This window comes from Engystomops pustulosus, chromosome 4 (assembly GCF_040894005.1).
Source record: "Engystomops pustulosus chromosome 4, aEngPut4.maternal, whole genome shotgun sequence".
NCBI classification, from domain to species: Eukaryota; Metazoa; Chordata; class Amphibia; order Anura; family Leptodactylidae; genus Engystomops; species Engystomops pustulosus.
In genome coordinates, this window is record NC_092414.1 from 86,250,199 (window position 1) to 86,394,377 (window position 144,179).

At 41.3% G+C, this 144,179-nt stretch overlaps 1 protein-coding gene and 1 long non-coding RNA gene across 6 annotated transcripts; one reads left to right on the top strand and one right to left on the bottom strand.

The window, feature by feature from the left end:
• Positions 1–9,183: 9,183 nt before the first annotated feature.
• On the bottom strand, positions 9,184–25,016 carry SOCS2 (suppressor of cytokine signaling 2). 3 transcript variants are annotated; one of them, XM_072146575.1, is made up of 3 exons: positions 24,876–25,016; positions 19,834–20,045; positions 9,184–9,890 (listed from the first exon to the last, which is right to left on the bottom strand). In XM_072146575.1, exons 2-3 carry the CDS (start codon positions 19,979–19,981, stop codon positions 9,433–9,435), a joined length of 606 nt encoding a protein of 201 aa, XP_072002676.1. In that variant the 5' UTR covers positions 19,982–20,045; positions 24,876–25,016; the 3' UTR covers positions 9,184–9,432. The 3 variants fall into 3 exon arrangements, with proteins under 3 accessions (XP_072002676.1, XP_072002674.1, XP_072002675.1); XM_072146573.1 differs by having other exon boundaries at positions 19,834–20,095; XM_072146574.1 differs by lacking the exon at positions 24,876–25,016 and adding an exon at positions 24,376–24,671 and having other exon boundaries at positions 19,834–20,095.
• LOC140126755 (uncharacterized) lies at positions 25,016–80,395 on the top strand. Of its 3 annotated transcripts, none has more exons than XR_011854893.1 (4): positions 25,016–25,258; positions 44,816–44,939; positions 75,333–75,404; positions 76,091–80,395. It is a non-coding gene; the product is annotated as an uncharacterized lncRNA (long non-coding RNA). The 3 variants fall into 3 exon arrangements; XR_011854892.1 differs by lacking the exon at positions 44,816–44,939 and adding an exon at positions 64,826–65,036; XR_011854891.1 differs by lacking the exon at positions 44,816–44,939.
• The last annotated feature ends 63,784 nt before the right edge of the window (positions 80,396–144,179 follow it).

Below are 144,179 nucleotides of genomic sequence, written 5' to 3' on the forward strand. Positions count from 1 at the left end.
ATATTGTAACGTCCGTGCCTATGTCGCTCTATCCGCAGTTTGCAGAATACATGGCGTATTTGTGTGTGAACTGTGGCTTAATTCTTGTGTTTGTATGAACTGAGCCACACTCTGCTCCTTGCATTTCTGTCCTGCCCAGCAAGGGTTACTAGCCTGATGGACAGTTTCCCCAGTGTGCTACTGGGGCGTGTCCGGGATCGGCTTTATATACCTGCCCATTCCCATCTTACCTGGATGGTTATTTTGAGTCTGACCTGTATCTGATCTGTGATTATCTGCCTGTAGACCTGTATATATCTATTGTTTTGTCCCCGTCTCAGCCCTGTGTTAGTATTCTGTGCACCAGTGTGAACACTGGTCTATTCCGGCATTCTAGTTACCTGTTCAGTCCTGTGTTGGTTTCTGTGTGCGCCAGTGTGAACACTGGTCTATACCTGTATTTCCGTTACCTGTCCGCTCCACCATCCAGAAGCTGCCAGATGAAGTAAGTGTCCCCTGTCCTGTTGTCAGTTACAGGTCAGTTAGGTTCCTGATAGTGGGTTCGCCCTTATCATCGCAGTTTATCTGCTTTAGGCAGGGCCTTAGCCCGCAGGGACCTCGCAGGGTGAGTTCGCCACCACTTACCTAGTCTGACAGCTAGCGCCAAGTCTGGTTGTGGTTGCGCGTTTGCTGGACGGGTGCTGACATATATATAAAATTTTTAGAGACCAATGTTGCCAACTTCCATGAAATACCTGCAGGGTTGAAATGCTCACAATGCACCTTTTTTCGGTTAAAAATGTGGTTCTCTGGGAATTTCCTGTGTTCCATTATCTTGGGGGCCCTACAAAAGTGACACAGTACCGGAAAACTATTACAGCAAAATCTACCTTTCAAAAGTTCAATGGTTTTCCTTCTCTTCTGTGCCCATACAACAAGTAACATTCACAGGTTGTCAATAGGTTTCCCTATTCAGGAGAAATTACGCAATGAATGCCTTTTCTCCTTTTATGAATGTGTAAATTTTAGGGCTACCGGAAATTTTTGACAAATCAGACCAGTCTTAATTTCATAGACAATCCATTATTGTTTTCTATAAATTGGCTCCAAAACTTGCCTCACATTTAAAAAAAAGGAAGCAGTAGTGTCTCTGCATGTTTTTTTATTTCAAATTTCCATTTCATTGTTACATTAGATAGTACACAAATTAAATAATCTGGTTTACATATAAAAAGATGTCCTACACTGTAGACAGTAAGAGCAACTGCTGCTGTTCCCAGCAGATGTCAACATGAAAATTTTAAGATAAACACATTCCTCAGATCCACAAAAATGAATGAGACAACAGATCAATTAACGCTTCAGAGTCTATACAATGTGATGGGTACTATTGTTATTAAAGTTCATATTTGTAAGATGGACCATCTCAGAATGAAGTGGGATGCAAACAACACTGACAGGTTTTCAGTGTCTTGAATGGGATCCATGAGTTCAAACACTTTAATAGTCTCTAAAAACTCACATTCCTATCCTCTCTGACATTATAAATGGCTAAACTTAAGTTCAGGTAACAACAGACACTAAATTTGCTGAAAAGTGTCAGTAAACTGCTTTAAAAAAAAAAAATGGATAAAAAAAGTCAGTGTGGCATTTGTATCAGTTTTCCGTCTGCCACTTTTTCACGTTTCCCGAAGTTGGCCTACTTAATCGTTGCAATGTAAGTTTTTCCCTTTGTGATAAATTTGAAGAGTTGCCCGTGTAATCTCACTTTTGTGACTTGTTGTGGTGTGAAACTTTTTAGTCCCAAACGTAGCTCCTAAAAGTAAGTCTGGGTCTAGCATGCTCTGTTTTGGAACTTATTAGGTGCAAGAATGAGAATTTCAGAGCCCAAAAGTCTCACAGGTTGAACAAACATCTGGGCTACTAAGATTAATACGGCTCACTGCACTAAATCCTTGAGGCAGATAACTTTGGTGCGCTGCTCGATTCTGCACCTAAAAAGTCTCAAACTGCGATAGTCTCCCAAAAGGTTGCACAAAAAAAAAAGGAAAAAGAAAGCAATAGAAGTGATACATGTCACCCATAGACTACCTGTTGAAGTAAAACTCAACAATATTCTTTACTATTTTGTGTAAAGCGCATCAGCCAGTATAGCATCTACAGCTCTACGCAGGGCCATAGGATTGCTTGGTGACCCTACAAACCTAAGAAGGTGTCCCATAAAAATAGAAAAGAGCAGCACATCCTGGCAGAGGGGGCACACATCAGCATGTAAGTGTGCTTGGTTTACAATCCTTATCTTGTGGTAGATGTCCTTTAACATTTCTCTACTTGTCCCTAAGCCAGGCTAGTATGATAAACAAGCACCCGACAGGAACCAGACCCCCCCCCCCCCCCATCATAAAATCTGATGATACTGTGGGGGTTCCTAAATAAACTCATTACAGAGGACAGAAAAAGGCTACAGTTCTCTACAACTGTGGTTAACCACCTTTTGCTCATCAAAGAAACATGTGGCATAATTCAAATTTCTTCCCACAAATTATCTGCTGCTACTGTACCAAAGACAACTTAATGGCACCTCAGCAACAGGGAGCAATTAAATAATTCCCAAATTATTGCTACCGTATAAGTGTAAAAAAGTATACCCGGCTCCTTGCCAGCAAATGCCATTTAGTCTTGGAGGGCGTCTGAGTCCTTGCGTCATCATTATCTCCTTTCTGCTCGGGTAGCTCTTCCTCCCACCAAACGTGAAGGGATGTTGGAATCCTTAGGTGGAAACATGGAAACGTTGCTATAGCAAATTGTCATTCTTTGGGGATGCTTTTTGCTAAACCAAAGAACCTCACATAATGTACTAACTTATGTTTTTATTTTACCCAACTTATTTTTGCATTGTACATTTATGTCCGTGTATTTTAGGTGACCTTTTTTGATAACCCCTTTGTTTGGACACTGTCCTTTTTAATATTAAAACTTTATTTTATCAAGAGCCTTCTTGTGTTCTAACGATTCCCTAGACTGTTTCATATTGTGAGTGTTATAGTGTATTTGAGCATTGTGAGACTAACTTTATAGGATAGTTTTATTAATATGTTTTTCTTTATAGAATAAATAGGAAAAAGGACAAAAGTATTTTTGTCATTTGTAAGCTAAGGTAGTAACACTGAATAAACATTTACCAAATAACAATCCATTGCTATTTTCCAGGTTCAGAGAGAAGGTGCAGGCACTTTTGTAAATAGCTTTCTGCAACTCCTTCTGCATTCTGCTGAAAGGGTGGAGGAAGCAAATCTCAAACGGTTTTATCTTTTGGACCATAGCACTTCGAAACACAGTTCAATCTCCCCTTCAATATCACAGCAGGATTGTATTTCTAGGAGACCAAGAACCAGAGATATCCACTGTTAACTTACAGTCTTGAGAAGGAGCTGTATATATATTTAAAAAAAAAAAAATCATTTCTGGATACAGTAAATATCTCCAGTTCTGAGTCACCTAGAACCACAATCATGGTGCAATATTAAACGGGAGATTCTCTTCTTTAATAAGACAAGAACTGTATTCGATTATTTGCAGTGTGCCATGGTCATGATGTCTATACAATTGCTATTTGCAGGAGGTTTTGTAATTAGGAGTGTATATAGCCAAATGACAGTTGTAAAGAGGTTAATGAAGAATTTAAACTGCTACTCACATGAGATGTATACTTCACCGGATATTCCGATATAAATTCAGGCATAGCAGTAGGATATGCCACCGCTTTGTATTCAGTAGGACGCTAACCTGTAGAACCTCCCCACTGCTGAGAATTTTAAGGGAGTCACAGGAAGCTGACCCCTACTGATCAGAAAGCAACAGCTTATCATATCAATAACATATCTTTATACAATAATAATTACTCATGACATACAGGCTGCAATAAAAATATTTTGTACAGCAGCAGGCAAAAGCCTCTCTGCACTGAAACTCTTAGGGAGTGCCATTTGCCACTTTAAAACAGATGAGCCTGAGAAGAACCTTACATATTGAGCACCGCTACGTGGACAAGAGCTGCCCGACTTTGTGTACAGTCTTTGCGGTTCTCACATACATCAGCCATTTCACTTGCCTGTGTCCAATGACAAAAGGCATGATATAGCACCTAAAACAGCCAACCACTCACTAATGCTCCCAATTTTTTTTTTTGCATAAGCCCTTACATTAGACTGACTATTTTGTTGCAGAGCACCAATTAATACATAAAATATTCCATACTTTACATCCCGAAACTCAATACTCTTTACAAGACTTCAAAGGCAGCTAGTAAGACAAGGAATAGAGACATTATTACATACGGTTATAAATCCCAGATTATACTAGTTACAATGACTGGATAGGTCAGTGCAACCTATATGGCAAATAAGGAGTGTTTAAGCCTATACAGGGTGTATCAAAAAGGTCGGGAGGTTGGAATATCTAAACACGAATAACGAAATACCCATCAAATCGAAACCTATAAGATAAAACACATCAAGTATTTTTCAAAAATCTATTAAATGATTGGTTAGCATTACATCCTTGCAGCACCGGGGACCTGGGTTCAAGTCCCAGGGTCAACATCTGCAAAGAGTTTGTATGTTCTCTCTGTGTTTGCGTGGGTTTCCTCCCACACTCCAAAACACACTGGTAGGTTGATTAGATTGTGAGCCTCATGGGGACAGGGACCGATTTGGCAAAATCTGTGCACCCTATATAAATAAATTATTATTATTATACCAAACTCCGCCTCCTACCCATAAGTCCTGGGGGTGTGGCGGGCAGCAACTTTAAAATCTTAAATGGGAAACCCAATTTTTTGTACATTGACAATTGACACTGTAATCACTAATAAAATGTTCATAAAATGGGGGATCTCGAGCAATATACATTACAACAAAAAAACCTGACAAATTTCTTAAAAATCTATCCAATGATACAAATGTTGACCATGTATTTTCATATTATGCTCTACGTTAAGTGCTCAAATATGTTAACATTGGATAGCTTTTAGAAAAATATTGCATGTCTATTTCCAGATTTTGGATCGGAGGTTCCTTTTTTCAAGGTTTTTTCCACACATTTTGGCTTTTGGGAATTACAGTGCTGTCTGTCACCAAATTTTTTTTTTTAAAAATCCTAGGAATTAATTTTTATTTTTATGGGTAATCCAAATCTGTAGTTTAAAAGAGTTTGAAACTTTAAAGTTGACCATCAATTTGATCCTATGCGTATTGCAAGATATTCCAGAGTCCCAAGCTTTTTGTTACACCCCATACATATTATCTGAAGTAACAACTTGCTTGACGTTAGAGAATATAAATTACCAGCAAAACATAGAACCTAGGAGCCATAAACACCAAAAACAAGAAGTACCTGGTTTTGATTATACCAGGCAGCTTGTAGATCACCAAAGTTGCTCCACATAGTGCAAAAGTGAGATCCAACACTGTCAAATTTGCCTTCCATAACACACAATTAGGAAGGTTGCCTTAAAGGGGTTTTCCAGATTTAATGGAAAATCTTTTTTAAAATCATTAAAATACAGTAGGATTTAAAGGTCTGAATTGCAAAACCAAAAAAAAAATAAAAGCGCTTCTGTGTTTTATATAAATTAGTTCCTTTCATAATAGATTACACAAATACAGGAAAATGCATTGGCTTTGTTATTAATATCATACAGCAGATTCTAGCAGTTTTAGTTGCAGGCATTTCATATTGTACTTAGTGAATGATAAGGACGCCCACACGTTGCAATATTTAATTTTCATAGGGTACAACAATGAACTATACAACTGCAATACAATGTCCTTTGTATCTAACTCCACCTCCAGTGTAATGCACCATTCGGGTCGCTATTCATTTTCAAGTGCATCTGTTCAGATTGACTAAGATGAGCCCCAACAGAGGGAGGTTTCATTTGGAAAGATGACCATCTGTGCCATACAGAGGTTTTCAACAACCTATAACCACTTTCAATAGATGAAACATTTGTGTACGGTTTCTTTATGTTCAATATGTTAATTGGTAAATGTCCCAGTTTCCTTTAAGTCCCCCTTAGGTAATTTAACCCCTGCATATTTTTGGTTTTTGTGTTCAACAAAGCATAGAAGTCACTAGAAACACTGCATCACACAGTCTTGATCCCTTTAATTATAATTTGATCCCATGAACTTTAAGACATAACTTTGCAATCTTTGGCACACTGTATAACACTGTCAGGCTGTGTGTACATACTGTAATTTACCAGACACTGGAACTTATTGGTATACAATACAGGAGTATTTAACTACTTCAATTGCCACTATCCGTATAATTGCTACAGGAGAGTGAGTAATGGAAATATAGGAAACTTACTAATAGATACTGGACATCGACCATCAGGATGAAAGATTGTACGCAAATGAGCCTGAGGGGCTCCGGGCTCTATTAACACCTATTGAGGCTGGAGCCCCCCAGGCTCATTTGCATACAGTCTTTCATCCTTGTGGTAGACTGCAAACAAGTCGTCTGCCAGCGGCCACCGATTTATGTGCCTACAATGCAACTATGTTGTCCATCACTGCCTTCTATACCAAAGCATAGTGCAGGCCATTTATCTTTAGTCTGGTAATTGTACTTTATTTTTTTGGGTGTGTCCTTGTTTTATTTATCTTAGATCATTAAATCTGACATAAAATTGTTGGTTTTTGCAACCTTTTAAAACAAAGTCATTCAACTTTTTGAGCAACCCATTCTAAGCCACCTGGGGAGTGGAATGGTTTCTTTTTTTCCCCCCGCAGAAATGTGCAACTTTTTACACAAAAAAAAAAAAATTGTGATTATTTTCGTAAACATGAAAATCTGGATTGCAGAAATAAATAAGGGGCAACACTGGAAAACTTGGCTGGGCGGTTGCAAATCCACCAATGTGTCCAAAAAAGTCAAAATGAAAAACATGTAAAAAGAGTAAAAGTAGATGTCAGTAGATGTTTGCAGAACAGGATAAGAAGGGAAATTTGGCAAATAGATTTGGATAACAGGGTAGTGTATATTCTAAAGTAAATTTACCAATGTTAACTACTTTCCTGTACGGATTAGAATATAAATACATATTTTGATAATGGACAACCTTATTTATATTAAGGTAACAGCTGATTGGTTATTATAGATCTCTACTCATGGGTAAAACTGGATATTTGCAATGTTTAACTGTAGTGCAAGAATATTTACAATAGAGGTCGTCCCTCTACACCTTTCTCATATCAAAAAGAAAAAAAAAGGGAAAAAAAAAAAAAGTACCTGTACAATCATTGGCCTCAAGGGTGTAAAACAATGAAACTACAACATCTTAAGAAATGCAGTGGATTATTTTATTTCCCTGTACAAATAGGCATGGGAATGCAGGCAGTGTTCCAGCATTCTTTCTGGTTAAGTGGAATCTTGCATGATTTGTCTAATCTCATAATCTTCTAGTGTGAAAATGAGCCAGGAAGTCCCTCTCCCTCTGTAGCACAGACATAGTACATGGCCTTCACTTCATACCCTATGACAGTGATGGCGAACCTTTTAGACACGGAGTGCCCAGCCTACAACCAAAACCCACTTATTTATCCCAAAGTGTCAACATTTTAAGTACAATTTAAGCAGTAACTTCTTGCTCCCTTCTCTGTTATAGCTTTCAATCATATCAGAATCCTAAGAACACCAATACATTAGAAAGAAAGGGTGACAAATTAGTGTTCCCCTGAATAGGAACAATTTTCGGGCCTGGAGCTGCAGCTACAATGATAATCCAGATCTGCCCACACCTTCCCATTCTTCCTGTAGTCTCAGGCAGCAGTGTTGCTTTAAAGGGGTTGTCCGAGTATAAAAAAAAAATAAAATATATGTGGCCGGGAGCAGGCTGCCTAAAATAATAAAGATGTACTTACCTCCGGTGCCCTCCGGTATCCAGCGCTGCTGTCGCTCCGGTCCGTAAACAAACATGGCCGCCGGAGCAGCGCTGGACTCAGCTTCCGGCCGGCCGTGGCCGGGTACGCCTATCCGTCCCTATACACAGCATTGTGTATGGGGGCCGGAAGGTTGTCGGGTCCGGCCGGAACTGAGTCCAGCGCTGCTCCGGCGGCCATGTTTGTTTACATGGCGCCCGGACCAGAGCGACAGCAGCGCTGGATACGGGAGGGCACCGGGAGGTAAGTACAGCTTTATTGTTTTAGTCAGCCCGCTCCCGGCCACATATAGTTTTTTTTTTTTTGAAAACTCGGACAACCCCTTTAAGATAGCACTAAGCGCAGCAAATCCTGGGCTGTCTGGGAATCCATGAAGATCCTTTGTGCCCTCTTTGGTGATTGCCTGGGTGCCCACAGACAGGGCTCTGAGTGCCACCTCTGGCACCTGTGCCATAGGTTCGCCACCACTGCCTTATGAGCAGGTAGTTCTTTAAGACTAGGAACACCCATCCCAGTATTAATAGTCTAGAGCAGTGATGGCAAACCTTTTAGACACAGAGTGTCCAAACCCACATATTTTTTGGAACGTGCCAATGCGACAATTTAAGCAGTAACTTATGACTCCCTTCTCTTTTACAGGTTTAAATTGTAATGGCACCTGAGGACACCAATATAGTAGAAAGAAGGAGAGGAATTTTGGATTAACATTGTAGCTTCCTTCTAGGGTCCTGGGCTGCCGGGGACTGCCTTGAGTCCTGTCTGCCGATTTCTGCACTACTACTACTCCAATACTACTTACTATAGGAGAAACATCACTGGTCAGCAGGCAGAGACTTTTGTTTATGCCCATTTTAGACAGAAGTTACAATAAGATTTTTGTTGCTTTAGCAGTTTGTGGTCTATGGAAGAACATGTTCCTTAGCAGAATTATTTGTGACAATACAAATATTTGCTTACTGGATGTTCTAGATGTTTTCCATATATCAGTTTAAGGTGGCTTTATAATTAATTAATTTTCTTATGTATAGTATATGGTAAAATATTTGTTTCATAAGGTGTATGTGGGCCTCTAATTACCATAAGAGCAATGGCCCAGAAGTGCCGGTGTCCCCGGTATAAAGTCTCCTCTTGTCTTCTGTCACCTACTAGAGGCATCCCATATGACAGTCTTTCTAGATAAACACCTCTTATGAACCAGATTGTTGGGGGGAAAAAAACTAAAAAAAAAAAAATTAAAAAAAATTGACAAAACACATTCTGCATTATAAAGACTTGCACTTTTTTGTTCCACAAAATATCTTTTAGAAGAAAGTACATACTGTATCAAAAACGATCTACTGTTAAAGACCTGAATGGTGTCCAACGTCAATCACTTTGAAATGAAACGACACAATATAAACTTCTTGGAACTGACCACCAATTTTAACTTATTTGGCTGGATTTGGAAGTTTTTTTTTTGTTTTTTTTTTACAGTTTATGTCCATGCTGTTTAAACAAAAAATATCTACACATGATAACGGTATTCTGTTATATATTCCTTCAATCTCATGGGTAATGGGAGTTCATGGATCTTGTCAGTGCATTTGTTGACAGCCATCCTACAAAGGTGCTGCAAGGATGGAGTAGATGTATAAAGTGGCTTAACTAGCCAAAGGTGCACTGTCCTGTTAGGAAGAGTCTCCGTCTCTATCTTCTTGTTCTTGGACAGTAAAACATAATACTCGATAAGGTGGACAACGCTATCAAATTGCTTCAGTCTGGATCGTACACACACAACAGAGTCCAACCTGAACTTCCCCTCCCTATATTCAATGCGCAGGTTTGTTGGTCCTGCTGAGGTCTTCACAGAGATAGTCAAGAGGTAATCCGTATGTGAACTGTCTCTAACAAGAAAAGTGCCTTCAGGAGCATCCTGGAGTTTTTCCTTGGCCTCGTTGACAGTCATGTGGCCCCAGTACCAGCCTATTGAAAATAAACAATGAAAAAAAGAAAGACATGCATGTTTCAGTTCTTTAAAACAAGTACAGCACAAAATTAACAAATAAATCATAAATAAAGCTGCAGACTGTTAGGTAGCATCCCTGGAGATCTGTGTGTGATCCTGTATCGGGTAAGTAGCAACAGGAATGTAATAAATGCAATTATATTCCAGGATTGTAGCTGGATTCCGAGCATTGGGATGCGAGAGCCCTTCAATGTACTGTTGCATTGCCTCCCCTCCCTGCTATAGTAGGATTCTGTTTAAATACAACAGTTATGCAGAAGGGAAGGGCTTTTCTGTGTTCAGTGAAGGCATCTCACACACCAGTGCACAACAGTGCTCCAAATCCAGCTACAATCCTGAAATATAAATGGGTTTTTACAGTGCTGCTCCTGCCAACACCACCACCACATACAAATGTATGGTTAGACATATCTCCAGGGTGACAAATTCTGTGTACACTAAAAACGTTGCCATTATGCAGATAATTTCTTCCATTACAAACAAATTTGTATTTCAGAGCCCCATGAGTGTCAGAAGATCTAGTGCTTTCCACAGGTTTATCAACAGTACATGGCTCCACTAGGGTTTTACTCTTTACTAGGTTTGATTGTAGTTGGTTGCAGTGCATCCAGTATGGCCAGTGTTGTGATGAGACCCATCTCAGAGAGGCAATGTGCAGTGATGATAGTTACACACATCATTACTATGTTAACAGAGCAGGACCACCGGTTACATCATTACGGGGAGCAGAGCATAAGAGAAAGGAACTGTTACTGAGAACAGAAGGATCATGGGAGTTGTAGATGGCAGCCATCTTGGTGATAACTCCGCCAACTTTTTAGGAAGCACAGAAACTTTAGTGAATCATAAATCAAACTATTTAAGCAACATTTTGTGGTTCATGACATTGAGTTTTGGTGTATTCATTTATTTATAGCATTATGGGTTTTTGGATGAGACGTTCATATTCCCGAAATAACCCTTTAAAGAGGACCTGTCACCAACAATTCGACACTAGGAGCTGCTTACTAAGTTAAGCAACTCCGAGTGCTAAAACAAACGCAAAATATTAGAATGATAGCGTTATCGGAAACCTCCGATAACGGTATCCAACACTGCGGCAAAGTACAACGTAAACGCTGGACTGCACTCAAAGCTGTCCGGTGTATTCACAAGGGGGTGGTTCGAGGTGCTGCCTCTTCCCCGGACCACCTCGCTCGCTACATAGGCCGACTGTTACTGCCGCGCGTCATTTGGCAGTCACCGCCCCTAAAACCGGCCACAATACCGCCCCCTCAGGAATACACCGGACAGCTTTGAGAGCAGTCCGGCGTTTACATTGTACTCCGCCGCAGTGTTCGAATGATTATCGGAAAGCTCAGATAACGCTATCTAAGGCTGCATTCACACAACTGGTGCCCGCCGTACCGTAGCACGGCGGGCACACGGCAGCGTGCGGGGAGAGGAGGAGGGGGAGAGCGCTGCTCACCCCCGCCCCTCTCCATAGGGATATATGGCGCACGGCGCCGTATGCCCTGAAAAAATAGGACATGTCCTATTTTTTCACGGGGCACGGAGCAGTACGGTGCCGCACGTGTGTATATACACTGCGCCGTTTGTTTTAGCACTAGGAGCTGCTTACCTTAGTAAGCAGCTCCTTGTGTCCAAATTTCTGGGTGACAGGTCAACTTTAAAGAGGACCTGTCACCCTTAAAAACGGCACTAGCAGCTGCTTACTAAAGTAAAAGCATTTTTCCCATGTTAAATCTTTTTCTCTACCTGAACAATTTAATGTCAATTTCCTGCTTTCCCATTCCATTAGTGCCATCTAGGTATGCAACACAGCCAAGAGGGCAGAGCAGATATAAGAGTGACCATAAACACAAGATTATTCTCTCTAATAGAGTAACACAAAACAGACGTGTGAGCAAACATCTGCATGTCCCATGACAGTGAATCCTGCCAGCATGACCTGTTCAAAATATGCAGTTTAAACAATTCCTAGAAAAAAGCAACCAAAGTTTTTAAATTGAACCCTTTGAAATAAGCTTAGATCATGAATGATTAAAACATACATATATAAATACACATATTATACACACACACACACATATTTCATGCTTGCACAGAGTAAAGTAACTGAAGTGTGCACCATAATATTATTCAACATTATGCACGGCAGAACACTACAACTCTAGCATTGCCTAAAAAAAGAATAGTTGAACATAACAAGAATCCCTAAAAGATATATGTTACACTTCCAGGAAATCAGACTAAGGCTCTTTAAGAAAAAAAAAAAAAAAAAACATTACTTGGAAAATGAAAAAAAAAAAAGAAAATCACCTTAAGTAAAATGTTCTCTCAGTACCAAGTATCTTGAGCCAATTCCACGCATTTCAATTTCCTAGGGGCAAACATGACCTTGGTCTCTCATATAGTACGTTAATCTGACAGCAATACTATGCACCACTCCCATGATGAATACTGTAACAACACACACGACAATTGTTTCTGGATTATGAAACACTCGGAGGTCTGTTGCTTCCATTTTAGATAAATCAATTTAAGATAATGAACTACATGAAATAAAGAGGTTTATATACACAAAAGAGACCCCACTTCAAACTGATATTAAGGTCATAAATATTAAATTAGTATCTCAATGTCAATGATAATATGCATTTCCTTAAAGGACTGTGAATAAAAGATATATTTACTACAGTGACTGTGTTTTCTCATGCGGTCACCTTCTGTGGGAAGAAGTGACTGCTTACTTTCGTTTTCTAGCGCTAGAGAGACCTCTCGTGTTACTACAATCAGATATGTGCTGCAGAATATTAAACCTGACATATTGCCTACAACTCCCTCAACAACATTCCTGTTATTTCTCTTATTCTCCTATTTTGTCAAAACACAAAAATCTTGAAAGCAACATGTTTTTAAAGGGGATGTCTAGGAATAAAGCATTTTGTTTTCCAGGAACAGTGACACATTTGTCTAGGCATTCAGTCTATGGAGAGATGCGGCACAGTTTCTCCCAAAAAAAAAACAAAAAAAAAAAACGACCTTTATTACAACCATGGACTTTTTTTCTAGGATCATTCACACCAACTTGTAACTACGGTAAACTATTTAAGCTCAGTAAGACAAGGTAATCTGAAGCAATTACATTTTTACTTGGCTTGAAAAAGAAAAAACAAAACCACACACACACACACACACACACACACACACACACGTACGTGGGTTTGGCTCCATGTGCTATATGTAAAATATAATATATATTATATATAGTGTCATTGTTTTGAAGTATGACATCTTATAAAATGAATCTAAAAGCATTACAAAGTATAAATTAATTTTAATATTTAAAAATCAATACTGCTGGAGAAAAAAAAAAAAACTTTACAGAAGATCTTACTTTCTAGTCAGGATTACTGTATGTTTATATCAATTCTTTATAGGTTGACTGTTGAATCTGTATACCGTAACTGCCCTTTTCTAGAGACAATTGTGAACTGTGACTTGCCCTCATAATGGCAAATGACTTTTCTCCATGTTAAACTATTTTCTAACTTTTATCTTGTTCCATAAATTATAATATTTAAAAGAATGTATAAAGAAAAACCAGGATCTGTTTTGTCATGGGTAATTTGTAACTCTAAGAGACCATAAAATGTTTATTACTTTAACTGAAAGAGTGTCCCTGGATATTCATTTTGAAGGGTTTACAATCAGATGTTGTCAGGCGCCCCATGTACAAGTCCTATGATCAGCAGGCTGCTAGAGGATCATTGTTTTACAAGACCACAGTATATTGTGTGCTGCGATAAGAAATCTGGATTCCTATTGGGTAGTAGCCTGGGATAACGCAAGACATAATTCACATTTGTAAATATAGATTTTCCAACTTAAAGAAGCATTTTCCAATTTCTTAATTTGTTGTTTAACTCCATTGAAATACCTTTTAACTGCAGTAATGTGCAACGGAGAAACCAAGTACTTGGGGCCCTATTCTAATAGGCATACATTTATTTTGTGGATAGGAGATGAAGCTAAATATCACACCCACTGTTTTGTAGAGAGAGACTCCCATTTTTCCCTTTAATATATAAAGAGCGTTTATATCTCAGTAAAATTACACTCTTGTTTTAGTGCTATAATAGCGCAAGAATCCTATTAACAATTTTTAAAAAGGAGCCAAATTCATTTTTATATTTTTTTTCTCTATTGTGCATTCATTTTTAAAGTCACTATATTCTACCAGCATGCTGGACAATGCGTGTTTTCCTTTCACTTCCCATGGCTTAATCTACACATTTCTATCAATATACCTTAAAAAATTTTTTTTTTAAATATTTGTATACATTTTTTACATTTGTATAAATATATGAATGGTCCATACAAAAATATGGTGGTATGTGGTTTCAGATTAAATCAAAAGATAAGAGGGCACTGTCTCCTTTGGAGAAATCAAGGTTTAAATCACCAGAGGTGACAGGGCTTTTTTACTATGAGAACTGTCAATCTTTGGAATAGCCTGCCTCAGGCGCTGGTCACAGCAGGGACAGCGGAGAGCTTCAAGAAGGATCTAGATGCCTTTTTACACCTAAATAACATTGCTGGTTATGTTATATAGAATTGTTTCCCCAAAATCCCTTCCTCATTGAATCCCTTCCCTTCCTTGGTTGAACTTTATGGACATGTGTCTTTTTTCAACCGTATAAACTATGATACTATGAAAAGGTCTCATTGGTCTTTAATTCACCTTAAAATGTACCTCAATGGGAATGTCTCACAAATTAAATAGAGTAGAGCGTGTTATATGGGTGCAGAGGCAATGAAGGCATTTACTGTACAGGTGTTATCTTCTGTTGCAATACTGGCTCTGACATAAATGAGGTAACTGCTGCAAAGACTTTTCTAGTAGTCACTGTTTGTTTAGTCAATGGTTTAATACCTCTTTTCGAAGGGTTTTAAAAAAATTAAAAAAAAAGTAAATTTTCTAAAGACGGTGCTGCTACATACAGTACATACATGCTGAAACAGCCCTGCTATATATTCAAAGTACAATGCACTGTATACTTCATGCTGCCATAACTCTTCCCCTGCAGAGGACAGATCACATGCTTATGGCATTACCATAGGACCTTCAGACTACAGCTTCTTTGCATGCATTGGTGGAAATGCATGTTGAGGGGAGGCTTGGTTCCCCATCATGACGGCAGCTTCCTCTCCTGCACACATTACAGGTCAGTGTCAGGATGGCAAAGGGATCTGCACTGCGGTGTCAGCAGTTCCTTAAGCTACTTAACATTAGCAAACTGTACCCAGTGTACATAACTGACCACATAAAACTATCACAGCAGCCTGCATGAACCTCTACGCCTCTCCATGCAGGCTGCTGTGATTTCATGTAATACAATATGCTGAGATATATGCTTGATGTACAGTTTTCTTTTTGCTAAAGGACCTGTGGATGAGGTCACCCTGGTCACATGACATTAATGCTGCATACAGAGATAGGATGGAAAGTTGCTGCTGGGTTTAGTCTGAGGAGTCAACGCCCACCTCCACTCGCTGTAGTCATGCATAGATAGCAGGTAAAACTATAAAGTTGAATATATGGGAATCTCAGAGGAACAATTTTTAGCTAAAATAAAAGATGTCAGTTCGTTACTAGGGCTCTATAGGAACCTGTCACTACCTGTATTTGTGAAAAATGTGGTGACGGATTCCTTTTAAGTTAAATATACATATAGGAGATAGAAAACCTTTTTTTTTATATAAAAAATAGAAACCTGGTTAAAAAAAAAAAAAAATTTAAAACTACAGGCAGTCCCCGGGTTACATACAAGATAGGGTCTGGAGGTTTGTTCTTAAGTTGAATTTGTATGTAAGTCGAAACTGTATATTTTATAATGGAAGTTCTAGACAATTTTTTTTCTTTTGCCCCAGTGACAATTGGAGTTTAAAAATTTTTGGTGTAATTGGACCAAGAATTATCAATAAAGCTTCATTACAGACATCTTACAGCTGATCATTGCAGTCTGGGACTATAGTAAAGCATCCAGAGAGCTTCACCAGAGGTCACAGTGGGCAGAGGGGTCCGTCTGTAACTATGGGTTGTCTGTAAGTCGGGTGTCCTTAAGTAGGGGACCGCCTGTATATGGATACATTTTAATAACTAATATTGGTATTTTAACTTTTGTTCCAGAAATAGCAAAATAAATATAAGTCTCCTAATTTTTTTTTTTTATTCTATAAATGCAAGCAATTCTTTTTATCGATTTTTTAAATATTGTTTAGAATTTGCATTACACACCTTTACAGATATTACCCAACTCCCGCTGCTTCTTACTTTAAATGAATTTGAGTTTGTAGTATCTGATCACAAGCTACAAATATGCCTACAATATTATATATAGTAACTAGAGTAATGTACAAAACTTGTGCCAGGTGTACCTAAAAATAGGAACAAAGTTCCACAACTTTTCAGAGCTTGCCAGGATACTCCCAGTTACATTTTGACTGATTATTACCAAGCCAAAAATGTAGATGCTAAAGTCACATTTATAAACAAATGAACCTTTCTCCATATAGAAGCAAGGACTTTACATTTTGAAACAAAAGTCTAAATTCTTTAGTATTATGGTATGAAAGTAAAAGATGGTCCCAACAATCGGTATTGTAGTATGAAGGTAGGGACTTTCTCCTGCTAACAAGCTTTGTATTATATAATGAAAGTATGCTACCATATATACTCGAGTATAAGCCGGGTTTTTCAGCACTCAAAATGTGATTAAAAAACCCTAATTTGGCTTATACTCAAATCTATGAAATAATTAAAAAAAAAACCCTCTGTACTCACCTTTCTGATGCCCCCCACAGGTCCTCTTCTGTATTTTCATGCTTTGGTTTCGGGTTCCTTCTACATCACACACACCTGACTCACCCGCTTGCCAACATCATAGGGTGTAAGCCGCCATCGGCATACACTATTAGACAAACCTTTTTTTTTTTTTTTTTTTTTTTTTTTTAAAAGGCTGGGCATAGGGGGAGCTGGCTATAAATCAAGGGGCCAGGCAGCTGGCTATATACTAGAGGGCAGATGCAGGCTGGCTATATGCTGGGTGTAGGCTGTAACTAATGCATTTCCCACCCTAGGCTTATACTTGCGTCAATAGGTTTTTGTGTTAAAATTAGGTACCTTGGCTTATACTCTGGGCAGCTTATATGGTAACTCCTTCTGCTTACAAGCCCTTTATTACAGGATATAGATACAGACCTATTCCTACTGCTTACATCTGTAGTGTGGGATGAATATATGGACCTGATCCTTCAAAACAAGCTCAGTTTTATTAAATGCGGCAAAGATCATGTTCTTGCAATAGGATGAAGGACAAGACCTGTCCATGCAGCCAAGAAGCCTTTGGACCTTTTTTTTTATTTATATAGTTGAAGAATGGCAGACATCAGAATACAAAGACACAATAAAGCTGTTTTTATAGGAGCATTGCTGAAATAGCCAGAATTTTTAATTGTTTTTTTTTTTCTGCAATTAATAACAGATGCGTAACGAACAGAAACAGAATATAAATTGAAGTCTATGGGGAAAGGGAATGTGAATGGATAACTTGCCCGGTCCCCTTCCATTTACTCTCCTTAAACGGTTCAGACAATTGAGGGGCTTATTCATATGCAGCAGCATTATTACATTATTAATAAAACGTTTTCTCCGTATTTTACAGTATTTTTCGGACGATAAGGCGCACCGGATTATAAGGCGCACCATCAGTAATTGCCTGCTAAAACGTCAGATTCATATATAAGGCGCACTGGATTATAAAGCGCACCCGATTATAAGGATGAATGACCAGCAGGTGGCAGACCTGTGCACAGTTCAAGGCAGCTGTTGTCTGTAAGTATGGTTCATATATAAGGCGCACTGGACTATAAGACGCAACTTTGATTTCTGAGAAAATTAAAGGATTGTTTGTGCGCCTTATAGTCAGAAAAATGGAAACAAAAAAATCCACATTGAAAATGCTTATATCCAATCATTTTCCTAAGTTATAGATTTTTGGGACAAGATGTTCCATGTTCACATACCAATAAAAAACCCATGTCAAAAGTAGAGTCTGCTAGAAATATGGCGTTTGACTGTCAAAATCCCTGTCTGAATCCAATGAAACTGTGGAGATTTCTCCCAGGGTTACTGTCGTGTGGGGCATGCTAATTTTGGGTCCAGTTAGTGGCTGCCACCAGCCATGGCTTCACAGTTATTGTTTCTGGTGCTGAAACAGCAACAAGATAGAACATAGGGGGAGATTTTTTTAGCGCTTCTATGGCAGTTTTTGGTGTAGGAGCTCTGACATAAATTGCAAGAAATATTGCAATTGCAGTTATTTTTGTGACTACACCATGTTGACATGGCCACCAGTGGAGTGGGTGGGCACAGGCACGCACTTTCAAAATACCTTCCAGCAAACAATGCCAGGTCCGACCTGGCCACACACCGGATACATCAGGAGGCCAAATAATGATGTCTGACTCCAGGTGGAAAAATACATAGGGCATAAACCAGTGCCACGAGGGGAAGAGATTATGGTTCATATAGAGATATTTGCATACCATGAAATATCAAAACCTATCTTTCAACCCTCAAAGAAGGGGTGAAAAAAACCAACATAAACAGCAAAAGACGTAATAAAATGGTAAAAAAATTGTTATATTTGGATTTAATAAAAATTTACATACTGGTTAAAAATAAACCCCACTCCAAAAGGGGGACACAAGCAAGAGTTGCATCACAAGCAACAGATCAACACATCTAAATGTAAACATGTATGGGCATCAGTGGCCCTCAGCCGTAACGCGCGTCGGTTGCTGCTATCTCGGGCAACGATCTCAACATGGGTAAGCTTGACACAGTAGTCTGTGTGCACTGATTGTAGGTTACATGACTCATTATCTCTCATGCTTCCCAACAGTATTATTGTATATGGCCACTGATGCCCATACATGTTTACATTTAGATGTGTTGATCTGTTGCTTGTGATGCAACTCTTGCTTGTGTCCCCCTTTTGGAGTGGGGTTCATTTTTAACCAGTATGTTATATTTGGATTTAATAAAAATTTACAATTTTTTTACCATTTATTACGTCTTTTGCCGTTTATGTTGGTTTTTTCACCCCTTCTTTGAGGGTTAAAAAATAGGTTTTGATTTATGCTCTCCAACAAGCTTCATGGAGTACAATTATTATAGGGAAGCATGATTATTATATTGTGATAGACATATTGCACCATTACAATTCTTTTTCCCCTATTTGTGTATGTTCAATTTCGGTTTATACCATGAAATATGTAGTATAAACACAGAAAAATGTCCAGTCAAATAAGACTGACAGATATATAATGCTATCTGCAAAACTATTAGAGAAATATGGACCGGGCAGATAACAGTAAAAATTATGTACAACATACAACATGTTATAGAACAGGTCACGTCTGAAGTAGAGCTTATAGTCTCAAGTATTTTAGTAAATAAGCCATTGTTCACACAAGTGCCAGTCTCTGCACAGCGCCTAAATGCCAGTATTGTTACAACAGGTAAACTTTGTCATTCATTGTTCAGCCTCTGTCAACACAACAGCAGCAATAATACAGTACTAGAGGCGAGCAGTGCGCCCTGCTCTCCTCACATGGCGGCAGATAATAAGTTTGAAGGGTCACACGTTGCACTTTCCTGTGCGTCACACATAACACAATAAGCTACCAGGAGAAACCAATACATTGCACTCGACAATTTACTGAGGAGATGCCAGACAGCCTACTACATCCCAAATTATGCAAAGAGTAGCCCCCTGCACAGACATGTGCATAAAATAATTACCAGCTACAGACGAGGTAACAACTTACCTGACCTGCGGAGCTCTCCCAGGGACATGTTGATGTGCTCGTCCTTGTCTGTGCTTCCCCGAGTGTCCCCAGGGGGGTTCCCCCGATGCTCGGCTCCGTTATCTATTGTCCCGGTGCCGTCGGCGGTGTCTGGCGACCTCAGGGTCATCAGGTCTTCCCGCTTGTATCCAGGCTTCGGTGCTGATGCCCCTTACTGTAAGTCACTCTTCATCCTTGATGTAATTGGAAAATTGGGTTGAAGATTGCGGCAGATTATTCCGTCCTGAAAATCAGGGATGAGAATGAGAAGGGGCCTCCATATACATTATATATGTGCTGTATATTCCTGTGGCCATGTATTCCTGGACCGTCACAACCTGCTGTAAAATTGTACATACATCTGGTGACAGTACCTATCCTTAGGCCTAGTGTCTGACACATCTGACCCACAATGTCTGTTTTGTATGGTCACCAGGGACTAGAACATCTATTATATACACACACACATTGTATACCTACAATAATATATAAAATAAAGTAACCATTTTCTACATGATTCATAGGGTTACGTTTGTAGATCATTTCTACAACAAACACACAAATTTTCATGACATTGAAGTACTTATAGCTTAACAAACCGCTATAACAAAATGCCCCAACTACAACACACACATACATATATACCAAATATAAATAACCAAAATGAGCTCATCCATGTTGTCTCAAGCTCATATAAACAACCATAGAGTATTCAGAAACTGGTCATCCGTGGACCCTATCCCCAGAGCCATTTCAGGCTTGAAAAAACGGAATGCCCCGCCCCCCCCCCCCCCCCCCCCCACAGCACAGCTGCCTTTTCTATTTCCCACTGCAAATTAAAATGACAAACCTACAGAGGACAAACATACACCATCCTGACAGAAGAGAGCAGGCTCAAAACCCTCTAATTCAAGGTGACGGACGGAAAACTCCCACACAGCCCTGTTCACTCTTCTGCTTTGTCAGACACCGATAGTCAAAATAAAATGAAAATCAGGGCAAACATAAATTTGGGATCCACCAGATTCCCTGCTTCCTAACTGTAGTATTGAGGAAGGAGAAAAACCCAAATGATACACTTCTGTTGCTGCTTCCATTTTAAATTAGTGGTTGTGGGGGGTAAACGCAACTGACCTAAACCCACGAGCCTTATGGAAGGCTGAGGAAAATTGAAATTTGGCAAGTTCAGAACTTTCAAACATTCTGGTACAAAACCGGAAATAAATTCGCACCAAAATTTAGAAGTTGTAACCATGCGCCTCTACCCAGCGGTAGATCTCATAATACAGATACAGATTATCCTGCTCCAAAAACACATAATTGACTCCCACACAGGAGTTTTACTCCTTAACAACAATTTTTAGAAACAAGTCTACGAGGCAGCCTGTTGGCGCAATAAAGCAGTGCTCTGTGCGCTGCAGGACGGTGTCCTGCTTTTCTGCCCTGTATGGCTTTCGGCAATAGTCCGGAAAAACAGGAGATCGGAAGCCCTGGCTGGACCCAAGGACGGAGGCAAGTATTACTGTTTATTTTCTACTGACCACACTTAGTCCATGGAGGGGCGAGGGGGACCCAGGTTACATATAGTTAATCCATGGAAGGAGAGGGGGGTGCACAAAACGCTCTATTTAATGAATCTATAGGAGGGAGGTGGGCTATATAAAAAATAAGCACGAGGGGGCAGTTTGCTATGATAAACTAGGGAATATTTTAGGTAAAAGGAGATTGTTTTAGTTTCAAAATTTTTAATTTTTAATGCCGCCACGTTAGTTCACTGCAAAAGGGGCCCACTGAGGCTCTGATGCCCAGGGGCCTACTGAAACCTGGAGCCGACCCTGGATGGCTGTAGCATGAACAAAGTGCAAAAAAAAAAAAATCTGGTTCACGCCGCACACTCTACTTTAATAATAATTCTTTATTTATATAGCAAACACAAATTACGCAGCGCTGAACAAAGCTTGCCAAATCGGTCCCTGTCCCCATGGGGCTCACAATCTAATCAACCCACCAGTATGTTTTGGAGTGTGGGAGGAAACCCACACAAACAAGGAAAGAACATACAAACTCTTTGCAGATGTTGACCTGGGTGGGACTTGAACCCAGTGCTGCAAGGCTATAGTGCAGTGATGGCGAACCTTTTAGAGCCTCAGTGCCAACTCCAATCAAAAGCCACTTGTTTATTGCAAAGTGCGAGTGCAGCAATTTAAGCAGTAATGTATTTCTCCTTGTTCTTAAAAACTTTCAATCCTTCAGCCTCCCAAGGACACCAATGCAGTTGGAAGGAGGAGGGCAAATTCATCTATCATTGTAGGAAGATTCTGCAGGCAGATTATTTGAGTTCTGTCTGGTGAACTTCATTCTGGGGTGATGGCCTGGGTGCCCACAGAAATGACTCAGAGTGCTGCCTCTGGCACCCGTGCCATAGGTTCACCACCAATGCTATAATGTGCTACGCACTAAGCCACCGTGCTGCTACTCAGTTTTTTTCTAACAAAAAAACCCAAAAAACTCATGGATAAGAATAAAATATTTACAAAAGATAGACAAAATCAGGACGAGGAATTTCAAGAGTATGTATTTTCAGACGCAGACAGATTTATCAAAAGTGAGATAAACTGCACTAATTACAGGGTGTGCCAGATTATTGATTTGTATCTGACACAATTCAGTAGTCTGGAGCAACCTGTACGTGCTGCTCATATGCCACAAACACACACAAAGTTTTCTGGAAGTACGCTCTGAATGCCTTGGAGCCTGCAGCATCCGTAAAAAGTCTGAAAGCTGAGGCATTAATTAACTCATCTTGCCAAATGTTGCATCCTTTAAAACCTGACAAGCTCAACCACAGCGACAAATCTTCCTTAGGAGATACTAAGTCTCACAAGAGCTAGGTGACTTCAGACCCCTAGTAGCAGTGTACATCAGCCTAATAAAAATTCTTCCCATCGGGATAAAGCAAGGCAAACATCAAAGTAATAATGATCTTTGGAAGTCACCTTATGCCTAGCTAGCATGAGCACCAAATAATTCTTATATCAATCTTCTCTATTGGCAAAGCAAAACAAGACATAATACAAGAATCAATAACTATTCCCAAAGAACCTATAGAAGTACATAAAAAATCTGCTTCTTCTGGTGCCATAAAAATCCAAACTTATGTACAATAGAAATGAAAGACTGTAGAAATGAAAAACAAATATAAAAATCTGCAGGGCTAACAAACAGGAAGTCCTCAAGATAATGCACTTCACCTGCCAATGGGCACTCACTCACTAAACCCACTGTTAAAAAGAAGAAACTACTATCAAAATAAAACCAAGAGAGAGAGAGAAACCCATAGGCAGACACATATTAAAAGAATAACATTCATAGGGGTATATGTATATTTATTTTGATCCATTTTTTTCTCTTGTTTTTTTTTTCTTTTTTGGGACTTTTTAGGTGCATTTTTGCGACTAGGCCAGAGTCTTAAGAAGTTAGCCGATGGTTGTGTCTGTTGCAGTGTTCCTAAATGTATCTTTCCAAGACAGATGTTCTCTTTGTTTTGCACCTTTTTAGGTGCAAAATGAAGTACAACTGACCCAATGTTTGGTTACATATACGCATCTAAAAAGTTGCAAAAAATTTAAAAAAATCCAAAAAAATAAAAGAACTGTATCACAAGGGCAAATTTAGAAAGATACATTGCACACAGCCATCTTTAAACAGTCTCAAAAGGAAAACAAATGATACATTTGCCCCATAGAACTAAAAAACCCAAAGAGCGAATGCCCTCTGGGTTTATAGGTAACCGGCAGAAGGCCACCTTAATGTCAACTTTTGCCATTGAAGCATCTTTACCAAATTTTTAAAGTTTCCTCAAATGACAAATAATTAACCGTCAACAGAATCACTCAATTTTGGGTAATTATAAGAGTTCAGTTCCCTTTTGGGAACAACCCCCAAGAGGTGACAACCTGAAATAATAAAATGGTGCTTGAGAAAAGGGGCTATAAATTCTCCTCTCATATCCGACACCATAACTCCTTAATAACCGACTAGCCAAGAACAAACTAGCACATTACATGGCGGTACATAAAATCCATCTCTGAACCCGGCTCATTGAAGTCTGTCTGAATAGCTTTTTAGAATGAATTATGTTACAGGAGGCTGCTGTAGATTGGATTGGGCTTCTTTCATAAAACAGCGGGACACACGATGGGCTTGTTTTTCTCATGCCACAGGCAGTAGTGGGAGTCGAATTTACGCCGTCGCAGCATCACATTATGCAACAATCCTATAATTTTAATGCCTCATCTCATAGCAGAACATCTAATCATACAAGAACCAAGCATACCGGACAACATCAACATAGCATGAACGCAGTAAGATTGCAGCCAGTTGAACGGATTTTGGCACAGAGCTCCCGCGTTCCTCCACTTATCGGATTTTAAACATTCCTTGTAAGATAGTAACAAAGATAATAAGTCAATGCATCCCCCCCTCTGCATTAGGAAGATGGTTTCCCAGTGCTTAGGCACCTACCTCAGAAACACTTACTCCTCTGGAAACATCAACTGGTGTCAGAATGAATTCCCAGCATTGTGCAAGGGTTAATACTGTCAGCAGACTTGGTCTAACATAGATTGTGCTGCAGGCACATGAGGGGTTAACCGCAGACCCAACAGGGGAGGGCACAATCCTTACAAACGCCGTAGAAAGGTTCCTAAACTATGGAGCCTCCGTGTACAATCCACTGTGGGGCTGCAGGTAACGAGCGGACACAAGTTTGGGACTGTCTCCCCTCCATTCCCCGCGGACTGTCTGGCTGCTACCGCATGGTGTAGCCAGGGATGAGCAGCATCCCCCCGCTGTCTAGGAATAGACGCACACCCCGGCAGCTTTCCACCCCTGTACACACACAGCGCCGAGACCTCACACAACCCCGCCGTCTGCAGCCGCGGCTCCCTCCTCCCCCCTCCTCGCACAGGTTGGCCGTGCAGGTGTGGAGACGTCGGAGGTCAGGGGAGGGGGCGCATACGTACATCCAGCAGCCACCTGCTCCGTCACTGCCCGGGATCCTGCACTGCACAAGCCTCCATCCGCTCCTCGCAGCAGTAACGTGGCTTTGTTTGTGTGCGGCTTGTGATTTCACCTCCCCATTCCCTGGATGTGCCTGAGCCGCCCTCCCCGCCTGTGATCTGCGCTCTCTCTCCCTCCCCATATCTGGTAAATGCAAAGGCCACTTTCCAGGAACTTTCCAGGAATCAGCCCACGTGACCGGCGTCTCTCTGCTGCCACCTGTGAGCGCTGCGCAGAACTGCAGCCATCCGTCCATCTGTAATGTGTGATGGAGTCCGCATAATAATAAGAACCTGCAATCATCCATCCTTCCCCGGACTCCAGTGTTGTAGATCCAAAGCGAACAGTAAGTTTTCACTATTAATTATCATCTTCCATACTATGAACACATGATACATAAACACATGCTAAGTATCTGTGCGGTAATATAATATGCGACATACTATTAGTTTCTGCTATTTTCACCAGAACTAGCTCTTTAACCCCTTCGAGTGAGGGGGGCATAGTATAAAAAAAAATAGTCGGTGTTCCCCTTAAGTATTTAATTTTATCATTTGTTATGTTTCCATGAGTTTCCCTCTTGTCTGTTTTCTGTAGAACACAAATCTTTTCTACTCTTTGTATGTGACATATTGTTTTACTACTTCACTGGCTGTAAAGCTGTCCTCTACTTCAAGCTTTGTTATTGCTAATAAAATTAGTATCTGTCTTTCCTGATGTCATTCAGTTTCTGTCCCTTCATAATCTCAGCATAGGTCATGCTGTTTCCAGTGATATTGATATCAAATATTCCATAGAGAAGCCTTAAAAGAAGGTGAAAGCCACACACATGGGAAAGTATTCGAGGTCCTGATATGCTGTAACCAATGCAATGCTTACATGAAAGACATTAAGCTTGACATAGCATACTATGGCTTAATTTTAATACAGGCAGTCCCTGGGTTACGTACAAGTTGGCTTTGTAGGTTTGTTCTTAAGTTTAATTTGTATGTAAGTCGAAACTGTATATTTTATCATTGTAACCCAAGCCAAATTTTTATGGTCTTTGTGACAACTGGATTTTAAAAATGTTGGATTGTCCTAAAAACCAGGATTAACAATAAAGCTTAATTGCAGACACCTTTAATATATTATAGCTCTTTATTGTAGTATGTAAGTACAATAAATTACCAACATCCAGAGGTCCGTTTGTAACTAAGGGTTGTCTGTAAGTCGAGCATAGGAAGAAAATTACTGCTAAGCCTTTGCAGAAGTCTCATAAAAATCAGATTTGTATCAGAGTTCTGGGAAGTCTTACAGGGCCACATGACCCCAGAAGTCCTAAAGCTCCCTGTACGTGGATAATTTTTGCTAATGTGCGAATCCTCAATTCAACAGATAGCACGCAGACCAATTCATTTCTATGGGCTCATACACACTGCTTCTACAACCCTTGGACATTTCCACATCAGCTGACCAGATTCCCTGCCACAATCACTACTCAACTGCAACTGTGACTTCAGGATCATGTATGCCATTTTGTGCTATTTTTGGCACCCAGAATAGTTATTTGCGGTCTTCACCTTCATCTTTGGTATACAACACAGACAGTCAAGCCATCTTTTTTTTTTCAAAAAGTTTTTATTGATCATAGCATTAAACAAGCACAGTAAAAAAAAGTTACAAAAGTGCATCTTATTCATTTAAATATGCTTACATATAAATACTCTACTCATCTACTCTTTATTTGACCTTTTTTCCCCTATTCCACTCCTTCCCTACCCTCCCCACCTCCCCTAAGCTGGGGATGCTGCAGAAAAAAAAAAAACACAGAGAAAGGACGTGATAATTTAGTTCTAGTTCTCCCCATTATTCCATTCCTTCCATATTTTTGCTTGCGGACCGTTTATGCTGGACTCATATCTTTTGACTTTTTCAACTAGGTTCCGGCAGTTCCCGATATCGTTTTTTTTTGCCCCTTTCCAATCCTTAATCAGAATCAGTCGACCCAAAAATAGTAATTTGGCCACTAATCTTTTTCTACTATTTGACATTGCTATCTCAGTAGTGTACCCTAAGATACCCAATAAGGGTTCACAGTTCAAAACCAGGCCCATAATTTTCCTAATTTATCAAAAATTTCCTGCCAAAAATCTATAATCCGTGGACAAAACCACATGACATGTGAAATATCAGCTTGCATCGATGACATTTAGAATCTGATTTCAAACCGGCTTTAAATAGCTTATGGGGTGAATAGTAAACTCAATACAAAATATTTAGCTGAATAAACTTATTTTTTCCCAGTGTTTGTTACTTAATCCACTTATACACTTTCCCCAATTCCCTTGTATATCTCGATAGATTTTTTTTCCCATAGTTCATAACATATACACTCACCGGCCACTTTATTAGGTACACCTGTCCAACTGCTCGTTAACACTTAATTTCTAATCAGCCAATCACATGGCGGCAACTCAGTGCATTTAGGCATGTAGACATGGTCAAGACAATCTCCTGCAGTTCAAACCGAGCATCAGTATGGGAAAGAAAGGTGATTTGAGTGCCTTTGAACGTGGCATGGTTGTTGGTGCCAGAAGGGCTGGTCTGAGTATTTCAGAAACTGCTGATCTACTGGGATTTTCACGCACAACCATCTCTAGGGTTTACAGAGAATGGTCCGAAAAAGAAAAAACATCCAGTGAGCGGCAGTTCTGTGGGCGGAAATGCCTTGTTGAGGTCAGAGGAGAATGGACAGACTGGTTCGAGCTGATAGAAAGGCAACAGTGACTCAAATCGACACCCGTTACAACCAAGGTAGGCAGAAGAGCACAGTACGTCGAACTTTGAGGCAGATGGGCTACAGCAGCAGAAGACCCCACCGGGTGCCACTCCTTTCAGCTAAGAACAGGAAACTGAGGCTACAATTTGCACAAGCTCATCGAAATTGGACAGTAGAAGATTGGAAAAACGTTGCCTGGTCTGATGAGTCTCGATTTCTGCTGCGACGTTTGGATGGTAGGGTCAGAATTTGGCGTCGACAACATGAAAGCATGGATCCATCCTGCCTTGTATCAACGGTTCAGGCTGGTGGTGGTGGTGTCATGGTGTGGGGAATATTTTCTTGGCACTCTTTGGGCCCCTTGGTACCAATTGAGCATCGTTGCAACGCCACAGCCTACCTGAGTATTGTTGCTGACCATGTCCATCCCTTTATGACCACAATGTACCCAACATCTGATGGCTACTTTCAGCAGGATAATGCGCCATGTCATAAAGCTGGAATCATCTCAGACTGGTTTCTTGAACATGACAATGAGTTCACTGTACTCAAATGGCCTCCACAGTCACCAGATCTCAATCCAATAGAGCATCTTTGGGATGTGGTGGAACGGGAGATTCGCATCATGGATATGCAGCCGACAAATCTGCGGCAACTGTATGATGCCATCATGTCAATATGGACCAAAATCTCTGAGGAATGCTTCCAGCACCTTGTTGAATCTATGCCACGAAGAATTGAGGCAGTTCTGAAGGCAAAAGGGGGTCCAACCCGTTACTAGCATGGTGTACCTAATAAAGTGGCCGGTGAGTGTATAGTCACATCAAATTGTCAATATTACTGCATTTGCATGTATTAGATACAATGCACTCAGTGATACCCTGCAATTGGAGAGCAGACTTTAATATGTATATTGCGTGGTTGTGCATGAAAATCCCAGTAGATCAGCAGTTTCTGAAATACTCAGACCAGCCCTTCTGGCACCAACAACCATGCCACGTTCAAAGGCACTCAAATCACCTTTCTTCCCCATACTGATGCTCGGTTTGAACTGCCGGAGATTGTCTTGACCATGTCTACATGCCTAAATGCACTGAGTTGCCGCCATGTGATTGGCTGATTAGAAATTAAGTGTTAACGAGCAGTTGGACTAGTGTACCTAATAAAGTGGCCGGTGAGTGTAGATTTATAATGATCTTTTATCCCCAATGGAATTTATGAAATCATGTCATGTTCGCATACCTTGCAAGTGACAATGCAGCCACATTTCCCTTTATTAGGGGTGTTATATAGAGTGAAACCTTGTGTTCTTTGGCAGTGAGACATGTGTTGCAGCCACAGTTGCCTTGCAGCCCTTTCCTGAGTAAATACAACAAAAGAACGGCACAATACATAATTCTAAGACGTTTACTAGAACAGACATTTTAACAGAGCACAAGACTTTCAGGATTGTGTATATTACTTGCATGTTTTCTTTATAAAGCATTATGGGGAAGATTTATCATACGTCTCTTAGAGCAGAACTATTCTAGTTTCCCATGGCAACCAATCAAAGCTCAGCTTTCATTTCACCACAGCTGTTTATGAAGTTAAAGCTAAGCTCTGATTGGTTTCCATGAGCAACTAGAACAGCTTTACCTCAGAAACTTGATGATAAATCTCCCCATATCTCTCTATAAAGAAAATTCATGTACAATTCAAGTTACTACATTCAAGTGCAGACTAAATAGCTAACCAAAATATTTACCATGTATTTTTATCTATACTTTGTGTCACTAAATAGCAATGGAAGAGTACAGTCTAGTAGGAGGTTTTGTTCCAGGAAAGAACGTGTTCTGTTAAGTCATGGAAGAGCTAGATTGTTCCCTGTTGGAATGTTCAGAGACTTTTCTCACATAACAATGATGTCTCATAACCCTATTTGAATCCCACTTTGAACACCACAGTACAAACATGAAATGAAAAAAAATGTGTGGGTAAAAATATAAATCTGTGAAATGGATTAACTGGATGTGGATATTTGGAAGGGTCATCTGGAATGTATATATAAATACACACACGTCAAAAAACATCCAAGGGAACCAGTAATGGAGTTGTTGCACACCACATACTTGATCAATCCTATTATATAGAAAGCAATAATTGGCAGTACACCACTCTGTATTAGGGCTCTTACACTTTGGTGCTCAGCTTCAGTTGTGCATCCATTGCGTTATGTCTCCGTTTTTTTTTCTTCCATTTTGTCTCTGTGATGCATCAGTTTTGTCTCTGGGTCAGCCAAAAAACTGAAGGTTTTAAAATTGCCTTCTTAACATCACACCTGGTTTTTCAGCCTCATCAGTGAAAAAAAAACGGATGTTAAATCTGTTTTTTATGCAGTCCCATAGACTTCTATTGCCTTCCATGATCCGCATCAGTGAAAAAATTTTACATTTTTCATAAGTTTTTCCACAGACAACGTATTAGTGAAAATACAAGCCAATATGAATGCACCCATTGAAAACAATGGCTTTTTGAGGCATCCGTGGAAATTACTGAACCATGGACGTGAGAAGCCAATTTGAAAGAGCCCCAGGTAAAAAAAAACTGGGTACTTTATTCTAGAGTGCTACATTTCCGCTACTTTTAGAAGTCTTTGTTTCATTCAGCTTTATAAAAATACAGTAATTTCACTTTTCCTTGGTATAAGAAGACCTGAAGTTTAATTCTTGCTTCACATTTGCTTTAAATTTTTATTTGGTAAAATGATATCTTGTTCACAGTGACGAAAACTTGTTAAAACAGTTTTTTCCTAATACGGTATGTTTGCTCCACTAAAAAAAGCTTGCATCAATATACTGTTGTTATTATTGTAAATAAATTGATTAATTACATTTCATCACTAATAAAATACATTATACATATTGCCTTTATATTGAAGAAAATTAAAAAGGATTAAAAAAGAGCTTGGAAATTAAAGCATAAAGGATCTAATCTCCTCAAGGACAAAGGCTCTAGTTGTTCTCAAGGCTTTGTGTATTTGGCTGTAACATATGGCTATGTACAAGTGAACGAAAAATATAATTCTTGAATTCTTAATGCACTGAATCTTCCTTCAAGGGATGATTAGAATGACTGTCAAGAGATTAAAATGCTAGACTGCATAATATACTGGTCTGCACACAATTTTGTTTTTTATTACATTCTATTTTGACAATATTTATGCCAGTGTTCGTGAGTTGGCATTCACATTTTTGTGACATGTTCAGTGTGTACAGATCATTTTGTATACATCACATCCTTCAGGAAACAGAAGTAGTCTATGTGGTAGACTGCTCCTTTTCATCCTACTCTCTTCTGCCAGCCGAGGCTTTAAAAGCCTACGGGAGACGGATGCCACTGTGTGCGCTCCAGTCCCAGCCTCAGCTGAGCATAAATTGTAGGTATAACTGTCCAGATATGGAGACACCCTGCACATCGCAGTAGCATATCAGTGGAGGAGTTTCACTGGAGTATGCTTCTCAGTAGGATACAATGTAGTATATACTTACAAAAGAGGGTATAATGAAACATAAGAACAGTCTTAAAGGAAACCTACCACTTCGGATAGGGCTTCTAAGCAGCAAATGCCGTGCACCAGCTCAGGGTGAGCTGGTGCCGGCGCTTATCTTCGTTATGTTTTTAAACGGTTTTAAGGCATTTGAATACTTTATTAATCTTTATATCCGAAGTAGCTTCCCTGCACCATGGTCCACGCTCGGCGCACCATGTGCGCGACCACTTCCTGTTCAGGCACATACACGGTCGCGCACATGGTTCATTTTTCTCTCCCCACCTACAAAAACCCATAATGTAAACAGCTTTGTAAGGGCTTGTTTTCTGCATAACAAATTACACCTCATAGTGACGGCATTTAATATTCCATGATGTATACTGGGAAATGGGAAAAAATTCCAAATGCAGTGAAATTGTTGAAAAAATGCATTTGCACTGTTTTCTTGTGGGCTTGGTTTTTACAGTTTTCAATGAGTGCCTCAAATGACATATGTACTTTATTTTTTGTGTCGGTGCGGTCACTGGGATACCACATTTATATTGGTTTTATAATGTTTTCATACATTTACAAAAATTAAAACCTCCTGTACAAAAAAAAAAAATCATTTTGCCATCTTCTGGCATTAATAACTTTTCATACTTCAGTGTATGAAGCTGTATGTGGTGTAATTTTGGGGAATTTAGATGTCATTTTTAATGTTACTGTTTTGAGGACTGTATGGCCTTTTGATCACTGTTTATTGAATTTTTTTGTTACATTTTTCAAAATGACAAAAAAGTAGCATTTTTGACTTTGGACACTATTTTCTCTGATGGGGTTAAATGCCTGGACACAGCGATACCAAAGATATTTATAGTACAGTATTTATATTGTGCTGTTTATTTATATTTCTAACAGTTGTAGGGAAAGAGGGTGATTTGAATTTTTTTTTTTTTTTTTTACTTACTTACTATTTTTTCGGACCCTCTAGGGTACTTTAACACTAGGTTGTCTGTTCCAACCATACACTGCCATACTACAGCATGTATGGGGATTTTACACTTCATTTATTACAATGTGCAAATCACACATTGTAATGAATGTGTTAAAACGAGACAGCCTCGTCTTCGTATGACCCTAGGATGTGATAGCAACAGATCGCCACTCCCTGGTGACATCACGGGGAGCGACGAACCAAGCGACAACTTTTTATAGCTTATAAAATGTACCAGTACCTATTCTGATGTACCTGATCCGCTGCAGGATCCAAGATCACCCTGGTGACATCAACAATAAAATAGGTACCCCAATTTCCAAGCATATGTGAGATTGAGGTTTTAGAAACATTAGCTTCCTAGGTATAGAGCTAGTAACCCCCTACCCCCACGTGGCAACTGTGACCAAATAATTCTAAGCAAAGAGGCCCAGTGGACAAATAATTTGGATATGGTAAAGCCTTATGGCCCTAATGGTTTTATTTCCTTTTTCAGTGTCATCTAAAAAACTGACCAGGATTCTGGGACTAAAGTAAGATCACCACCTATCTCCCAACCCTTCAGTAATTAATCTGGGCAATTTGTTTTGTGGGATAGAAAAATACACATGTGTGAATGTTTGCTGTTCTGACATGGGAGGAACATTACTGATTTGGTGCCTATTCCACAGTAATTCGTGATGAAGTAGGTTGTGAAAACGAATGGGTTTGTATGTAGTCGGGGTCAGTAAACAGGTCATCAGTATCATTGAGCTAAGAGAGGGACAAGTATTGTGCTAGGGTCACATGATTTATCACCAGATACATTATACCCATTGAATCTTAGCCACTATATGTAGTCAGCCCAAATATGAGACTGAGGTTCACATATATCAAATCGAGCTAGATGATGAGTAGTACAGATTATGTACAAATCTAAAAAACCCATAGACAAAGAAAGGGGGAGGAATATAGTTAATAATTCTTTTATATACAAAAAGAAAGCAGCAGAGCATCACAAAAGTTATTACTATTACTTCCCGGATGCATGTCACAAACAAAGGACCATCATGACAGCACCCTGATGCACATTTTGCCATCTGCTTCCTTAGAGGGTACTGGGGTGGTGCAATCCTAGCAGCCTTATACATTCAGAAGGACCAAGAAAAAACATGGGAATGGAACAATATACATTCATATACCTATGGTGCTAGCCCACACCTGACTGGAAGGCGCACATCTTGTATTCTTTCTGTGCAGCTATGTTATCCAGCGCTGCCTCTGCCTTGCCAAACCTTTTGCATTTGTGTGCAGCCTTTGGCCATATTGTGCTTTATAGATTATGTGATGTTTCTGTAGCAGGGCACGAAGGAAGCTTTGAAAGACATCTTACTACTTCTTAACTTTAATAGCAAAAACATTTGATTAACTCATGTAGTGAGCCAAATACTTATAGAGTAGAAATGAGTGGACCCGAACTGCAATATTGTAGTCCATGCCAAACATTGTAGGTTTGGGTCCTTGGACACGAACACAAACTTCAGAAAAGCCACCATTTTCTAAGGATCTTGTTGCACCCTGTGATGTCACAAGGAGGCAGAGGGATAGGGGAATGCTGAGGGAGCAGGGGCAAAGGGAGATGTTGACCTGCACAGTGTAACACCTTGTAAAGCTGTAGCACGGAGGGGCTCTGGTAACCCTCCTTCCCCCATTCTTGCTCAATAGCATAATTTTAAACATTGATTTTAGAAAGATAGGCCATAGATACCAAATATAAGAAGATTACCAAAGTCACAGTGCCTGAATCTATGAGTCAGTGTACCTGCTTGATTTTTTTTTTTGTTAGATTTCCTTTAATACTGCGTACTTAAAGGCTCTAAAACCTTTTTTGGTATTGGACTACAAAGGCCCCATCAATACAGTCTCTTTACATGCTTTGGTAACCATTGGTGAACTGTATATGGGCTTTGACTCTAAAATATGTCACATTTATTTTAACATCATCATCTTATTCTTTACAGTTTCAGAGACCAAAAGAAACATTCTTAAGAGACATGAAAGCACGTATCATCTATAACATGATATAAATGGTATATCATGCTGATATAAATGTGGTCGCAAGCGGGCCCAAAAGACTTAGTGGGTACATAAGGTGTCCCTTTCCTATATGAGAAGACTAATACTATAAACCATACTTTGTACTGAGGCCCATCAGCTTCACGTTTCTCCACTTTTTTCTACTTATCATGTGACTGTCTTATTTTATATTTCTACAATGGCCATTGACACACTTTGAAGTGTGAATAATACACAATATGCAGCTTGTTATGAATTTGGCTCTGTTGATTTCCAGGAGGCTCCTCTCCCCACTTCCTGTGAATAATCTATCATTTTTTTCAAGGACTAAAGGTTTCTCTATGGCTTTATATATAGAATCACAAGATCCTTTTCCGGTAGTTTACATAGGTTCATTATTTTTTACTTTCCATAAGGCTGTACACAAAATCTACAGTAATAACCATTGTCCTGGTGGGTTTCCAATTGTAAGTTGATATCATACATGAGTGCATACATAAAAACATTGCCACCAATTGTCATAGGGCAGTGGTGGCGAACCTATGGCACGGGTGGCAGAGGTGGCACTCAGAACCTTTTCTGCTGGCACTCGGGCCATCGCCCCAGGACAGAGTTTACCAAACACCAAATCTTCCTGCAGTCCCAGGAAACTTAAGAGAAGCGGCTCTCAGCACTATTTTAAAGCGACAAATCATCAACTGTTTGGAACTGTGGGAAAAGTGAGAAGGTTTTGACAGAACTGCATTATCTTTGGAGGGCCTCCTGCTGGACCCACCATTCTTCCTGTACAGAGAGACCCTGGAGAGAAGCTACAATGGGAGTCTGTATTTGCCCTCCTTCTTTCAACTGTATTGGTGGCCTCAGGGGGGCGATACGATTGAAAGATGTGGAAGAACAGGTAGCAGTAAGTTACTGCTTTAAATTCCATGCTGGTACTGCACAGTAAATAAGTGGATTTTTGTTGTAGGTTGGGAACTCTAAAAGGTTCACCATCACTGTCATAGGGAAATGGACATTTCTGTATGAAGCACAAACGTTATTAAAAACCAACAGTGGAAATGTATATGTTGCTTCCACATTTTGCAGGCATTGCAGCCATGGAAAAAACAGCTTTCATTATCCACTGTCCAGAAACACATTCATTCTTGCCAAACCAATAGCATTATCACTTTATTTAGTGTTTTGTTGTGTTTTTTTCTTATATTCTAGGATTAATTGTATTATTGCAACGCTCCCAGGTAAAAAATAAGTCACATTTGTGCAAAACTTGTTTTAAAAAAAGCATAGAAATATGGAATAGGTAGACACAAGTCTTCCCACAGCAGGAATAGCAGTGCTTACTGTCCTTTAAGAAGGCGGTAAGAGCCTACTTTTGGATAGTGTACATCTTGGTAAAAGATAGTCAAATGTTAGACAAAACTCTGACACCCCTGTAGAGGGGTTGCATTATTGGACTGAGAAAAGTAAGCCTTTCTAACCTGATCTGGTAATGGAGAACCGACTTAAAGACACAAATAATTTATATTATTTCTGTAAGGAAAAGTTATATAATTTTCCAATATACTTTCTGTATCAGTTCCTCACCGTTTTCTAGATCTCTGCTTGCTTTACTTCTATAGAAAGGTTCTAAATTTACTTCTAGTTGGATATAATCTGTCCATGGTGATGTGATAGACACACATGCGCATGAGCCGTTATTATCACACAACTCCTATTACTCTGTGATAATAACGGCTCATACACCTCCATGTCCATCACATCACCATGGACAGATTCTATGTACTGGAAGTAAATAGAGAAGCTTTCTATAGAGGTACAGCAAGCAGAGTTGTAGAAAACCATGATACAGAAAGTATAATGGAAAGTTGTATAACTTTTCATTACACAAATACATACTTTTTACTGAAAGTGGCCATCCCCTTTAATGTGAGGAAATGTATACCTGAAAATTGAACAGTCAAGACAGACCGCCAGTAGATCAGAAAGATTATTTGATCTACCAAAGAGCATGAGCAACTCCCACTGTTTCATTATACGCCATTTCAAAGCTGGTGGCTACTTTAGCAGGAGTACATTGGGTGTGCGTCAAACCATACACCATACTGCCTTTGTTTGGAGTGTTGTCATGAATAAGAAACTAAGAAAAAAGTACTAAAGAATAAAACATATTGCCTTTTGCAACAAATACAGGTTCTGTTTGGGGTTCACATGTGGCAGTGCGTTTTAAAACACAATACAACTTTTGAGGAGAGGAGATTTGCCTAATTACATCACTGTAATTAGGCAAATTAACATTTATGTTTACAAAATGCCGTTAACACAATGTTACTAAAAGGTTCGCCATCACTGAGCTAGGGTTACTGTACCCTGGTCTAAGAAACAGTGAAAAAAAAAGAAGAAAAAAAGTTTAAAAAGTGTAAAAAAATTTATAAAATATTAAAAGTTCAAATCACCCCCCTTTCCCTAGAACTGATATAAAATATAATAAACAGTTAAAACACATTAGGTATCACCGCGTCCCAAAATGCCTGATCTATCAAAAAATAAAATCGGCTATAACCGGCGGTGACCTCCAAAACAGGAAATAGCATGTGAAGAACAATATATATGTGTGAAGAAGACATTGCAGATGTATGGAAACATCTGCAATGTGTTCTTTACACACATATATATTGTTCTTCACATGCTATTTTGTTCGCACCGCTCCGCGCGTATCTCCCGACAAGTAAGCAGATGTGCCGAACATCTGTAATCTATTCTGCACTGTGTTCTGCACTGTGTTTTTATCTTAAATGATCCTGTGGTCGCTGTGTTCACTGTGTTCACTGTTTTTATTCTATTCTTCACTGTTCTTCACATCTGCTAACTTGTCGGGAGATAATATACGCGCGCGGAACAGTGAAGAATAGATCGCAGATGTTTGCAACTTATCAGAAGACATTATTTTTCAATTAAATAAAACATTTTATTCCCGAACCTTGGTCCCTTTGAAAAAGTCCCATTGACTTAAAAAAACGCGCGTGAAAAACGCACCGAAAACGCAAAAAAACGCGAACAAAAATGAAACAAAAACGCAGCAAAAACGTCAGTTTTTCACGCATTGCACCCTGACGTGAAACGCAACGCTAGTGTGCAAGAGGCCTAACAGTGATGTGTGCAGGATATCCGAGCCTCCCCCCCAGCCCCATGGGCTAAGCAGCTGAACTCCCCCCTCATACAGTAAATACTCAAGCATAAACCAAGGCTCCTAAAAAAAACTGGGAAAAGCTATTGAAAAAAGCCGCACTTCATTAATGAAATGTCCGTCTCATAGTGTGCGTGGCCCGAGCCAGAACGAGAAGATGGAGCCGCGGAGCTTGGGAGAGGAAGACGAAGGTGAGAATACATTTTTTTTTTTAAAGACTGATGGCGGATCTTTATATAGAGCCAGGATATCCTGATAGCACGAGACTTCGTAGAAAGTACGCGCAGTCACCCTGCGAGACGGCCGCAAAACTTCAGCGGTCTCCTCACAGAAGTCTCGCGATAAACTGCCTCACGATAGTACGCACAGCTGCCATGTGAGCCGGCGATGCGCATGCCCTAATGCTCCTGAGGGCTTTGTAATGTCACCGGCTCTCAAGAGCGAAGAAGGGAGGGTGGGGGGAGGCAGGGACAGCACTCTTCATGCCTGCTCTACTATGCTAATGCCCAAGCGCTGTGTGAATACAGAGAAGTGCCGAGTGGGTTATTAGCAAAGATAACAATCTATATTTATAATGAAATGGATGGATTATATGTTTAACCAAGATATGTGCCTGCATCAGCTCAGCTCCATGTGCAGGTTAGTGTGGGTCATAATGACAATTTCCAAGTGGTAGGTTTCCTTTAAATGCCACTGGTAGAACCTCCAGCGGAATCAATGTGGCACTAACGCCACAGGCAGCGACAATCTTTTCCAAAATGGCGGCACCCACACATCGCTGGAGTTTAAATGCCAGTGGCTACTTTGTTAGAGCCATTTTCTCTTCATTGGGTTTGCTCATCACTAATTATGACCAAGTGCCACAAAGATTCTTCATTAAGATGAATATCCAGAAAGAGGTGATGCAAAGGAGTATGGGGGTACTGTATTTGTTTATTCGCAGGGTACAGATAGGAGGTACGAAACCTAGCATGCTGTTAATTTAGAGTTTTTTGCGGATTAGTCTTAAAATACAATTGCAAAAAACTATCTATTTTCCATTAAAATTTGTAGATGTAAAGTATTGTAAGTAAAGTGAATCTTTAAAATAAAACGGCTTTGGGCAAAAGTATTATAATTATCATTGGAACGATAATCAGAAGACCAAATAAAATATTCATTTCAAGTTAATAGAAAAAAAAGGCTCTTGACAACTTGGTCAAATTCAGAGAAAAGCTTTTAGAATTTCTGTGAAAACCCTATGTAAAGATTCCAGGGAACTTTGTGTAGTTCACCGTATGTCTTTACTTATTGTTAAGACTTAATGGATTAAGAAAACATATTTCTGGCATGATAAGAACAGCTCAAATTTTAAGCAAGCATTGCTTTCATTATATGTACTATAGCATATGTCTTGCTAGGATTTTTATAGAAATATGAAGGCGTTAATTTCCTGGAAACACTTCTACTCCTATATTGAGGCTGGATAATTGTCAGCTCCATGTAATCATTAAAGGCCTTTCTATTTGGCAGTTGCATAGCTTGTATATTAAGTCTTATTGCATTTACACATGTCCTCTTGGCGTTATATATTACATGAGGCAGTATTTAAGGGACTCTGTCACCAGATTTATCCCATTAAACTACTTGCACCCTAAAGCATATCACAGAACCTCAAGCCTGAGATAATATAAAAGAATAGATTCTTATCTTTGATATGACACCAAAAAGCATGTTTTCAGGATCTGTAGAACCAAAAATAGGGGCATCTGAAGTGACACTCCATCTGCATTGTCTAAACTTGCCTTACCTAAGGCAAATATGACTTTTCTCAGCTTAGGAGGAGAATTTCTTTATAGGTAAGACATTTCATACCCTATCTGAGGGGGCTTGCAGTTTAATGGGGTAATCTGGAGCCCGGTTCCCTTTAAGCATATTCTGGTAAATTCCACAGGGATGACGCTTGGCTGGAAGAGGAGACGCTGTCACCTGCAGTCAATGGAAGTAATATTTTGGAGTCTGAAGCTGTATATAAGTATAGTTGTTATTGGCGCTATCACATGTGAGGGGGGGCTATGTACTGTATGTACGGGAGTGGACACTACTGAGAATGTGGTGCATATGGGCCTGTGCCCAGGATCTTTTACAACCCTAACTACTCCCCTGGATACTGGTAATTCATATGTATTATAACGTAACAATGTGCCTTATTTTCGGCTGTGGAAAAAGACCATGACAACTATCAAAGACTGACGTCTTTTCTGACCTGTGCAGTATGTTCCAAAATGAAGGAGCAATGGTTTTCTCTGCCGTCTATGTACAGTAAGCAATTAATTTATTAACAGAATGGCTCTGAAGAATTATATGTTTTAAAGGAGTATGCTCTTGGCTTCTCTGGTTCGCACAATTTTTTTTTTTGTCATTTCAGGATGCTTGACTTTTCTGCTACTGCCCTTTTGTACTGCTACCAGTACCTTGTAAAGAGAAAGATTTGTACATACAGAATTGGTTTCCTCCTTTATCCTTCATTATACTATATATAATCTACTCTGTTGATGTTTATAAGATCTCCATATAAATCAGAGCTGCACTGCCTCAATGACAACTTCATATAAAAGTGCATTAAAATTCCACAATTTCCCATGAATACTTAGGCCTTTTATACTTCTAGGAAAAGATAGGCTCAGGCGTATTCTTTTACTGAAGGATTTGGCCTCATTAAGCCGCTATCATTAGCAACCCCAGAACAGTAGACTCTGTGAAATCCATGCTGCATTAATCAGTTCTGGGAAGAAATTTAGAAGGGATAAATCTCAGTAGGAGGTATCAGAGTCAGACGTCTATTATCAAGAAGCCAAAATGAAAACAAGGAAGCAAGGTCCATGCTGAAAGACTGTGTTTTTCCCATAACAGAAAAACAAAAATCTCTAAGATAATTACCAACAATTTTTTTTTAATCAATTGTTAAAGTATTGAGAACAGTAAACACCCATTTCCCACTGAGGAAAAAATTATAACGTCCCATATACACTCACCGGCCACTTTATTAGGTACACCATGCTAGTAACGGGTTGGACCCCCTTTTGCCTTCAGAACTGCCTCAATTCTTCGTGGCATAGATTCAACAAGGTGCTGGAAGCATTCCTCAGAGATTTTGGTCCATATTGACATGATGGCTTCACACAGTTGCCGCAGATTTGTGGGCTGCACATCCATGATGCGAATCTCCCGTTCCACCACATCCCAAAGATGCTCTATTGGATTGAGATCTGGTGACTGTGGAGGCCATTTGAGTACAGTGAACTCATTGTCATGTTCAAGAAACCAGTCTGAGATGATTCCAGCTTTATGACATGGCGCATTATCCTGCTGAAAGTAGCCATCAGATGTTGGGTACATTGTGGTCATAAAGGGATGGACATGGTCAGCAACAATACTCAGGTAGGCTGTGGCGTTGCAACAATGCTCAGTTGGTACCAAGGGGCCCAAAGAGTGCCAAGAAAATATTCCTCTCACCATGACACCACCACCACCAGCCTGAACCGTTGATACAAGGCAGGATGGATCCATGCTTTCATGTTGTTGACGCCAAATTCTGACCCTACCATCCGAATGTCACAGCAGAAATCGAGACTCATCAGACCAGGCAACGTTTTTCCAATCTTCTACTGTCCAATTTCGATGAGCTTGTGCAAATTGTAGCCTCAGTTTCCTGTTCTTAGCTGAAAGGAGTGGCACCCGGTGTGGTCTTCTGCTGCTGTAGCCCATCTGCCTCAAAGTTCGACATACTGCGCGTTCAGAGATGCTCTTCTGCCTACCTTGGTTGTAACGGGTGGCGATTTGAGTCACTGTTGCCTTTCTATCAGCTCGAACCAGTCTGCCCATTCTCCTCTGGCATCAACAAGGCATTTCCGCCCACAGAACTGCCGCTCACTGGATGTTTTTTCTTTTTCGGACCATTCTCTGTAAACCCTAGAGATGGTTGTGCATGAAAATCCCAGTAGATCAGCAGTTTCTGAAATACTCAGACCAGCCCTTCTGGCACCAACAACCATGCCACGTTCAAAGGCACTCAAATCCCCTTTCTTCCCCATACTGATGCTCGGTTTGAACTGCAGGAGATTGTCTTGACCATGTCTACATGCCTAAATGCACTGAGTTGCCGCCATGTGATTGGCTGATTAGAAATTAAGTGTTAACGAGCAGTTGGACAGGTGTACCTAATAAAGTGGCCGGTGAGTGTATATGTATAATGATGCAGAAATATACCATATTTGTTTCCATTCAAACAAACAAAAATAAAACTCTGAAAAAAGACATTATTTTCTTACATACCATAAAAAGGACTTTTGAAATGCAGCTGCTTAGGTAATAGGCATAACGCAAAGGGGCATAGTCATCGGCTGCAACAGATTTATCAAAGCGTCAGGTGAAGGATAATAAATATGTTGTAGTATACAATTGCCTCACCTTACTTAACACCTCCAATTAGTTGGCTTAGATTATGGCAGAAAACTACCCAAAAATTCTTGTATGCTAATTCGTGCATTAGCATACTTTTTGGCAGATATCCCTTTTTTAGCAAAACAATGGTCCTTTTTACAGAGATTATGGGGCATATGTATCAGGGCCTTTGTGCCACGTCAGTGGCGTAGAAGCCCTGAAATAATTGCAAATGCTAGGTTATTGCTAGCATTTGTGATTATTTATCCCAATCCGGCACCTTCACGCCATTGGGGCGTGAAGGAGGGGGCACGGCTGGCCAAGCGGAGGGCTCGGTTACTGTTCCCAGGCCTGTGCACTTGCTGCAGCTCGGCTGTAGCGTCTATTTCAGCACATTGCAGTGCAGTGATGCAGCTTCTTGATGTATCGGGCTGCGAAAGGGCAGTGGCGGGGATATCATACAGCGGCGCACGACAATTATTCCCCTATGAGCAGATTCTAATGCTAAAAGTGTCTAAAACTATCTTCAATCTTTGACAAATGTGATTCTCAGCATTTAAGATGAAGATTTTTGGCACAGATTACACCTGAATTCTGTAATTAGTAAATCTGCTAACCTTTTTTCTGGTATGTTTCTTTTAATGTGTTGTGCATAGATGATAGCGTATATCAATATTGATTATTAACTAAGTATAATCCTTATGTAAGATAAGAAAAATATACAGTTCCTACAGGCACCCACTAGGGCCATCAGAAATTACAGGAATGTGGGTCCCCATAAAAATATGACAGAAATTGCACTTTTGTTATTCCCCATATTATAAAATACTTTACTACAGCAAATTTGAGTATTATAGATAAGAGAGGCTCACTGTGTTGGGTGTCCAATGCTCTAATTACAAATATAATAACACCAAATCAGTAACTACTTTATCTTTACTTTCGGCATTAGTTTAGGACAATAAACTGTGTCGTATGTACCGTATATACTCGAGTATAAGCTGACCAGAGTATAAGTCGAGACCCCTAATTTCAATACAAAAAACTGGGAAAACTTATTGACTCGAGTATAAGCCGAGGGTGGGAAATCCATTGGTCACAGCCCCTGTAGCATACAGCCTGCCCAGCCCCTGTAGCATACAGCCTGCCCAGCCCCTGTAGCATACAGCCTGCCCAGCCCCTGTAGCATACAGCCTGCCCAGCCCCTGTAGCATACAGCCTGCCCAGCCCCTGTAGCATACAGCCTGTACTCACCTTTCCGACATCCCCCGTAGGTTCTCTTCTGTCTCCGATACTCTGGTGCCGTCTCTTTGGATTCTTCTGCTCATCTTTGGCTCCTCGTCGCGGGGGGACCCGAAGAGGAGCGGAACTTCCTGAAGAGGAGCGGAAGAACCCGAAGAGGATCCGAAGGACCCGAGGTGGCACCGGAGCATCGGAGACAGAAGAGGACCTACGGTGACGTCAGAAAGGTGAGTTTTGACTTTATTTTTTTAGTTGACTCAAGTATGAGTCGAATTAGGGTTTTTGAGCACAAATTTTGTGCTGAAAAACTAGGCTTATTGGATTTACAACATTTTTTACTGTAATAGGAACAAGGATATATTCTGTTCACAAGTTTATCCATTGTCCTTTCCCTTCTTTTGTATCATCAGATTTTATCTTATAAACAGTTAACAGACGTGTGTTTGGCAATATACTTATCCTAATGCGAAACAGAATTAGCTAGGTCAATATTGTGTAAATCTTTAAAGGAAAACATAAATAGAACTTTTTGTACTGGATTCTAATACTTGGAACTTAGCAGGAGTATTGATTTTTGCTTCCGTTCTTTGTAATTATCGCTAATAAAAAGAAAAGGAGCTTTAAACCCTTTGACGTTCCCTATTTGCTATGTTTTAATGTATTATTATTATTATAGTCTTAGTGGAAATTCTGAATCCACTCTCTATTCATTCTAATGACCATTAGATAAGCTTTAGATTTTAATCATAATGTGAGGCTTGCAAACTGATGACATATCATTGATTTTTAGGTCCATTGGCAATGAACAGCAGAAGTGTAACTGTTTTCTCATGAGCGATCATTTTATTTAAAATCCCAAAATGAACATGAATCTTTCGACAAGGCTTGAGGCCTCTATTTGCAGACCTATATACATTGATTATGTAGTGGAGACATATGCAATTGTATGACATAGAGTATCATGCATCTCTGTGCATATACAAGACATGTTATGCATGAGACCTTTTGTCTGAGCCATATGGCCGCAAAAAGGGGCCGTATGTCCTCTGTATCCAATCCGGTTTTGCAGATCTGTTAATAGAATAAGAGGCTGGTAAATCATGTCACCAACTTGTCCCAACCACTTGTAGTATCAAATTCTGTGGGATCTAGCAACTAATATGCAAATACAGACGGCACATAGATGACACACTGTGTGTCATCCATGTTTTTCAAATGCCCATAGACTTTTATGGGAGGGCAGAGCCGCAAACATGGGCAAGAAAAGGTCCTGCTATGAGATTTTTCAGATGCGGTACTTAGGAATCCTCATCTTTATACATGAGCCCATAGCAATACATGGAAAAGCCTCAAATAAAAACCGCGTATTGCTGGAGGTAAAAAAGTTTGTGTGTATGAGGACTTAACTCAATCCTGACCTCCCACTGTCTTTTGACTATTTCAGATCCTGGGTTTGTTCCGATTGTGTGGGAAAAAATAAATAAACTGTAAAAATGTCCCTCAGGGGTCTTTAATGAAGTGATGGGGACATATAAAGTAAAAAACACACGTGTAAAATATTAATAAATATACAGGCAGTGCCTGGGTTACATACAAGATATGCTCCGTAGGTTTGCTCTTTAGTTGAATTTGTATGTAAGTCGGAATTACATATTTTATAATTGGGACCAAAAAAGAATTTGTCTAGAGGTACAGAGACAATTGGATTTTCAACATTTTTTGCTGTCATAGGAACAAGGATTATCATTAAAACGTAATTGCAGACACCTTACAGCTGACCATTGCATTGCCTGGGACTGAAGAAAGGAACACAGACATCTTCACCAGAGGTCACAGTGGCCAGAGAAGCCTGTCTGTAAGTAGTGGACCGCCTATATAGAAATGTACATGAATATTTCCCAATAAAATAAAAAAATTCCCCACTACACTATAAAAAAAAACATCACAAATTAGGGAATTATTTTATGATAGTCATTTTGAGTTAGGTTGAACATTTAAAAAATACATGCAATACATTTCAAAATAAAGTATTTTTTCCCCCAATTTTTTGAACTTTATCCCCCCCCCCCCCAAAAAAAGTGGCCCTTAAACCAAAACATTAAAACATTTAATAAAAATGCCCTGGTCATTAGAGCCTTTTCAGGCCTAGTCTTCAAGGCGATAATCTGAGTTTTCAATCAGACTATAATATTCTTTCAAAAGTGTTCTAAAATGTTTTGAAGTAAGTTCACTACAGATGCCATTATCAAAGCCCCAGAGAGTTATCACTTTTAACAAAATAGCTCAGAGAAAAGGAGGCATGAATGTGTCCATGACCACTGATTGTCCCCTGTTCAGCTTAATTTTTTTTGTACTCAAGTCAGCATTAAAATAACTACACAGTGCTTTCCCTATTGTGGCGATGTACAATATGTGGCATCTCCTCAAATCTTAACAAAAGAGCATAACAAAATATGTCATCCAGCGGGAAGTTACATTATGATGACCTTCTAGTTGTAATATCACATACATGCCAAGACTGAAACTGCAATTTAATATTTTATGTCCTCATTCCTATGATAATACAAGAGACTTATCAACTTATTTAAGTTAATTGTTATAAATATGTGATACTAAAAACATCTAATACACCTTCAGAAATACAAAACCTTGATTATCTGTCATGAGACAACTCCATATATAATAAATCAATGTCTTGGGTAAACCCAAGTCACAATAAAAAAAAAATTAAACTAAATGCTGTACTTTGAACTGGCTTCAATTAAAACGAAAAAGAAAACATTTTAAAGGACACTTACCATCAGACTGACTGAGGGTGGATTCCTATTACAGGCAGTCCACGGGTTATGTACAAGATAGGTTCCATAGGTTTGTTCTTATGAATTAGTCTGTACATCAAAAATGTATATTTTATAATTGTAGATCCAGACAAAACTTTTTTTGCCCCAGTGACAGTTGTAGTTTCAAAATTTTTTGCTGTATTTAGACAAAGATTATCAATAATACTTCATTACAGACACCTTACAGTCTGGGACTAAAGTAAAACATCCAGAGAACTTCACCAGAGGTCACAGTGGGCAGAGGGGTCGGTCGGGTCGTCTGTAAGTCGGGTGTTCTTAAGTAGGGGACCGCCTGTACTGACCTGCTCGTGTTGACAATCTGTGCTGGGGGGAGCTCATCTTCTTATATCCAGGATTGGCTGCATATCGTAAAAATAGAAGTTTTTACAAATATGTAAATAAGCTATGGGCTATTAATTTATACACCCCCACACTCTGTTCATCTTAGTCTAAACAGAGTTGAGACTTGAATAAATTGATAGCCGGCAGAGCCAACCGGTGCTCCGGTGATGTAGCCAGGAATACCTCTGGCTCATTTACATGTTTTAAAAACTTCTTATATCCAGGAATGGCCACATATTGTAGAAATAGAAGATGATCTCCCAGCACAGATTGTCAACACAAGCAGGTGAGTAATAGGAATTTATGATTAGTCAGTCTGATGGTAGATGTCCTTTAAGACTAGGCTACCTATCTAAAGTTACCTTGGTTTCCTCATTAGAGGTTACTCCTTTCAGAATGTGGTCATGCTCTTGGCACTTGTGGCAAATATCTGATATTGGCAGGGGAAGCCACTGCAGAAGGGCTATACAGGCAGTCCCCGAGATACATTATTAACAATAAAGCCTCATTGTAGACACCTGTGATAACTGTTATATCTGTTTATTGTAGTCTAGGACTAAAGTACAGTAAATTAGCAACATCCAGAGGTCCGTTTGTAACTAGGGGTCGTATGTAAGTCAGGTGTTCTTAAGTAGGGGACCGCCTGTAGATTTCAATTTTTGCACATAGAGAGGGAATATGTACATGGGCTTTATGATAAACAGTAGGCAACTTGTTAGTTTGACTGTTAAAACATTTCTTTATTGTGATAATCAAAATATTTCTAAAGGACTGCATATTGTTAGTGGTCAGCTTATAGTCTTCATCAAACACATTAATAATATAATTTTTTTCATCTTAATATTGAAGCATATTATATTCAGGGGAAGCACTTGATTGGAGACAGATGGCTCATAGACACCACTGATAAATCTCCCCTAGTAAGTGTGTTCAATGCTTTTTCATTGTGACAATTCTCATTGACATCTGATGACAACTTCATGTCAGTAGCACCTTTAGAAATATATTTAACTAGAAAATTAGTGATTTGTTTAATACTTTTTTTTTACCTGCTGCATGAAGAAGAAAGGGTAATATACTAAACTGATGGGAAGTAGGATTGTTTTCTTTGTTCAGTGAATCTTAAGTACATGACTAAAAGCTTGCAGTGATGAGAGAAAATAATGTAATATGAGGCATTGCTAAGTACTGACACACACTGTATGGCCACACTCTTACAATTACACCAATAGGTTGTTTCCAAGAAAATGGGAGTGCTAGTTGAAGTGTTAGTGGAAATTCCAAGAACATGTTTGAACTTTTAGGCAAACACAAAAGTACTCCTAGAAATTGTGGTACTGTAATTGTAGGGAAAATTCTGTGTATTTGGGATTGTGAGGGGAAAACTTTCTCCATATGTCTAATGTTTTAACTTGCAAATCATTGCTTAAAAAGAAAAATCTTCCCCAAATGTGGAATCAGCTTGTTGTAGCATAATATTGAATAATATTATCTAATTAACAATCCCTGAAAATACAATCACTAATCCTTAATATTAGCTAGAATTCTTTTTTTGTTTTTGGTCAGGTACCTTAACAATGTCCTTTTAAAATAAATAAATAAATAAAAAAATGACCATTCATTAAAGGGGTGAAAATCTACTACCAGGATTAAGGATTGTAAACTAAGCATACTGAGATATTGGTGTATTCCTCCTCTGGCATCATCTGCTCATCTTTAAGCTCTCTATGCCTTTGTTTTTAAGAAACATAGGCTTTAAAAATTATACAAATGAGCTGGAGGGGCTACAACTTCATTCACATCTATGGAGCCTGGAGCCCCTCAGGCTCATTTGGATAATTTTAAAAGCCTTTTCTTTTGTATAACCAGGGCATAAAATGCTAAAAGAAGAGCAGGCTACACACCGCATGTAAGTGTACTTGGTTTACCATCCTAGATCCTGGTGGTAAATATCCTTTAACTACTGCAAATTGAGATACAGGGCAAAATGACTGATACGTTTCTTTAGTGCAGTGGTCCTCAGCAGTTCCGGAGTCTCAGTTCTGTGGGTCACAAGAGAAGTCTGAAGCACTTAACATATCCACTGGCACTTGACAATATTCCATTCATATTCTACATGCCAAACCATGCCATTTTGAATGTTATCATTTCTTACATTTCTTATTAAATATTTATTTGGTGTTGCTAGAAAATGTGATACACTTAATAAATATCTCATTATGATGTGTGGCTCTTGAGTCACAAAAAGGTTTGTAAACTGTGGTTAATGTAATGTTTACATGGAGGCATCCTCTGACACACTGACCACATGAAATGATTTATTCACACATTCATCACATAGATGAGGGCATTCACCGACACATTCATCACATGCAAGAAGTCACTCATACACACATTAAAGGAAATCTACCATTAAAATCCATCATGATAAACCAGGGACACTCACTCATAGATCCAGGCATCATGACTGTGATCTTCTTATATTTGTTAACCATGGGCTCCTTCCTTCTAAAATCAACGTCTTCCTTCTAAAATTAAAGTCTTCCTTCTAAAATCAAAATCTTCTTTCAAATGAATCTTGAATTTTGTTTCTAGGTGCCATGGATCCAGAGATATTCAGGTTTAAAGTGAGAATATCAGGTGATATTTGTATGTATCTCCCAAAGGCAGTTTAACAGTTAATATCTCCTGACACATAGAAACACAGATTTAGATTTATATAAAAGAGGAGAATCTCTTCTTTCATAGGAAAAAAAGAAGTGAGGTTCTATGTGTCACAGATCCAGAGATACAGCCCCCTGTAGTGTACTCCCCCCCTCCAGATTCTTAGCCAGCAGCTACAGGGAGAATTTGCTGCACACAGGAGCTGCTGCACCTCACAGATAATGGAAATATTCACTTTATATGTTACATTCTGAGAAGGGATGATATCAGCTAATATTGTTTTTAACCCTTCTCTATGCAGAACTACTTAAGAACACAATTACTCTCTTATTGCCTTTTATTTTCTGATAGTTTTGGGGTTTTTTTGCAAAAATTGACTGATGAACATTCGATCCTCTTCGCCTAATGTCACTACATATTAACACTGTGACCCAGAACATGTCCATAAAGTTATATCTAACACCAAAAACACACACATGTTCTGGAATATAGTTTTTATTTCACACCATCCTCCATTATTTACACCAATGTTATAACGTTCTCACTTAAATTCTTATGAACCGCGGAGGGTTCTGTTATTGTGTGGCTAATACAATGGTGCACATCTAAATTTTATTATCTCATTAGCTATTGATATATAGTTATTTATTTGGGTTACCATTATGTAAGGGAACATACAATAATAGCTCTGTGTGACGCTCACACAGTTTGACTTAACGTTCCCTGTATGATCTCCTCACATCTTACTGTTTTAGGAAAGTATATTTTCTTTATATAAGTATCTGGATTTGTACATATTTTAGAGGAAATTTTGAATGTTAATTGCCAAATGCATCGCCTGGTTGTCTGCTTTCAAAATTCTATAGGTTTTATGGCGCCTTTACTTTTTGTTCTGTTTTATTGATATATTTTGCAGGTTGTGACTGTCTTAAATTTTGTAGCTGAAAAGCAGATATTTAGTTATTAAAGTTTTAGTGATATTAAGTGGATTTATTTTTGTGAACATGTCAATATGGGACATTTGTGAACTTTACATCTGTTACACTTAGGAGATGTAAAGGGAAATAATTTCTGTTTGGAGCACATTTTTTGCCATCAAAGTTCAAATTTTAAGTATTTTTTATAAAATGTTTCACTTTGGAGCCTTCATGCAATTTTGATTCAATGTCTATAAACTCTTTAATGCAATTTTGAAAATGGGGCAAGTGTCTCCTTTCAGAAATTATGTGGTTTGTTGGCTTTACTTTAATTCTTTTTGCTGTAATTACAGCATTATTTTATTTTTAAACCTCAAAATTGTAAAAATTGCCCTGGTCAATAACTCGACAAAATATCCAGAAATGGCGGGGCGGTGGAAGGGTTAATACCCCTTTGTTGAATTCCCGATGCTTATCATCTATCTCCTGTCTATATATCTATCTGTCTAGTTATCTATCTCCTATAATCTGACCATTTATATATCACGCTTTTTCTCTATCTATTTTTCAATCTATTTCTCTTCTACTGTGTTTATCTCTCATCTATCTACTGTCTAGAAATAGAAATCTCTATCATCTTTCATATTTATCTTATGTCATAATTATAATTAATAATTCCTTTATTTATATAGCGCACACAGATACTGCAGCGCTGCACAGAGCTTGCCTTATCAGTCCCTAACCCCATGGGGCTCACAATCTATTCAACCTACCAGTGATTTTTTTGCAGTGTGGGAGGAAACCGGAGCAAACACAGAGAGAACATACAAACTCTTTGCAGATGTTGACCAGCGTTGCAAGGCTGTAGTGCTAACCACTGAGCCACCGTGCTGCCCATCAATCTCCCAATCATCTATCTATCTCCTATAAAATTCTCCCATATTACAGATTGTTTTACCATACTAAAGGGAGCCTCTTACTGACTGTGACTGGTCATAAAATAGTTTTATTTTGGGGCCCCACTTTTAGTTTTGCCCAGGGCCCCACTTTGTCTAGAACCGGCCCTGAATGTCTCACCATTCTCCCCTGCTTCCTTAGCACAGACAATACAGCAGTGCTGAGGGAGCAGCGGGAGGATGAGATAGTGTAACAGCCTGTGAAGCTACAGCCTTCTGGCTCATAAACACATTTTTAAAAGATGCCTTTAGAAGGAAGGGGGCCATTCATAACAAATATAGGAGGATTACCATAGTCATAGTGCCTGGATCTATGAGTAAGTGCCCTTGGTTTTTCATGTTTGATTTTGATGGTAAATATACTTTAACCACACTCTTTAACACATTGATCACGTAGTTGACGGCACATATTCATTACATACACACGGACATTAATACATACATTTCACACATAGCAGAGTTGGTCACATGCTGTCAGTTAATGTATGTATGTAATAACTGCTGAAGTATAATATGTAATTTTGCTGCTCTAATGTTATGCAGCTTTTACCTTTAACAACATATGAGAAGTTACAGAAATGTTAGTTCAACAATTCCCTAATTTATTCAAACAAGTCTCTCATCAGAACAGCTAAACTGCTACCCGAAATTAGATCAAAAGACATTGGAGAAAATTTAATATGACTTAACGACCCGATTCTGACGTGCACAGCTACAATCTGAAACTTCTGCCTCATTTATTATCACTGGTGCATGTATAGTACTGCCAGGCACCAAATATATTCTGTCTGTGCACCGTATTTAAAGGGAACCTGTCACCAAGAGACCCATTTTTAGCACTCCCCCAGTCCCCACAGAGCATAGTACATACACTGCCAAAGTGTTTTTGTATAAAAAATTGGTTTTACAGAAAAAAAGATATGTTATATTGTACCTTTCATTAGCATCTGCTGTGTGACTAGGCAGTTGCCAAAAGGGAGGGAAAGGAGCAGCCCCCCCCCACCCTTGGGGAACAGCTACTCCATGTGACCTTTTCAAATATATGAAAACACCCATCACTTGGGTGGTCCCGCGATCCATATCGCGTATCGCGGGGTCACCCGTGCCTCTCGCTCCCCGCCTGCACGCCGCAAGCGCAACTTACGAGTCCCGGCTCCAGTCCTGGCCTCTTCAGTTCCGGCTGCCGCTGCTCCTCCATCCTTGGCCGTGCGCGCGCATCCCCGGCTCCTAGGGCGCGCGCGCACCAACTTCTGCAGATTTAAAGGGCTAGCGCACCGCTAATTGGCGCTGGCCATTTCAGGTAAACTATTTATTCCTGCCTCTTCCTGTGATCCCTGCCGGATCTTTGTGCCCTTTGCCTTGGAGAAAGCTTTGTTTATGCCGTGTGCTGTTTATGTGATTTCCCGTTGTAACCCTGGTTCTGCTTTTGACTTTGCTCCTGGTGGTACCACGCCGCAGCAAGACCAACCGGCTTTGCGGCGGGCTCTGGTGAAAACCGGGTATCACTTAGACTCCGGTCCCAGGTTGTGGCTTGTGTCATCGTCCGCAGTGGTCCAGAGGATCCACAACCTCGATCCTTGACAATCAGCTGTAAAGTGTCTGTAATGAAGCTTTATTAATAATCCTTGGTCCCAATACAACAAAATAATTTTGAAACTCCAATTGTCACTGGAGCGAAAATAATTTTGGTCTGGATCTACAAAAGTATACAGTTTCGACTTACATACAAATTCAACTTATACTGCCTGTATAGCCAAATTGTGAACATTGTCAGATGCAGTCAAATCAAACCAGAGTCAGAATACCAGAGAAATAACATCCCTGGTGGGTGGAGTGGCTGATACGTTGACAGATTTCTAGCAGGGTAAAACCTTCATCAACAGATCAAGTTGTGAATATGAATTTCTCTTTAAAATAGGCAAATCCCATGTACTTGATGTAGTAAATTTGCAACAATACTTAACTTTTTGCTTCTGTTTTCATGTTTCATATAATTTCATTATATTATAATAATGTATCCATACAAAACAGAATATATCGAACATACATTCTGGTTTTGAGTTTTTATTAAGTGAACATTAAGGGGGGATTTACCAAAGTTTACCAGAAAACTGGCATGCAAGCCTTGATATAGTCATTTGGGTGCAGAGCCCCCTTACACTAATTCCATGCAAAGGGGGTTGTCATGTGTCATTGATATATCCTATGTGGCAGGAAAGGCAGGGATTACATCAAGTGTGTTAAATCCCCCGCAGGTCAACAATAGTACCAAAGGCATGATGTGATGGTGGTGATGTACTGTAGAGACTGATTTGCTATTAAATATACACCAAATATTACATTTAGTCACAATCTGTTTTATTTAATAAGTACAGACTTTGTATTGATAATTAAAAACATGAATTCCACTAAACTATTGTATAAACCCTATGCAACACAGGGTCATGGAACAGACAAGTGACACAGACAAAGACAGTGGGCCCTGAGGCTAAATCCATTTCCCAGCTGTCCCTACCTGAATGTCTCATGTAGCCCTCAATTGTAAGTGACAACTGGTTGAGATTCCATTCCTGCCCCATAGTGCAAAACACAGAGACGAAGACAAGACAAATTAAACACAGAAGAGTAGTCTCCAGAGCCAGGTCACAACAAAGAGACACTTACACCATACAGAATTGCAAGGCAGAACAACAGTCTGAAAACAGGCAAAAGGTCATAATACAGGGATCAGAGGAAACAGCACCTAGAAACAAGGAGCACACTACAAATCTAAGTTTATAACAAGCACTAAACTGAATGTGTGTGTAATTTATGTGAAGCCAGTGTCTGGGTCCCAGGAAAGATTGGAGCAGAGTTCTGTCACTCTTAGCGTTTTACCTGTTTATAAACCAAAGCAGATCTGCAGAGTAATGGGTGAGGTGCTAATCAGTGCAGCTAGCAAACATAAACTACTGTTCACACTAAAAATCTCAGTGTAAAACAGAAAGAAAAAATACAATGCAATATTATAGAGAATTGGCACAGTACTACATTTTATAGTTTTATTACAAAATAGTTTATAGACATAGGGAATTTTTAATAGCAGATAAATGCCTTGTAATGAATTGTTATTATCACCTAATGGATCTTCATAAACACCTCCTTCAGGCTATAGCAGTGTAGCCAAGCATTAGCTGCATAGCAGGTATAGAATTCACGAGACTCTGTTCACTCTTGTGACCTTAAATGATCCCTGTGAAGTGAATGGTGCAGCTTGGGAGGGTGATGTGTATCCAGCTGTCACAGACCAGGTGGGTTCAGCCAAATGATTGTGTTAACACGGTTTTAATTTAACAGGCATGCCTTTCAGATATTCAGGCATAAACACTGAACATATACAATTCCAGGAAAGTTGTTGATCTGCCCTCTGCTGTGAGGTCTTAAATTCAGGCAGTGTAAATTCATGTTATGAAATAGATGTTGACCCTAATGTAAATGGAACTGTGCAATTGCTATTCAGATGGAATGCTGGATAAAAGCTGTGCTCCTATCACTTTACATACTAAGGTAACAGAAGTTGATTCTCCAACTTTGTTACCCACAAGTATCAAATATTAGTTTTATAGCCCTGTGTTACACTGAATATGACCCTATGAACCCAGCTGAATGAGTGTTATGCATTCATGTGATTTTATAGGTAGTTACATAGTATTTATACAGTAAAAAATATGTGTTTGAAACAAAATAGTTCAGCAGGATTTTTTTTGTATTTTCTGGTCCCTTAGCATAATGTTCCATGTATGACTTGATCACCTTTTAACCAGCATTATGGAATATAAAAAAAGCATTAGAACAAGGTTATTTTGCATTTGGTGCCCACAGATCGAAAAGAGGATGTACCAAATCCGATAGAGGTACAACTTTTGGCACTCCTAAGATCACAAGCAAAGTTCACAAGAATGGGGGTCCTGTTCTCATTTATTGACTGAAGAGGCAGGTCAAGTATATATCTGGAATTTACCAAGCACAATTACACATCCTTTATATAGTCCCCTGAGTAAATTATAGTACATATAGCACAAGGAAAGGAGATTGTCAAGTAAACGTAGCAGAGGTCAGATACACAGAATAGGAAAAATAATGGACAAGTTTTATAAGACTGAAATTTACCAGCATTATCTGGTCGAACATGTAAGAGTGAGGGTGCGTTCACATCTTGCAGTTAAAACTGCATCGCAATTAGTTTTGGGTTGGTATTTAGGTGGTATAAAAAGTGAAAGACATCAAATCAACAGGTGAATGACATTTGTGGAACAGTTTTCTCCTTCAAAATCAAATTCACCCATTCAGTTTATGTCTTTCACCTGTGAAATTGACAAAACTGCACCTAAAACCACCTCAAAACTAATTGCGATGCAGTTTTAACTGCAACGTGTGAACGCACCCTGAAATAGATGCTGCCTACCCAGATTTTCCCAAAGAACTGATTCTGAAAGGCAGCTGTAGATCAAAAGCTGCCGAGAGTGATTTTCAAGCACAAAAGCCTGAAAGATCTAATTCAGGCTATCCTGACCGTATTCCTCCCTTGAAGGAGGGGTCAGTGGACCCTCAACTAAAGATGTTTTATCTGCTTTTATTAAAGAGGACCTGTTGCCCCCAAAAACGGCAAAAAAAGTAAGCAGCTCCTGGTGTTAAAACAGATGCAGCAATGTTAGACTGCTAGCGTTATCGGAAACGTCTAATAATGCTAGCAAAGACTGCTGCGCTGTACACTGCATACGCCGAACCGCTCTCAAAGCAGTCCGGCGTACTCATGAGGGGGGCGGGTTTAGGGCATGATGCGCGGCAGTCACCGCTGACCTATGGAGCAAGTGGGGCGGTCCGGGGAAGAGGCAGTGTCTTGGACAGCCCACTCATGAATACACCAGACCGCTTTGAGAGCAAGCAGTGTAACACTGCTGCGTCTGTTTTAGCTCTAGAAGCTGCTCATTTTAGTAAGCAGCTCCTAGTGCCATTTTTGAGGGTGACAGGTCCTCTTTAAATGAGAGGGTAATGGAAAATAAAAACTGAAGAAGACTGGAATGTCTTCTGTTCTCCTTCTGTTCCCCATTACCCTCAACGTATGGGAGATTACCTTTGGTACACTTCTGTTATTAATTGCAAAAAAAATGGGGTCGCTGCACAATTTTTTCTGCTATTTGATAACAGAAGGTGAAACATAACCTGCCAAATGCAAGTGTACAGATACAGTCACTGTATCTCTACTGTATCCATATAAAATTCAGTGGGCTGGCAAATGATGGCTGGCTGATGGATGGCTGAGTGCTCACAGAATGCACCTGTCAGAACTCGCAAATTGTACTGATGGGATCAGGTTTCAGGCTTCTTGCTGTAAAACACCCAGAGCTGCCTATGATTGACAGTTCCATTTCTGATAGGGGGAAAGGTGGGTGTGTCTTTGCACGGTTTGAGTGATGGACGGCTGAGCTAGTCAGTGCTGGAGGTAGTGTCCTTTTCTGCCTTTTATTATGCCCAGCCCTTCATTAGGTGCTGGTTATTGCAGCACAGATATTGTCTATCTGTGTATCTAGTGCTCTTGCCATTGTGTTTCTTGTTATTCTGTGTATTGACTTCTGCTTTGCATACTAACCATTCTATTTGCTATGCGAATCTGTACCTTTGCCGTCTTGGTTTTGACCCGCTTTGTTTGACTCCGCTTGTCTGTCTGTATCTGTTGTTTGTCCCTCAGTATCGTTTATCTCCTAATGTGACCCCACCTTCCTGTCTGTATTGTGTCGGTTTCTGTTACCAGTGTGAACACTGACCTATATCTGTATTCCGGTTACCTGTCCGCTCCACCATCCAGAAGCTGCCAGACGAAGTAGGTTTTCCTGTCTTCTTGTAGGGTCACTCAGGGACCATCAGTTAGGTTCCTGATAGTGGGTTCGCCCTTGTCAGGGCGGGTTATCTGCTTTAGGCGGGGCCTTAGCCCACAGGGACATCACAGGGTGAGTTCGCCACCACCTACCTAGTCTGACAACTAGCGCCAAGCCTGGTTGTGGTTGCGCGGTTTGCTGGGAAGGTGCTGACAGCACCCCCCTGGTCTCTGGGTACTGCAAGTATATACAGCAGCATATGGTGCATGTATGCAGTACATATGAAACACACAGTTTATACGTTCACATAGACTTCAGTATGGTTTAGGAACAGAAATACTGGAGAAAATAAGACATGCATCGGAATGAATGTGGCTCTATGCTACCCATATGAAAACTATACAGTACTGGTAGCATACGGCCGTTTTCATATGTTTGTATGAAAGAGGTCTTATTATGAACCAGATAAATCATACTGGATAATTTATCTGAAATAGTTTAGAGCTGTGGAGTTAGACTTTAGACCAGCTATTAGTTGGTCTAGTTTACGTCTGAATTTTCTAGTGGTCAGACTGAACTTTCTGATGCACAGACGGCATTTTCTGGCGCCTGGGGTAAGGCCACACACCATTTTAGACAAATAGGAAAAGTGCCCAAAAATGCTCGAACACATGTAGCCCACTGCATTTCAGTCATAAATTGCTTCAAAATTCTGGAGTAAACATATTGTTAAATGTCCCCCATTTTCTTTATTCCTGACATGTTCTTAATTTAATTGTTGGGGCTCATTTGTTCAGGCATAGTTTTTGAAATTAGGGAACTGAAGGAATATAAAAATCACCTGTATTTAATGTTTTTTACAAAAATATATGTATATATAATCTGTGTTATCCATAAGCCAACTCGGTATAGGCATTAGATGGTATAAGCCCCTGACTGGACCGAGCAAATAGCCTGACACTTCTAATGCACTGCAGTACATGGTTATTACAGTGTATTAGTATGAACTAGTGATCACCTGATATGATAGTATTTTAAAAATAGTATTGTAATATAGGTGATACCTATCTATTAAATTATAAAAATGGTTATTCCCAGTGGTGAACTCCGTAACAGAAAAATGCGCTCAAATTACCGAATCGCCCCTTTTTTTTGCAGTTTAGTAACACATATAAAATGTAATGTATAAAACTGATCTAAAGGTTGTACAGTACCGAAAATGGTAGAAATAAAAACATCAGCTCATTCCGGAAAAAATGACACCTTTGCCAACTCGGTACTCCGAAGTATGAAAAAGTTATTGGAGTCAGATTATGGTAAAAGTAGTATTTTCTGGGGTACAAAAGGTTTACATTTTTTATAAAATCTATTAACACCTCATAAATCCTATATAAATTTTGTATTACTGTTATTGTACTAAACCAAAGAATATACTGTATTATAGATGCCATTTGGAATGTACAGTGAAAAAACGTAAAAACAGAGCCCACAAGAAAATGGCGCGAATGTGGTTTCTTGTCAATATTGAATGATATTTCCACTTCCAAGTACACGGCATGGAATATAAAATACTGTCACTAGGCGTACAATTTGTTATGCTGAAAACAAGCCCTCATACAGCTCTGTACACGGAAAAATAAAAAAGTTATTGATTTTTGAAAGCGGAGAGCGATAAACAGAAAGTAAAATGGAAAAAGCCAATGAGTGGCAAGGGGTTAATTGCCCCCTATACCAGAATAAAAAGTTTACAAATTCTCTGGGCTAAAGGTTTATGGTACATTTTGGCTGCATTTGGAGACACAATCCAAAGACTCCACTCGTGATCACATATTTTGGTAACATTGTGTTTCCAACATATAAACTAAACTCGAAGTAAGTGCAATCTTACCTCAACATGTGATCACAGGTGGTGCCTTTAGATTTTGTTTCATAACGCAAGCAAAATGCCATTTGTGAACGTGGCCCCAGGGGCTCTACAAACACGTCATGGCACCTGAAAACTATTCTCCCCTACAAAAGCTCAATGGTGCTCCTTCCCTTCTGCATCCCACCATGTGCCCTGACAGCCGGTTACATCCACATGTGGGCGCGTCCTCTTACTCAGAATAAACTGTAGAATATATTCCTAGATGCATTTCCTAATTTTATTCAGTTAATGTGGGTAAATTTTGCAGCTAAATGAACGTATTAATGATAAATATTAGTGAATTCCAAATCCAAACTTCATTTTGTTTGTATTTCTGTAAAATACATAAAGGGTTAACAAGCTTCCTACCTGCTGTTTTGAATAGTTTGAGGGATGAAGTTAATAGAACGGGCTGATATGCGAGGGGTTTCTATTAACAGAACTTTCAAAACCCCTATAGAAATAAAATGGTCCCTAAAATACTGCTGTTTGATGTGTGACCTTTCTAGCGTCGTAATAAAACAAAAGGACACTTCTAAGATGATGCCAACACAAAGCTGAGATATGGTAAATGTTAATTAGTCTTACTACCCAAATTAGTTACTATCAGTTTGAAAAACAGAACATTTTGAAGTTTAAAAATAGCAATTTTTAAAAAAATGTTTACCAAATTCACCTTCTTTTCATAAATAAATGGTAAATATATCAACCAAAATTTCCCACTAACTTGAAGTACAAAATGTCTCGGGGTCAAAACACACATATTTGATTTATCACTAAAGAATGGTTCGGTGACTGTACATATGAAACTGGTGGGTTCGGTACCTCAAACAAGGTTAAGAACCACTGTCCTAGTATCATACATCACTATGATGCACAGAGAACCATCTTGGACACTGTGGTCATTCCATGAAACAGGACACTGCACAGACTGTGACTCATAAACCAACCATGGTAGTGTGAATTTGTCTTTTAAGGGGTTTTGCCATGAAAAAAAATTCTCAAATCTTAACCCCCCTAGTGATGTTTACATAAAAAGATCATTTTAACCCCTTACTTTACAATTTTACTTGTGTTATTGCTGTTATAGTTCCTATCACTCCCTAAGCTGCTCATTGCAAAATCCCAGGGTGTAGGTGGGGACTCTCTAAGCAGACACATTACAATCCATCTAGTTCTGTGAGCTGACAATGTGGTTACATTATCAGGGTAGAGGTATGTATACACTTTCATCTGGCTTCTGACATTGTACTAACACACTGACACATAAAAGAGATGAGACAGATGCACAAAGACTGACAGACAGGTTCTCACAGATATGTGTCTGCCATCCCCTACCCCAGATCACTTATCTCCTAGTAGTTTGCAGCTTTTCTCTACTCACATGTGGTACTGGCAGGAAGTGATCAGTGAGTGTCTGTGAGGTCCGTGCTAGGACTGCAGGGGGGCATGGCTACAGCCACAGAGCAGAGCAGAGAGACAGAAATCTCAGCTCCACGCTGTCACATAGGAATCCAAGATGTCAGAAGTTACAGTGTCGTGTCTAGGGGAAACTGATATTGTGAACACCAGGGCTGATATAGAGACAGGTTGGACTTATATCTGTGAAATGCTGTATTTTTGTTAATAGTGAATTAGAGAATGTGTTATTTTATTATCCTAAGTACATATAAGAAACTTGTCTTCATGGGAATACCCTTTTAAGCTGGAGACATACAGTTTCTTTGTAGCCACAGTAATAATTGACATGATTTGTGTTAAAACTCTTCAGTGCAAGTCACAATTTTTTTATGGCTGTATCGGATACAGATGAAATATATATTATTACATGGTACCAATTGGAAAGAATATATGATCATGCAAACACTACGTCACACCACAGGAGACAACATTCCGGTAGGATGTGACGTTAGTGGGCAGGATTACTAGGTTACTTTGTATTTAGTTCTGTCAGTTTGCATTCGTATATTGAAGTTGAGAAAGCCTTGGGATACAAGCCGAAACGCGTTCTAATGTTGCTGTGATTATGCTATCTGATGTACAATAAACCTACATGCTGAAGCAAAAAACGAGTGTCAAGACCTCTATTTTCGTATGTTGGCTTGGTCCGAACCCGGAGTACCGTGAAAAGCGGAGTGCCTTTTACCTATACCTTTTTAGTAATACATAGTCTGGCCGTGTCTCTTTCTAGAGGCTCTCTGCTCTGACAGAAAACCCTCCTCCCTTCCCAGGAGCAGGCAAATTATTGTGCAGAAAAGGCCCCTCATTCTTTTGGGGTAGGGGGCCCGCATTCGATGAGTGTTTTCTTCACCTTTGTTTTACAATAAGCACAAACCTAATACTATTTATATAAAACAACAGTATAAAAGACTCTGGTAGTTCTTTATAGTCATTGTAAATATAATTAATAATGTATCACCCAGTGGGTGATATAAACACCAAACTACTATTTTACTCATATACATTTCACCTCTACTAAAATCTGCTTCAATTGACAATAGCAAATATGGCAAAGCAACAGAACGCAATTGCAATCATTGGCATTATTTAGTGGCGAGTGCTGAAGATGCAGAATGTCTCTCTGTTCTCACATTAAATCACTGTGCTTTAACTCTCTCAGAGATGAAAAAAAAAACATACATTTCATTGAAATATGACATTATTTCCATGGTTTATCCGTCCTGTAAAATAATCTGTTGTAGTGAATCATGCCAGTTTTTCCTGGAAATCAGGAAATGGTAAAGTGTAAACCAGTGAAATGTCTGCTGTTCCATTTAAAGGTCCCGTGTGTTAGTTTAATGTTTCTAGGGAACTGAGGCCTTTCTTTTTTCTAGGAATCCATTCTCTAGGAAATGGCAAGTGCTGCTAGGGCAACATTGAACTGTAGCGGCGGAATTCCCAGTAACAGCTGATGAGTCAGCCCTGTATTATTTTACATATGACAGTGGTAACACTATGCAGGTTTACATTCTTACATGTCTTGCATACAAAGTGCCCTTTTAATTGTTTGCAAGGAGCTTCTTAACTATACTAAAATGAGCAACACAAGCTGTTATGAAATATCATTTATCATAATCACATATTAGAATGGTTATCAGATTAAGATGTCACAGCAGCTTTACTAATACCAAGTAATAAAAGTAAAACTCTTCATCTTCTCTAATTCTATCTATTTAATAGAATTTATAATGTTCAAGACTTAAAATTGGATCGTACATGTGAATAAGGTGAATGCAGATGTGTCCGTCTGTTGCGCGTCTACCAAAAATGCATCCTTTTACAGTCCATGTGTTGTATCTAAATCCATATTTTTCACATCTTTATGGCATTTGTCCACAAAATAAAAAACTGACGGTTTGCAAAACACCTAGGTTCCCCAGCATCACCTGTAATAAAAAAACGCACCACACATAAAAGCAATCTATTTGTTTTGAAGTCTGTGGTCAACAAAGGAGAAAAAAATAGCGCATGCTGCAATACCCCTCCCCCCCCCCCCCCCACCGACTGAGGGTTTATGAAAGCAAATGAACATGAAAATACTCACATTGAAAATAAAGGTCCATTATGCTTTCCGTGGAAATTACAGATAGCATATGGATACAAAAAAAATGCCCATGTCAATATACTCTAAGGGTGATTTGCAGCATGTGCTCATAATTTTACACGCTCTTACAGATAACTGGGACACTTCTTTTACTACTAGTTTTACAATCCTCCTTTGTTGCCTCTTAAAGCGATTGAGATAAATTAGTTGGTTCGGTCTCAATTTGTCTAAAAATAATGCTTCCATGTTTGTTACTGAAGGAAAATAAATGCAATGTAAAAATATATATATGACTAGAAAGTAACATGATGACTTTGAGGGGAGATTTATTTCTCTGAAATTCTGATTAATGTATTAAAAGGTTTGTCTGAGATTTAAAAAAAAATGGTATGAAGTATACATGATGACTTTGAGGGGAGAAATATACAGTCATTATTTCTCAGATATACTGATTCATTTACTGAATGGTTATCCAGGATTATTAAAGCAATAGAGTTTGTATGTAAGTCGGAATCGTATACTTTATTATTGTAACCCCAGTCAAAATTTTTTTGGTCTCTGTGACAATTGGATTTTAAAAATGTTGGATTGTCATCAGAACCAGGAGTAACAATAAATCTTAGTTACAGGCACCATTGATAACTGTCAAAGCTGTTTATTGTATCCTAGGACTAAAGTACAGTAAATTACCAAAATCCAGAGGTCCGTTTGTAACTAGGGGTCATATGTAAGTCAGGTGTTCTTAAGTAGGGGACCACCTGTACTCACCTCTCTCCACGCTCCTATTGAGCCGTGGTGCCATCTGTTGCTGCCAGGTGCCTGCTACAGCGGGCCCTCCCAAGCCATATATAGCATTTTTTTAAAATCCCGGACAACCTCTTTACATGTGGACACCACGTTTACAGTCTTGACAAAAATAAAGTGCACCCTCTTTAAATCCTATGTTTAGACCTTCAAAGGACTAGATTATTTTATTATATTATTTCCTGATGCTATATTTTCATCATGACTAGAACCCATCATAATCAATGAACATTTTACCGACACGCTACTCATAAGAACAGGACTGTGTTGAATTTTCACAGATAAGCATGAGAATACAGAAAATACTATCATACTTCTAGTATATATACATTGGCATGAACATCCATTATCCTGATCATTTTTAGTGACTAGTTCAGGGTCACAAAGGTTCATAAAGCTCCACATGTACAGCATTCCACAAGGTAAAGATCAATGTAAATGTGTACATTATTGACATGTGATTTCTATCTTGCTTACAATCCATATTATAAATCAGTAGTTTATAGTCAGCTGATGGACACTTAGGGTGAACAAGGGGAATATGCAATTGTTGATGCTTTTCTTATTCTCTTTATGGATAACTGACTCTGGAAGGCAAAGGCTGTTTATACAATTCTCTAAGAGAGGCCGATCTAGATAAAAATAAGGTCTGAGTCCTACGTTTGCCGTTAGCTGATTTTTTTTTCAGGGCAAAGGCTTTATTTTTTTTTTCTTTTTATATGTGTTCTAATTAATGTCATTGAGTATCTTTACAGGGATGAAAGGTTTTACAGGATTCCAATACTTACTAGTATAAAGAGAACCACTTCAAATGAAAAAATAATATTCACCACTAGTGATTAATTTCTGCACACACAGTAACACAGTTTAACCACATAAGACAGTTATGTACAGGATAAGTTCTTTTAGGTTTGTTCTTAATATGTATGTAAGTCGGAACAGGTATATTTTATAATTATAGCTCCTGTGACAATTGCTTTTTCAAAATGTTGTGCTGTCATGGGAACAAGGATCATCAATAAAGCTTTATTACAGACCCCTTAGCTGGGACTAAAATAAAGCAGAGAGCTTCATCCAGAGAGGTCATTGTTGTCAAAGAGGTTTTTCTGTAACTAGGGGTCGTCTGTAAATCAGTTGTCCTTAACCCCCTTAACGACCTGGCCCTTTTTTTTCATTTCCATTTTTCCCTCCCCACCTTACATGTAAAGATCTCTGTGATAGCTTGTTTTCTGTGTAACAAATTGCACTTCATAGGGATGGTATTTATTATTCCATGCCGTGTACTGGGAAGCGGGGTAAAAAATTCCAAATAAAGTTCAAATGGTGAAAAAACGCATTTACAGCGTTTTCTTGTGGGCTTGGATTTTACGGCTTTGACTGTGCAACCCAAAGGAAATATCTACTTTATTCTTTGGGTCGGTGCAATCACAGGGGTAACAGATTTGTATAGGTTTTATAATGTTTTCATACATTTACAAAAATTAAAACCTCCTGTACAATTTTTTTTATTTTGCCATCTTCTGGCACTAATAACTTTTTCATACTTAAGTGTACGGAGCTGTGGGTGGTGTCATTTTTTGCGACTTTTGATAACGTTTTCAATGCCAGCATTTTTAGTACTGTACGACCTTTTAATCACTTTTTATTACATTTTTTATATATTAAAAAAATGGCAAAAAAGTGCCATTTTTAACTTTGGACGCTATTTTCCATTGGGGTTAAACACAAAATTTTTTTTTTATAATATTTTAATAGATCGGGCATTTTCGGACACTGAAATACCTAATGTGTTTATGATTTTTACAGTTTAATTATATTTATATCAGTGCTGGGAAAGGGGGGTGATTTGATTTTTTTTTAGTTTTTTTTATTATAATTTTTTTAAAACTTTTTTTATTTTTACTATTTTTCAGAACCCCCAGGGTACTTTAACCCTAGGTTGTTTGATCGACCCTACCAGTATGGCAGTAAATGGGGATGTTATATCTCATGGGAAGACCCGAGGGTGTCATGTCGAACCGATCGCTGCTCCCTGATGACGTCACGGGGAGCGACGATCGTCACCATGCGCCACCATCTGTTTGAAGCCGCCGGCAAAGCTAGCACCGATCACGGGTGTTACTGGTAAGCCATTGCTGTAATATTCTGCAAAGACTTAAGGGCTATGGAGAGGGCTCAGCCTGTAAGCCCTCTCCATGCACCCGCACCTGACGCGCACCTTTTTATTACAGCTCGCGTCGGGAGGGGGCCTCATTTTCACTAAATAAAGGCTGCATGGCATCTGCATTGCAAAACTGTCTTTCTGCCTTTTCTAAGCATTTGCATTATAATATAATTGTTTGTTTTAACTTGCCTTGCACATTGACAGAATCCTCTAAGTCCTCCACATTTGTGCTCCTATACAGCCCCCCACTGATGTCAGCTCACCAGGACGTGAGCTATGTTACTGTCAAGGAGCACAAAGGTGGGGGCTGAGAGCTAAAGAGTTTGCAGCACAGACAAGACACGTGTTGTTTTTTTAAACCAAAGCCAACCCCTGGGACTTAACAGAGGATTCTGTCAGGGTGCAAGATAAGTTAAAATACACAATTATATTGTGATGCAAATGCTAAGAGAAGGCAGAAAGGCATATTGCAATGTTGGTGTGATGGGCTTCTACAACCTGTCATTGGTGAAAATTAGGTCCCTGGTGACAGGTTCCTTTAAGTCTGAGGCCACCTGGAACAGCACACTTTAGAAGGTTGTACCTCCTATCATGCAGTGGAGCAGTACTATGGGCCTTCCTACAAACCTGGACCTTGCTGCAATTGTTTATTTCCTAGTTCACTCAGTCATTGACAGGTTTCTATATGTGAATACACTGATCATCTATGTGCTATGTTTACACTGATCATCTAATTTCCTCCAGTGGACTTTTGCATACATTTTTTTCTTTTCAAAATCTTTTGATGACTTATCTTTCTGTTTCCTTCTCTGGCACCCTCGTCAATATGTGTAGAAAGCACAACTCTTTTATGTAGTGTAAATCAGCTGATTTGCAGGGTGTATGCCCCCCAAAATCCTTTAAGATTTGTTTTAAAAAAACTAGTATTAATAGAAAAAGTCCTACGAAATCTATTACACTGTCTGAAAGGTAAACTGTCTAAGTAGCCCCAAGCAACATATTACATTTTGTATTTTAAGAGCTTCCTTGTGATTGGTTGCTATTGGCAATGAATACAGTTTTCCGTTACTTTCTACTGTTATATCCAACGACCATTATATTTAGTCTTGCATCATTTACTGTATTTCTAATACAATGACTGTCCCTTAGATAATGTGTACTATGATTTGCAACATTTATAAAGATTAACCAGTGATTGCATATTCTGACTTTTAACAGTCAGAATATTTTTTGTTGCAATATATAAGAACATGTGAGTTATTTTATGTTTACTTGAGCGAGCCACAATTATTATTAGATGGTATTAGAAATAAACCTATTCTGATTCGGCAAGCTTTGTGCAGCTCTGTGGAATCAGTTTGCAGGAATTATTATTATTATTATTATTATTATTATTATTATTACAATAAAAAAAACTTATAGATGTACAAAAAAGTGGTGTAGCAAAAAAATCTAAATGGTAAATGGTTGAATAATATGATGTCTAATGCATAATGTCTGCGATTTATAGTCCTTTGTTATGTATCTTAGCAAGCATTATTTTATTAAAAGGATTTAAGTGTAATAATTATTGAACAATTGCAGTTAATTAAAGCATTTCTTTAGTGACTTTTACCCCAAGCAGTTGTTCACACTACAATAATGGGATTTTTGACTTACACTTAATTGCAGAAGCAAATCATTCAAAATGTTTTCTATCATTCAATACAGTTGGAATCTATGTGACACAAGCCACTATTTTTCAAATGGAATAAAACTATTTTCAGCGCTGCTTGTAATATTTCTGGATACTTTGTCCAAGGACTTCTATAATTTAAACATATGTAAAAAAAAAGGTAATGGCAGTGCTTAAGCACCATTAAGTTTGTCTAATACAGGCAGTCCCTGGGTTACGTACAAGATAGGTTCTGTAGGTTTGTTCTTAAGTTGAATTTGTATGTAAGTCGGAACGGTATATTTTATAATTGTAGCTCCAGCCAAATGTTTTTTGGTCTCTGTGACAATTGGATTTTAAAAATGTTGGATTGTCATAAGAACCAGAATGAACAATAAAGATTCATTACAGACACCTGTGATAACTGTTATAGCTGTTTATTGTAGCCTGAGGCTAAAGTACAGTAAATTAGAAATATTCGGTCATCTGTAAGTCGGGTATTCTTAAGTAGGGGACCGTCTGTATAGATAATAATAAAGCTTTATTTATATAGCGCCATCATATTCCACGGCACAAGACAGATCATGAAAAAAAATCCTAAATAAAAAGACCACCCTGCATCTGTTTTACATTTTGCCAGAAATCTAAGATTAACAAACTCCATAATGTGAACCTCCTGCTCTCATCTCCAACATATTTCCCCTACATAATTTGCTCCCTATAGCACATCATATTTGTACATACACCATTATTAGTGGGGTAACTGCCACATACTGTCTCATATACATTATCCCCCCTTTGTAAAATTCAAGCACTTCCATTTAATCTCAGTTTCTGCGTAGAGATTATTTTCTGGTTTGTGCACTAAATGAATCAGTCAGAATATGACTGCAACAAATCGGTCACTTTTTATAAATGTCTATGTACAGGATAATCTTAACCAACTTCAAACATGTGTCATCATTATCTTTAGAGGTTACAACCAGTAATAATAGAATCATTTTCTGGGTGTGTACAGTTTCTTGCATTATAAAATCTGTGTTTTTTTTTTTTCTATAATAACATTCCAGTTGCATCCATCTATAGCCACCCAAAGTTAAGGTCGTGGGGATGACTGATGAAAATAACCAGCACATCTGTATCTATTTTTTCTCGTAAAGCCAAAAAGTTATTATAAATAGTAAGGGCCCTGATCTAATGTTTTTGTCATGAAGAACATACTGTAATAGTTAGAGAAAGCGATCCTCTAATTTCAGTATTATTCCTAGGGCAGGAGGAACATTAACATTCAAAGGCGACAATCCTCATCATTTTAATATGTCTGAAATGGATTCTGCTTTCTGTTCTTCAGTCTAGACTTGTGTGAACTCAAGCAGGCTTTGTATATAGTGTACAGCTGCTGCCGATGATGTGTATATATGGGCTTTGATTTGTTTTCAGATGTTCTTTCAGCTTTCCAGGAACTCTGGGACTCAGAAATGAGGCATCCAGAATATTAAAGCCTGGAGCTTTTAACTCTGTGTTACTCTAGAAGGACGTACAGTAGAAATACATTACACCATAGCCACATGAAAATTAAATTGGCTCCTTAATTTCCAACAGTCGTATCAATTTACTTAAATTAAGCAACAAAATTACCAATATATTTGTCAAAATGAATTCACTCATTTTTGTTATTTAATTTATATTGTGATAATGTACCGTATTCATATATCACAGCATGTAGTACAATCCTCAGCAATATATGTTAAAATCTATGTGTAAGGACTTAATATATCAGGTGTATTTGTCCATAGCATACAATTACAATATATGTGACTTTACTTTTCGCCTCTCCTAGGCCAAATGCTCATCATTATTATTACATTGCATTGTTCTCTTTCTGTTAAGGAGAAGAACATTGTAAAGTGGATATTTCTGCTTAATGGAAGCCTTTATGTTATTATTTTGCATTGTTTGCTAGTTAATTGATACATCACAACTGAAACATAACAGTTACGTAAATTCAACAGTCATTTTTTTTTCTTATAAAATAATTAGTTGTGGTGATGGACTTTTGTGTTAAAGTCATTAAGGTTGAGATTTGCGTCAAGGTTTTTTTGCTGTCCTACTTTTATGTATGTGTTTAATAACATCTTTTCATGCAATAAACAACAATATTGCAATAAATTGGTTTATGTGTCACCAGGGGTAGAGGGTTACAATCGGAGTAATTACAGAGCAATTTCCCAGCAAAAATATGGGGGTAAGAAAGGTACTTTAGGAAAATTTACCATCAAAGTCAAGCATTGTAAACAATGGACAATTAGTCATAGATCCAGGTACTGTGACTGTGGTAATCTCCTTATATGTGTTTGAATGGCCTTCTTCCTTCTAAAATCAACTTTCACAATTGTGCTAATGAGCCTGATGGGCCCTGGGGGGTGTTTCCAGAGTCCCTCAGAGATGCCTTTTCACTGGTTGTTACAATGAACAGAGCAGATCTTCCCTCCCCTTACACTTCCCGCTGCTGCTAGATTACACAGTCAGAGGGAGGATGGAGAGAGCAAGGGGAGGGTGAGACATGTTCTGCTTGTAACAACTAGTGAAAAGACATCACTCCCCAGAACTCCTCAGGATCATTAGCATAATTTTAAAAGTTTATTTTAGAAGGAAGGAGACTATGGATAACAAATATAAGACCATTACAGAGTGATCTATGAGTATTTGTCTCTGATTTATCATGATGGATTTTGATTTTCTTTAAAATAATAAAATAAACATTGTGGCCATGGTAAGCCTTCCTTCCGAGGTGATGCTGGTCCCCCTACTGTGTTGGTGTCTTCCTGCTCCTCATGCTGCCACTAAGCCCCCAATGTCAGATGGTAAATCCACCACTAGTGCCTCCACCAGAGTATTCTCTGATTTTTCAATCATGATCCAGTTATCCTTATAGCAAGAATGCAGCAGGGTGGTCACCCAGTTATCGGGACTGGTGACTATGGGTATAAACATGCCATTACTCTTATTGTGCCATAATACGCTATGGGTATCCAGATGATGTTATTCTCAGTTCTTTAGAAGATGCAATGGGAAGGAATATGCCCTTTCTCTTACTGCGCTAGAAGACGCCCGTTATTCTCATTACACTAAAGATGCTATTGGTATCTAGGCGAAGTTATTCTGAAGTGTAGTAGAAGATAAAAAAGAAAAAAAAGAAAAAAAAATGCCTTTCTTTTCACTGCCCTAAAAGACGTGATAGCTATCCAGGTGCAGTTATTCTCAGTGTGGTAGGGGATGCTGTAGGAAAAAATATGCCCTTTCTCTCAACTATGCAAAGATCTGTGTCCATTTAATCAACTTATTTCAACTTATTTCTGTTTTAGGTAGAAACTATTTCAAAAGTTTAATTTCAAATAAGTAAAAACATAATTACAGTCTTATAGCGCAATGACATTCATGCATAACTGTAAAGTTATAATTATTTTACCAAATTATTATATGTGATTCACCCTTTGAAAATAAACAGAGCAATGCCTACTTTGTGCTGCTCGTCATTTTTTTCCCAAAGTTATGGTATTTTCTATTCGGAAAGTGTTTTACAAAAATCTTTCTCACCAGAGGTGAAGTGGGCGGAGACTGATGTCTCTCTGCATGTGCCCTCAAGCTGAGGCCAGCTAGCTTGCCCACAGATTCCATGATGCCATGTTTTCTCTGTCAACGTAATTTAGCATTCAATCCATTTAGTTTCCCACAAGTAAATCCACTGAACCCTGCACAGTATACATAAAGGATGTGTATGGTGACTGGCCTGGCAGCTTCCATCACATGGAAGAGCATGGAACATGTAAGAAGTAAAAGAAATCATAAGTAAGCCACTTACATGCAGTATATAGCCTGTGAGCACTAAGGGAACAGGGGAGATTGTGTACCTCACTGTTCTGTTCAGGAGACTTCTGTATCCACAGTTATGAACACATCCAGCTACATACACAAAGAGAGCTCTGTCACATGATCTCCTCTCTGTAAGTAGGTAGCAGCAGACCCTCCCATTAAAACCATCCAATTTGCTGAGTTTGTTTATACTACGGTCTCCGGAGTATTGCAGCTATTGCAGCACTGAGGTAATCTGAAGGGGATAGCAAAGAAACTACTGCATATAAGTAACAAAGATAATAGGCAAAGGCTATTGATTTGTGAAAAAAAAATACAGTTGTGTATTGCCATATAACTGTGCCACGAGCGCCTGAAGCGAGGGAAAAGTTTGAACAATTTGCAGTGTTGCAGTGGATGAGGAATTTGAAATAATTGTCAGGGCTATGACAATAATTGTGTGTATATATCCATACTGTCTTTTAGTGCAGTTAGAGGAAGGGCATTTTTTTACAATGGTGTCTTCTACCACACCAAGAATAAATGTGTATTTATCCATAGTGTCTTTTAGCGCAGTGAAAGGAAGGGCTTATTTTTTCCCATTGCATCTTCTGCCGCACTGAAAACAACTGCACCTGGATACCCATAGGGGGCATTCATTATTGGCTTTCAGATGGAAAAGTGGCGTTTTTTCCCTTGTCGCGGCTGTTGCACCATATTTATTGTGTCGGTGCAACAATATTGGTGGTTATCCGATCCTCAAAAAAAAATTTTTTGGATGCACAATTTGGGCACCGCTTGGGAGTCCAACATTTTTCCTGCGCATCTAATTTTCTGTCACATTTTTGGGGCACACTTCAAATAGCTGGTCTGCGGAGTTTTTTCACCTTTATGATTGTGAAGACAATTCTAAACCTGTTCAGTCCTACGTCAAAACATGAACCCCTTGCTCCACAACCTTACATTCTATTGAAAACCAATCCATGGGGCTATGCCTGCTAGTATGGGTGCTGGAGGGCAACTGGGTCTTGGTCCCTGCGGGTGCTGTGTTGCAGTGGCTGTGGATGCCATGTGATGCCGCACAAAATAGCGTAAGGACCAACTACAACAAAGTCACTTTGAAGTGGCTAGTGGGCTTATGCAATTTGATCAAAGTGTATCTAAGAACCTTGAGTTTGTCTTATAAATATAACCTAGTGGCAATAGATCATTGTGTGATGTGTGGTCTAATTCTTTTCTCTCCCAATCTTGGTTCCATTGAAAACTATAGCATGATTTGTGTGCCAAAATTACTGAGTCTTCGCCCAAATTGATAAGTGGCTGCCAGGGTGTTTTTTAGTGCAGTTAGAGGAACGGCATATATTTTCACATTGCATATTCTACTGCACTAAGAATAATTGCACCTTGATACTTATTGCATCTTTTAGCATAGTAAAGGTACATTCAGATGGCTGTGTGCTCGTCCGGACCGGATCCCAGGCAGTAGAAGGCCAGGAAGAGGAGGGAGCACTCTTCACCCATCCTCCCTCCCTAGTCTGACGAGTGACCACGACCCAGGAGCCATACACTTCTATTGTGACTGCAATCTTGCCGCAATTGGTGTGAACAGATCACAGCCCCATTTCCACTGGGTGGCCACCCTGTTGGATCCCAACATTGAGGATAACATAACATTCTTGATTCCAGTACTGCAGGATGATAGATAAATCACTAGTGTCAGAGTCCCCATCTGGCATTGAGGGCTCAGTGGATGCACAAGTCTGAGGAGGAAGTCAGTCAATGAACCAGCTCAGAAGGGATGTTTACCATGGCCACATGTTTTTTATTAATATTTCTTCACCCCATATTTTTGCATGTCAATTGACCTGGTGTTATCCCCATTTTGCAACCTTATACCCCTTTCTTCCCTTATTTGACATTTTGGGGTCAAAAAGTTTGGGTCCCCATTGATTTCATGGGTATGGGTTTGGGCCAAGTTCAAGTATCCAGACCAAACTTTGATGGGTTTGCTCAGTACAACTTATAAACTTTGGCTAGCCTAAAAGGAGTTATTAACAGTTGTAAATAGTTACTGTAAACAGTTGTAAATTTATTTTGACATTTCCAGAAGAAAAATATTTTCCAGAATTGTTAATTTATGCAGACTGCAAATATTTACTATTGAAAATACAGCACTTCACATATATAATTCCAACGGGTCTCTATCAGTCCTTTTGTTTACAATTTTGGTTGCCCCTGGATACGACCGTAATGAATAACTTCTCCTGTCTGCACACGCAGTGCTCTCTGCCTCCTGCCCCCCCTTCTATTAAAAGTTCAGCTCAGTTCAGACCAGCTCGGATCATCTACCCCTGACATCCCCGAGTAACACCTGCGGTCGGAGTGTGGAGTGGGCTCCTTTGGCACAGTGTGAGCCTATGCATGTGCATCAGTATTACAGGATATTATTATGAACAAGCAATCAGATGATTGCTTTTTCATGTTCAATGGTGGAACTTTGAAAAAAAAAAAGTTATTCAATAAAAAATAAATCAATAAATCAATAAAAATGCCATTAAGCCCCAAAACATATAAAGAGACATATAATGCACAAAAAAGTCTAAATCATAACACACGCCCCACATATATAGTATCACGAGTCTGTAACAACCCGTAGAATAAATGTAAATAATTATTGAACTCGTACGATGAACGCCATAAAAAAAGTTAAAAACATTTTTAAAAAAATTATGATTTTTACCTATTTAATGCCACAAAAAATGCAATAAAAAAAATGAGCAAAAAACATATGTACTCCAGAATGATACTGTTGCAAAGTTCAACATGCCCCGCAAAAAAAAGCCATCACCAGCTCTGAAGCCAAAAAAGTAAAAATGATATGCCACTTAGAAGACGGCAATGCAAACTGATAGATTTTTTCCCCACATTAGTGTTTTATTTGGCAAATTTAGTAAAACGCAAGAAAAAATATTCAAGTATGATATCCCCGTAATTGTATCGACCCATAGAATGAAGATGAACATGATTATTAGGCTAAACAGTGAACACCAAAAAAAAAAAAGTAAAAGATTCAGTACAGAATTTATGCATTTGTACTCATGACCTTAAAAAAAAGTTCTTAAAATTTCAACAATAGGGGATACCAAACCCAAAATGGTAACAATGGAAAAAGCATCTCCTTCCGCAAAAGGGGCCAATGAGGAAACTAAAATCCTGGCAACTGCAGAGCGCTCCTTCCCTCCTGCGCCTCGCTGTGCACCCATAAAAAAGTAACGGCCACTTGTCTCTGTAGTTGGGAGAAATTGCATAACAAATTTTAAGATGGGTTTTCTCTTTTTATCTTTTGGAAATGTGTAAATTTTAGCGCTAAATGAACGTATAACTGACAAAATTCGATCTTTCTAAATTTCACCTCCATTTTGATTGAATTACTATGAAGATCTCAATGGGTTAACAATCTTCCTAAAAGCTGTTTCTGATAGTTTGAGGGGTGCAGATTTGGAAATGGGTTGATTATATAGGGGGGGGGGGGGGTTAATGCTAAATATTTAAAATTTTCATTCAAAACAGTATTTATCCCCAAAATAGTAAATTCTGAAAATACGGAAAATTGGTATTTGATTTGTAAGCTGCGTGACATCAAAATAAATTATCCAGATATTTAAAAAATGATGAAAATGTAAAGTAGACATATGGGAAATGTTATTCAGCAACTTATTTAGGTGGTAAGTCTATCTGCCTTAAAAACGCAATGATTTTGAATTTTGAAAATGGAAAATTTTCATAATTGTTTCTTTTTTTGTAAATAAATGCAAAACTTATCAGCCAACATTTACCACTAAAATGAAATACAACATGTGAGGAAAAAACAATAAGTAACAGTGTTCAAAAGTTAGAACCAAATAAAGTGACGCAAGTCAGAATACAAAATATGGGGCTGAGCCTTAAAGAGAACCCATCAAGCAAATTAACCCCCTAAACTAAATATATTGGCATAATGGCATAAACTGCCATTAGAAAACATTGCGTCTATCCCTTCATTGTCCCTCTATATGCCTGTAAACCTAAGCAATGAGGTCCTAAAGCTGTATGCAAATGACCTATGAAATGTCCAATGAGTCATTCTTATATTCAAGCTGTCCGGCTTATTCTTGAGTGGGAGGCACAGCCACACCCCCAGTGCTTGACTGACAGCCTATATAATGGTGTAAGGTATAATGGTGTAATGGCTCCTCCATGTGCTTCCTAGTGCTGGCGCCCCCTGCAGCGTGTGTGTATAGGAGAGATACAACAGCTCCAGGCAGCCATGTTATAGCAGAACAAGTCAGATTCATGTGTAGCTGATGTCTGTGTCTCACACATGTGTATTAGGAGGATGCAGCATGTCAGCAGATAAAGCACAGACACTAGCAATGCTTTACTATACATTACACACAGTCATGAGCAGGGGGAGGAGAGGGGAGGAGTTACAGGGGTGACATCACTGCCTCTGACCATGTGACCAGCCTCATTTACATGGTAAAGAAAATATGATTTTATAATGATTAGTGTATGAATTGACTAGATAAATGCTGGAATGTGAGCTGCTCCAACAGGTAGTGGTGACAGGACTAGTGACAGAGACCTGATAACAGGTGTCCTTTAAGCTATAAAATGGCTGCGTCCTTTAGGGGTTAAAGAGCACCTATTTTGTATTTGTGTCTTTGTATTTGTGTGCATTGGGCATTTATCCTTTTTCTTTTGTTTCCAGATTTCATTTATGTCAACGCACTTTAATAGTAATCCAAGACATACAATTATTTCATCACAATAAATACTGTAGGTAAGTCCATATGTGCTAATGTAGATTATATATAGATGATTCCGTGTCTTAAAAAACATGATAGTAGATGATTAGTACCCACCTCCCCATCCTGCCCCCTGTTTATTTCTTGAAATGGCCTCATTTTGAAGTAAACAACATTTAAAAAAAATTTGAATCTGCATGATGTGCTCTGCAGACCTCACCGGCTCGCTGATAGTTGTGTAGGCAGTGCCGGAGGGCCAACAGTGCCCAAAACATTCTTTTCTTTAAAATACAGCCATTCCAAGAAATACCAGAAATACCTGCATCTGGGTACAGGGAGGTGAGAACTACTCATCTGAATCTGGTGGTAGACGCCCTTTCCACTATCCACTAATCCACTATCAGGCTTTCCTGTGTGGATTTTTAATTCCAAGCTACATCTGACCACATTCGACAGTTTTTTGGACAGAGCTAGTTTAAGGCTTTTTTTGTGTCATGAGTTTTTTTTTTTACACAATTAGTTTTTTTTTTTTTTTAGGGCACTCACTAAACGGGTTAAATAATAGGTGATATTTATATCCGTAATGTGGGGGGATTTTAGTAATTATCTTATTTTTTATTACAATAAAATGGAGTATATGGTATAAAGAGGGATTAGTTGTTCTATTCATTTTTTATTTTATTTTTGAATTTTTTTTTTTTACTTTTGTATTTTGTCCTAGGAGGGGAATAGAAGTTGCAATGCAAGCCACAGCCATGGAGGAGTTATTAAAGTAGCTTGGTCTGTCCAATCTGTAGCAACAGAAAATGCATGAGAAGGCAACTGCTACACAGCAACAGGCCATGATGGCTCTGCACCAGACCAACTTACAGCATCAGGAAACAAACCCTCTGGTGCTCCAGCAGAGGAGGTTCTACCATCAACATAGACAAAGGTTCTTTACTGTAAGAGCAGTGAGATTATGGAACTCTCTGCCACAGGAGGTTGTTATGGCGGACTCTATGTACATGTTCAAGAGAGGCCTGGATGCCTTTCTGGAGAGAAAAAATATCAGGGGTTATGGGGATAAAACATTTATTTAATTCTTAAAGGTTGGACTTGATGGACTTGCGGCTTTTTCCAGCCTTATAGACTATGATACTATGACAGCCATGGCAGCAGCTCAGCAAAGGACTGTTCCAGTGATGTACAAACAGGATGCCAGGAAAGAAGTCTGTAATGGCATGACTAAAATGACAGCAGAGGGTGGTGCGGAGGCTTACTTGATGGGGTTTGAGAGGGTTGCCCTTCACGAGAGGTTACATTAGTAAAACTGGGCAGAGGTGTTAGCACCCTTCCTCGTCGCTGAATCCCAGCAGGTATACCACAATTTGAGCGAGCAGGGCGCCTGGGACTAATCCATCGAAAAGGCAGAGATCTTGGCTCGACTAGGAGTGAACATGCATGTACAAGCTCAAAAGGTGCACAGCTGGAGTTACCAGTGCTACCACAGAGGGAACAGATTTACCGACTGGTTACATCTTGTCCACAAGTGGTTCCAGTAGGAGACATTGACCCTAGCCCAATTGGGGAGAAAGTCATTCTGGATCGCATCCTGAGGGCCTTGCTGAGGAAGATCTAGCAATGAGTAGGTCACACGGACCCATTCAATGCCAACGGTGGGGTTGGTGGAGAGATACTGTGCTACCCAGCCCCTAAGGCAAAGAGGGCCATGACACCTATGACTTCTCATGCCACCGCAACTCCCCGTATCAGGTAGGTACGGTCCAGTGGAGGAAGAGGGGGAAATTCCCATATGTTGGGCCTGCCAGAAACCATGTCATATTGTACCCCATGGACTACAATTCACCCTGAGGGTGTCCCTCTATGTTGCTCCAGCCTACATGGCTACTAGCCCCGACTTTGCTGACAAGCTCTACCTATGCTTGTTGACTGTAGCAGGGTGTCCGGTGATGGCCCTGCTGGACTCTGGCTGGCTAAACTCTAATGGGTCCCTCACAGACGACATTGTGACTGTCATAGGGAGCACAATTGGAGTCCTCTTCATCTATGGGGACATAAAGGACCACCCCACCTCAATTGTTAATCTACAGACCACTTGCGGAGAGACTCTACATGAGGTAGGGGTTGTCATGAACTTGCCCTTGACCTTATCTTGAGATGAGATTTCCCCATATTTTGGATTTTATTGCACAGAAAGCAAGGGTTTCGGATCCATTCTCCACAAGTAATCCCTGTGATGTCTGCTCAGGTCCCGGAACCTAAGCCCAATGACCCAGGCATCTGGGGTTCCTGCTGTTGGGGATACTACCGTAGAAGAGGATGGTAGTTTGACATTTCCCCAGTTATAATGGCAGTAGAAGCTAAGGAGGCAGTGACAGGGCCGCAGTTCCCGGATTTGGAAGTATCCTGTGACTTCGGCACCACACAACTCCAGGATCCCACCCTGGTCCAGGCCAGAGAAAATGTGTTAGAAATTAATGCGGCACCTCAGCACCAAGGTGCTGATAAGTTGTTTTCTCGTATGGTTGTTATTCAGGAATTATTGTAATGACTGGATAGAGTACAAGGTGAGAGTCAGGAGTCTTATCGCCAAAAGGTATTGAACTTAGTGGACACCTAGATACCATAAAAACACTGGAACACATCCTGCAGCATTTTAATTGGCCAGTGGGTGTAACACAGGGTAAAAATATTGTCAAACCCGCCCTGAATGTCAATTACATACTCTGATGTTACACTTTTGGAGTCCATTGGTACCCCGTACCATTATCAAGGTACCCTTTGAAAGAATGGCTATGGATTTGGTAGGTCCTCTGTTTAAATCTGTTCAGGAGCATCAGCATATTCTGGTTGTCATCTACTACACTTCTCGATATCCTGTGGCCATCCCATTGTGGCTCACATATGCAAAATGAATTGCTAAAAAAATGTTCGCCATGTTTTGCAGAGATGGGAGCCATCATGCCCATAGTCAAGGAACATATGCAGGAGAAACAAAGAACTGAAAGCCAGGTTTACAATAGGTCATCAAAAGTAACCTCTAAACCGAGTACTTGTGCTAGTCCCCACAGTACAGAGTAAATTTCTCGCCAAATGGCAGGGATCATACAAGGTTCTAGAGAAAATAGTGGACGTATTTACAGGATAAGTTGGCCCCACAGGAGAAAACCCGAGCAGACATATCATGCAAATTTGTTAAAAGCATGGAAAGACAGAGGGAGTCTACTTACAGAGACAGCTCTGGCTAATCCACCTCTTGCTATAACCTCACAGGCTGTAGTTAAGCCTATGGCTTCTGCAGAGGTGTGAATAGCCGATAGCCTTATTCAGCAACAAGAGCCATGAGAGTTTGCAGCAAGAAATATGGATGTGTTCTCAGAGTTGCCTGGGTACACCTCTGTAATCAAACATGACGTTGTCACTGAGCCAGAAGTAAATATGAGATCAAGGCTATAGACTGTAAGCTTATTGTTCCATGTGAATTTTTGTACTCTGTAATATAGTATTTTTTTTATATATGTACCCTATGATTTGTATGATGGTGCCATATAAAGATTATTTAATAGGGCTGTACCGAGTCCCTGAGGTTTGTTGACAAGCCATTTCAGAAGAGGTATAGATGATGCTGAAACTGCAGATTATTCAGGATCCCAAAAGTTAGTGGGCCAGTCCAATTGTTTTGATTCCCAAAATGTCATGGGATGTTGCGATTTTGCAACAATTTTAGAAAAATGAACAAGGAGTCTTAATTTGATGCCTATCCCATGCCACAGGTTGATGAGCTTATTGAGAGAGTAGGAGCTTGCTACATCACCACACTCAATCTTACCAAAGGATATTGGCAGGTACCCATCACAGAGAGTACTAAAGAGAGTGCTGGTTTTTACACTAAACTAGTTTCGCCGTGCCACCACCAGACTTGGGCCTCTTTATGTATTTGACGTGACGAGGGCCGCTATCATATACCGGCAGAGGGGCGCTGGCCTGACCGCAAATCCCAAGAAATGCGCTCTTGGAATGGAAGAGAGACACTATTTGGGGTATTTCATTGGTTGAGGCATGATTAGACCCCAGGTCAACAAGATCAACGCTATCAAGGGTTGGCTGCAGCCTGTGACAAGTCTGGTGTAATGAGGACTGAAGAGCCACACGGCACAAACTTTAAGAAGGAGTTTTTTGTGCTGCCGTGTGTGTCAGATGTAGGGCTGGGAACTGTCTTAGGACGTGAATGGAGAGGAATACCCCGTTATCTACCTGAGCAGGAATTCACACCAGCAGAGGACTACAGTAGTAGAAAAGGAGTGTCAGGAGATAAAATTGGTATTGGAGACCCATTGGTACTACTTGCTGGGACAGCAGTTCGGTCTGTTAACTGACCACTCACCCTTCACTTGAATGATAAGAACTAAGGAGAAGAATGTTAGTGCCACTAGGTGGTTCTTGTCTCTATAAAATTTTATTTTTTCTGTGGAACACAGAGGTGGGAGACTTTAACGCAATGCAGATGCGTTGTCTTGGACCCATTGTTTGATGTCAGGAGTTTGCCCGGTTGGGTCTGAACTGAGGTGGGGGGTATGTGACAAAGTGAGAGGTCGTTGTTTGGGAGGACAAGGGGCAGGGTTTGTTTTGCTTATGCCTAAACTAAGGTTGAATTTATGTTTTGTCATTGAATTGTGAAAATAAAACACTTGTTGTGGACATTACCCCTGCATGTGTCGCTGCTTCCTGCACTACTACCTAATGTCTGCCATATCGTTTCCCCTCAGGCCTATATTACCCATATGTTAACTCCTGATTTTACACAGATAGTACTTCAGGATGGGGATTTTGGCTCATTTGAATGTTTTGGTATGACTACGTAATTTTTCGCTTCCAAAACATGGAAGAATAATGGTTGAATGTCTATCAGATGACAAGGAATGACATTAAAAATTGCATTGAGTTCAATGAGATTTATAACTGATCCGTTCAATATCAGTTTCTTATTTTTTTAAAGTGGAAGTTAGAAACAGAACTATAAATGGTAGTGTGAACTAAACCTTATTTGTGTAATAAAAAGTTATACAATTTTTCAATATCCTTCATGAATTTGCTGCTCACGGCTTTCTAAATTTCTTAGTGCTTTCACTTTTGGAAATGTTTTCATTGTTTATTTCCAGTGGATTAAATTTGGTCCTGGTTATGTTCATTCATTGTCTTTTAACCAACTATGAATACAATTGTGGGTTCTTTATTTTCTCTCTCATAGGCCATAAAATAGTGACATTTGGGGACAATGGGGGTCATTTACTAAGGGCCCGATTTGCGGTTTCCCGACGTGTTACCCGAATATTTCCGATTTGCGCCGATTTTCCCTGTATTGCCCCGGGTTTTTGGCGCACGCAATCGGATTGTGGCGCATCGGCGCCGGCATGCACACAACGGAAATCGGGGGGCGTGGCCGAACGATAACCCGACGGATTCGGAGAAGCCGCATTAAAAAAAAAAAGTGTTGCGGGACACGCGCTTACCTTCACCAAGTATAGGATGGTGTACTCCGGTGGACCTCGGGGAACTTCAGCGCAGCAGCTACATCTGGTGGACATCGGAGGAACTGCCTTAGTGAAGACCCGAATCCACCGCACAGAAAGCGCCGCTGGATCGCGAATGGACCAGATAAGTAAATCTGCCCCACCATGTAGTCGCTTAGTATTAATATTCCTGATAAATGAGTTTGAACATGCCATGCTAAAGGTGTTTGACTAGTTGAAAAGGTTTGGGTAGCATCTAGAAACTGAGTAATTTGATGAGTGTGAGACTTCTTCCTAACAAAGAGTTTTATGGCAGTTAATGCTATCTTGGCATGTTGCTGTTTCTGAAGCACAGATTGGGTCATTGAACACAAGCCAATCTTATCTGCTAATCCATAAGGGGTATGTGCCAGGTAACACCACAGCCAGAAAATACTATATTCAGGTACATTTAATCTCTTGAAATGAAACATTGTAAGGCTTGCACAAAACCCACCTTTCAGTAAATATGAACACACCCAAACTGGCATATATAACCTGTTTGCCAACTCCCTTCAGCAAGTTGGCTATATTTTTAAAATCATACTGGGCACAATACATACTTCTGTTATTAGACACATTGAAAGACATGGCTTGTTTGTTATTCAATTTGTAAGGTCACTACTTGTCGATACCTGCTCTGGTGCATTCACTTTCCTGGGTGCATAATTTACTATCAGTTTTTTTAGGGAGGAATAATGTTTATAAATTCTAACAACCTACAAACTAATCGTCCACACCCACGGACCAGGTAAATGTCGAATTATGCTTATCTCCCACGGTGAGAAGTCTATGTTGGCTTCACCCACCTCCATGTGGCTCCACCCATCGCGGGTGCATGAAATGGTGAGAAGATCTGCAGTTTCCCACATAGTGCTCTCTGCTAAATATACCATGCAATAAAAGGGACAGAATTCTGGTAAGGACTGACTGTCGGCTCAGGCTGAGATCTGAACAGATACAGAGCTGTCAATCAAAAGAAGAAGGCGTGGTTCACTGGCAGCCTGGAGAAACATGACTCCTCCTCAATATTTGACTTTTCTATAGTCATTTGCATATCAGAAAATGTCTGTAATTGGCTATTATTTTAGGTGTTATGGGTAGGACTTTATACACTTCACCAGCAGGTATTATTGGTGTGACTTCTGGTGAATTCTGGAGAAATGACCTATACCAGAATGGAATAAGACTCAGAATTAGGCTACATTCACATTGCCGTTGCCTACCATAGCACAGCGGACACACAGCGGCGCCGGGGAGAGAAGGAGCCGTATGCCGACAAAAGATGGGACATGACCTATCTTTTCACGGGGTACGGAGCGGTATGGTGCCGCACGTGTGCTGCACCGTACTGCTCCCCTAGGGCGCCGTGTGCTCCTTGCCATCTATGGGGGTCATATATAAGCTGTATATACATTGGCCGTATATATGTCCCCCATATGTCAGTGTGAATTCAGCCATACAGTACATTTGTAGATTTTTGAATAATTTATCTTCACTATCCCTGAGATGAAGCACATATAATGTTGACGGGACTGGGTGCGGAGAGCCACTGCCCTGAGCGCTGGGATGAAAAGGGGCATATATGGCTGCCTGTGGCTGTGCAGCTCTGAGTGTGGATGGCAGCTGGAGTGCAAAGTGTGATTATGCTCTTAGTGTGTGTGTCTATAATATATACATATATACTCGAGTATAAGCCTAGTTTTTCAGCAAAAAAAAATGTGCTGAAAACCCAAACTCAGGTTATACTGTACTTGAGTAAAAAAAAATATAGGTTTTACCAGGTTTTTGTGATAAAATGGGGGGCTTTGGCTTATACTTGGGTCGGCTTATACTATATATACGGTATATACGTGTGTGTGTGTCTCTCTCTCTGTGTATATATGTATGTATACAATGTGAAAGTCCCAGCAACACAATGTTGAATGATAAAAACACAGCACTTCAACATCTCTTCTTTTAGAGTTCAGTTTTTTTCTCTATTGTTATATGTACTTGCAACATCCCCCAATGGGGTCTTGTTTGGACTTGGGGGTGGCTGGATTCCCTTTGGTACCTGCGTAGCCTGCTGAGTGCAAACTAGCGCTCGCCTGGATCACGGTCACTGGTTAACAGGGTAGGTATCCAGCAGGTAGATTTACAAAAAAAGAGGGGGATGCTGTGAATGGATGATAGTTCTCCCTGAGGCACTCTTGATAGAGGTGTAGGGATCCCTGGGTGGATGATAATGTTTCAACTGGTTTAAGGTTGCTGGTTGGATGGTGTTCAGCAAAGGTTGCTCACAGCCTGTTATAGGTTGCTTTAGGCTGGAGTTGAGTAGCTGCTTCTGCAGCAGGGCTTAGAGGCAGGCCCTGGTATATCTCAGGGTCCTGCAGCAACAGGCCTGGTCTGAGGCAGTGTGCTGAGATGTGTGCTGTTCCTTAGCACTCTCAGAAAAAGACAAGAACTTTCCACCCCAAGGGTTTTTATATAATTCCCTTGGGCGTGTCCAGTTCAGCTGTTATCCATCCAGCACAGTTGTAACAGAGGTGATAAACATTCCATTCCATTGGTCAATAATAAACAGCATTCCTTTCCAGGCAGATTTTAACCAGCTGCATTACCATTTATAAACACTAGATGGTGTACAGAGGTGATCAGTCCCTGTGATACACATTGGGGCACATTTACTTACCTGGTCTTGTGGAGTTCACAAATGTGCGTTGTCCGACAATAATGCACTGTGCCGCAATTCACTAATATTGTGCGCATGTTTCGCTTCCTCGCTCAGGTCCACCGGAGTTCACCTTCTTCTCCCTGGGGCATGTAAGTGCTTGGTCTTGCGACACAATTTGAAAGTTAAATCCCACTCTCAGTCCGCAGCTGGGCAGCTGCTCCACAACCTGATCACGTGCGACACAATCCCAGCACAAACCCCTGTTAAATACCTGCGCATATCCCGAAAACCGTGAACAGTCCGACGAAAGTGTAAATAAGCCCCATTATATCTAATAGGAGTTTAATTTTGTAACACACTGAGTTAGCAGGGGTGTTACATACTGTATGCAGCGTATTTGCGCCATCATCAGTTTTTCTAAAACCTGAAGACTTGTTTTTTCTGCAAATCTGTGCAGATTATGTGCAAAAACTGTACCATATCAGTATATGGTATGATCGAGCTGACCACCTAGGGCAGTGATGGCAAACCTTTTAGAGACTGAGTGCCCAAACTACAACAAAGACCCGCTTATTTATTGCAAAGTGCCAACACAGAAATGTAATTTATGATTTATACTCTTCTCTGTCACAGTTTTCATTGATACCAGCACTCTGAGGACACCAATAAAGCAGAAAATAGTCCCTGGTATCACTGTCACTTTAATATACCTCTGTACCAGCACTGGGACTGTAGGAAGATACCTGGAGTCTTTTTTGGTGATGGCCTGAGTGCCCACATAAAGGACTCTGAGTGCCACCTCTGGCACCAGTGCCATAGGTTAGCCATCACTGACCTAGGGTTAAAGTACGCTAGAGCAGGGGCAAAAAATATTTAAAAAAATGAATAAAAAAAAAAACATTTAAAAATTTATTTTGTTTTTAAAAAAAAAGGTAAACATCACCCCTTTTCCTTAGAATTGATATAAAAATATATGGTTAAAATGATAAACATGTTAGGTATCTCCACGTCCCAAAAGTCCTGCATTCGGTACACCCGATAATGGATAAAAGCATCCAAATGAACAAAGCGCAACCTTTTTTTTTTGTCATTTTATAACTCTTAAAAATGTGAATAAAAAAATTATCAAGAGGTCATACAGTAACAAAAGGTATCAATGTATAGGCAGTCCCCCGGTTATATATAAGATAGGTTCTATAGGTTTGTTCTTAAGTTGAATTTGTATATAAGTTGAAACTATATATTTTATAATTGTAGATCCAGACCAAAAAATTTTTTGTCTCCGTGACCATTGGAGTTTCACAATTTTTCGCGGTAATTGGACCAAGGATTATTAATAAAACTTCATTACAGAAACTTTACAGCTGATCATTGCACACTGGGACTATAGTAAAGCATCCAGAGAGGTCCAGCTTTAACTAGGGGTCGTCTGGAAGTTTAGTGTCCTTAATTAGGGGACCACCTATTTTCAGATCCTGCAAAATATGACATCCTCAGCCAAAGTATGAAAAAATTATAAGCGTCATGGAAAAATGAAGAATTTTTTTTATGTACAAAAGGTTTTCATATTTTAAAACCGATTACAACCTGCAGGGGCGGACTGGGAATTTAAAGTGGCCCTGGAAAAAGATTAAAAGTGGCCCCATAATATAGGCGGGGCCAATTTACTTTAGGCGTGGCCATCACAAGTAGGTGGAGTAAACTAACCTTAAGCGACAATAAGGGGGATGCCACACGTTAGCGTTTTGATTCCGTTTTGTAACTGAATCAAGACGCACTGGAGTGGCCAGCGGCCGATCCCATATGTGTTTTTATGTAAATGCATGCATCACAATGAGCGTCCGGTGGCCCGCATTTACACAATATGCGCTGATTGCCAATCACATACGTTTGCATAGAAATGCATATGCGATCGGCCGCGGGCCGCAACGATGCGTTTTGATTCAGTTACAAAACGGAATCAAAATGCTAGGGTGCGTTCACACGTTGCGTGTTGGCCTGGGTTTTCATTGCGTTTGAAACACATTACAACAGCTGAGGAGAGGTGATTTGCCTAATTACGTTACTGTTAACATTTGCGTTTACAAATGTAAACAGTAATGTAATTAGGCAAATCACCTGTTTACATGTTGTAATGCATTTCAAACACAATGAAAACCTAGGCCAAAACGTAATGTGTGAACGCACCCTCACACAAAGCATGCGCCAGCCCCCACTCCCCCCACACACACAGCAGGCACCAGCCCCATCTCCCATACACACACACACAGCAGGCACCAGCCCCATCTCCCATACATACACACACAGAGCATGCGCCATCTCCCATACACACACACAGCAGGCACCAGCCCCATCTCCCATACACACACAGCAGGCACCAGCACCATCTCCTATTCACACACAGCAGGCACCAGACCCATCTCCTATACACACACACACACACACACACACAGCAGGCACAAGCCCCATCTCCAACACACACACACAGCATGCACCAGCCCCATCTCCCATACACATACACATCAGGCACCAGCTCCATCTCCCATACACACACAGCATGCGCCATCCCCGTCTCCCATACACACACACAGCAGGAACCAGCCCCATCTCCCATATACACACACAGCAGGCACCAGCCCCATCTCCCATACACACACACAGCAGGCACCAGCCCCATCTCCCATACACACCCATACACATCATGCACCAGCCCCATCTCCCATACACATCAGGCACCAGCCCCATCTCCCATACACACACACAGCAGGCACCAGCTCCATCTCCCATACACACACGGCATGCACCAGTCCCATCTCCCATGCACACACACATACACAGCAGGCACCAGCCCCATCTCCCATACACACACAGCATGCACCAGCCCCATCTCCCATACACACACACAGCAGGCACCAGCTCCATCTCCCATACACACACACACAGCAGGCACCAGCCCCATCTCCAATACACACACACACACAGCAGACACCAGCTCCATCTCCCACACACACAGAATGCACCAGCCCCATCTCCCATACACACACATCAGGCACCAGCTCCATCTCCCATACACACACACAGCAGGCACCAGCTCCATCTCCCACACACACACACAGCAGACACCAGCTCCATCTCCCACACACACAGAATGCACCAGCCTCATCTCCCATACACACACAGCATGCACCAGCCCCATCCCCCATACACACACACACAGCAGGCACCAGCCCCATCTGCCATACACACACACACAGCAGGCACCAGCCCCATCTCCCATACACACACACACACACAGCAGGCACCAGCTCCATCTCCCACACACACAGCATGCACCAGCCCCATCTCCCACACACACACATCAGGCACCGGCTCCATCTCCCATACACACACACAGCAAGCACCAGCCCCATCTCCCATACACACACAGCATGCGCCATCCCCATTTCCCATACACACACACACACAGCATGCGCCATCCCCATCTCCCATACACGGACACAGCAGGCACCAGCCCCATCTCCCATACACACACATAGCATGCACCAGCCCCATCTCCAACACACACACACAGCATGCACCAGCCCCATCTCCCATACACATACACATCAGGCACCAGCTCCATCTCCCATACACACACAGCATGCGCCATCCCCGTCTCCCATACACACACACAGCAGGAACCAGCCCCATCTCCCATATACACACACAGCAGGCACCAGCCCCATCTCCCATACACACACACAGCAGGCACCAGCCCCATCTCCCATACACACCCATACACATCATGCACCAGCCCCATCTCCCATACACATCAGGCACCAGCCCCATCTCCCATACACACACACAGCAGGCACCAGCTCCATCTCCCATACACACACAAAGCATGCACCAGCTCCATCTCCCATACACACACGGCATGCACCAGTCCCATCTCCCATGCACACACACATACACAGCAGGCACCAGCCCCATCTCCCATACACACACAGCATGCACCAGCCCCATCTCCCATACACACACACACACAGCAGGCACCAGCTCCATCTCCCATACACACACACACAGCAGGCACCAGCCCCATCTCCAATACACACACAAACACACAGCAGACACCAGCTCCATCTCCCACACACACAGAATGCACCAGCCCCATCTCCCATACACACACAGCATGCACCAGCCCCATCTCCCATACACACACACAGCAGGCACCAGCTCCATCTCCCACACACACAGCAGACACCAGCTCCATCTCCCACACACACAGAATGCACCAGCCCCATCTCCCATACACACACAGCATGCACCAGCCCCATCTCCCATACACACACACACACAGCAGGCACCAGCTCCATCTCCCATACACACACACACACACAGCAGGCACCAGTCCCATCTCCAATACACACACACACACAGCAGACACCAGCTCCATCTCCCACACACACAGAATGCACCAGCTCCATCTCCCATACACACACACAGCAGGCACCAGCTCCATCTCCCATACACACACACAGCAGGCACCAGCCCCATCTCCCATACACACACACACACAGCATGCGCCATCCCCATCTCTCATACACACACACAGCAGGCACCAGCCCCATATCCCATACACACACACAGCAGGCACCAGCCCCATCTCCCATACACACACACACAGCAGGCACCAGCCCCATCTCCCATACACATCAGGCACCAGCCCCATCTCCCGTACACACACACAGCAGGCACCAGCTCCATCTCCCATACACACACACACAGCAGGCACCAGCTCCATCTCCCATACACACACAGCATGCACCAGCCCCATCTCCCATACACACACACAGCATGCACCAGCTCATGTCCCCACACACTCATCAGGCACTAGCCCCATCTCTCATACACACAGACAGCATGCACCATCCCCATCTCCCATACACACACACAGCATGCACCATCCCCATCTCCCATACACACACACAGAATGCACCAGCCCCACCTCCCATACACACACACAGCAGGCACCAGCCCCATCTCTCATACACACACATCAGGCACCAGCCCCATCTCCCATACACACACAGCAGGCACCAGCCCCATCTCCCATACACACACAGCATGCACCAGCCCCATCTCCCATACACACACAGCAGGCACCAGCCCCATCTCCCATACACACACAGCAGGCACCAGCCCTATCTCCCATACACACACAGCATGCGCCATCCCCATTTCCCATACACACACACACACACAGCATGCGCCATCCCCATCTTCCATACACGCACACAGCAGGCACCAGCCCCATCTCCCATACACACACATAGCATGCACCAGCCCCATCTCCAACACACACACACAGCATGCACCAGCCCCATCTCCCATACACATACACATCAGGCACCAGCTCCATCTCCCATACACACACAGCATGCGCCATCCCCGTCTCCCATACACACACACAGCAGGAACCAGCCCCATCTCCCATATACACACACAGCAGGCACCAGCCCCATCTCCCATACACACACACAGCAGGCACCAGCCCCATCTCCCATACACACCCATACACATCATGCACCAGCCCCATCTCCCATACACATCAGGCACCAGCCCCATCTCCCATACACACACACAGCAGGCACCAGCTCCATCTCCCATACACACACAAAGCATGCACCAGCTCCATCTCCCATACACACACGGCATGCACCAGTCCCATCTCCCATGCACACACACATACACAGCAGGCACCAGCCCCATCTCCCATACACACACAGCATGCACCAGCCCCATCTCCCATACACACACACACACAGCAGGCACCAGCTCCATCTCCCATACACACACACACAGCAGGCACCAGCCCCATCTCCAATACACACACACAGCAGACACCAGCTCCATCTCCCACACACACAGAATGCACCAGCCCCATCTCCCATACACACACAGCATGCACCAGCCCCATCTCCCATACACACACACAGCAGGCACCAGCTCCATCTCTCACACACACACACAGCAGACACCAGCTCCATCTCCCACACACACAGAATGCACCAGCCCCATCTCCCATACACACACATCAGGCACCAGCCCCATCTCCCATACACACACACACACACAGCATGCGCCATCCCCATCTCTCATACACACACACAGCAGGCACCAGCCCCATATCCCATACACACACACAGCAGGCACCAGCCCCATCTCCCATACACACACACACAGCAGGCACCAGCCCCATCTCCCATACACATCAGGCACCAGCCCCATCTCCCGTACACACACACAGCAGGCACCAGCTCCATCTCCCATACACACACACACAGCAGGCACCAGCTCCATCTCCCTTACACACACAGCATGCACCAGCCCCATCTCCCATACACACACACAGCATGCACCAGCTCCATGTCCCCACACACACATCAGGCACTAGCCCCATCTCTCATACACACAGACAGCATGCACCATCCCCATCTCCCATACACACACACAGCATGCACCATCCCCATCTCCCATACACACACACAGAATGCACCAGCCCCACCTCCCATACACACACAGCAGGCACCAGCCCCATCTCTCATACACACACATCAGGCACCAGCCCCATCTCCCATACACACACAGCAGGCACCAGCCCCATCTCCCATACACACACAGCATGCACCAGCCCCATCTCCCATACACACACAGCAGGCACCAGCCCCATCTCCCATACACACACAGCAGGCACCAGCCCCATCTCCCATACACACACACACACACAGCAGGCACCAGCCCCATCTGCCATACACACACACACAGCAGGCACCAGCCCCATCTCCCATACACACACTCACACACAGCAGGCACCAGCTCCATCTCCCACACACACAGCATGCACCAGCCCCATCTCCCACACACACACATCAGGCACCGGCTCCATCTCCCATACACACACACAGCAAGCACCAGCCCCATCTCCCATACACACACAGCATGCGCCATCCCCATTTCCCATACACACACAGCATGCGCCATCCCCATCTCCCATACACGCACACAGCAGGCACCAGCCCCATCTCCCATACATACACATAGCATGCACCAGCCCCATCTCCTATACACACACACAGCATGCACCAGCCCCATCTCCCATACACACACACAGCATGCACCAGCCCCATCTCCCATACACATACACACACATCAGGCACCAGCCCCATCTCCCATACACACACACACACAGCAGGCACCAGCCCCATCTCCCATACACACACACACACATCAGGCACCAGCCCCATCTCCCATACACACACACACACATCAGACACCAGTCCCATCTCCCATACACACACACACACACAGCAGGCACCAGCCCCATCTCCCATATACACACACACAGCAGGCACCAGCCCCATATCCCATACACACACAGCAGGCACCAGCCCCATCTCCCATACACACACAGCATGCGCCATCCCCATTTCCCATACACACACACAGCATGCGCCATCCCCATCTCCCATACACGCACACAGCAGGCACCAGCCCCATTTCCCATACACACACATAGCATGCACCAGCCCCATCTCCCATACACACACACAGCATGCACCAGCCCCATCTCCCATACACATACACACACATCAGGCACCAGCCCCATCTCCCATACACATACACACACATCAGGCACCAGCCCCATCTCCCATACACACACACACATCAGGCACCAGCCCCATCTCCCATACACACACACACACATCAGGCACCAGCCCCATCTCCCATACACACACACACACATCAGGCACCAGCCCCATCTCCCATACACACACACACACACAGCAGGCACCAGCCCCATCTCCCATATACACACACAGCAGGCACCAGCCCCATATCCCATACACACACAGCAGGCACCAGCCCCATCTCCCATACACACACACAGCAGGCACCAGCCCCATCTCCCATACACACATACAGCAGACACCAGCCCCATCTCCCATACACACACACAGCAGACACCAGCTCCATCTCCCATATACACACACAGCAGGCACCAGCCCCATCTTCACACACACATTCCAGCACTCACCTCTTCCTCCATGCTGCTAGGCCCGGGCTGTGCTGTGGGGGCGTGGCCTCTTGTGTAAAGTGCAGGGCCGGGCCTGTGGGGAGCTCAGCGCTAGGGCTGACATCTGCAGGGGAGAACAGGCTCCTGCACTGCCACCCCTGTTGTGCATCCATATCATGAGGTTAGTTTATCATATGGATGCATCAGGAAAGGGAGGGCAGTGCAGGAGCCTGAGCATAGGAAGTGATCTGGCCGACAGCGGCACATGTAGTGAGGGAGAGGAGGAGGGGCCCGGCCCTGCATGTACTGAGGAGGAGGGGACCGGCCCCATCAGCTGCTATGGGCAGCGGCCCACCGGGAATACTCCCGGTAAAGTCTATGGCCAGTCCGCCCCTGACAACCTGTATAAATTTGCTATTCCTGTAATTACACCAACCCAAACAATAAAGAGGAGGTGTCATTTAGAGTGATAATTGAAAGCTGTGAAAACAGGGAACATAAGAATATGGTGCAAAAGTGTTATTTTTGTCACGTTTACTATATTTGGAATTTTTTTTCCCGCTTCCCATCAAACGACACAAAAAAATATGAAAAAGTGATGGATTTTCGAATAATCTGCCATGTGGTAGATGCCCAAGCCTTCAGGGAGGCAGCAAAATAAGAGACCACAATGTGGGCGATATTGCCCACATGGAAAATCAAATGTGCAGAGCTCCATGGGGTGAGGGGCTGTATTTATTGAATCCATAGGGGTTGAGTGGGGCTTTATATAAAATACCTATGAGGGGGTTGTTGGTATGATAAACTAGGGAATATTTTGGGGAACAAGAGGCTGTTTTAGTTTCTGAATTTTTAATGTCACTACGTGAGTTCACTGCAAAGGGGCCCACTGAGGCGCTGTCTCCCAGGTGCTTACTGAAACCTGGAGCCGACCCTGTGTGTCGCTTTATTGCTCTGTAGGACCCAGGCACCGTGGGATGACGTAATGTCATGCTACATGTGTCCCGACACAGAGCAGAAGGCAGGAGAGCAGCCGGGAAGATGAAGAGGGCGCGAACTGTGACGTGGGAGCGTGACTGGAGTGGACTAGCTAGAAGTGGAATAAACACCCTATTTTTTCACATCTTGGAGTGCTGACATTTTTTTTGCATTTATTTGCATATATTTTATTATGGGGTCCATAGTCAGTCTAGTAGTGTCCAATATATATAAGAAATGGGGGTGCTATATGTTCTATAATTAATTAATAGTATATATTATAATAAATGAAGAAGAGCCACAATGTGGATTCTATATCCATTGTGTGCTCAGAGTGGTCCATTGTGGCGTGAGGTTTATATGCATTGGGGACACACCGTTATCTTGTTGACTTTATACTGTAAGTGACTGGTACTTTACGGGTGTAGTGCAGAGATGTTGTGCTGAGAGCTGCAGACGTCTGGCAGCAAATTCAACATTCATGTACGGGAGAAGACGTAATGAAGTTCTCTTCTTCATGGAGCAGATTGTCACCTGTGAGGTACTAGATGTCACTATTGTCTGTGTCACTTAACGAGCACTAGCTCTTAGCATGTGTGGTGTCAGTCATAGTGACTATTTTTTATCAAGTTGTAGATGCTTTTTAAATATTTGTCTGTAAATTCGATATGGCAGGTGGTCCGGTGTGGGTGTCGGCATTTCAATTTTCGCCTCATGCAGCAAATAGTCTAGAATCGGCTCAAATTATTAAGGCTTCATTCACAGCTTGTTTTTTTAATACATTTTTCAAAAGCTCCAAGTGTGCATGCTGAATGTGTCTACACACTTATACTGGCAGGTGGGCGTCTGTTTTGTGCCTCCGTTTATTCAGTATAAGTCAAATCCTGCTGGAAAATCTGGATAGAAAGATGCTGCAGCCCTCTATATAGCATCCTGCTTCTCGTGGTGTATACACTTAGCAGAGGTAATAGCCTATGGGGGGTGGATGCCACTGTATGGAATCTGTCACCAGCCTCCCCTGAGCGTATGCTATTGGAGGACCCGAGTGACATAACTGTTTATATAAGGTCTTCAATGTCACTAGGGAAACACCCTGAACACCAGCAGCAGCCAATCACTCGCTTCTTTATTTGTTCACTCCTCCCGCTTTCAGGAGAGTGGGGCTGAAGTGTAGGACACTTCCCACAGTATGAGTATAAACTGTTTTTTTCTGCCCTCCATTTTAAGGACACATCACTCTAAAACATGATGTGAATGTAGCCGAATACTCTAAAGATTATTTGTTCAGGTCGTGTGGGGGGCACTTTCTGGTTCTCTCCCTTTTGGTCAAATGACCTTGAAACTGCCCTGAATGTAGTGAATTATGGAATATTGCTCTGAAAGTGCTTTTGACAATTCTGTGTAGCCTGCGGTGTGACAGTCATGGTATTGACAACCATCACATTCACACATAGTGGGCTTTCTCACTATGTTCTTTTTTCTTTTGAATGGCAAAAGTTTAGGAATGTTAAAATAAACTCTTATTAGAATGAAGGTTTTGACATTCAATGTGAATGGTCTTAATGCACTGCAAAAAAAAAGTTACCTTACTTGGAAAGAGATAACACACAGGGAATGTGATGTTTTCTATATTTTCATAATTCATCATTCCCTAACCTGTATTTCTGTAATGCGACTGACAAAAAGGTAACACATGACAGCAGCCAAGGTTGACTAGCTCTAAACAGAAAATACCTACTCTAACTTTTAAGACCTTTTTCATTTAAGACTCCATTTTTGTATTATAATTTACATATAGTAAGGCCTGTGCTCTTAGGCTCTGTGATCACCATAGCATATAAATAAATAGCTCATGAAATATTCCAGGTCAGGGTTCTGATAACATAACGGTTAAGCTAATTGAATAAATACAAACTGTAATGTAACATGAGTCATGCATCCAGTGTCCTGACATGAGTTCTGTATTGAAAAGCAGTGAACAGGAGCGCGGAAGGTCAAGGATACATGCGCGCAGACAATGAGCATTGTGCTAAGCGGAGAGCTATTCAATGATTTCATTTCAATTGCCAGTGAATACATTGTGGAACTTTTCAACAGCGAACAGAGATTGTTTAAAGCGGTTACAAACTACATCTTTATAATCTAACATCCAAGGCTGAAAACTGTATTTAGTAGTTACAGTAAGGGTTTACCAATTAAGAAGACTAAAAGCCGTTCTGCCTTGTCTGAACATTGCATAAACTTTTGACTGTTCTGCGTTCATGTAATATCAAATCCAGTGTAGCAAATACCTGTTTTCATACATCCCTTTTCTCTGTGCTATTTTATAGCAAAGATGATTTTTTCGCCAGTAATTATATCCAAGAATCATAATAACAGGAAGCAGTTATTTATGAAACCGTCAATAACCTAAAAAGTTCATTTTCATAGAAAATGTTTGAAAGCATTTCACATCTTTTATAGTGACTAGGAAGTGTAGAAGTAAGAGACATGTTTTAGGTTATAGCAGAATATACTCCTGGCTTCACTTCACTGGTAATAAAAATAGCAACGATTCTTAGAAAAACTCCACAGGAAATGAAACGTTTCTGTGCTGAAAGAAAGGAAAGGGAAGGAAAAAAGCGGAGTGTATTATGATCTTTGATATCTAGTTACATAGGAAATACAATTTATGGGCTTTCATCCATTGAAACAATATGCTTTGGGTGTAAGTATTTTTTTTATATTTGCTTTGTGAGTGAATTGGCTGAATATTAAATTGTATTATTTCAAAGATATGAACATGAACTTATAAGGGTGCATTTTCATCTTCACGCTTTTGCATACAGTCACCAGGTGTGGATTATAATAGGATACAACATAGAAAGTCCTGCAATTTTTTTTCAACCACTTTAAAAACAGCACACAAAAACTAATCATCAAAACATGTGGTCGCTTAATGACTAATATGCACTGCCTGTAATTTAGATACTAGTCTAACTTCAGATGAGTGTTCATTCCGTGAATGTGGTCCTTGTGGGAGCCAAATTTTACAGCAGACCAAATGCTGCCTCAAGGACAGGGCACCAAGAATCAAAATTATATACAGTACATCCTGAAACCATCATTATAGTATGGATCAATTGTCTGCGAGAATGCTGTGGGACTCCTTGCATCATATACAGCTGTGATGCTTAAAGTCCTCTCCCTCGGGCAGTGTTCATTCCAGGAAAAACATCCTCCACGTTTCATTCTGCAACACTTTTGTCTTATACTGAGAGAACCTTGGATGCTCGAAGGAAAGCTTCAGAAAATCAGCAGGTTAATCTAAATTCAGCCACATCAAAAAATATCTCATTTTATAAATCTAGCACCTCTTGTGACATCCATGTTAACCATGTTTTAATTGGTGACAGCACCCAGGTTTCTGACAAGAAAAGCTTCCCACGGACATTGGAAAATGCAGTGAAATCACAATGATAATGTGACATATGAGACACACATATAAACATACACCATCATCAGCTTAAGTACAATAATAAGTCATTTTGTGCTGGTGGAGGAGTTCACCTTCGGTATTGGAGCATAGTAGGTTTCATGAATACCAATCAATTTGGATAAAAATAGAGCAGAGCCTGTGGGTAGCACTTCTCCCTTGCAGCGCTGGAGTCCTGGGTTCAAGTCCCACCCAAGTCAACATCTGCAAAGAGTTTGTATGTTCTCTCTGTGTTTGCGTGGGTTTCCTCCCACACTCCAAAACATACTGGTAGGTTGATTAGATTGTGAGCCCCATTGGGGACAGGGGCTGATTTGGCAAGTTCTGTGCAGCGCTGCATAATCTGTGTGCGCTATATAACTATATAAAGAATTACTATTATTTTTATTAATATAGATCAGAAGTTCTAGAGATGTACTTTGACTTCATGCACATGACCAAGTGCAGAGGCAGTGACCACCTGCACAAACTTCAGTTATGACCTGGCCCCATAACCCTCTATTGGGCACAAGATCTCATTGTGAATGTGCTTAATAGCCGCCGGTCATTTACAAGTCAACATGAGGTGAGTGCACCTGTTGTTAGTCCCCCGAATGTAGACACGGTCCTATGCATGAGGACCTTGACAGTTGAGGAGCAATGGTTAGACAGCATTCCGGAAGGAAGACCTGTGCCTTTTTCATAGGAAAAAATATCATTTGCACCAATTGATTGCATAAACCTAAAAAATCTTTACATGTACCTAATTTATACCTCCTTAGTAAATAAGTATTATCTTACTTCAGGGCAGACAAGATCTATACCAGTGTAGGAAATGCAAGCATTGAGAAAATCTCCCTTATTGAGTGAAAAAAAAAGGTAATAGTCGAGTTTTGCACCTTCAGTGTTAAAAGGTTGCAAAGGGTTTGTGCAAAGATTTCTGGTAGTGTACTGTGTTTGACGCATACACTACAAAACTGTCTCTGTCGGTAGATAGATGCATAGATAGCTCAAGGTGCACTACAAATATTTCCAAGGCTTGTGCTTTTCACCCACACCCTTCGTTTTAAGTTTTCTAGTTCAGTAAAAGAAATTTGTTGTTATTGAATAAATTAAAAATAATATGGCCATGAAAAGAACATGTGCAAATAATCGACAAATTTCCTGGGGCGCAGGGTCCATGTTCTTGTTGCTCAAATTAAAATAATTAAAATAATTTTCAATGGGATGTAAGATTGTAGGGCAAGGGGTCAATGAATTGGTGCAGGACAGAAAATTTTTAGAACTGTCTCCACATTCATGAAGATGAAATGGAACTCCGTAGACCAGCTTTTGGCAGCTCTGAATGTGCGCCAATAAAATGTGTCTGAAAGCTAGATGCGCAGGAAGATGCGCAGATTCTAAAGCGGTGTCCAAATTGTGCACTAAAAAAAAAAAATAAATTGTGAGTGTCGGAGAACCACCGATATTGTGGCTGACCCTTAATAAATATGGTGCAACAGCTGGAGCAAGGAGAAAAAAAAACTACGCTAGTTTTCTATCTGAAAGTCAAAATAAATTCCCCCCAAAATGCTGTGAGCCTGAACCACTTGAAAGGGCACCATGTTAAACTTTATTTATTTCTTCTGTGATGGCACTGCAGGGAATTGAATACTGAAAACTGACAGGATTTCCAGCATGTTACAGCTGAATGACTTTATAATAAAGGACCCTATCACCATATAGTAAATGTCAATAGCAGACCTTCAGCACACGCTCAGCTACAAACAAACTCTTCAATCGTTGGTAATTTTCCTTGAAAAGAGAAAGTCAGTTAAAACATGGTCTTAGAAGTTTCTAGAAGTCAAAGAACACCATGAACCCTTATAAAATCTGATGAGCTGTGGTTATTGAAAGGAAAAGACATTCGGATAAACAGACCCATAAAAATATAACAGAGTGGAATGTCTTGTGCTTTTGCTGTAGTTTTCCACGTATCGCAGAAGTCTAAGGCAGTGGTTATATAAATTTTAATTTTATTAGAAACAAGTAAAAATATAGAGGGACGTGCATGAAGAAATTAAACTTCCAGGTCAATGAAAAAACCATACTTAAAGCAAACATGTCACAAGGACTGTAATTTTTAGCTGTTGACAGTTTCCAATACCCCAGGGGCAGGCATTATATGGCCTGCAGGCCACTTCTGGCATGCTAACTATCTATGACCGACCCCCAGATCGTGGTCGCATCTCCTGCAACCACAATCCTGTTGGGCAACCATGGGCCTGATCAAAGATTCTTAGCTTGTACGTACACTGGCAGAGCCAGGACCATAGCAACACACGGACCAGATGCAGGAGTTGTGCTCCTGGCTCGTGCTCTGCTGCCACTGACTGAACACAGTAAGAAACATGTCTGACAGACTCAGCAAGTATAACACTGAGGTTACCCTGTTATATCCTCTGTTGTCACCACATACACCTCACACATCATGTACCAGGGTAGACTCAGCTTCCACATCATATATGGGAGGAATTTTACCTCAGGAATTAATAATTATCACAGGAGATCATGTCTCCATGTCGCCTCATGTACCTGCTCCCAGCCATCTTACACATGGCCGCTCTGGCTGTGATATCTGTGAGCTTATGCAACACAATCGCCGATGCAAGGCAGAGGAGTGGTTGCGAATACGTCCCACCATGTAGCTTGCAGCCTGTGTAGGGTCTGATTAGCCTCACATCATGTCACTACATAACACTAGATGACACAGATGAACTCTGCAGTGGTAGACCCTGCCTGGTAAGGCAGGAGTTAATTGTTTCCTGTGATGTAATATGTGTCAGCCAATCACATGTGTTACACTCTGTTTCTGTGAGCTGAGATGTAATTGGAGGAGTAGCCACCACCTTACCAGTGGGGAGTAACAAAACCCCTGGCCAGGAATGTTCTAGAGAGCAGTTAGCTGAGCAGTAGCTCAGAAGCAGACTGGAGTTACTCCAGTACAGACTCTGAGGAGTCTGTTCAGCCAGCATACCAGACCAGAGCAGGTGAGCCCAGCTCCCTGCCTGAAGCATGGAGCTAATAGCTAGTTAGCGAGAGGAAAGGGGTATCATCCTACCTTCAAGGGTGATACCTGAAGCAATCCAGGATAAAGCTGAAGCATCCTTCCAGGACACAGCTACCTCCCAGCCTGCCCTTTGCATCCAGGCTGAGGATCCCTCCTGTGGCTCCCTCCAACTACATCTCCAGCATTCCACCATCCTGTTAAGGCACGTTGCTACGGTTCCTGTCGGTTCCAATAAAGAACTGTAAGTTGTTTTTGTTCAACCTCTGCCTCCGTCTGGTCCCTGCTACTACGGCTGCCACCATCACAGGCACCCTGTCCACTACACAGAGACTCATACTCTAGACATCAAAGGGTTGCCCCAGGGAGAACCGCTATAGCAGCCTCTCCCTCATCATTTCTTGCCAACACCACCCTGCTGGAGACCTGCCAGGCTGTAGGACAGCCCTCCGGTTCTCCATACCAAGCACCGTGACACTAGCGTGCCTAGGCCGCAACCGCCAGCCACTCAGGTACTGCGGGCCCCGGCTGACTCCAGGCCCCGAGAAAAGGCTAGGCCCCGGTGGGGGTTGTTGCACTTATAACCCCTAACAATAGATTATGACTGGTTAATGTTACAGGGGAGCAGTATTACCTGATGTAATGTGCACATGGCTGAAGGTATGTAAGAAGCCGCCATGTCTCCTCATGTATCTGCTCCTAGCTATAGTATACCTTGCAGCTCTGGCTGTGATATCTGTAAGAGTGTACCTCACACTATAGATATGGCTGCTTTATGCTACATGGGAGCTTTATTTATTTACTAGTGTAATGTGGACATGATAGTTCAGGTCTCCCCATGTATCTGCTCCCAGCTATCTTACACATGGCAGCTGTGGCAGGATGGGAGTCCATGTGTCCTCATGTTCCTGCTCCTCACATGTGCTGGAGATGCTCCATGATTAGTACATACAGACACTTACTGTATATTCCGGCGTATAAGACGACCTGGTGTATAAGACGACCCCCCTACTTTCCTGTTAAAATATAGAGTTTAAGATATATTCGCCGTATAAGACTACCCCTTTTCCAATGCATACAAAACACCGGTAAAAAAAAAAAAAAAAAAAAATGATTTGAATTTAACATGGTCCTTTTTTTAATTTAAATTCTTATGACATGCAGGTATATAGCAGGAAAACTGTCGCTCATAAACATAAGGCATACAACAACAACATTACCATCGTCCATTTTACTGTAAATGTTACCATGCTGTACCTTAAATTTTTATTTTATTAAATATTCCATGCCATGTACTCAGAAGCGGGAAAAAAATTCCAAATGCAATGAAAATGGTGAAAAAACGCATTTGCGCCATTTTCTTGTGGGCTTGGATATTACGTCTTTCACTGAGCGCCCCAAATGACATGTCTACTTTATTCTTTGGGTCAGTACAATTAAGGGGATACCAAATTTGTATAGGTTTTATAATGTTTTCATACATTTACAAAAATGAAAACCTCCTGTACAAAAATTATTTTTTTGATTTTGCCAAATTCTGGTGCTAATAACTTTTTTATACTTTGGTGTACAGAGCTGTGAGTGGTGTCATTTTTTGCGAAATTAGATAATATTTTCAATGATATAATTTTTAGGACTGTACGACCTTTTGATCACTTTTTATAGATTTTTTTATATTTTTCAAAATGGCTAAAAAGTGCCATTTTCGACTTTGGGCGCTATTTTCCGTTACGAGGTTAAACGCATTGAAAAACCGTTATCATATTTTGATAGATCGGGCATTTTAGGATGCGTCGATACCTGATGTGTTTATGATTTTTACTGTTTATTTATATTTATGTCATTGCTAGGGAAAGGGGGGTGAAATTTTAGGTTTTTTAATTATAATTTTTTTTTTAACTTTTTTATATTTTTATTTTTACTATTTTTCAGACTCCCTAGGGTACTTTAACCCTAGGTTGTCTGATTGATCCTATCATATACTGCCATACTACAGTATGGCAGTATATGGGGATTTTCCTCCTCATTCATTACAATGTGCTGATAGCACATTGTAATGAATGGGTTAAAACGAGACAGCTTTGGGCCTTCGAGAGACCCGATGCTGTCATGGCAACGGATCACCGCTCCCCGCGACCTCATCTGGGAGCGAAGATCCGCGCCCACCTGGCGTTATCTTTTTGAAGCCTCCGGCAGCATTGCCGGCGGCGATCGCGGTGAAAGCACCCGCGATCGGTGCTACCGGTAAGCCTTTGCTGCAATATGCAGCAAAGACTTACCGGCTATGGAGAGGGCTCAGCCCGTGAGCCCTCTCCATGCAGCGCGACCCGACCGCCGCCGTGAATACACGGCGGGCGGTCGCGATTACCGGCGTATAAGACGAACCCAGACTAGACAGAAGATTTTTCTGTCTTCAAAAGTCATCTTATATGCCGATATATACGGTATGTATATAGGGGCAGGTTTCCTCGGTGTATACAGCGCTGTATATAAGGAGATAACTAACCATGTATCTGCCCAGGTCACCTCACATACTACATACATGGCTGATATGTGAGCTTATTGCTTTACATACTGCATAATGCACTAATGTATATGAGGAGTAGTTACCTCACACACTTTACATATCACTGATTTATATGAGGGTGTGCTTACCTCACACACTGTACATATCACTGGTTTATATGGGGGTGTACTTACCTCACACACTGTACATATCACTGATCGGTATGAGGGGGGTAGTTACCTCACATACTGAACATATCACTGGTTTGTATGAGAATGTACCTACCTCACACTCAGTACTTATCTCTGATTTATATGAGGGTGTACTTACCTCACACACTGTACATATCACTGATCGATATGAGGGGGTACTTACCTCACATACTGTACATATCACTGATTTATATGAGAATGTACCTACCTCACACTCAGTACTTATCTCTGATTTATACACACTGTACATATCACTGATCTATATGAGGGGGGTACTTACCTCACATACTGTACATATCACTGGTTTATATGAGAATGTACCTACCTCACAATCAGTACTTATCTCTGATTTATATAAGGGTGTACTTACCTCACACACTGTACATATCACTAATTTACATGAGGCATATATCACATTACATGAGGGTAATGACCTCTTGTAGACGGTTTAAGGTTGCATTTGTACCTTTATGTCACAGGTACTGTCACAGTCTCAGGGGAATAGTCAGTGGACTCCCTGGACCACCGCAGGAGATAACAACCTTAGCCGCAACCCGGGAGCGGAGTCTTAAGTGAACTACTGGTCGCCGCCAGAGCCCGCTGCAAAGCGGGATGGTCTTTCTGCGATGGGGAGTCACCAGGTCGCTCCACGGGTGCGACTAGGCCCGCGGCGGCAACCAAGGTAGGAACACGGGGCAGGCAGGACCACAGAACCTCGGATAGCAGGACCTCGGATGACAGGACCACAGGACCTCGGATGGCAGGACCCGGATGGCAAGACCACAGGACCCCGGATGGCAGGACCTCGGATGGCAGGACCACAGGACCTCGGATGGCAGGACCACAGGACCTCGGATGGCAGGACCTCTGAAGGCTACTGGATTACCGGACCGCCACAGGATACCAGGATTGCCACAGGACACCAGGACCGCCACAGGACACGGGAACCCCCTAGTGGTGGGAGCGCGCAACTGCAGGGAAGAAGCGTGCGGCCTACACGCTGGCAGCCAGAGTACAGGCCGAAGCCAGGAGAGGTAGGTGAGGGCAGGGGGATCGAGGACCGGGGCAGCAGGCACGGGTGCACCTGCAATCCGTACCGAGGATCGCGAGTGTAACCGTGACAGGTACACATGGCTATTTTAGTACTAATCCTCATGGCACATATATGGCAAAGCAATCACAAGCTCCATACTGGAGCTTCTTCAGGAGTCCTGTCCTTTTGGATAGAGACTGAGGGAAGATGTCCACCATTACTCTGCTTGTTATGGGGAGGTCACATGTATTATACACTAAGGAGAGAGGAGATGCCCGGAGAGAGCACATGTACAGGATCAAAGATGGAGGCTGCACTATTACTAGTCTCTTATAATCTCGGTTCTCAATAGCCTTGATGGCCTACATCTTACTGCGATTTACAGACCATGATAGGTGCGAATCCCCCACATTCCTGGTCTAAGTGGACCAGCATTGACCTGTACAGAGTAATTGTAGTGCCTGGATATGAGGAGTTTAGCTATCTGAATAAAGCTTCCATGTCACTGATGTACATACGGATTCTATAGTAGCCCATCCCAGGTCATTGCTTTATAATCACCACATGCTTCATTGTAGTTATGGACCAGGCTGTACTTATATATATAGCTAGCCTTTAGTTGTGTCTTCTATATTATGGACTGTCCATGTATACCTTATGTGCACTCATATATATATATATATATATATATATATATATATATATATAATATATTATCCACACCTAGTTACGCCACTAGCTAAGAGGATAGCGGCTGGTAGATCACTAAAGTGTTGAGCAAAGTTATATTTATGGATTTTGTTTGATATGGCCACATTCTGCTCTCGCCACTTGCCACTTGCGGCTTGTGGATATGGCAGGTGTGGTTTCTCTGCAAGCTGAGCGTGTTTTTTGAGCAAAGTTACATTTATTTAGTATTATACCAGGCTAGGTTAGTTGTAAAAAATGGACAAGCCTTTGCTGTTCTGGTGTCAAGTACTTGCCCACTATTTCGCTGTATTCTGTATTGGAGCAAGATGGAGCTGGTGCTAGGGCAATTTCTCCAACTTGGCGCTGCACGTTGTACTCTACAAGTACTTACCAAACCACTTTTATGGTTACGCGGTAAGCTACACAGTGTGGCACTTAGTGAAAAGAGATTTGTAGCTAGATGCAGTTAGGGATCGTGATAGGCGTTTGACTTCCAGGCAGCGATCAGGTTCGATATGGGTAAGCCGCTCTTACACTGTTGACAATTATACTGTTACCTTCTGCTTATATGCCACCTTTCTGTGTTTCCCATTCCCTACCAAGTATGTATTTCTATGGCTATTATAGCATCATTATCTACTTACATTGTCTACATTGTCTAAATTACCTGATCTGCTTGCCTGGATTTCAAACTGTTTTTGCCTTGTGTTCCCCCTGTTGTGGGGCCAAGTTTTTTAACCAGTAATTTGTCTTATTAATAAACTTTATTGAATACACATTAATTTTTGCATTATTTTATGCTTTCGTTTGGATTACACTCGTCCTAGATGTTAGGAGGTACAATAGGTTGACAGTGTGGCACTTCGTAGTATATTAACATGCACTTAAACTCTGTGCAGGTAGCCATATCTTATCTATGTCTATTTCTCCCATTACTGCGCCGTTATCTTTGTCCACTCTATCCTTCTTGTCACTGCGCCGTTCTTATAATTTCACTTTCAATGCTGCGCCGTATGTTGTACCTCATTGCATAGCAACCGTGTAAACACTGAACCCCGGCCGGGGCGCGCAAGCGCAATAGTATGCCTTTACTTTACTTAGAACTGGTCCGTACTTCCGGACTTGCACTGTGGATTGATGAGGACGCCGAACAGGTGCATCTCTTTTGGCTAGCACATTTAAAGGGAACCTACCACCACGAATCTACCTATAAAGGTAGATCGGGTGGTAGGTGGATGTAAGGGACGTGAGGATAGCTCTTTTTAGAGCTAATCCTCACGTCCCCGCTAACTTTAGGTACACTTTATTCCCCTAATATGTAGATTTCGTTATGCGGCTACTGGGGCGTGGAGTAGCCGGCACGAGGCTACACAGCGCGGCTACTCCACGCCCCAGTAGCCACATTACTCCTCCTACCCGGTTGCTTGCGGCGCGCAGCTCCTCGTAGCTGCGCGCCCTCGTCCGACAAGCCGGCTACTGCGCATGCGCAGTAGCTCCGGCCTCGGAGCTGGGACTGCTCAGCCGTCGGCCGGCGTTCTGCGCAACCGGGTAGGAGGAGTAATGTGGCTACTGGGGCGTGGAGTAGCCGCGCTGTGTAGCCTCGTGCCGGCTACTCCACGCCCCAGTAGCCGCATAACGAAATCTACATATTAGGGGAATAAAGTGTACCTAAAGTTAGCGGGGACGTGAGGATTAGCTCTAAAAAGAGCTCTCCTCACGTCCCTTACATCCACCTACCACCCGATCTACCTTTATAGGTAGATTCGTGGTGGTAGGTTCTCTTTAAGGTGAGTCTGCTTTGTCCACTGTCACTTACCCCTTGACGACGATACGCGTGGGGATCTTTCCTGCCAGCGCCTCCTGATACTCTCTGCCTGTATGCCAGTCCTACCAGCAATTTGCAGCTGTATCTTTAGGGAAGTTATGGGAATTTATTTTGTGATTTGTTTAACCCTTGACACTGAACACTACCTAGGGAAAAACCCCTTTTGGTCATAGTGCAATATTCACCTTTTAGCTACTTGCTGCAGATTACGATCATAGAATTATGGTCTCTCAATAAAATAAATTGTATTATTCACACTCAATAGATTATTGTTTAGCCATTTTTGTACTATCCTTCCTCTTTTTGTTAGTGTTATTGACAAACTGCAATACACAATGGGGCACATTTACTTACCCGGCCGACAGAGTTCATCTGAAGTGCACCTGATTTCCTGCATGTGTCCGCCGGAGTTCACCATCTTCTTCTCGGTGTATGTAAGTGCATTGGTTGCGACACAATGGGAATATTAAATCCCGCGCTCAGTCTGAATCAGTCAGAACGTCCGACGACGCCCCCCCCCCCATTTCTGTCGCATGAAAGCCGGCGCCGGTGCGCCAAAATCCCCATAAATCCCAAAATCCAACTAAAGTGCGTTTCCCGAACCCTTAGTAAAAAAGTTTGGTTTGACTGCTGCACCTAACAGTTTAACTGCCATGATCGGTGCCAACACTGACAGCGGCATCACCAGCAGGCATCAGCTATATAAAAGAGGGCTCATCATGTGAGCCCTCTGCATACAGCCCTTACTGCTGTATGACATTTATAATCATACAGCAGTAAGGAAGTGGTTAATCTTTCTAAATCTGAATTTCTTGTCTTTCCATCATCAATAACCAACCGAACCCTGACCTCTCAATTTCTGCCTTTGGTATCACCAAAACTCCAAGTCAGCAGTCACTGCATTGGTTGCCCGTCTCCTTTCGAATACATGAACTAACTAATAAACTTACTTGTATACAGTTTGAAGTCACCCTTGTTCACAAAGCTCTCCACAATGATGCACCTCTCCACCGATCCTCTCGAATCTCAAGTCTATCGCCTAACCCGTGCTCCTCAAACTGACCGAGATCTAATATTTTTCAGGTCTTGAATTTGAATCTACCACTCATGACCTGTCCCAAGCTGCACAGATTCTGTGAAATGCCCTACCCTGGACTATCAGATTAGTATGTAACTTCAAACATGCTCTTAAAATCCATCCCTTCAGACAGGCCTATCACGATCCCTAACTGCATCTAACTACAAATCTCTTTTCACTAAGTAACCCTGTGCACTCCGTCCATACTGGGCAACATGATTGTGCTATGTAAATAAAGATTTATTATTATTTATTCTTATTGTAGGTGAGTTTCGGTAACATAGTAGAGCCAAGGTTAATTTATAACATGTCATCAGGTCAAAAGTGAGGAGGAGGAGTAAACCACAACATCAAGAGGTAAAGTCAATTAAAATACATTTAAATAAGTTGTAATTTAGGTGGAAGTCTTTTTATTGTTGCTATCTTTGTGTCCTCAATTTCCTCAAAGAAAGAAGGTATTTAACGTAATAAGGTATTCAGGGTAAATTTAGTAGTTCTGCACACACACACACATTTTTACTAAAATGCATTCTAAGCCCTCCTATTGTTTCATATGACAGTCATTACTCTGTAATGTCTTATTTTATTTGTATATATTCCACAGAATCTGTAAAGCTCTATGGAATTTGATGGTGCTATATAAATAAAGATTATTATAATTAAGCAGCAAGCTCAGAATATACTGCAGTGCAGCCCCATCTCTTTAAGCCGTATAATAAGTCACCAAAAGTATTAAAATAAGACCTGAAATAATCGCAATTACTAGCAAACCACCAGCAATTGCAATTATTTCCCGCTTCACAAAATCTCTGCGCCAAGTGAGCATGGAGGAGCCTGGACAGTTGCACTTTAGCTAACTTTAGTGCTTCTCCTTAAAAGGAAATAAAAGTAGTCAGATGTATGCCCCTCTGGTATGTTTTTAACGTTTTTCTTTGAAATTACGCATCCAGTATCAATACTATAATAATGCCTCTGGACCCATTCTATAATGTATAGTACTGGACAGTGCTGGGTATTTTGAAGTGCCAGGCATACATAACCATGCCCCTTCATCTCTAAAAAAAATTTGCACCATGACAATGCCAAAATACTTGGCCCCCAGGAATATTGCATAAATAGTTACAAGATATTTATATAAGATAACACAGACTCCCCCCACCCAATCCCTCTCAGACAACTCACACCGCTCCCACACAGACTACACACAAGTTCCCCCTCACGCACTGCAAACACACACACACCCTCCCACACCGACTACACACAAGTTCCCCCTCCCGCACTGAAAACACACACACACCCTCCCACACCGACTACACACAAGTTCCCCCTCCCGCACTGAAAACACACACACACCCTCCCACACCGACTACACACAAGTTCCCCCTCCAGCACTGAAAACACACACACATCCTTCCCTCACTGATAACACAAAAGCTCCCCCCACTGACAACACACAATCTTCCTCCCCTCAGACAAATCCATTCTCTCCCACTAAAAACACACACACTGTTCCCTCTCTATCACTGACAACACACAAGTCACTTACCTCCTGTTTCCACTTCCTCTCCTCCACTCTGTTTCTCTGATAAGCAGATGATGTGTGGGTGGGTCTCTTGAAGCTGGAGGAGGTGTAGTCACCTCTCCAGCTCTATTACAAGCTACAGCCACATGGATACCCCTACCCAGCAGTCTGAACTGTGTTCTAGTGCTGGGCCACTGATCAAGCCAACCATGTCCAGCTCACTGAAGCTTGGTTCTGGACAGACAGCGGTTAACTCACTCTGAATATGCTATTTCCATTGTGACCCAGATTGTTCATCACCATTATTGTGTTCATTTGTTTGTTTGTTTGTATTGTTTCGTATCTGGGATGTTGGGTGGCTGGAGTTTTAGGGTGCACTGTTGTATGTGTGGTCCCTGAGTCTAGTCTCCCCATTACAGCCCCACTGTAAGTTACCGCCACAATCACAGACAAAGTTTTAATATGATGAACCCCTTTATAGCCAATGGAATTTCAATTACTGGAGCTGTTCCAAGCTTGTATGCATTTTTATTTCCTGAAGCAGAAAATGTAAAATATAAAAATATTTTGTTCCCTACAAAATCTAGGAACATACTTAACAGCATTACTTTTTCTGCTGTATCTCCAACAAAATAGATCTGACTTTTTAGTATGGTGATGGATAATTTAGAAAGAATACATTAAAACAATTAGAAACAAACATCCAACTACAAATACAATGGGGTGTGTTTGGGGGGTGGAGGGGGAGATTTATATCCTCCTTATCTGCTTTCTGTATTCTGTACTACTTTTTTAGCCTTTTTTGTCTCAACTGCGAATAAAAAGTCTCAAAAAACATCATAAGGAACCAGACAACAAGGTCATACCATACCCTACCCCCTGTGCTTAGAAATTGATACTTTTAATTCTTTATATTACACTTCTAACAAGTATAAATTCAAAGACTTGATAAATGGTTGTCTGCAAAAAGTGAGCCAGGACCTTTTGTAAAATTATGGAAATAAAAATAATAGCAGATGATTTGGCATATAGTATACATGTAGAGATGAGCGAGCACTAAAATGCTCGGGTACTCGTTATTCGAGACGAACTTTTCCCGATGCTCGAGTGCTCGTCTCGAATAACGAGCCCCATTGAAGTCAATGGGAGACTCGAGCATTTTTCAAGGGGACCAAGGCTCTGCACAGGGAAGCTTGGCCAAACACCTGGGAACCTCAGAAAAGGATGGAAACACCACGGAAATGGACAGGAAACAGCAGGGGCAGCATGCATGGATGCCTCTGAGGCTGCTTAATCGCACCATTATGCCAAAACTATGGGCAACAGCATGGCCATGACAGAGTGACAGAATGAAGCTAGATAGCATCTAAAACATCCAATAATTGACCCTGACACTATAGGGGACGGCATGCAGAGGCAGTGGCAGCAGCGGCAGGCTAGAGAGTGGCATGGCGACATACCCTAAATGGACTCAGGCTTCAAACCAATGGGTGGCAGAGAGGAACCAAAGGAGGTGAGCAAGAAGCGCTCAAATAATACCGGTACATAATAAAAGTTTGCCAGTTTATTTTGTGGATTACACAGCAGGGTGGCGACAAAGTTAACATGGAAGCCATGAAAACAACCCAAAATTCTGCCTGACACAGCTCGTTTGATAAGGGGACCATGTATGGAGGCAGTGAACTAGTAGTAGATTAAAGGTGCTGCAGTTAAAACTATGTTAGTTGGATCTTGGCATGGAGCTGGCGCTCCGCTGCCAGGCGAGCTTTCGCCAATCCAAGCCCGTGTCTCTAGGCTACTCCCCAAACAGCACTTCTAAGAACCTTTTGTATAAGATCAAGTGTAGTAGCGTTCTTATAAGTTTAGGATATGGCGGGTGAGGGGAATGTAAACAGAAGCGCAAGAAGCGCTGAAATAATATTGGTAAATGATAAAAGTTTGCCAGTATATTTTGTGGATAACACAGCTGGGTGGCGACAAAGTTAACAACTTTGATGTGGAATCCATGAAAACAACCCAAATTTCTGCCTGACACACCTCGTTTGATAAAGGGACGATGTATGGAGGCAGCTATATGGACGACTTTTGGAGGTAGCAATGGAGACAACGTGTGGAGGCTGCTATGGAGACAATTTAATTTGGATAGTGCCTGTATGTGGCAGTCCAAAAAAGTTTTCAAACCAGAGGAGCAGGTAGGTGGCCCTCCAGAAAAATGAAATAGATTGAGTGCCTGTATGTGGCAGTCCAAAAAAGTTTTCAAACCAGAGGAGCAGGTAGGTGGCCCTCCAGAAAAATTGAATAGATTGAGTGCCTGTATGTGGCACTCCCAAAAATTGTTTAAAACAGAGGACCGGGTCGGTGGCCCTCCAGAAAAATTAAATGCATAAAGTACTATAGCTAGAGCCAGTGGGCCCTGTCAAAAAATAGCCAGTTTCCTCTGCTTTACTGTACAAAGAGGAGGAGAAGGAGGAAAATGAGGAGGAGTGGATAAATTATTCAGGTTGAGCTTCCTTCACCTGGTGGAGATTGGAAATTATGAGAAATCCAGGCTTTATTCATCTTAATAAGCGTCAGCCTGTCAGCGCTGTCAGTCGACAGGCGTGTACGCTTATCGGTGATGATGCCACCAGCTGCACTGAAAACCCGCTCGGACAAGATGCTAGCGGCAGGGCAGGCAAGAACCTCCAAGGCGTACAGCGCCAGTTCGTGCCACATGTCCAGCTTTGAAACCCAGTAGTTGTAGGGAGCTGTGTGATCATTTAGGACGATGGTATGGTCAGCTACGTACTCCCTCACCATCTTTCTGTAAAGATCAGCCCTACTCTGCCGAGACTGGGGACAGGTGACAGTGTCTTGCTGGGGTGACATAAAGCTGGCAAAAGCCTTGTAAAGCGTACCCTTGCCAGTGCTGGACAAGCTGCCTGCTCGCCTACTCTCCCTCACTACTTGTCCCGCAGAACCACGCTAGCGCTGTCAGAAGGGAAATACTGTTTCAGCTTGTGCACCAGGGCCTGCTGGTATTCATGCATTCTCACACTCCTTTCCTCTCCAGGGATGAGAGTGGAAAGATTTTGCTTGTACCGTGGGTCCAGGAGAGTGAACACCCAGTAATCGGTGCTGGAATAAATTCTTTGAACGCGAGGGTCACGGGATAGGCAGCCTAGCATGAAATCTGCCATATGCGCCAGAGTACCAACGCGTAAGAATTCACTCCCCTCACTGGCCTGACTGTCCATTTCCTCCTCCTCCAACTTCTCTTCTTCTGCCCATACACGCTGAACAGTGAAGGACTCAACAATGGTCCCCTCTTGTGTCTCGCCAACATTCTCCTCCTCTTCCTCCTCATCCTCCTCCACCTCCACCTCCTCCGATATGCGCTGAGAAACAGACCTAAGGGTGCTTTGGCTATCAACAAGGGAATTTTCTTCCCCCGTCTCTTGTGACGAGCGCAAAGCTTCCGACTTCATGCTGATCAGAGAGTTTTTCAACAGGCCAAGCAGCGGGATGGTGAGGCTGATGATGGCGGCATCGCCACTGACCATCTGTGTTGACTCCTCAAAGTTACTCAGCACCTGACAGATATCAGACATCCACGTCCACTCCTCATTGTAGACTTGAGGAAGCTGACTGACCTGACTACCAGTTCTGGTGGAAGTTGACATCTGGCAGTCTACAATCGCTCGGCGCTGCTGGTAAACTCTGGATAACATGGTCAGTGTTGAATTCCACCTCGTGGGCACGTCGCACAACAGTCGGTGAGCGGGCAGTTGGAGGCGGCGCTGCGCTGCCCTGAGAGTGGCAGCATCTGTGCTGGACTTCCTGAAATGCGCACAGATGCGGCGCACCTTCGTGAGCAAATCAGACAGATTGGGGTATGTCTTGAGGAAACGCTGAACTATCAGATTTAACACATGGGCCAGGCATGGCACATGTGTCAGTCTGCCGAGTTGCAGAGCCGCCACCAGGTTACGGCCGTTGTCACACACAACCATGCCTGGCTTCAGGTTCAGCGGTGCCAGCCACAGATCAGTCTGCGCCGTGATGCCCTGTAATAGTTCTTGGGCGGTGTGCCTTTTATCGCCTAGGCTCAGCAGTTTGAGCACCGCCTGCTGTCGCTTAGCGACGGCACTGCTGCTGTGCCTAGAGCTACCGACTGATGGCGCCATGCCCACGGATGGTAGTTCGGAGGAGGAGGTGGAGGAGGGGTGGGAGGAGGAGGAGGCATAGTAGGCCTGAAACACCTGGACCGAGGTAGGCCCCGCAATCCTCGGCGTCGGCAGTATATGACCAGCCGCAGGGTCAGACTCGGTCCCAGCCTCCAAGTTAACCCAATGTGCCGTCAGCGATATATAGTGGCCCTGCCCGGCAGCACTCCTCCACGTGTCCGTGGTCAGGTGGACCTTGTCAGAAACGGCGTTGGTCATGGCACGGATGATGTTGTCTGACACGTGCTGGTGCAGGGCTGGGACGGCACATCGGGAAAAGTAGTGGCGGCTGGGGACCGAATACCGAGGGGCGGCCGCCGCCATGAGGTTGCGAAAGGCCTCGGTCTCTACTAGCCTATAGGGCAGCATCTCCAGGCCAAGCAATCTGGAGATGTGGACATTAAGGGCTTGGGCGTGCGGGTGGGTTGCACTATATTTGCGTTTCCGCTCCAGCGTCTGGGGTATGGAGAGCTGAACGCTGGTGGATGCTGTGGAGGATCGTGGAGGCGACGATGGGGTTTTTGTGGCAGGGTCCTGGGCAGGGGGCTGACTATCAGCTGACACAGGGGAAGGAGCAGTGGTGTGCACGGCCGGAGGTGAACGGGCTTGTTGCCACTGAGTGGGGTGTTTAGCATTCATATGCCTGCGCATACTGGTGGTAGTTAAGCTATTAGTGGTGGAACCCCTGCTGATCCTGGTTTGGCAAATGTTGCACACCACAGTCCGTCGGTCATCCGGTGTTTCCTTAAAGAACCTCCAGACTTCTGAAAATCTAGCCCTCGCCGCAGGAGCCCTCGCCACGGGAGCTTCACTAGTTGACACATTTGGCGCTGATGCACCAGCTCTGGCCCTGCCTCTCCATCTGGCCCCACCACTGCCTCTTCCAACCTGTTCTGGTCGAGGACTCTCCTCCGTCTCAGAAGCACTGTGTTCACCCGGCCTATCAACCCAGCTTGGGTCTGTCACCTCATCATCCTCCGATCCCTCAGTCTGCTCCCCCCTCGGACTTCCTGCCCTGACAACAACTTCCCCACTGTCTGACAACCGTGTCTCCTCATCGTCGGACACCTCTTTACACACTTCTTCCACTACGTCAAGAAGGTCTTCATCACCCACAGACTGTGACTGGTGGAAAACCTGGGCATCGGAAAATTGCTCAGCAGCAACCGGACAAGTGGTTTGTGAGTGTGGGAAGGGTCCAGAAAACAGTTCCTCAGAGTATGCCGGTTCAAATGCCAAATTTTCCTGGGAGGGGGCAGACTGGGGGGGAGGAGGCTGAGGTGCAGGAGCTGGAGGAGTGGCGATTTCGGTGACATGGGTGGACTGCGTGGAAGACTGACTGCTGGACAAATTGCTCGAAGCATTGTCGGCAATCCACGACATCACCTGTTCGCACTGTTCTGGCCTCAACAGTGCTCTACCACGAGTCCCAGTAACTTCAGACATGAACCTAGGGAGTGTAGCTCTGCGGCGTTCCCCTGCTCCCTCATAAGCAGGTGGTGTCTCACCCCGCCCAGGACCACGGCCTCTGACCCCTGCAGTAGTTGGACGCCCACGTCCCCGCCCTCGTCCTTTACCCCTAGCCCTCGGGTTAAACATTTTGAAAATGAGAGTTATAACTTTAATTTTTTTTAAACTTTTTTTTGTGTTTTTTGTTTTTTTTTGTGTTTTTTAGTTTTTAAAACCAAACGATGCTATCCTATTGCTATGGCTATTTTCTAGCCAAGTATGAAAGCACACTGCTATGCCAGATGAGATGACGCTGAGTTATTAAAAAAATAAACGTAAAATAAAAAAGGAAATGGCAGACTGTGCCTAATTGAAATCCAACCCCTAATAAATTTTCCCACTTCGGTCTTTGCGATGGATATGTGCGTCACTAAGCGCAAAACACAGCGGTCGCAAGTCTCACTACAAATTGCTCACAATTTGCTAGTAGATGCACTGCAGCAAGTACAGCCACCAGCAGATCAACCAGAAATCAAATATATATATAACGCTACTGTAGGCGTAAGTAAGCCGTTTGGATTCTCCTATGGCTATTTTCTAGCCAAGTATGAAAGCACACTGCTATGCCAGATGAGATGACGCTGAGTTATTAAAAAAATAAACGTAAAATAAAAAAGGAAATGGCAGACTGTGCCTAATTGAAATCCAACCCCTAATAAATTTTCCCACTTCGGTCTTTGCGATGGATATGTGCGTCACTAAGCGCAAAACACAGTGGTCGCAAGTCTCACTACAAATTGCTCACAATTTGCTAGTAGATGCACTGCAGCAAGTACAGCCACCAGCAGATCAACCAGAAATCAAATATATATAACGCTACTGTAGGCGTAAGTAAGCCGTTTGGATTCTCCTATGGCTATTTTCTAGCCAAGTATGAAAGCACACTACTATGCCAGATGAGATGACGCTGAGTTATTAAAAAAATAAACGTAAAATAAAAAAGGAAATGGCAGACTGTGCCTAATTGAAATCCAACCCCTAATAAATTTTCCCACTTCGGTCTTTGCGATGGATATGTGCGTCACTAAGCGCAAAACACAGTGGTCGCAAGTCTCACTACAAATTGCTCACAATTTGCTAGTAAATGCACTGCAGCAAGTACAGCCACCAGCAGATCAACCAGAAATCAAATATATATAACGCTACTGTAGGCGTAAGTAAGCCGTTTGGATTCTCCTATGGCTATTTTCTAGCCAAGTATGAAAGCACACTACTATGCCAGATGAGATGACGCTGAGTTATTAAAAAAATAAACGTAAAATAAAAAAGGAAATGGCAGACTGTGCCTAATTGAAATCCAACCCCTAATAAATTTTCCCACTTCGGTCTTTGCGATGGATATGTGCGTCACTAAGCGCAAAACACAGCGGTCGCAAGTCTCACTACAAATTGCTCACAATTTGCTAGTAGATGCACTGCAGCAAGTACAGCCACCAGCAGATCAACCAGAAATCAAATATATATAACGCTACTGTAGGCGTAAGTAAGCCGTTTGGATTCTCCTATGGCTATTTTCTAGCCAAGTATGAAAGCACACTACTATGCCAGATGAGATGACGCTGAGTTAATAAAAAAATAAACGTAAAATAAAAAAGGAAATGGCAGACTGTGCCTAATTGAAATCCAACCCCTAATAAATTTTCCCACTTCGGTCTTTGCGATGGATATGTGCGTCACTAAGCGCAAAACACAGCGGTCGCAAGTCTCACTACAAATTGCTCACAATTTGCTAGTAGATGCACTGCAGCAAGTACAGCCACCAGCAGATCAACCAGAAATCAAATATATATATAACGCTACTGTAGGCGTAAGTAAGCCGTTTGGATTCTCCTATGGCTATTTTCTAGCCAAGTATGAAAGCACACTGCTATGCCAGATGAGATGACGCTGAGTTATTAAAAAAATAAACGTAAAATAAAAAAGGAAATGGCAGACTGTGCCTAATTGAAATCCAACCCCTAATAAATTTTTCCACTTCGGTCTTTGCGATGGATATGTGCGTCACTAAGCGCAAAACACAGTGGTCGCAAGTCTCACTACAAATTGCTCACAATTTGCTAGTACATGCACTGCAGCAAGTACAGCCACCAGCAGATTAACCAGAAATCAAATATATATAACGCTACTGTAGGCGTAAGTAAGCCGTTTGGATTCTCCTATGGCTATTTTCTAGCCAAGTATGAAAGCACACTACTATGCCAGATGAGATGACGCTGAGTTATTAAAAAAATAAACGTAAAATAAAAAAGGAAATGGCAGACTGTGCCTAATTGAAATCCAACCCCTAATAAATTTTCCCACTTCGGTCTTTGCGATGGATATGTGCGTCACTAAGCGCAAAACACAGTGGTCGCAAGTCTCACTACAAATTGCTCACAATTTGCTAGTAGATGCACTGCAGCAAGTACAGCCACCAGCAGATCAACCAGAAATCAAATATATATAACGCTACTGTAGGCGTAAGTAAGCCGTTTGGATTCTCCTATGGCTATTTTCTAGCCAAGTATGAAAGCACACTACTATGCCAGATGAGATGACGCTGAGTTATTAAAAAAATAAACGTAAAATAAAAAAGGAAATGGCAGACTGTGCCTAATTGGGTGGAGTGCAGAGTCTCCTGGCTTGTGATTGGCTCTGTTTCTGGCCGCCAAAAAGCAAAACGGCGGGAGCTGCCATTTTCTCGAGCGGGCGAAGTATTCGTCCGAGCAACGAGCAGTTTCGAGTACGCTAATGCTCGACCGAGCATCAAGCTCGGACGAGTATGTTCGCTCATCTCTATATACATGTGAAAATGTTAAGCCAGTGTGATTCGGGGTAACTGCAATTCTGAAGTAGTTTTCAAGCAAATGTTGTGTAGATGATTGGGGAAGAAGATATGTTAGGTTATAAAAGTAATGTGCAATATGCTGTCTATAGAGGATAAAACTGTTCTTAAAACTGATTTTCTCAGTTGGGCCCCTCTTCTGCCTAAAACTGATAGGGAATAACAACCGCTGTAACCCTGTTTAATTTCCATTTTAAACATCTTAATGACCCTCCTATTTTAATGAACATTGCTGAAAATCAATTGCTGGCACATGAAATCAGGTTACGTCAATAGGACATCTGAGGACAAGGCACGATAACCAGGAAGAAATAATCAGATTGTATTTAGCAAAACAATACTGGAAACTAATCTGTGCTCATGCTGGTTGGCTGCTTATTCATTCTCAGTAACTGCAGGTTTCTTATTGGTAGATTTGCTAATTTTAGAAGCTTTTTCAAGTGCACTATTTGTGCTGTGTTGTAGTGACCTCATGCAGCCTAATAGTTTAAAACTTTGTGTTTTCATTTTTGTGTTGTAATTTTGTTTTTTTTTTAATTCAAAGGTTTGCCTACACTTATACAGTCATGGCCATAAGTTTTGAGAATGACACAAATATTACATTTTCACATGATCTGTTGCCCTCTGGTTTCTATGTGTGATTGTCAGATGCTTTTATCACATACAGAAATACAAGTGCAATCATATTATGAGTAACAAAAGCTTTTATTGACAGTTAGAATGAGTTAATGCAGTAAGTCAATATTTGCAGTGTTGACCCTTCTTCTTCAGGACCTCTGCAATTCTCCCTGGCAGCTCTCAATCAACTTCTGGACCCAATCCTGAACGATAGCAATCCATTCTTGCACAATCAACGCTTGCATTTTGTCACAATGTGTTGTTTTTTGTTTGTCCACCCGTTTCTTGATGATTGTCCACAAGTTCTCAATGGGATTAAGATCTGGGGAGTTTCCAGGCCATGGACCCAAAATCTCTATGTTTTGTTCCCTGAGCCATTTAGTTATCACCTTTGCTTTATGGCAAGGTGCTCCATCATGGTGGAAAAGTCATTGTTGATCACCAAACTGCTCTTGGGCGGTTGGGAGAAGTTTCTCTTGGAGACATTCTGGTTCCATTCTTTATTCATGGATGTAATTTTAGGCTGTAATTTTAAGATTGTGAGAGAGCCGATTACCTTGGCTGAGAAGCAACCCCACACATGAATGGTTGCAGGATGCTTTACAGTTGGTATGTGACACGACTGGTGGTATCGCTCACCTTGTCTTCTCCGAACAAGCTGTTTTCCAAACAATTGGAAAGAGGATTCATCAGAGAAAATGACTTTACCCCAGTCCTCAGCAGTCCACTCTCTGTACCTTTTGCAGAATATCAGTCTGTCCCTGATGTTTTTTCCAGAGAGAAGTGGCTTCTTTGCTGCCCTCCTTGACACCAAGCCTCACTCCAAGAGTCTCCGCCTCACAGTGCGTGCAGATGCACTCACACCTGCCTGCTGCCATTCCTGGGCAAGCTCTGCACTGCTGGTAGCCTGATCCTGAAGCTGAAACACTTTTAACAGATGGTCTTGGTGCTTGCTGGTTCTTCTTGGGCGCCCTGGAGCCTTTTTGGCAACAATGGAACCTTTCTCCTTTGTTGACTGAGGTGCAATCTTTCTAGCTGCGATACTCTTCCCTGTTAGGCCAGTTTTGTGCAGTGCAATGATGACTGCACATGTTTCTTTAGAGATAACCATGGTTAACGGAAGAGAAACAATGATGACAAGCACCAGCCTCCTTTTAAAATGTCCAGTAATGTGATTTTTACTTAATCATGACAGATTGATCTCCAGCCCTGTCATCATCAACACCCACACCTGTGTTACTGGAACAATCACTGAAATGATGTTAGCTGCTCCTTTTAACCCCTTATCACCGACACTAGTTTTCAGCTCAATCACCAGACTCGATTTTTCAAATCTGACATGTCTCACGATAATTGGTTATAACTTCGGAACGCTTTAACATATCCGGGTGATTTTGAGAAAGTTTTCTCGTGACACATTGTATTTCACGTTAGTTATAAAATTTAAGTGATAAGTTTTGCGTTTCGTTCTGAAAAAAAGTGAAAATTTGGCAAAAGTTTGTAAAAATTCTTCTATTTCCAAGTTTGAAATGTTCTGGTTTCCAGACAAGATGTAAAACTACCCAAAAAGTTTGATAATTAACATTTACAGAATATCTGCTTTATGTTGGGATGATATTTTATGCTTCCGGTCATTTTTCTAGGATGTTATGAGGTGCAGAACTTTAGGTGCGATTTTTCTTATTTTCATGAAAATTGCCAAAACTCACATTGCCACAACTCAGCTTTCAAGTGACTTTGAGAGGCCTAAATGATAGTAAAACCCCATAAATTACCCCACTATAGAAAGTTCACCCCTCAACATATGTAAAACAACTTCTATTAAGTCCATTAAGCTTTTAAGTGTTTCACATGGATTAAAAAATATGGACCTGCGATTTAGAAACTATAGAATTTTTTTGGAAAATACATTCATTTAGGCCAAAACTGACATTTTCAGAATAAATTAAATGATGAAACGCACTGCAACGCTTGATGCCCAATTCCTCCCGAGTTTACTGATACCCCATATGTGGTGGTGACTTCTGTACGGGCGCACGGCCGGGCATAGAATGAATGGAGGCGCCATTCACAGAAGATTTGTATTGTCACATTGTACGACCTATAAAAATTTTTTTTTTTGGTAATGCGAACATATGAGGGCTTATTATGTACGGGATGAGATACAATGTATAGATAATTTATTTTGGGTGTCTAAAGCTTTTTCATGAGATTTTATTAACTATTTCAAGGGGGACACAAACAAAATCATCAATTTTTATTTTGGATTGTTAGCAGTTTTTTTCCCCCGCTCACCGTAATGTAAAAATAATATTTGATCTTTATTCTCTGGTTCACTACGATTGCGGTGATACCTCATTTATATAGTTTTTCTTATTTTTGCTCAATTTTCCTGAGCAAAACCAATATTGGAGAAAATCGCATTGTTTTTACTATTGACAACTTTTCAGGGCCATAACTTCTGTATTTTTCTGTTGTCAGATCTGGTTGAGGGCTTTTTTTTTGCGAAAATAGTTGTTCTTTTCAGTCGTATCATATTAGGGAACGTAACTTTTTTTGATCACTTTTTAGAACATTTTTTGTGATGGTGTTTGATGGAAAATTGTATATTATGGGAAGTTTTTCGAGTTTTTTTTTTACGTAGTTCACCGAGCGGGTTCAATATTGATTTAGATTTATTGTACAGATTAATACGGACACGATGATACCAAATATGTACGTGTTTTTGTGTTTTATTTACTTTATTTGCATTTTATGTGTTACTGGGGAGATTATGGAACTTTTATTTTATTTATTTATTTATATTATAAAAAGATGAAATTTTTTTTTTTTAACTTTTTTTTACATTTTCTACTTCTTGGCTTGAATAAGCATTCATCCGATCGCTTATTCAAGCCTTTACACTGCAATACACTTGTATTGCAGTGTATAGTGTAAGTAACTGAGCATGCTGAGCATGCTCAGTTACACACAGCCGGGTCCTGCCAGGAGGCGGAACCCGGCACAGAGAGGAGCCGACAGCCCCGGGTCACTCGTCGGAACCCGGGGCTGAGGCAGGAGGGATCGGATCCCCCGGTAAGCTCACCGGAGGGGTCCGATCTACGAGTTTTTCCGATCCCGGGTGTTAGTGCCGGGTCTGGGCTGTGATATCACAGCCCGACACCGGCACCAGCGAGACCCGGTGTCCCAAAATCTTCTTCTGACGCGCCGCCGTAGAAAGGCGTATGCGTCAGAAGAAGTACCCTTAATGACCGCCGTAAAAAGTCGATACAGCGGTCATTAAGGGGTTAAGGAAGGCCTGCAATCAAGTTGAAATGTGTTTTGGGGGAAAAAGTTCATTTTCTAGGCAAATATTGACTTTCGCAATTAATTGCTGTTAAGCTGATCACTCTTTATAACATTCTAGAGTGTATGCAAATTGCATAAATCCTCATTTTTGTAAGATGTTATGGGGCTTTGAACTTTAGGTGCAATTTTTCACATTTAAAAAAAAAAACGCAAAATCATGCTTTTGAGGGACCTGCTCAGATTTCAAGTCACTTTGATAGGCCTATATAATAATATAATTATAATAATAATAATCTTTATATAGCGCCATCAAATTCCGTAGCACTTTACAAATCATAGGGGACATATACAAATATAATATTACATTACAAAAAACAGACAGTCATATGGAACAATAGAAGTGAGGGCCCTGCTCACAAGAGCTTACAGACTATGAGGATGAGGGGGTGACACAAGAGGTTGTATAATGGTCCAGCCATTCTTTATAAGGGAGCAATATAAAATAAGAAAATAAGAAAAACTGAAATATCACATGGTCATAAGTATTCAGACATTTTGCTCATTATTGAGTAGAAGCACAGTACAGCCATGCGTCTTCTTGGGAATGATGCTGGATTTGGGGGATCCTCTGCAATCTTTCCTTCCTCCTTCCCTCAGATTGGATGATGAACATTGGTGGACAGCCATTTCCAAGTCTCTCCAGAGATGCTCAATTGGGTTTAGGTCAGTGCTCTGGCTGGGCCAGTCCAGAATGGTCACAGAGTTGTTTTGAAGTCACTTCCTTGGTATTTTAGCTGTGTGCTTAGGGTCATTGTCTTGTTGGAAGGTGGATCTTTGGCCAAGAGAAATCTGAGAGAGGTTTTCATCCAGGATATTTATGTCACTTACTACTGGATGGCCCAAATGCAAGGGTGGTTGCGGCTGGCCCACATTCAGTCTGGTAACTTGTGTGCTAGTTTGGAGAAACATCTCTGCACAAGGTTTATTATCAACTTGGTCTTCTCTAAAAAAAGAGGTGGAAATTGCTGAGAACATACTGTAGGTTAATGCCTGTATTCTTATTGCCGTATAGTGACAATCCTTCAAAAAAGCTGGAGCCATCTTTTTGGGATGACTATCATGACATTACTATAAGAGATTAGTTTCGGCCCATGAAGACCTCCAGGGAAAGATGTACTGGCTTTTGGGCAAAGGAAGACAGCTTTGCTTTTTGCAGCAAACTTGTCAGAGGGTGATACATACGTTCCAAGTGTCTAGACAACCCACATGGCTGGAAAAATGTCTTAAGGATGCTACACCCTTGAAAAGTCTTTTCTCGTATCAGATGGTAGGGCCTCCTCCTTACATTGCAAACTGGGAAAGAGATATGGGGGTCCAATTTACGGAGAGCAAGGTGACGGCCATACTCAGGGGAGCACACGGCTTTTCCAGATGTATAAGAATTCAAGAGAATTCATTTAAACTTATATCCAGGTGGTAAGCGCTAGAGGAGGTTTGATGTTTATGTATGTTTGTATGTATGATTCTCTGTTAAAACAATAAAGAGTTTGAAAACAGGATCTCTCTGTGCCTGGCTGTATTCTTCTTTCTTTCAATTGCAACAAGTCATCTTGTCCCTGCAGCTGAAAAACACCCCCATAGCATGATGCAGCCACCACCATGTGTCACTGTTGGGATTGTATTTGGCAGGTGATGAGCAGTGCCTGATTCTCTTCACATATGCTTAGAATTAATACCAAAAAGTTCCATCTTCATCTCATCAGACTAGAGAATCTAATTTCTCATAGTCTGGGGGTCCATCATGTGTTGTCTTGCAAACTGTGGCTTTCATATGTCTTGCAGGAGAGGCTTCCGTTGGCAGACTCTGCCATAAACCCCGGCAGCTGGAGGGCTGCAGTGATAGTTGACTTTGTAGATCTTTTTCTAATATACCTACTGCATCTCTGGAGTTTAAACACAGCAACCTTGGGGTTCTTCTTTAACTCTCTCACCAAGGCTCTTCTCCTGTGATTACTTAGTTTGGCTGGACAACCAGGTCAAAGAGTTGTGGTCATCCCAAACTTTTTCCATTTAAGGCTTATGGAGGCTACTATCCTCTTAGGAACATTGAGTGCTGCAGAATTTTATTTCTAACCTTGGTCAGATCTGTGTCTTGCCAAAATTCTGTCTCTGAGCTCCTTTGGCAGTTCTTTAGACCTCATCATTCTCATGTTCTCTGATATGCACTGTGAGCTGTGAGGTCTTGTATAGACAGGTGTGTGCCTTTCCTAATCAACTCCAATCAGTTTAAATAAACACAGCTGGACTCTGAATACTTATGACCATGTGATAGTTCAGTTTTTGTTGTTTAATAAATTAGCAAGAATATCTACATTTCTTTTTTTTAATGTCAAGATGGGGTGCAGAATGCACATTAAGGAGCAAACAAAAATTACTTTTTTTTGATCTTACCAATTTGTTGTGATAAAACAAAGAGTGAAAAATGTAAAGGGGTGTGAACACTTTCCATACCCACTGTACATATCTATGCATGTGTAACACACACATATACAAATGAGCCACACATTTTGCACATAAAGATACATACGTCAGCTGTGTCATGCAGGATGGCACAGCAGTACGGAGACAGTGTAGCACATCCTACCCCACCCTTGTTCTGATGCTGAGCTAGAGGGGGAAGGATGTTAAAGAAAATCTGCCATTAGAATCAAGTATGATAAACCAGGGGCACATATTCATAGATCCAGTCTTAGGTAATCTTCTTCCATTTTTAACCATGCCCTTCTAAAAAAAAATGTTTAAAATGATGCTAATAAGCCAGAGGAGCTATGGATATGTTATTGAAGCTCTCTGTGCTATGTGTCCTGTAATCTCAACAGCAGTGAGTACACAGTGGGAGGGGGAAGTGCATAATCAGAATGCTACAGCATGTGCAGTTACAGCAAGGAGGGCCTTTTATATCATAGCCCATAGCCTTTTTGGCCCATAAGCATAATTGCAATACTTGATTTTAGAAGTAAGGAGGTCATGGATAACCTATATAAGAAGATTACCACAGTCACTGGGGCAGATTCATAATTTCTGGCACAGGTTTGGTCAGAGGACTTTGCATTAGGACTTAAATTGCCCTAATAAACTACTAGCAGTATGTTTTCAAGTAGCTGAACATCTTCCAGATAATGTTTCTTTCGTGGTCTGGTATGGTGGCATAACCCAGAAAATCAACTTTGAAGTTAGATGTAAAATGGTTTAATAAAGTCAAGGAGACGGAGAGTGCAACACTGAAGTCAAGCTTTCCCTGTCTTAGAATGCCCCCTGCACTGTAATTGATGGTACAATTGAAGTCCAGGGACATCATTGATGAGATCTCCTACCATGTGTTTGACATCATGTGCCAGATTTCAGGAGGTGTTCAAGTACAGGGAGAGCTTGACTTCAATGTTAAACTCCCTGCCTCCCTGACTTTATACATCTCACTTCTAACTTCTTCTGGATGATGCCACCAAGCTAAGTCATGATCTAGAAGCTGTTCAACTGCTTGACAACATACTGGTAGTGGTTTATTTGGCCGATTTCTGATGACAAGTGTCTTTAGTCTATCATGCTTAATTATGATGACAGATTCATTTAAAGAAAATCTACCATTAAAATCCAGTAACATAAACCAGGGACATTTACTCATAGATTCAGGCACAGTGACTGTGGGAATCTTCTTATATTCGTTATACATGGCCTCCTTTCTTAACCGCTACGGGACTCGGCCTCTTTTGGCCTTTTGGACACGGTCCCATTTTTCAAATCTGGCCTGTGTCACTTTAAGTGGTTATAGCTTTGAAACAATATAAGATATCCAGGGGATTTTGAGATTGTTTTCTCGTGAGCCATTGTACTTCATATTAGTTTAAAAATTTGGATGATATCTTTTGTGTTTAGTTATGAAAAATAACTAAATTTGGCAAAAATTTTGAAATATTCTTTATTTTCAAAGTTCTAAATTCTCTACTTTTGGTGCAGATAGTCATAGCTCCCAAATAAATTCATAACTTACATTTCCCAAATGTCTGCTTTATGTTGGCATGGTTTTTTAAGATTCCACATACTTTACTAGAATGTTATGAAGCTCAGAATTTGGGTGGCATTTTTAGATGGACCTGCTGAACTTTTAATTGACTGTGAGAGGCCTAAATAATAGCTAGAATTGTGAATAACCCCATTATGGAAACTACACACCTCAACGTATGAAAAACCGCTTTTAAGAAGTTTGTTAACCCTTTAGGTGTTTTATAGGGGTTAAAACAAAATATTTGCTGTATGGGCGCACGGTCGGGCATAGGAGGGAAGGAGGCGCCATCCAGATCAGATTTGCATGTCACATTGTACAGGCTATAATTTTTTTCATTTGTTTATTGTGGACCTATAGGGGCTTATTTTTTTGCCACATGAGATGCACTTTTCTGGTACATCATTTTGGGGCATCTATAGCTAATTGGTGAGATTTTATTAACTCTTTGTTGGTGGAGGTAATGAAAATCATCAATTTTTAGGAACTTTTTTGTGGTTTTTTTAGGCCGTTTACCGTACCGTAAAAATAGTATATTATTTTTATTCTATGGGTCTCCACAATTACGAAAAGACCCCATTTATATAGTTTTTTTTAAAAAAAATGTTCCCATTTTACTGAATAAAAAGTAATTAGGCAAAAATGTAAATTTTAGCATCACCGACTTTCATATGCATAACTTTTTTATTTTTCAGCTTACAAATCTGGTTAGGGGCTTATTTTTGCGAGAAGGATTGTTCTTTTTAGTGGTCTTATTTTAGAGTGCGTAACTTTTTAAAATCACTTTTTAAAGCTATTTTTAAAGGGTATTAATTAAAAATCACCTTTTTTTGAGAGTCTTTTTAGGTTGTTTTTTTACATGGTTCACTTTGCGGGTTCAATAAGGATTCTGTTTTATTATGCAGATTGTCATGGACGTAGCGATATCAAATATGTGGGGATTTTATGTATTTTATTCAATTTTACTGAATAAAAACTAATTTGGAGACAATTTTATTCATTTTAGCATCACCATAATTTCATATGCATAACTTTTTTATTTTTCGGCTGACAAATCTGATTAGGGGCTTATTTTTTTTGCGAAAAGAGTTGTTCTTTTTAGTTGGCTATTTTAGAGTGGGTAACATTTTTTTATCACTTTTGAGAGTATTTTTTTAAAGGAATGTTTTTTGTGTTTTTTCCCCCCGGGTTTACCGTGCAGGTCCAGTAACGATTTTGATTTATTATACAGATTGTTACGAACGCGGCAATACCAAATATGTGGCTTTTTTTGTGCGTTTGTGTTTTTTATACTTTATTAAGTGTTTTTATGGGAAAGTGTCATTTTAGGGGCTTATATTTTTATGTATTTATTTTTTAATTATTCTAATGTGTTAACTTTAGTGTTTTTAACTTTTTTTTTTACTTATACATACTTGAACTTGAACCAGCGATGCTCCGAATGCTGGTTCAAGCTCAATACACAGCTCTACATTGCTTTTTCATTGTAGAGCAGTGTAAACTGTCTGAGCATGCCGAAGGGGTCTGACTGCCAGGGAGAGCGGGCAGCTCCGGGGCACATGACAGTCCTCGGGGCTGCCCAGAAGTGGATCGGATCCCCGGCACGGGGGATCCGATCCATAGCAGAAACACCCTTACACACCCGATCGCGGGTGTTACAGCGCGGTGTCAGCTGTACTAGGCACCGCAGCTTCTGGTGCTGGCTCCATTCGTGAGCCGGTCCCAGAAGCTGAGCGTTATACTACGTCCTGGTGCGCTTAGCATCTAGCCGCAGGGACGTAGTATAACGTTGTGGTGCGCCTAGGGGTTAATGTAAAGTAACGGTCACAGTACATGGATCTATAAGTAAGTGTGATTTTGATGGTAGATTTCCTTTAAGGAGCAAATGGAGGTTTGGTTTAAGATGAAACCAATAGCAGTACACACTGCAGCTGTTAAACTCAGGACACCTCGGCCAATCCACATTCAGGCTTCTGACCAAAACTTGTGAAACATCCTCTCCATCTCAGCTGTACAGTAGCAAGTACACTTGTGGCAGGGTAGGGCACATGACTCTCATTATTTCTATATTTGTACATGTATTAGGTGCAGTTATTAGGTTTGAAACTGGGGGTGGGGCTTCTATTAGGAGCGGAGCTAGCTGTGTCTCCCTGTTCTGAACTGTGCAGATAGATGCATGGGGCCCACCAGAGAAGCCTCCAGTCCTCAAGTGGTCCAGTCCAACACTGTACAAGAAAGTACAGTTTGAAGGGGATTTTTGACTGGTTCGGGAAACCCCAACAATCTCTGCCATTACCATCATAATAGAGGTAGAAATGGTAGTTGGATTCCATTACCAGAGTTAGTTGGGGCTGCAGCATTATGAGATAAGAGTTTGACTGGGACATGTCGTATCACAGGAGAAGGAGTAATGTCCAGGAGATTGTCAATAGCCTGTAAAGATTGTTTAATCTGATCTTGCCATCGTTAGAGGCCATATACATCCTCCTGTACGTATTGGAACAAGAATTTGTAGATTCCATGGGGTAAGCACACTGTAACAAACAGTTTGATGTGGACCCACCGTGTCACCAAACTACTATGGTTGTGTGAAAATCTAAAGACCATTATCTTAGTGCAGTGGTGGCGAACCTATGGCATGGGTGCCAGAGGTGGCACTCAGAGCCATTTCAGTGGGCACCCAGGACAGAGTTCACCAAACAGGACCAAATCCACCAAATCTTCCTGCTGTCCCAGGCAACTTAAGAGATGCTGCTCTCAGTGCTACTTTAAAGCAACACTTCATTGGCTGTTTGGAAATGCAGGTAAAATTAGAAGGTGTGCACTGAACTGCAATATCTTTGGAGGTCATCCTGCTAGACCCACCATTCTTCCTGTACAGAGAGAGATCCTGGAGAGAAGCAACTATGATAGTCTGAATTTGCCCTCCTTCTTTCAACTGTATTGGTGGCTTCAGGGGGCGATACAATTGTAAGATGTGGAAGAACAGGTAGCTATAAGTTACTGCTTAAAATGCCATGTTGGCACTTCACAGTAAATAAGTGGATTTTGGTTGTAGTTTGGGCGTTCAGTCTCTAAAAGGTTCACCATCACTGTCTTAGTGTATCTGTTGGTTTTGACCTTTTAATCCCTATGTTCACTAATTCACTATCCACTATTTCACTAATTCACTATTCACTATTACTTCAGAGTAGTTCCTGTGTAAGTTACAGCTGGCCCAGGCAGGTCAGAGGACACCAATGCAAATTCCCAGGGGTCAGGTGAAGGAGAATTTGAGACAGTTTAAGTGGCAGGCAGTGCTAATGCAGAATGGAGAATACAAGCTTTAGTCCTTGGTGGCAGCAGACAAAATACAAACAAGCCAAAGGCCAGGGCTGGCAAAGTCCGGGCAGAATCTATAATACAGGTTAGTGGTCAAGGTAGACTGATCACATGAACAGTTCAAGATACAGGCTGAGTACACACAAAGTCCAAGATACAGGCTAAGGTCATCAGCAGAAGCACAGACCTGTATTGCCGAATTGGAATACTGACCCTGGCTCTGTCAGCCGTGCTCCTGTTTGTTTATAGGGGCATAGAAGCTCCACTCTGACATCTTCCGACTAGCCAGGCACTCCCACTCGTCCCCGTACCAGCACCATAATCCTATGGATTAAGGTTCCTCTTTGGTATAAAGTCCCAGTGTGGGTGAATGTTATTGTCGAAAGGCTGATTTCTTTTTCAGCTTTGTTGCCTATTGCAACCAGTTAAGGTGCAAATTTCAGTGCCCATAATGGTCTTTGCTTAAAATGGACAACAATTACTTTTTCTGGACAGTTTTCGTGAAAATTCCCCCTTTTCACCTTCTCCTATGTTATAAAGAAATGCTGGCAGTAAAATTGGCTAGGTATAGACAACTACTCTATTTGTGTCTTTGGCTTTAGGGTGTAATAATGTCATTCATTTAGAAGATTATTGCTGGAAGAATATATCCCATAAAATGATTTCTCTACAATCCATCCTAGGTATGTAATTATTGAAGTTGAGCTAGGTGTTTATCCTTTTTATTCCTGCAATAAACTTATATTACTTTGGAAATTGCTATATAATGCACTTACAAAATGTAGTTGGATTGAATCCGAATATTGCTAACTAATTATACCTTTATGACACAATTTTCAGACTTTTAGAGTTATCTTTGTTATTCTTCTATGCAGATTCAAGGACAGATGTGACACTTCATATTCTGAAATGTTTACATGATGAAGTGTGTTTCCTGCCAACTTGTCCTACAGCATCCTGAAATGAGTTAATAGGTTTAGTTTAGAATCCGGGACTCTGTGTCTTCTTTTAGCACAAGCACAAAGTCAGGAGCCAAAAGTTTTCTCTTGCTGCTGCCAAAGAGGAAATGAGACTCGAAGAATGTAAGATTAGGAGCTAAATCGGCTCTCTGCAGATAACATTTTTCTAAAATAAAATCTATAATTTACAGTACTTCACCTGAGGACTTTGAGTCTTGATAATGTCTGTGGCTGGTATGCAGCTGGAAGAACAGGATCTGTTCAGTTCTATCAGTCAACGCTCTTTTCGAGAAGATGACCTATTGAACATTTCCTGGAATAGTCTTGCCAAGTCTATCAAACGCTTTCTTGGAAATACTCTCAAAAAGTGGCTTTAATCCAGGAGGGATATGCTGAAAGTCTGGCCTGGATTGGAAGATAAATTTAGATATTAAATACACTGCTCAGAAAAAGGGAACACTCAAAAAACACATTCTAGATCTAAATGAATGAAATATTTTCACTGAATACTTTGTTCTGTAAAGTGAAATGTGCTTATAACAAATGCGAAAAAAATAACCTATGGAAATAAAATTTGTGAACCAATGGAGGCCTAGATTTGGAGTCTCACACATACATTAGGAGGGACGCAGGTCCAACCGCACCAGCATATTGTATTAAAAGGGGCCTCATGTCCATACCTAATGGCTGGGTTTTGCGGCCCTCCAAAGAAATTCCACCCCACACCATTACTGACCCACTGCCAAACCGGTCATGCTGAAGGATGTTGCAGGCAGCAGATTGCTCTTCACGGCGTCTCCAGACTCTGTTACATCTGTCACATGTGCTCAGTGTGAACCTGATTTCACCTGTGAAGACCACAGAGCGCTGGTGGCGAATTTGCCAAACCTGGTGTTCTCTGGCAAATGTCAAGTGGTCCTGCACTATGTTGGGCTGTGAGCACAACCTCCATCTGTGGACGTCAGGCCCTTATACCAACCTAATGAAGTCAGTTATATTATAAGCCTAGTATATTATATGCCATCCACACTGCCCAGTCTATTATATGCCATCCACATGCCCAGTATATTATATGCCATCCACATTCCCAGTATATTATATGCCATCCACATGCCCAGTCTATTATATGCCATCCACATGCCCAGTATATTATAATTCATCCACATGCCCAGTCTATTATATGCCATCCACATGCCCAGTATTTTATATGCCAGCCACACTGCCCAGTCTATTATATGCCATAAAGTTGCCCAGTATATAATGTGCCAGCCTGGATCTCACTATACTAATACAGTCAGCCCCCTCACAGGTTTGTATCTGCAGCCTCACCCTGTCAGGAGCAATCACTGACTGAGTGGGAACTGGGAGAATAGACAGAGAGGCGCCGTGGGTTACGCAAACAACGTAACTAGTGTGAGTTGTCAGCGTAGTGTGGCGCATGCGCAGATGAATGCGGGGACCTTGCGGCCGGCAGTGCTTCATCTGCGCATGTCCGTGCGCAGAGCACAAGCGATGCTGACCGCGCAGGCGCGAGAATGCCAGACGTGGTCAGCGAGAGTTGCGGGCAGCAGGCGGGACGTGAGTAGGTGACGTCAACAGTAGGGCCGAGCAAGGGGGCGTTGAAATGAAGACGAAGGGCGGATGAGGGGGGGTAATATTGATTTGAAAATGCGGCAGTGAGGAGACGTTTCCAGAGGGGGGGGGAATATACTCCTCTTCAACCCCGCCCATTTGGCGACTGGAGTAGTCAAACTGCACAGGTTTTTCAAAGGTAAAATATAAGTTATCTTTTTCTCTGTAAAGCCAATTTTTGCAACAAAAGATGTTTAGTAGTGTACATGCAATGCTCTATGGGGAAGTGTGGAGGGCTAAAAATCGGGGTATACTGGTGACAGGTTCCCTTTACGTGTTCCCTTTATTTTTTTTTGAGCAGTGCATATTCTGGTGGCTTTCTTTCAGCTGCCTCAGGCTTTTGCCTTACAGTATAGGAATGTTCAAATAGAAACACTAACACATATTTTTGTAACACGACAAAATGAATAGGAAATGGTAGTATTATCTTCCGAAGATAAAAAATAACTTGCATATAATGTACAAAAAATTTTATAAGTTATAAATTTAAAAGAGTATATTTGTTGCATGGAAAGCTTTGCTAGGAACACTACGATATACAGTCTCGATTAAAAAGGAACCATTCCTACGAGAGGTTATTACAAATATTCCTTTTGATAAAATGTCTGTACAAAGGGGTTGTATGTTTATTATGTTGCCAAACTATCAGAGGTATAAGTGATAGGTGTGGCTTTGATCCATTTTCATCTCGACTACTGTAACTCCCTACTAAGCGGTCTTCCACTTACTAAACTCTCTCCAGTACAATCTATTTTTGATGCAATGAAAATCCAAAGAAATCTGAATATGTTTGGCGGCTCATTATTACATTAGTGTAGAAGCCGACAACTAGTCACCAACACCTACGACACAGGTAATAAATCTCCCTCAATATCTCTGATACCATTCAATGCTAGATAGCTTTTATAGCAGGTGAATAACACCACAATCTTAAAGTAAAAACATAAAAACATAAACATTAAACCACAATGACTTGAGAAAATCGAAAGTGTTTGTCTTATTTTAACAGCATATCTTTTCAAGAATGTTAGCACTCCTTCTACTGGCCAGACCCCACCCATATGTCTGTTTATCAGATCCATTTACTGCACTGTCTTTTCTTAGAAAGCTTGGTCAATGATTTGCATGTACTTTCTCATTGCAGCCTGTAACTGAATACCGGATAGTTATGTGACATTCATATCTTATCAGTGTTATCAGCGCAGGAATTGCTGCACGTTGATGAAAAAATATTTGGTTTCATCTAGAATATTATGTAGCCAACACAAACAGACATATTGGCAAGCCGAACAAATTTCTCAGCAGTTTCATTGCATGCGAGCACGGTCATGTGCAGCATAGAGCTTAGTATAATGCACTTGTTCACCCCTATAAGCAGGCAGTGTGGTGTGTGCTGGAGGAGGCGACATTTCACCGACCAAACACTGATTCATGGACTGAACATCCAGCATCACCACTGCACCATACTGTAATCGTATTCTTGGGACAGCTGTCCCACAGAGATGCAGGGACTCCTAACATTATATATCACTATGATGCTTGAAGTCCCATGTGTTTTAAAAAGCTAACATGTTTGTGTAAATAAGCCCTTATAGTGGGAGCATATGGTGTGAGAAAGAAGTTCATCCGGAGGTAACTGCCTTCAATTAATTTCAGAGGGGAGGGTGTGGTCAGTGGGGGATCATTACTGAAGGTAGTACTCTGGCTACTGGGGGAGGGTTCAACTTGCCACTATGCAAGCAGCCTTGTGACTACTGGGGGCGCTGTGGAAGCCTTGTGACTACTGGGCATCAGCAGTATGGCTAGTGGGGGGTGGGGCAGCCCTGTGACTACTGGGGCAGGAAGTCCGGCTACTGGAGGCAGCACTGTGACTACTTGGGGGCTGGGCAGCCTTAGGCTGCTGAGGGCAGCAGTATGGCTACTGAAGGCAGCACTATAACTACTGGGGACTGCACTGGCTACTGGTAGTAGTAGGTTGACTACTGAGGGCAACCCCATGATTGCTGGCTATGGGAGGCAGCATTGTCGCTATTGGGTGAAGTACTGTGACAGGAGGCAACTAAGGGCAACAATGTGACTACAGGGGGCAGCTCTTTGGCTACTGGGGACAACCCTGTGACTACTAGAGACAGCTGTGTGGCTACTGGGGGCAGCACTGCGACTACAAGGGAAGCATTGAAACTCCTGGGGGATGCATTGGCTACTAGGGGCAGCATTGTCATTTCTGGGATCAGCCGTGGCTACTGGAGACAGCCCTGCAGCTACTGGGGCAGCCCTGGGGCTACTAGCCGGAATGCAGGAGGCAGGAATGTGACTAATGGCTGCTGTGGGCCATTACTGTGACTATGGCCACTGTTACTGTAGGGACATAATTGTGATCTCTAGCAAAACAACAGAACTCTGTTAAATTTGTCATAAGAAGTTGAAGGAGACGATGATAAAATTAGGAACCTAAATTTTTGTTCTTCTAAATCTACAGAGCTGAGTTGTAACGGGAAGAAGCTGACATATCCTCCAGATAGAAGAAGAAGATGAAAGAGGATTTCTCTGAGTTGCTATAGTAAGTGCTGGTATTACACACTAGCTCACAATTCTGCACTCAATACACAACACTAAGCTTAGTTTTTGTTCTGTTTACTCATTGTATGTACATGTCTCGACATGAGAAAGGCTCAAGTATATACTTGCCGAAACGTCGTCTTTTATGGATTAAAAACCACCGTTTTTTTCACCTGAATTTTTTGTGCTGCCTTTTCATCATTTATATATATATATTACACACACATATGCATAAATACATCTAATGGCCAATGAGGAAGGAGCCGAATAGTGGCTCTGAAACGCATTTGGCAAGAAAATAGTTTCCAGTGTGGATGGGAGATAATTGACAAGGAATACACCTTCTCTTAAAAAAGAATTGCCAGCAACTAAAAAGATACACATTGGGGGTCATTTACTAAGGGCCCTAATTGCGTTTTTGCTCCAATTTTCCGTGAATTGCCCTGGGTTTTTGGATTGTGGCGCATCAGCGCCGGCATGCATGTGACAGAAATCGGGGGCGTGGCCGTCAGAAAACCCGACGGATTTGTAAAAACCACCGTATTTTTACGGCAGCAATGGATCGTGAACAGCAGCGAAACCTGGTGGACATCGGGCGCACTACCTTAGCGAATCGCTGGAAGACCCCAATCCTCCACAGAGAACGCGCCACTGGATCACGACAGGACTGGGTAAGTAAATCTGCCCCATTCTATCACAGCGTTGATTAACCTACCACATCAGGTGTTGGCCGTGCACAGCGGATAATCAGGACCTGAACCACCTGATTGTGTTGGGGTTAGATGCATGTGCACAGGACACATAGCAACACCGAGACTACTCGCTGGAACCAAGAGTGCCGCGGCCGACTCATATCAGCACAGACATAACGAGTCCGGATTGTGTCATCAGTTAAGAACCGTCTTTACATTTATAGAGGAGATTATGCTACATCCAATGCCACATGTCCTACATCATAACAACATACAATATTGACTGTGGCCGGCAGAAGTGAGTTGTATAAACTTTAAGGCGTATGAACAAATGCTTGATGCATAGACTAAAGTCACTTTATAACAAAGCCAACCAAAGTTATCCGTTTGCCTATGAAGATATTTTCAAAAATTCCCCACATTGCAAGTGAAGGACATTCATATATCGCTCTCCTATATTCCACACTTTTTATAAAAATAAAGAAATTAAGTCTTTTTTAACTTTTTTTTCTAAAGAGGTCAGCACTAGGGCCCTACAGTGCCACCTTTCATTATAGCCGAGCCTGGATCCTATTTACACTGTTTACACAGATCTCTTATATGAAGTGTTATTTTGTTTTATATGAAATGTTGTTTGCCTATAGGTGAATTCTGGTACATTCATGTATTTATATTGTGACGTTCAAATATAGGTTATGTCATAATCTATAGCCACAACACTAAATAATGCTATTAGTTGTTATCAGGTCACTATTTGTCTTTTTAAATTTTTAAAACAATAAATTTATCTTTCAAATTTGCATCACGTGTCTGGTGTAGTGTGAGTTAGTGCTTGGTATTTATTTTATGGATGCATACATACATGCCTTTCATGATTAAAGATTTTGTCCAGGGTTGTGTATTTTTTTTACTAGTGGAGTGGGGAGGCTGTAAAGACAAAAAAGCAGTATATTATAAGGGGGGGGGGGGGTGGAGAATAATGGCTTTTGGTCAGTATATTATAAGGCGGAAAAAAATGGCTCCTGGCTGGGCAGTATATTATAAAGTGGTGGCTCATGGGCAGTATATTATAGGGAGGGGGGCACAATTACTATTGGGATCACAATTACTATGCCTCTTGATGCCTCTTGATGTAGCGGGGGACGGTGGCTGCACAGAGTTTATTCTACGCCAGGCAGGGCCTGGCGTAGAAAAAGACGCAGCCAGTGGCTTTTCACATATGAAAAGTCACCAGGCAGCAGCGAGTGCGCCAGCACGGGGACAGTACAGGACCGCACCAGCCCACTCCCGACCGACCGCATGCTCCACTTGGCAGGCTGCCCCCCCCCCCCCCCTCACGCCCCTTCACGCCCCACTGGTGTGAAGGTGGGGGAAAGGGCAAAATAATCGTGCAAAATAAAGTGCTAGCAATACATGGCGCAGAGGCCATGATAAATATGCCCCAATGAGCCTCAATGGTCTCAACAAGAGCTGCAGTTTCGCTGTGTTTTTATAGGCTTTTGCATTAAGCCTAGCAATGTGTCCCTGTCTAGGATTTTGTTAATTGAATGTTCATAGTAAGATCTGATATATGTGAAATCTCTAATCAGATGTATGTAAGATCTCTGTTAAGATTTCTTTTGCTAGCAGCACATTTATGTATTCCAGTTTTTTGGAAACAATCACTAGCGCCACCCTGTGGCTTTCAATAGTTAATGATAATGTAACTATAATGTTATGGAGGAATTGACCCTGTCTGCAAAAGGAGCAAAAGATAGATTCAATGCCACCTGGCCTAAATGGATAGGATTTAGAAACTTAGGGGTATTTAAGTCATGCGAACGATGATGGATAAAGATGAAGAGTGAAAAAAAGGAATGTAAGGGGGAAAATGTGAGTCTATAATAAAAGTTGACATTGGTATTAGCTTGTATTGAGGATGGAGGGAGAGGAGGGGATTTGATATATTTTTTCCCATATTAGGAAATATTGAATGTATTTTTTTCTTTTCCTTTATTTGTGTATGTTCAACTGTTATTATTCTTTGTCTGCCTTTTCTTATGAATGGTATAAAAATGAAAAAACCCCGGCACCTCGAGGTGAAAGCAAAATTCCTCCTTTTATTTTCGGAGCATGTAACAAATCAAGTATACACAAGTCACGCAGTAAAACACGTTTTTTCGTCTCTCCTGAGCCTTCATCAGCTGGTGTCTTCCTCCCATGTGTGAGCTTTTAAGGCATCTGACATTCCTGCAAATTATGTCACTTCCTGTGAGCCGTGTCAATCAAAGTATGTCACTCCCTGTGAGCAGCGTCAATCAAAGTATGTCACTTCCTGTGAGCCGTGTGATTCACTCTGTCACGTCTCGATCACATGACTATGTGACCCGACATTGATCATGTGACTATTAACAATCTTAAACTCAAAATGAAACCATCTTTCCCATCTATTCGAAAACCTTACTTTAACAAAAAACCTTCAAAATATAATATTGTTATCACAGTAGTACAAGATTCTCACGTTTTTCAATATTATAATACAAATATTACAATACTGTTAGTACAAGATTAGTAACTTCACTGAACATGATATTAGTACGTCAGTGTAAGAAAAAGAACAAAAGTTTTTTTTTCTATACCATGTCTTCTCCCCACTATTCTGATGCGCTCAAACATTCTGTGTCTGTAGGAGAAAATAATAATTAGTGATGAGGTTACATTCGGCAGATTTCATAATCCCTATTTAAACCATGTGGCTCCAAGGTTTTTAATTCATGTATCCAGAAAGCCTCTTTCCATAGCAAAAGTTTTGTTATGTCTCCCCACCGTCTCGGTGGATCCACTTTATCGATTACCTGATATTTTAACTGGGGTAAAGAATGATTATGTTTTTTAAAATGTGCCGGCAGTGGGAGTAATAAGTTTTCCCTCCTAATTGTGGATTTGTGTTGACCTATGCGGTCTCCTACATGCTGGCGTGTTTCGCCCACATATAGAAGGCCACATGGACATTTTATAATGTATATAACATCCTTTGAATTACATGTGAAGAAACTTTAAATTTTATATGTCTTCCCTGAGTGTGGATGAAAAAAGGAGTCTGCCTTGTTCACACTACTACATTGTTGGCAACCCAGGAACTGGAAAGTGCCATTTTTTCTTGTTGCTAATAGAGTCTTCTTTTCACTACCGAAGTCTGCTCTTACTAATTTATTTTTTAATGTTGGTAATCTCTTATTGCATATCAGTGGGGGCTCTTGAAACTCCAAAATCTGTGGGTATGTTTCCTTTATCACGTGCCAATGTTTTCGAATGACTTTGTCAATTCTGTAAATTAATGGGTGAAACTGTCTGACAAAAGGTAAACGGGGCTTAGTCACTCGTATCCCTCTAGTTTCTGTTGCTAGTGTCTGACTCGATTCTTCTAACAATTTCACGGGGTATCCTCTCTGTATGAATCTATTCTTCATCTCAAGAATTCTTTCGTGTTTAAGTGTGGGATCCGTAACTATGCGATTCACCCGCTGAAATTGTGATCTAGGGATTGATTTTTTTTTTACTGAATATGGGTGGGCACTATCAAAATGTAAAAGACTATTTCTGTCCGTCTCTTTTCTATAAATGTCCGAATGAATGGACTTGTATTTTATATCTAAAAGTGATAAATAAAAGAAAGTTTCAAAAGAAAAAAAAATGGCTTGCAGGCATTTATACTCGTGTATAAGCCGAGATTTTCAGCACAAAAAATGTGCTGAAAAACCTCGCCTCAGCTTATACACGAGTCAATGATAAAAATAAATACATTAATACTCACCCTCCGGTGTCCCCGATGTTCCTCGCGGCTCCCGATCCCTGTCGCGGCTCCCGGCGGCTTCTTCACTCTTCACTGGCCGGGAGATTGCGCTGGCCGTATATTACTGGGGGCAAGCTGTATACTACTGGGGGCGAGCTGTATACTACTGGGGGTGAGCTGTATACTACTGGGGGTGAGCTGTATACTACTGGGGGTAAGCTGTATACTACTGGGGGCAGGCTGTATACTGCAAGGGGACAAGCTGTATACTACTGGGGGCAGGCTGTATACTACTGGGGGCAGGCTGTATACTACTGGGGGCAGGCTGTATACTACTTGGGGCAAGCTGTATACTACTGGGGGCAAGCTATATACTACTGGGGGAAAGCTGTATACTACTGGGGGCTGGCTGTATACTACATGGGGGCTGGTTGGCTGTATACTACATGGGGGCTGGCTGTATACTACACCCTCGGCTTATACTTGAGTCAATAGGTTGTCCCAGTTTTCGGTGGTAAAATTAGGGGTCTCGGCTTATATTCGGGTCGGCTTATACTCGAGTATATATGGTATATGAAGGAGTAGAGGAGTATAAGGCCCCTTTCACACTTGCGTTGCAGATCACGACAGAGTCTGATCAGGGTGCGATCAGGGTTTGCTCACTGAAAAACTGACATTTTGCATCAGAGTTCAATAAGTTTTCAGTCAGTGTTTGTTCAGTGTCTCAGTTTTTCATGCACGTTTTCATTGCAATTTCAATGCGTTTTTCACATGCAGATAATGCGCGTGAAAAGGACTCGGGACTGAGGTCTATATTTTCTATGGCAATTGGAAAGCGCATTGCACTTGCATTGGACTTGCATGTTTGAGTGCAATGTATTTTTGATGCATCTCCATAGACTTGCATGGTGCGTTTTTCACGTGACTTGCAAAAGTAGAGCATACTGAGATTAAAACGCACGTGTTTGCATGAAAAAGAAAGCAAGTCTGAAAAAACCCATTAATTACAATGGGTCAGAGTGCAATGCAAGTTTTGCACAGCAAAAGCATGCGCAGAATATGCACGTGAAAAACACAAGTGTGAAAGGGGCCTAAGGCTGCCTCTAGCGTTGCAGGCCAGCAACATTGCATATGCGTTTTCATTGAAACGCATGCGATTGCTAACTAGCCTCCGATGTCCTTCATTTAAAAAGTAATAGATGCATTGCACTGCCACTGTGGTATGACATATGTGCAATCTTAGACAAGCCCTGGTTACTTTGATATATTTTAAGAATAAAAAAATTCTATTCATATACTGTACTGTATAAATTTATACAAAAATGTAAATACTATTTATGCTTAACTATATTAAGTATGTATAAACAGGAAAGTTTTGGACAGGTTCTACTTTGTTGTAGATGAGTAAGAAATATGGGACAAACTGTAGTATTGATACAATTGATTAAACTTAGTAAAATGTACAGTATAATATTTTGATATATGTCGGGGAACTGTTGAGAGGGGGGGAGAGAAGATGCTGGCACAGGTATTCAGCACAGCAGGTGTTACTGCAGGCGTAAATGTTGGTTTTGCGGTGCATCCCGGGCCCCTGTGCAGCACGTGCTCCGTAGCAGCTACTTTAGCTGTTGTTAAACCACTGATCCCATGCACACACTGTTATCTATCTGTTACGTATCTATTATCTATCCATCTATCGATTGATCTTTTATCTCTCTTCTACTATATCTATCTTTCATATATATCTCCTATCATCTAGCTATCTATATATAAACTACTTTATATTTCTGCATCTATAAATCTATAGATTCTATCTATGAATCCATCATATTTCATATTTATCTTCTATCATAAATCTAACTATCATCTGTCTATCTCCTATAAAATTCTCCTACAGTCTAATATTACACATCACCTTTCCAGACTACAGCTTGTAAACTACTAGATGTTATTATTGTGCAGGGCTAAAGAAGTCTCTCGTTTTATTTTGGGGCCTCACTTTTAGTTTGGCCCAGGGCACCACTTTGTGTAAAACTGGCTGGTTTACTCCCTGATCCAAGTGGTTTTGCTCAAAAACAATTATAAAGTTCAGGACCTTGGGAAATCAGGGCATGGCCATGCCCTCCCATCCTGCATTATACAGTACTGGGAATAGGGACGGGTTTCAGTGCCCCTGTTTATTTACAGGGGCACATAGCAGAGAGAAGGCAGCGAGTGACACCGGGAGGGACAGCGGAGGTAAGTAAATGTTTAATTTTTTAAGCACCCCCTCCCAGCCACCAATGGTTTTTTTTTAGGTCCTGGACAACACTTTTAACAGCTGGATCTTGCAGGTAAATTTCCTTATTTCTCCCAGGCCTAGGTCTACCGTCTTACCCCTTTGTCTAGTTGTCTGTCATTTGACATGTTTGTCTGCATGATGGCAGAAGAATTAAAGGGGTTATTCTGAGGTTGAAAAACATGGCTGCTATCTTCCAAAAACAGTGCCGCACCTGACCATGGGTAGTGTGTGATATTGCAACTAAGCTCCATTAATTTCTATACCGCTGAGCTACAATACCTGAACAAACCATGGTCAGGTGTGGCCCTGTGGAAGAAAGCAGCTGTGTTTTTCAACCTCAGGAGAACGCCTTTAACCGCTTAAAGCCGCTGAGTGCAGTGACTTCGTGCTCAAAGTCTGACATATCGGATGCAGAGCTGATGTCGGCTCAGTTCAAGATCGGAACCGAACCGGCATCAGGTTACACTGGGCTCCGCGGCATTTAACTTGCCTGAAAGGATCGGCCACCGTGCGCCGTCTGTGTTATTATGTATCTATTATCTATCCATCTATCAATTGATCTTTTATCTCTCTTCTACTATATCTATCTTTCATATATATCTCCTATCATCTAGCTATCTATATATAATCTACTTTATATTTCTGCATCTATAAATCTATAGATTCTATCTATGAATCCATCATATTTATGTTCTATCATAAATATACCTATCATCTGTCTATCTCCTATAAAATTAATGTTAAATATTTCAAATTTCATCAAAAACAGAAAGTTTGCCCAAAATAGTCAATTCTGAAAATACGAAAAACCGATATTCGATTTGTAAGCCGCGTGAAATCAAAATAAATTATCCAGATATTTCAAAAATTATGAAAATGTAACGTAGACATATGGGAAATGTTATTCAGCAACTTATTTAGGTGGTAAATCTATCTGCCTGATTTCGAATTTCAAAAATGGTAAATTTTTCAAAAAATTTAGAACTTTTTATATTTTTTTTAATAAATAAACACAAAACTTAGCAGACAAAATTTACCACTAAAATTAAGTACAACATGTAAGGAAAAAACAATCTCAGAATCGCTTTGATAAGTAACAGTGTTCAAAACAAGTCAGAATACAAAAAACGGGACTGAACCTTAAGCTACAAAATGCCTGTGTCTTGAAGGGGTTAAGCAAACTTCCCATTACTCGAGGTTACGTTAACCTCTATCAGGGAAAGTCTTATTCGGGTCTTCTTTTGAGATTGTTAGAATTTGTTTCGACAGCTATTATTTGCATACAAGCCACTTGTGTCCCCTCATATGCAAATTTGTTTTTAGGTTTCTGGGAACATGAAGAGGTCCAATGTGTGTCTGTAGGCCAAGTACTGACATGGATACATTTTATTATTCATGTTATTTTTGTGGCAGGGTACTAAGGAAGCAATGAAGACTTTTAAGAACTTCTGTTTCTCAATGATCAAAATATATGCCATACACACATGATCAGCCAAACTACACGCTACACTTCCACTTGTATGACAGATCGGCTCCCTCTGGAAGCCGCGCATGAGATGGCACCCCATCCTGTGTCTTAACCTTTAGCTGAGCACTCCTAATTGTTCCCTCTGATAATACAAGATATGTTGAAACGTGTCAGTGAAGGGAGGTGCAAATGGTCTGATGGTCTAAGGGACAGTTCCATTTGGAACCGCCCTGATTAGGGCGGGGGCTACAAAGGGGTTTAGGGTGATTATTGTTACATTTGTACCTGCCCTCCCACTTAAAGAAGTGGATGACCAAAGCTATGGTCCTCATTAAATCCACTAGATCTGGGAGTGAATTCTATTGCTACAGCAAAAACGGGTAAGATCTATCCTTCTATAAGATCTATAAGTCATTAATCCCTATACTGTCCTAAAAATTATATCTTTGGTTTTGGGGAACTACAGGTGGAGGTTCACATACCTGTGGACACTGTTTCTAGGGCTGCATCTGCAAAAAGGCCGGATGAAGTTCCTGCCTGAGGCGGCAGATGTGGACCCCTGTGTGGAGTGGCAAATCGCCAGTAGTTTGGACATGCCAAACGCTGTCAAGCCCATACTACCTGAATTTCAATTATATCGGCACAAAAATGATGATGCAGCACTGATCTGCCTGTGTGCACCTCTCTGCATGACACAGGCCGGAGTGCATAATGGCATAATCATGCATGCCAGCCTGTGTCTATTCATGGATTATACAGCAGCCAGGAGAACAGTACAACATGGAGCGTTGGGGGTGCACTGGGGCCGGAGCCTGAAAGAATCATGTTTATTTTCTTTGGAGGGAAGGGTTAATGGCTATATTTAACGTCTCCTGAGGGTGGGGGGCAGTGTGCAATACTGATGGGGGTGGGGGCTGTGTATAATACTGCTGGTGGAGGGGGGCAATGTATAGTTTATAATCTATATACTGTCTACTTGGGTCTGTGTATGCTATCTACTGGGTGGGGACTGTTTATACTACCTATTTGGGGTGGCGTGGCTGTGCATACTACCTACTTGGGGTGGCATGGCTATGTATACTGTCTTCTGGGTGTGGAATTGCTGTATATACTACCTACTAGTGGTGGTGTGGCTCTATACTGTCTGTGGGGGATCTGTATATAAGAGCTGGATTTTAATTAAACTGTGTAACCTTATATGGAGTACTGAAATTTAATTGATTAATAAGTAAATTGTAAAAGTGCAGACAGGGTTCGTCAAAGGGCGGGAGGGGAAAGATAACTCAGCATGTCTTCTGCGGGCCATTCATCACACATGCTAGACAAAAACGTCTCGGATCCTTCTCAGCACAGATGCCGAGAAGGAATTAGATCGAGTTGATTGGCAGTTTATGTTTGTGTCGGCAATCTTTACTTTATACACAAACCCCACAGCGCAGGTTCGTGTGAACTGTGTACTTTCCACCTCCTTTAAGATCAGTAACAGAGAGGGGTGTCCTCTCTCCCCGATCCTGTTCATTCTTAGCCTGGAGGCAGTGGTGCAGTACATACGACAGGAACCCCGCATGCACCCATTCTAGATAGGCACCAAGTCATTACATCTGGCAGCATTTGTGGACGACTTGGTCTTCCTGATCATGAATCCTAGAGATGCTTTACCGGTAATTTGTAATGCCTTTGAAAAATTTAACCAGCTATCAAATTTAAAAATTAATATTACTAAATTGGAAATCCTAAATATTTCAGTAAATCCCCGTACAGTCGCCGATCTAAACGATCTAAAACCCCTTTCTCCATTTTCATGGCAACCCGAAGCTATAAGCAGTAGTTACAGGGATGCCTCCAGTTAGAAAGAAGTATTCACAGGGATGCCCCCAATTAGAATTCAGTAATCAAAGTGATATTCCCAGTAAGCTGGCAGTAGTCACAGGGCTTCCCCCAGTTAGTAACCAGTAACCACAAGGATGCCTTAAGTTAGTAGCAAGTAGTCACAGGGATGCCCCCAGTTAGTAGTTGGTAATCACTTGGAAACCCCCAGTTAGTAGCCAGTAGTTACAGGGATGCCCCCATTTAGTAGGCAGTAATCACAGGGATGCAATATCACCAGTATCCAATGGTATAAAAAACATTTTTTTCAAAAACATACTTACCTTGATCCTCTTCTTGCTCCTGGAGCATCAGCCCAGGGGGTCCGTGATGACATCACCGTTGACTGCCCCAGGTGGAAAGTGTCATTTGTTGTCATCTGCGCACAATTTAGCAAACAAATGTCCAAGGATAATGCACTCTGCCACGATTCACTAAGATCGTGCGCCAGATATCCTGCATGTGTCTCTTCCCTGCTCAGGTCCAACAGAGTTCACCTTCTTCCTAGTGCATGGAAGGGAATTGTCTTACGGCACAATTTGAAAGTTAAATCCTGCATCTAGGCTGAATTACGCCCCCCCGCTTCCTGTCAATTTCTGTTGGATGAAAGCCAGTGCAAAGCTGCAATCTCTGAAACCGTCGGAAAGTCTGACGAAAGTGCGCGTGCGGACCCATAGTAAATAAGTCCCAATGTGATGTAAAGTAAGAAACAACTCCTTCATGTTGTTTTATTAATTGAGTTCTTTATTTTACATAGAGAACTATTTGGGTGGGGACAGATATTTACCAGCTAAAGACTGATATCCCACAAGGTCTCCAGCTCTCTGCTGTTTCTTTACACCATGCAGTGGGTTTCACTGGCTTGGCATCTTTTTGGGGAAAGATCCGAGTTGGTCAGCATTTAATGTTGCTGGTGCAGGGTGTTGGTGGCTTGTTGTACTTGGTCGCTCTGTAGTAGGTCATGGTCTCAGTGGTTAAGGACTTGGGGACAGGAATATGTCAGTCGATTATGTCTTTTCTTTGTGTAATGCATTGTTGCATTGTTGAGAAAGTTCCCCAAACTATGGTGCCCCCTGTGTTTTGTTTCCCGGCAATGCGCAGTCACGGCTTCTTACAATAAAGGAGACATGTACAATAACACATGCGCA

Excerpts from the sequence above, each read along its gene's own strand:
- SOCS2 (XM_072146575.1), bottom strand. The coding sequence starts at position 19,981 with ATGACCCTGAGGTCGCCAGACACCGCCGACGGCACCGGGACAATAGAT. Across the intron at positions 9,891-19,833 it reads GGGAGAGCTCCGCAGGTCAG|GCTGGTACTGGGGCCACATG; the intron begins GTAAGTTGTTAC and ends TATTTTCAATAG.